General features: G+C 42.2%; 4 protein-coding genes, 2 long non-coding RNA genes and 1 pseudogene across 13 annotated transcripts in view; 2 read left to right on the top strand and 5 right to left on the bottom strand.

The window, feature by feature from the left end:
• Positions 1 to 3,204: 3,204 nt before the first annotated feature.
• Positions 3,205 to 3,887, bottom strand: LOC115196598 (uncharacterized). Its single transcript, XR_003878876.1, has 2 exons — positions 3,780 to 3,887; positions 3,205 to 3,578 (listed from the first exon to the last, which is right to left on the bottom strand). It is a non-coding gene; the product is annotated as an uncharacterized LOC115196598 (long non-coding RNA).
• Positions 3,888 to 6,633: 2,746 nt separating this feature from the next.
• On the bottom strand, positions 6,634 to 22,481 carry LOC115196653 (mucin-2-like; annotated as a pseudogene).
• Positions 22,482 to 24,853: 2,372 nt separating this feature from the next.
• Positions 24,854 to 50,755, bottom strand: LOC115196572 (mucin-5B-like). Its single transcript, XM_029757413.1, has 23 exons — positions 50,659 to 50,755; positions 49,928 to 50,042; positions 46,334 to 46,424; positions 46,014 to 46,117; positions 44,687 to 44,906; positions 44,213 to 44,338; positions 42,274 to 42,391; positions 41,887 to 42,025; positions 40,276 to 40,383; positions 39,850 to 39,919; positions 39,447 to 39,584; positions 38,990 to 39,154; positions 36,517 to 36,611; positions 33,231 to 33,357; positions 29,776 to 29,879; positions 29,370 to 29,521; positions 29,144 to 29,193; positions 28,924 to 29,024; positions 27,972 to 28,123; positions 27,739 to 27,877; positions 27,471 to 27,578; positions 25,321 to 25,500; positions 24,854 to 25,181 (listed from the first exon to the last, which is right to left on the bottom strand). Exons 2-23 carry the CDS (start codon positions 49,952 to 49,954, stop codon positions 24,876 to 24,878), a joined length of 2,820 nt encoding a protein of 939 aa, XP_029613273.1. The 5' UTR covers positions 49,955 to 50,042; positions 50,659 to 50,755; the 3' UTR covers positions 24,854 to 24,875.
• Positions 50,756 to 50,865: 110 nt separating this feature from the next.
• LOC115196654 (mucin-5B) lies at positions 50,866 to 52,077 on the bottom strand. Its single transcript, XM_029757498.1, has 3 exons — positions 51,621 to 52,077; positions 51,232 to 51,294; positions 50,866 to 51,104 (listed from the first exon to the last, which is right to left on the bottom strand). Exons 1-3 carry the CDS (start codon positions 51,688 to 51,690, stop codon positions 50,866 to 50,868), a joined length of 372 nt encoding a protein of 123 aa, XP_029613358.1. The 5' UTR covers positions 51,691 to 52,077.
• Positions 52,078 to 70,488: 18,411 nt separating this feature from the next.
• LOC115197712 (general transcription factor IIH subunit 1) lies at positions 70,489 to 115,309 on the top strand. 2 transcript variants are annotated; one of them, XM_029759488.1, is made up of 15 exons: positions 70,489 to 70,713; positions 79,747 to 79,902; positions 80,949 to 81,141; positions 81,620 to 81,782; positions 85,814 to 85,907; positions 87,260 to 87,409; positions 99,376 to 99,455; positions 101,107 to 101,243; positions 101,330 to 101,417; positions 102,204 to 102,292; positions 102,424 to 102,541; positions 105,062 to 105,152; positions 108,268 to 108,383; positions 108,783 to 108,875; positions 114,127 to 115,309. In XM_029759488.1, exons 2-15 carry the CDS (start codon positions 79,749 to 79,751, stop codon positions 114,211 to 114,213), a joined length of 1,653 nt encoding a protein of 550 aa, XP_029615348.1. In that variant the 5' UTR covers positions 70,489 to 70,713; positions 79,747 to 79,748; the 3' UTR covers positions 114,214 to 115,309. The 2 variants fall into 2 exon arrangements, with proteins under 2 accessions (XP_029615348.1, XP_029615349.1); XM_029759489.1 differs by lacking the exons at positions 101,107 to 101,243; positions 101,330 to 101,417; positions 102,204 to 102,292; ... (3 more) ...; positions 108,783 to 108,875; positions 114,127 to 115,309 and adding an exon at positions 99,855 to 100,589.
• LOC115197714 (uncharacterized) lies at positions 91,391 to 92,580 on the top strand. The gene is made up of 2 exons (XR_003879051.1): positions 91,391 to 92,091; positions 92,248 to 92,580. It is a non-coding gene; the product is annotated as an uncharacterized LOC115197714 (long non-coding RNA).
• Positions 115,310 to 131,417: 16,108 nt separating the features above from the next.
• LOC115197715 (guanine nucleotide exchange factor for Rab-3A) overlaps positions 131,418 to 144,179 on the bottom strand; it is a 32,558-nt gene continuing 19,796 nt past the window's right edge. For 2 of the 7 annotated variants that reach the window (XM_029759491.1, XM_029759495.1), the window contains 5 exons: positions 138,762 to 138,874; positions 135,136 to 135,159; positions 134,315 to 134,414; positions 134,071 to 134,137; positions 131,418 to 133,931 (listed from right to left, as the gene is read on the bottom strand). In XM_029759491.1, coding sequence (XP_029615351.1) covers positions 133,840 to 133,931; positions 134,071 to 134,137; positions 134,315 to 134,414; positions 135,136 to 135,159; positions 138,762 to 138,874 — 396 coding nt within the window. In that variant the 3' untranslated portion in view covers positions 131,418 to 133,839. Of the gene's footprint in view, positions 133,932 to 134,070; positions 134,138 to 134,302; positions 134,439 to 135,135; positions 135,160 to 138,761; positions 138,875 to 144,179 lie in introns of all 7 variants that reach the window. The other 5 variants (XM_029759494.1, XM_029759496.1, XM_029759490.1 and 2 more) reach the window with 4 other exon arrangements.

A 144,179-nucleotide genomic window follows, 5' to 3' on the forward strand; every position in this document is an offset into this window, starting at 1 on the left:
CAGTGAGTCAAGAAAGGGTGCGACTTGGTAGGGTTGTGTTTTGCAGGGCGCATGGCTCTCGACCTTTGGCTATCCCGAGTCCGTACGGGAGTTACAGAGATGGGACAAGACTGTAACTACTAAGTGGATATCAGGAAATGGGGGAGAAAAAGGGGTTAAAAGTACACACATAAAAAATATATATAATAAAGAAATGCTAAATTATGGAATTCAAATACAATTTCTGTTGGCACTGAAACTGCTCAATACTCCTACCTTAATCTCCCTTGATCCTGTATCTCTCTGGTCCTGGACCATTCTCACTGTCCTCTCCACCTTGATCCTGGTCCTGGACCATTCTCACTGTCCTCTCCACCTTGATCCTGGTCCTGGACCATTCTCACTGTCTTCTCTACCTTGATCTTGTATCTCCCTGGTCCTGGACCATTCTCACTGTCTTCTGTGAGAGCAACATTGCAAGATTATGTTATAATGCTGTAATTGCATCAAATGGTTGTTTTATTCAACAGTATAGAGGGTTCTTACAACTCTATTGTGTCTGCGTGAACTGAAAGTGGGCCTCTGGGAGATTTAACACTGACAGGAGATGTACGATGTCTTTGGGTTATACCGCATTCCATAGCATGAGTTAATGTTTCTGTACTGGGGAACCAGGGGGAGATGGCTCCAGTATGGAGATGGGGGGCCAGACCCTGGTCTCTACACAATGAGGAAAGTATATACAGCAGATACTGTTTGCTGTGAATTATTAGTAACCTTGTGACCCATTCCACACATCTGTTGTTTGTCATGAACATCCAGGAGGATGGACTTTGCTATAAAATGATGTGGCTCAAATCCGCTCATTGAGTTCTCAGTGATCACCTCCAGGGGTGATATAAAATGCTGTGGCTCAAACCAGCTGGTTGAGTTCTCAGTGATCACCTCCAGGGTGATTACTGACCAGCTCCATTACTGCAGTAATAAATAATAGTTTGATTGTTTTGAAGAAATCTAAAAGTCTCTTCTTTTGATTACAATAATTCCACCACATTTCTCTACCTTGATCTTGTATCTCCCTGGTCCTGGACCATTCTCACTGTCTTCTCCACCTTGTCCTGTCTCTCCCTGGTCCTGGACCACCCTCACTGCCTCCACTCTCAGTTGTTGCACCTCCACTGTCTGCTTCATTGCCTCACACCCACCATACACCCACCATACACCACACTGTGAACACCCAGACAACTCGACAACACGTTATACTACCCTGCTTGTTCAGGAACGCTTCTCAACACCTTATACCTCCCTATTTTCTTGCCATCACTTAACACTTTAGCATCAACCAATCAATTTATTTTAGCAGACTAATGAGCTGAGTTCAACTGTCATAGCCCATCACAACCCAGAATATAAGATTGTTTTATTCCAATGTTTGTAAACAACATAACTGCTAACAAAAACTGTATAGCCTCAAAACACGATTAAAACTACAATTTTGATATCATGGACGGTCAGTCCTTGCATCCATGGCCCTGTCTATGAATTTGAGAGTGGTTAAGTTTCTCCAGCACCATCCTTCAGCTTTTTGCCAAAACAATGGCAGGTTGGCCAAAATGTTATTGTTTGAATTGCAGATTGCCCCTTTTAACCTGTCTGGGCTAGGGGGCAGTATTGAGAATTTTGGAAAAAATATGTTCCCATTTTTAACTGCCTCCTACACCAACTCAGAAGCTAGAATATGCATATTATTGTTCAGGTTTGGATAGAAAACACTCTGAATTTTCTAAAACTGTTTGAATGGTGTCTGTGAGTATAACAGAACTCCTATGGCAGGCAAAAACCTGACAAGGTTTCAAGCAGGAAGTACCCTGTCTGACAAGGAGTCGTGCGTCTTGCATCTTTTTATTGAAAAGTAAGGATCTTAGCTGTAACGTGACAATTCCCAGGGCTCCGATAGGCTCTCAGAGCCCGGGAAATAACTGAAGGTTTACGAGGGAGCCTCAGGCTGAAACACATTATCACCTTTTGTAAGTGGCTGCTCCGAGGACCTTTGAATGAGGCGCGTGCATGAGTCGCTTCTGAGGAGAAATTTTATTCGACTGTTTAGGCTCAATGCATACTCCCGGTCGGAATATTATCACTTATCTACGAGTTGAATGGCATAAAAATTGGTTTTAAACAGCGGTTGACATGCTTCGAAGTACGGTAATGGAATATTTAGACATTTTTGACACGCCAATGCGCCATGCGCAGGACCGTGAAGAAGCATTCTGATAGTGTCTAGAACTCACGAACAAAACGTCGCTGTTTGGATATAACGATGGATTATTTGGGACCAAACCAACATTTGTTATTGAAGTAGAAGTCCTGGCAGTGTATTCTGATGAAGAACAAGCAAGGTAAGAACATTTTTCTTATAGGAAATGGGATTTTGGTGGAGGCTGACCTGGGTGGGTATCTAAATAGCTAGCCCTGTAATGCCGGGCTATGTACTTAGATTATTGCAAAATGTGCTTCATCCGAAAAGCTATTTTAAAATCGGACATATCGAGTGCATAGAGGAGTAATGTATCTATAATTCTTAAAATAATTGTTATGCTTTTTGTGAACGTTTATCGTGAGTAATTTAGCAAACTGTTAGTAAATTCCCCGGAAGTTTGCGGGGGTTATGCTTTTTCTGAACGTCACATGCTAATGCAAAAAGCTGTTTTTTGATATAAATATGAACTTGATTGAACAGACATGCATGTATTGTATAACACAATGTCCTAGGTGTGTCATCTGATGAAGATCATCAAAGGTTAGTGCTGCATTTAGCTGTGGTTTGGGTTTATGTGACATGATATGCTAGCTTGAAAAATGGCTGTCTGATTTTTTCTGGCTGGGCACTCTGCTGACATAATCTAATGTTTTGCTTTCGTTGTAAAGCCTTTTTGAAATCGGACAGTGGGGTTAGATTAACGAGATTCTTGTCTTTAAATAGCTGTAAAATAGTCATATGTTTGAGAAATTGAAGTAATAGTATTTCTAACGATTCAAAAATCGCGCCACTGGAATTTCAGTAGCTGTTACGTAGGTGGGACGAAATCGTCCCACATACCCGAGAGAGGTTAATAGTAACAGTTATGTAATGAATGTGTTCTTTATTAAAATCTATGTGTACTTTTTACCTAGTCACACATTGATGCACTTGACAATATGAAATAAAACAAGAAAGATAATGACTTCATGCTTCTTCATCAGTTTAATACGTTTGCATAATGTCTATGATAGTGTAGAGAGAAAGGACATACAGTTCATGAAAGTAGCCTATATGATAATTAGACAGCCCCTATTGGTTCCCTTTAGATAAAAGTATTTAATATTCCATGCAGTTAATGTAAATAAGAACAAATCAAAAGACTTCATTCTTCAAGGCCTAATCTACGTGGTTCTTCTTGTCACACTCAGAGTCATGGCAGCCGCACTTATCAATGTAAATGTAGTTCTGCATGATCTTCTTCCCGTCAGGGCAGAGCATCTCCACCTTCCTCTCACTGGTAGACATCTCCTGACAGCAGGAGCAGGAGTGCATCAAGGTGTTTTTCTCTGCAGAGTACCTAGCAAACAGGACACAACAAACATCACTGTTAGAAACAGTATTACATTTATTCTGCTATAGGTAAGCTCCCACTGATTTCTCACCCTTCTATCCAATTCCCCAAGTACAAATTCATGCAAGACCCAAATGCATGTTGCATTTGTTTCTATGTGCTTTTTTGGCGTGTGTGTGTGTGTTCTTATTTAGAGTTTGTACTCACATAGAAGACGTTCCACAGGATCCCCCGCAGGCTGAGATTTCCACTGGCACAGTAGACCTGCAGTTATTCACCTCTAGGTGACCTCATGTGGCTGGTGGTGTTCTTCACATCACAGTGACTATGTAAAGTGCCTGTTTAGGTAGACAGAGTTAAGGAGGACATTTTAAAGTGGTGAGTTTCCCCCTTACTATGTAAAGTGCACAGACTTTGAGCAACTTGAAAAAGTACACTGCTCAAAAAAATAAAGGGAACACTTAAACAACACAATGTAACTCCAAGTCAATCACACTTCTGTGAAATCAAACTGTCCACTTAGGAAGCAACACTGATTGACAATAAATGTCACATGCTGTTGTGCAAATGGAATAGACAACAGGTGGAAACTATAGGCAATTAACAAGACACCCCCAATAAAGGAGTGGTTCTGCAGGTGGTGACCACAGACCACTTCTCAGTTCCTATGCTTCCTGGCTGATGTTTTGGTCACTTTTGAATGCTGGCGGTGCTTTCACTCTAGTGGTAGCATGAGACGGAGTCTACAACCCACACAAGTGGCTCAGGTAGTGCAGCTCATCCAGGATGGCACATCAATGGGAGCTGTGGCAAGAAGGTTTGCTGTGTCTCTCAGCGTAGTGTCCAGAGCATGGAGGAGACAGGCCAGTACATCAGGAGACGTGGAGGAGGCCGTAGGAGGGCAACAACCCAGCAGCAGGACCGCTACCTCTGCCCATGTGCAAGGAAGAGCAGGAGGAGCACTGCCAGAGCCCTGCAAAATGACCTCCAGCAGGCCACAAATGTGCATGTGTCTGCACAAACGGTCAGAAACAGACTCCATGAGGGTGGTATGAGGGCCTGACGTCCACAGGTGGGGGTTGTGCTTATAGCCCAACACCGTGCAGGACGTTTGGCATTTGCCAGAGAACACCAAGATTGGCAAATTCGCCACTGGCGCCCTGTGCTCTTCACAGATGAAAGCAGGTTCACACTGAGCACATGTGACAGACGTGACAGAGTCTGGAGACGCCGTGGAGAACGTTCTGCTGCCTGCAACATCCTCCAGCATGGCCGGTTTGGCGGTGGGTCAGTCATGGTGTGGGGTGGCATTTCTTTGGGGGGCCGCACAACCCTCCATGTGCTCGCCAGAGGTAGCCTGACTGCCATTAGGTACCAAGATGAGATCCTCAGACCCCTTGTGAGGCCATATGCTGGTGCGGTTGGCCCTGGGTTCCTCCTAATGCAAGACAATGCAAGACCTCATGTGGCTGGAGTGTGTCAGCAGTTCCTGCAAGAGGAAGGCATTGATGCTATGGACTGGCCCGCCTGTTCCCCAGACCTGAATCCAATTGAGCACACCTGGGACATCATGTATCGCTCCATCCACCAACGCCACGTTGCGCCACAGACTGTCTAGGAGTTGGCGGATGCTTTAGTCCAGGTCTGGGAGGAGATCCCTCAGGAGACAAACCGCCACCTCATCAGGAGCATGCCCAGGCGTTGTAGGGAGGTCATACAGGCGCGTGGAAGCCACACACACTACTGAGCCTCATTTTGACTTGTTTTAAGAACATTACATCAAAGTTGGGTCAGCCTGTAGTGTGGTTTTCCACTTTAATTTTGACTGTGACTCCAAATCCAGACCTCCATGGGTTGATAAATGTGATTTCCATTGATTATTTTTGTGTGATTTTGTTGTCACCACATTCAACTATGTAAAGAAAAAAGTATTTAATAAGATTATTTAATTCATTCAGATCTAGGATGTGTTATTTTAGTGTTCCCTTTATTTCATTGAGCAGTGTATATCACATCATATCTGTATTCAGTTTCATCTACAAAACTCAACATTGATTTATTAAGTCATGAGAGGTTATGTTCATGAGAGGTTATGTTCATAAGAGGTTATGTTCATTAGAGGTTATGTTCATAAGAGGTTATGTTCATAAGAGGTTCATAAGAGGTTATGTTCATAAGAGGTCAGGTCCAATGACATGGTCCAATGACATGTTCCAATATCATGGTCCAATGACATGGTCCAATGACAGGGTCCAATGACAGGGTCCAATGACATGGTCAGTATAAAGGCTTCATAAACACTACAGAAATGTGTTACAAATCATCTATAACCATATGTCATGCTTTATAAAGGGTTCATAAATGTGGCAGAACTGTATGACATAACCCACTGTGTCAAATTAGACAAACCTGTGCTTTATAAAAGGTGGCATAAGCACTGCTTAATAAAAGCCTTAGGAATAATGAACCTATATTTATTGTAATTTTTAATGAGTTTATAGTAGTTAAGTGTTGAGTTAGATTACTTATTGTAGCTATCTCAGTTGTTATTTCAAATAATTTGCACGTCCTTACAACACTGTATATAGACACAATATGACATTTGAAAGGCCTTTATTCTTTTGGAACGTCTATGAGTGTAATGTTTACTGTTCATTTTTATAGTTAATTTCACTTTTGTTTATTATCTACTTCACTTGCTTTGACAATGTTAACATTTGTTTCCCATGCCAATAAAGCCCTTAAATGTAATTGAATTGGTGTGACAAAGGCATTTCCTAACACACCTGCTAAATTTCTTTCTTGTTACTTTTAAGGTTGGAATCAACATGCAGTACCTCCAGCAGAAAGAGAGGTAAGAAACCATTGGTCCACCAGCTCAGGGACAAGCTACACTATTCACAGTCCGGTGATTATGTCACAGAGTTATGCCACATTTATGAACCCTTTATAAAGCATGTTATAGATGCTTTGTAACACATTTATGCAGTGCTTATGAAAGCTTTATGAAGTAGCTAGAATGAAGACCTGTTTTGTGCAAACATTCCACTCCTTGTACTCCTTGTCATATGCCAAACATTTAGCACACACAGACTTGTACCCAGCTAACCTGCTGGCACGTTAAGGTGCCTCTATCTGGTCTCAACTCAGATCCTGTCTCTACTCATCGCATTTATTTATCTGACAGCAGTCCACCGTCTCGTTGACCAACACCTCACCGTACTTCTTACAGGTAACAATTTCTTGTGGCGGACATTTCACTGGTTCACACTGGACACTCATTATGTCAGCATTACATGTACACTTCTGGCAGTTACTGTACCACGTCTCACCAAACTGTGTTGGGACAAAACAAACACTGTTAGCAGAAACTTCAAACTTATTAAGACGAGGACTGGCAACCCCTCAGAACCTGGTTCCTCTCTTGGTTTATTCCTAGGTTCCTTCCTTCTAGGGAGTTTTTCCTAGCCACTCTTTCTGCCTCTGCATTGTCTGCTCTTTGAGGTTTTAGGCTGGGTATCTGTAAAGCACTTTGTGACCACTGCTGATGAAGAAAGGCTTTATCAAATACATTTGATTGATTAATAATAACAATAGGGCTCCAGCCTCTTCAGGGCTTGGACCACTAACAAGCCCCAATGAAACTAGTAAACTGCTTAAAATAATTGGGGTTCTATACAGAATCTTTTTGTGGGATATAATGTGAAGTGAGCTGTTGAACCATTTCTTCTGACAGATTCATTGTGGTATACATCTACATTATTACCTGTTTGGGTTTTCCATCAGGTCCAGTACATCCTTGAAGGGAAAATAAGATTTTAAGTCATACATGGTGGTACTTTGAGGCACAATTAAACAATGTATTCCTCAAACTGACATATCCTTACCACAGTCACGAACACAGGTGTCAGAGAATGTGTTGAACAAGACGGTACCCTCAGGGCAGAAACAGCCCTCCATGAATGAGTCACATACAAAGTCACGGGTCATTTGTGCTCCCTGACATGAATGCACATATTTGTCATTGTATCTATGACAAGAGAAAACAATTCATTACAGACTATAAACGTTTAATATAATGGAAACCTTTAAGAATGTATGTCCATTAGGTCGTGTGGTAAAATAATGAGATGGGAATGAGATGAGATGGGAATGAGATGAGATGGGAATGAGATGAGATGGGAATGAGATGGGAATGAGATGGGAATGAGATGGGAATGAGATGGGAATGAGATGAGAATGAGAATGAGATGGGAATGAGATGAGATGGGAATGAGATGAGATGGGAATGAGATGAGATGGGAATGAGATGAGATGGGAATGAGATGAGAATGAGAATGAGATGGGAATGAGATGAGATGGGAATGAGATGGGAATGAGATGAGATGGGAATGAGATGAGATGGGAATGAGATGAGATGGGAATGAGATGAGAATGAGAATGAGATGGGAATGAGATGAGATGGGAATGAGATGAGAATGAGATGGGAATGAGATGGGAATGAGATGAGAATGAGATGGGATTGAGATGAGATGGGAATGAGATGGGAATGAGATGAGAATGAGATGGGAATGAGATGAGAATGAGATGGGAATGAGATGAGAATGAGATGGGAATGAGATGAGAATGAGAATGAGATGGGAATGAGATGAGATGGGAATGAGATGGGAATGAGATGAGAATGAGATGAGATGGGAATGAGATGAGAATGAGATGAGATGGGAATGAGATGAGATGGGAATGAGATGGGAATGAGATGAGAATGAGATGGGAATGAGATGAGATGGGAATGAGATGAGATGGGAATGAGATGAAATGGGAATGAGATGAGAATGAGATGGATACCTTGAATTGCATGTTGGCTGGATAGTTGAGCCACATGCCTTATACACTTTGGTCTTAGGGCAGTTCTGGTCTTAGGGTAGTTCTGTAATATGGTCAAGATGGAATGATTGACAAAACAGTAAGAGCACAATTTGTAAATGCAGGTTGCCAAAATACAATTAATATTGATAAATCTTAAAGTTATTAGAATTATTTAAAATTGTATTAACATCTTTTCTGCATCCCAAATGGAATCCTATTCCCTACATAGATCACTACTTTTGGCAGCATTCTGGTCAAAAGCAGTGCACTATGTAGGGAATAGAATCCCATTTGGGATACAACCCTTATTTGATATGAAAGTCCTTCCCTACCACATTTTCCATTAGTTGAGTTCCTCCAGTCGATACAGACTCCAGCTGCTGCACACCTCACGGCGTAGGCTTCCAGGCTGGAGCAGCCGATTGAGATATTTGGCATGTGGCAGACATCAAACTGACAGGCCTCGAAGACGGGTTGTGGTGGGATAACGTCATGGCATTGATTAACTTGTTAACCTGTTGGGGATAGGGGGCAGTATTTTCACGGCTGGATATAAAACGTACCCGATTTAATCTGGTTATTATTCCTGCCCAAAAACTAGAATATGCGAGTTGAGTTGATGTCAAAGAGCTCCATTTTGGTCTCATCTGACCACAACATTTTCACCAGTTGCCCTCTGAGTCATTGAGATGTTCATTGGCAAACTTCAGACGGGTATGTATATGTATTCTTGAGCAGGAGGACCTTACGGGCGCTGCAGGATTTCAGTCCTTCATGGCGTAGTGTGTTACCAATTGTTTTCATGGTGACTATGGTCCCAGCTGCCTTGAGATCATTGACAAGATCCTCCCATGTGGTTCTGGGCTGATTCCTCACCGTTCTCATGATCATTGCAACGCCACGAGGTGAGATCTTGCAATGAGCCCCAGGCCGAGGGATATTGACAGTTCTTTTGTGTTTCTTCCATTTGCGAATAATCGCACCAAATGTCACCTTCTCACCAAGCTTCTTGGCGATGGTCTTGTAGCCCATTCCAGCCTTGTGTAGGTCTACAATCTTGTCCCTGACATCCTTGGAGAGCTCTTTGGTCTTGGCCATGGTAGAGAGTTTGGAATCTGATTGATTGATTGTTTCTGTGGACAGGTGTCTTTTTTACAGGTAACAAGCTGCGGTTAGGAGCACTCCCTTTAACTTGGGGGCAGTATTTTCACGGCCGGATAAAAAACGTACCCAATTTAATCTGGTTATTACTCCTGCCCAGAAACTAGAATATGCATATAATTAGTAGCTTTGGATAGAAACCACTCCAAAGTTTCTAAAACTGTTTGAATGGTGTCTGTGAGTATAACAGAACTCAAATGGCAGGCCAAAACCTGAGAAGATTATGTACAGGAAGTACCCTGTCTGACCATTTCTTGGCCTTCTTTGTCATCTCTATCCAAAACAGAGGACCTCTGCTGTAACGTGACACTTTCTAAGGCTCCCATAGGCTCTCAGAAGGCGCCAGAACGTTGAATGATGACTCTGCAGTCTCTGGCTGAAAAACAGTAGCGCATTTGGATAGTGGTTGATCTGAGAACAATGAGACGGGTGCGCGCGTGCACGTGAAGAGGCCATTTTACATTTTAAGTCTTTGAACGAAAACATTATCGAAAACATTATCGGAATATTATCGCTATTTTACGAGAAAAATCTTATAAAAATTGATTTTAAACAAAGTTTGACATGCTTCGAAGTACGGTAATTTTGAAATTATTTGTGAAGCATCTGTGAAGTTCTTATGAAGACTTCCTTAATGAATAAAAATGTTTATATGGCATAAAAAGTCTGCAAGATAAGTTTGGTTCTAAGTTTTTGGAACAACAACCATTGCCTTTAACAGAAAGTTTACAGACTTTCATGTATACAGTGTCATAGCAACCTCAATGAGACTCCCTTGGTAATATAGCTGTCTCTCTGTGTTATTACAAGGTTGCACGTCTTACGGGCTAAGTATGATGTCACAGATTGCTGTGTTTCCTGACGGGCAGGGTGGAGGCGTAGGGGTAGGTGGGGTAGGTGGGGTAGGGGGTTGCAGTTCACAGTAGGTTGCAGTTAGCATCAGGAATCTTCCATTCATGAGCCATCCCAGGACATGATGGATGAATCTGTCCATTCGGTAATCTGCAATCGCTATTCCTGTTATTGTCACAGGTACCTTTATAAAGGTAAAATACATATGGGAATGAGAATAAACACAAGTTCTTTGATGTTAGAAACTCTCATAACTTTAAGCCTACCTACAGTATTTTTTTATTGGTTATGCTATCATTGTAACTTTACAGTGAACTTTTTAATGCCATGAAAATACAATAACATTCAACAAAATAACATCAAATCATTGCAACAAATGTTCAGTTTACTCACAGAGTACTACAAGCTGTTCTTCTGATTCATACTGAAAGTGTTTATTGTCTACATAATGGGTACATTCCAAATGGAACCCTATCCACCCTGGTTAAAAGGAGTGCACTACAATGGAACCCTATTCCCCCTGGTTAAAAGGAGTGTACTACATTGGGACCCTATTCTCCCTGGTTAAAAGGAGTGCACTACAATGGGACCCTATTCTCCCTGGTTAAAAGGAGTGCACTACAATGGGACCCTATCTCTCTAATTCTCTCTTTCTCTCTTTCTCTCTTTCTTTCTTTCTCTCTCTCTCTCGGAGGACCTGAGCCCTAGGACCATGCCTCAGGACTACCTGACATGATGACTCCTTGCTGTCCCCAGTCCACCTGGCCGTGCTGCTGCTCCAGTTTCAACTGTTCTGCCTGCGGCTATGGAACCCTGACCTGTTCACCGGACGTGCTACCTGTCCCAGACCTGCTGTTTTCAACTCTCTAGAGACAGCAGGAGCGGTAGAGATACTCTCAATGATCGGCTATGAAAAGCCAACTGACATTTACTCTTGAGGTGCTGACTTGTTGCACCCCCGACAACTGTGATTATTATTATTTGACCATGCTGGTCATTTATGAACATTTGAAAATCTTGGCCATGTTCTGTTATAATCTCTACCCGGCACAGCCAGAAGAGGACTGGCCACCCCTCATAGCCTGGTACCTCTCTAGGTTTCTTCCTAGGTTTTGGCATTTCTAGGGAGTTTTTCCTAGCCATCGTGCTTCTACACATGCATTGCTTGCTGTTTGGTGTTTTAGGCTGGGTTTCTGTACAGCACTTTGAGATATCAGCTGATGTAAGAAGGGCTATATAAATACATTTGATTTGATTTGATTTATTCCCCCTGGTTAAAAGGAGTGCACTACAATGGGACCCTATTCCCCCTGATTAAAAGGAGTGCACTACATTGGGACCCTATTCCCCCTGGTTAAAAGGAGTGCACTACATTGGGACCCTATTCCCCCTGGTTAAAAGGAGTGCACTACATTGGGACCCTATTCCCCCTGGTTAAAAGGAGTGCACTACATTGGGACCCTATTCCCCCTGGTTAAAAGGTGGTTAAAAGGAGTGCACTACAATGGGACCCTACTCCCCCTGGTTAAAAGGAGTGCACTACAATGGGACCCTATTCCCCCTGATTAAAAGGAGTGCACTACATTGGGACCCTACTCCCCCTGATTAAAAGGTGGTTAAAAGGAGTGCACTATATTGGGACCCTATTTCCCCTGGTTAAAAGGAGTGCACTACATTGGAACCCTATTCCCCCTGGTTAAAAGGAGTGCACTACATTGGGACACTATTCCCCTTGGTTAAAAGGTGGTTAAAAGGAGTGCACTATATTGGAACCCTATTCCCCCTGGTTAAAAGGAGTGCACTACATTGGGACACTATTCCCCTTGGTTAAAAGGTGGTTAAAAGGAGTGCACTATATTGGGACCCTATTTCCCTGGTTAAAAGGAGTGCACTATATTGGGACCCTATTCCCCCTGGTTAAAAGGAGTGCACTACATTGGGACCCTATTCCCCCTGGTTAAAAGGAGTGCACTACATTGGGACCCTATTCCCCCTGGTTAAAAGGTGGTTAAAAGGAGTGCACTACAATGGGACCCTAGTCCCCCTGGTTAAAAGGAGTGCACTACAATGGGACCCTAGTCCCCCTGGTTAAAAGGAGTGCACTACATTGGGAACAGTGTACCATTTGGGATGTAGACAATGCCTACATACTTACCACGCTGCCCCTCTGTGTTGTTGTGGAATAGGGAGTTTGGCAGGGTTACACTGAACATAATGGACTTAAACATCACTGTTGCTTTAATGGCAGGGATCTTCAACAGTAACTCTACCCCAGTGCTGGTGATCATGAGGTCTTCATTAGAAAAGGTCGGGAAGATCTGATTTCCATTGATGTAAACCTTGTGAATGATGAGGAAAAACATGACATAATGAATGAGAATAGAGAACAGAATAACATTACAATACTGTAGATAAGATATGGTTTCCAGAACTAAATTAATCTTTTGTCAATAAAATGAAATTCTTTGAAATGTCATGGGACTGTTTCAGATACCTTGATGATGGTTTTTGAGTTAACGTGATGACATCATCAAAGTGGTTAACCAATATGTAATGTTGTTAAATAACTATTTGTAACTACTGAAGTGTAGTACTGCAAATTACATTTGTCGTAGTCGGCAAGATCAGATTTTCCTATTAATTAATACCCCCACGTTACAAAAAGTAAATAATACATTTCAAAATATGAAGCTAGATTATTTTATGTCTTAAAGTGGTATGAGAATCTCTCTCAAAGAATGTCTATCTCAAAGAATGTCTAGCTCAAAGAATGCCTGTATCAAAGAATGTCTATATCAAAGAATGCCTGTATCAAAGAATGTCTGTATCAAAGAATGCCTGTATATAATAATTTGTCACAGGGGTTGATGAATGGAGACCAAGACGCAGCGTGGATAGTGCTCATTCTTAATTCTTTAATAACAACAAAAAAACAGAAACACAACCAACAACAGTCCCATTAGGTACACTTAGACTAAACGGGAACAACTACCCACAAACCACAAAAGAAAACAGGCTGCCTAAGTATGGCTTCCAATCAGAGACAACGAAAGACACCTGCCTCTGATTGGAAACCATACCCGGCCAAACATGGAAAAACAACACATAGAAATAGAAAACTAGAAAACTCCCACATAGAAACAGAAAACCCCAAAACCCACACAAAACAACCCCCTGCCACGCCCTGACCATATTACTATGGCAAATGACCTCTTTACCTGGTCAGGACGTGACAGAATTAAAGTGGTATGAGAATCTCTCTCAAATAATGTCTGTATCAAAGAATGTCTATCTCAAAGAATGTCTAGCTCAAAGAATGCCTGTATCAAAGAATGTCTGTATCAAAGAATGTCTGTATCAAAGAATGTCTGTATCAAAGAATGCCTGTATCAAAGAATGCCTGTATCAAAGAATGCCTGTATCAAAGAATGTCTGTATCAAAGAATGCCTGAATCAAAGAATGTCTGTTTCAAAGTGCACTTTTATAAATGTGTATAAATGTGTACAATAGCACAGTTATAATTACCACATTTGTTGTCACGTTTAATCTCTTCGGAATAAGAACGATTTTATAGGACTTGTAATAGACAATCAGAGACTGAGGGCAGGTCGCATGTCCAGACGGATCGCAGTTATAGTTGTCGATGTTGACACTGAAGTTCTGTCGAGGAACTATTTCTTTAATCAAAACGTAGGTGCAGTTTTCCTGGAAACTGTAATATTGGCCATCAAATGTGACGTAGTGAGGGTCTCCCCATCCATAGCATATACCTGAGAGATGGAACAGAAAAAGGTAGCAAATAGATAGATCACTCATCAATGCAAGAGTTTAAAGTCCTACTAAGTCTCCTTTTCACCTCATTTAACACCTGATTTACTGAACACAACAGGTGGTCTAGGTATCCTCATGAAATGGCACAAGCTGATAACACCACAATGTCACCAGCAGATCAGACCAAGGGTACAACTTTCACTGGGGATGGGGGGACGAGGGGGATGGTGGGAATTACCCTCACATTCTGAAATTGCATTTTTGTCCCCCCCCACACAGTTTTATCATTGGAATGTGATACAAAACAAGGCAACACTGTGCTTTAGGACCATGCGGATGCCTCTGAGTGGTTGAGTAGGCTGTTTGGTGTGTTTATCTGACTGGATGAAAATAATAATAATAATACTTATGTCCCCCCCACTTCTAAAACCAAAGTTGCGCCCCTGGATCAGACTAACTCTTTGAAGTTTGCAGTTGTTTCCAAAAAAAACACATTTTACACAACACTATGAACTACACGACACTATAACTATACAACACTATGAACTACACAACACTATAACTATACAACACTATGAACTACACAACACTATGAACTACACAACACTATGAACTACACAACACTATAACTACACAACACTATGAACTACACAACACTATAACTATACAACACTATGAACTACACAACACTATGAACTACACAACACTATGAACTACACAACACTATAACTACACAACACTATGAACTACACAACACTATAACTACACAACACTATGAACTACACAACACTATGAACTACACAACACTATGAGCTACACAATACTACGAACTAAGAAACACACTATGAACTACACAACACTATGAACTACACAACACTATAACTACACAACACTATGAACTACACAACACTATAACTATACAACACTATGAACTACACAACACTATGAACTACACAACACTATAACTACACAACACTATGAACTACACAGCACTATGAACTACACAACACTATGAACTACACAACACTATGAACTACACAACACTATGAACTACACAACACTATGAGCTACACAACACTATAACTACACAACACTATGAACTACACAACACTACGAACTACACAACACTATGAACTACACAACACTATGTACTACACAACACTTTAAACTACACAACACTATGAACTACACAACACTATGAACTACACAACACTATGAACTACACAACACTATGTACTACACAACACTATGAACTAAGAAACACAAATATTCTGTTTAATTTATTTCATTACCTTTCTTGGTGGAATGGCATATTCACAGCCCATGTAAGGTGTAGTCGGGGACAATGTAGATGGTGTAGAATGTGTAGCTTCTGTTGTTGCTGAGACAGTGCTGACTGTAGTTGAGACAGTGCTGACTGTAGCTGGGGTCGTAGAGGGACATGGTCTGGCTTGTTTCTCAACAATACAACTTGAGTTACAGTAGGAGGTGAAACACCAGCCTGCCCCGTCAGTCTCATTATATATCAAGGAACCTAAACAAAAACATATTATTAGTAATGAATAGATATTAAATGAAGTGTATGAATGCATTATGTAGTCAGAATTTATCATTTTAATGAAGGAAACTATCACTTACCAGCAGGGAAATGTAGATTTTTGTATGTGCAAAAACATAATGTGGTAGGGGTAGTGGTAGTGGTAGGGGTTGTTGTTGGGGTAGTGGTAGGGGTAGTGGTAGTGGTAGGGGTAGTGGTAGGGGTAGTGGTAGTGGTAGGGGTAGTGGTAGGGGTAGTGGTAGTGGTAGGGGTAGTGGTAGGGGTAGTGGTAGTGGTAGTGGTAGGGGTAGTGGTAGGGGTAGTGGTAGTGGTAGGGGTAGTGGTAGGGGTAGTGGTAGGGGTAGTGGTAGGGGTAGTGGTAGTGGTAGTGGTAGGGGTAGTGGTAGTGGTAGGGTAGGGTAGTGGTAGGGGTAGTGGTAGGGGTAGGGGTTGTTGTTGGGGTAGTGGTAGGGGTTGTGGTAGTGGTAGTGGTAGGGTTGTCGTTGGGGTAATGATAGGGGTTGTCGTTGGGGTAGTGGTAGGGGTAGGGGTAGTGGTAGTGGTAGGGGTAGTGGTAGTGGTAGGGTTGTCGTTGGGGTAATGATAGGGGTTGTCGTTGGGGTAGTGGTAGGGGTAGGGGTAGTGGTAGTGGTAGGGGTAGTGGTAGTGGTAGGGGTTGTTGTTGTGGTAATGATAGGGGTTGTTGTTGGGGTAATGATAGGGGTTGTGGCTGGGGTAATGATAAGGGTTGTTGTTGGGGTAATGGTAGGGTTGTGGCTGGGGTAATGATAAGGGTTGTTGTTGGGGTAATGGTAGGGTTGTGGCTGGGGTAATGATAGGGGTTGTGGCTGGGGTAATGATAGGGGTTGTGGGTGGGGTAAAGGTAGGGGTTGTGGCTGGGGTAAAGGTAGGGTTTGTGGCTGGGGTAATGGTAGGGGTTGTGGTTGGGGTAATGGTAGGGGTTGTGGCTGGGGTAATAGTAGGGGTTGTGGGTGGGGTAAAGGTAGGGGTTGTGGCTGGGGTAAAGGTAGGGTTTGTGGCTGGGGTAATGGTAGGGGTTGTGGTTGGGGTAATGGTAGGGGTTGTGGCTGGGGTAATGGTAGGGGTTGTGGCTGGGGTAGTGAAATGAGTTGTTGTTGGGGTAATGATAGGGGTTGTTGTTGGGGTAATGATAGGGGTTGTTGTTGGGTTTGCTTTTGAGTTGCTTTTGTATATGGTAGATTTGTGACTACAGTGAAGCCTGTTGTTGTGGTAGATACTTTGGTGGTGGCTGTTGTCGTTTCCTCAGAGGTAGTCCTCGTCTGAGTTGTTGTTGTGGGTGTTGTTGATTCTGGACCAGTTGTAATTTCCTCTGTTGTTTCGCTTGTTGTGGAATATGTTGTTGTCTCAGACGTTACTGTGGTTGATGGACTTCCTGTGGTGGTTGTTGTTGTTGTGGTAGTGGTAGTAGGTGTTGTTGATTCTGGACCAGTTGTAACTTCCTCTGTTACTTGTGTTGTTATCTTTTTATGGTATGGGGGCATACTGGAGCCATCTCCCCCGGTTACCCCAGTACAGAAACATTAACTTTTTAAGGTATCGGGGACAGTATTTTCATTTTCGGATGAAAAGCGAGCCCAGAGTAAACTGCCTAATACTCGGGCCCAGAGTCAAATATTTGCATATTATTGGTAGATTTGGATAGAAAACACTCTGAAGTTTCTAAAACTGTTTGAATGATGTCTGTGAGTATAACAGAACTCATATGGCAGGCAAAAACCTGAGAAAAATCCAACCAGGAAGTGGGAAATCTGAGAATTGTAGTTCTTCTTTTGAATCCCTATCGAAACTACATTGTCTGTGGGGTCACGTTGCACTTCCTAAGGCTTCCATTGGCTGTCAAACACCTTAAGAAACGTGTTTCATCCTTCTCCTGTTACTGGGCAGAAAATAGGAGCTCAGTCAATGAGTGGACTGCCTGGGACCAGTGAGTTGTTTACTGCGCGGGCACATTTGGCGCGCCGCTCCTTCTTTTTCCTCTGTAATGAATACGCTATTGTCCGGTTGGAATATTATCGACGTTTTATGTTAAATAGACCCTAAGGATTGATTGTAAACAACGTTTCACATGTTTCTACGAACGGTAATGGAACTATTTAACTTTTCGTGTCTGGATTTACGATCGCGCATAAATATGGAGTTTTTCGAACAAAAATAACATTTCTTGTGGAAGTAGGAGTCCTGGGAGTGCATTCTGACGAAGATCAGCAAAGGTAAGAGAATATTTATAATACTAATTCTGAGTTTAGTTGACCCCAGAACATGGCGGGTATCTGTATAGCTTGCTTTTATGGTTGAGCTATGTTCTCAGAATATTGAAAAATGTGCTTTCTCCGTAAAGCTGTTTTAAAATCTGACAAAGCGGTTGCATCCAGGAGTAGTCTATCTATAATTCTTTAAATAATTGTTATTTATTTTGTCAACATTTATGATGAGTATTTTTGTAAATTAATGTGCTCATTCACCGGGTGTTTTGGTGGGAATACATTTTCTGAACATCACGCGCCAATGTAAAATGGGGTTTTTGGATATAAATATGAACTTTATCTAGCAAAACATACATGTATTGTGTAACATGAAGTCCTATGAGTGCCATCTGATGAAGATCATCAAAGGTTAGTGAATATTTTAGCTGTATTTTTGATTTTTGTGATGCATGTCCTTGCTTAGAGAATGGCTGTGTGGTTTTTCTTGTGAAGTTTATGTCCTAACATAATCTAATTTTATGCTTTCGCCATAAAGCCTTTTTGAAATCGGACAATGTGGTTAGATTAACGAGAAGTTTATCTTTAAAAGGGTGTAAAATAGTTGATTGTTTGAGAAAATGAAATTATGAGATTTTTGCTGTTTTGTATTTCGTGCCCTGATATTTCAATGGCTGTTGATAGTGTGTACTGCGGGTGGGACGCTAGCGTCCCACGTAGCCCACAGAAGTTATGGATGGAGTTGTTGACTTAGTTGTTGTTGTTGGACGTTCTGTTGTTGTTGTTGTTGTTGCGGTTGTTGTTGTTGTTGTTGTTGTTGTTGTTGTTGTGGTTGTTGGGGTTGTTGTTGTTGTTGTTGTTGTTGTTGTTGTTGTTGTTGTGGTTGTTGGGGTTGTTGTTGTTGTTGTTGTTGTTGGGGTAGTTGTTGTTGTTGGACTTTCTGTTGTTGTTGTTGTTGCTGTTGGGGTAGTTGTTGTTGTTGTTGTTGTTGTTGGTGCTGTTGTTGGGGTAGTTGTTGTTGTTGGACTTTCTGTTGTTGTTGTTGTTGTTGTTGGACTTTCTGTTGTTGTTGTTGTTGTTGTTGGGGTGGTTGTTGTTGTTGTTGTTGTTGTTGTTGGGGTAGTTGTTGTTGTTGAACTTTCTGTTGTTGTTGTTGTTGTTGTTTGGGTAGTGGTAGGAGTTGTTGTTGGGGTAGTGGTAGAAGTTTTTGGGGTAGTAGTAGGAGTTGTTGTTGGGGTAGCTGTAGTAGTTGTTGTGGTAGTGGTAAGTTTTGATGTTGGGGTAGTTGTCGTAGCTGTTGGGGTAGTGGTAGTAGTTGTTGTGGGGGTAGTGGTACGTGTTGTTGTTGGGGTAGTGGTATAAGTTGTAATGGTTGTTGTGGGCCTTTCTGAGGTGGTAGTTGTCTCATTGCTACAAACATCAACACAACATCTGACTCTGATCTCGTAGTTGTAGCATATTGGTGGGATGCCTTGATCCTTGTTGTGGCATATGAGTCCAACTGAGGGATTGCATTCAACATTTTGACCTAGTTCGGCCAAAGGAACATCGATGTTTTCTTTGGATCTGCATTCTACTTCCTTAGGTTGGTTACAAATATTGTTACCAGATTTCCTTATATTTTCTATGGTTTCATAATCTCCTCCTTTTTCTATAGTAGGATAGTGACTGTCAATCCAGCCTGACCAATCACAGACAGTCTTGATCAGGCAGTGTGGAGTAGTAGTGGGTGAAGTGGTTGTTGGTGAAGTAGGAGTTGTTGTGGGGGTAGTGGTAGGGGTTGTTGTGGGGGTAGTGGTAGGGGTTGTTGTGGGGGTAGTGGTAGGGGTTGTTGTGGGGGTAGTGGTAGGGGTTGTTGTGGGGGTAGTGGTAGGGGTTGTTGTGGGGGTAGTGGTAGGAGTTGTTGTGGGGGTAGTGGTAGGAGTTGTTGTGGGGGTAGTGGTAGGGGTTGTTGTGGGGGTAGTGGTAGGGGTTGTTGTGGGGGTAGTGGTAGGGGTTGTTGTGGGGGTAGTGGTAGGGGTTGTTGTGGGGGTAGTGGTAGGGGTTGTTGTGGGGGTAGTGGTAGGGGTTGTTGTGGGGGTAGTGGTAGGGGTTGTTGTGGGGGTAGTGGTAGGGGTTGTTGTGGGGGTAGTGGTAGGGGTTGTTGTGGGGGTAGTGGTAGGGGTTGTTGTGGGGGTAGTGGTTGTTGTGGGGGTAGTGGTAGGGGTTGTTGTGGGGGTAGTGGTTGTTGTGGGGGTAGTGGTAGGGGTTGTTGTGGGGGTAGTGGTAGGGGTTGTTGTGGGGGTAGTGGTAGGGGTTGTTGTGGGGGTAGTGGTTGTTGTGGGGGTAGTGGTAGGGGTTGTTGTGGGGGTAGTGGTTGTTGTGGGGGTAGTGGTAGGGGTTGTTGTGGGGGTAGTGGTTGTTGTGGGGGTAGTGGTAGGGGTTGTTGTGGGGGTAGTGGTAGGGGTTGTTGTGGGGGTAGTGGTAGGGGTTGTGTAGGTGGTAGGGGTTGTTTTGTGGGTAGTGGTAGGGGTTGAGAAAACAAATACTGTTGTGGTCGGTGCTTGAGTGGATATCTGTGTTGTTGTAACACTTGGTGTAGTTGGTGGAGTTGTGGTGCTGGGACAGTGGTTCATAATCCGGACAATGGTTCCGTTCTCTTTGCAGGTGGCAGTAGTGCAGGTCTCATCACCGTCAGATGTGTGATATATGGTCGCTCCATACGGGTATGTTCTGCCGTCGTATAAACAATAGCAAGCTGCAATAGGATTTTCACACGGAACACAAGTTATTATCATGTAATCATCTTGTCATGTTACCTTCTTGGTAATAATGTAGGCTAATGTTTCAGTTTGTAGTGGTTTTCCTTACCTTGGACATCATAGCTGCATCTGACCTCAGTTGATGAGCAACGACTAGAAAAAGAAAGAAGGTTACAGTACCTTTCAAATTCAAATAAAATATTAAGAGCTGTTTGTTATGAAGTACAAAACAATGTTATATGTTATATTCACAATAAGGTATTAACAGGTCAAATCCCAATAAGGTATATACAGGTCAAATCACAATAAGGTTTTAACAAGTCAAATCCCAATAAGGTATATACAGGTCAAATCACAATAAGGTTTTAACAAGTCAAATCCCAATAAGGTTTTAACAGGTCAAATCACAATAAGGTTTTAACAGGTCAAATCCCAATGACGTATAAACAGGTCAAATCACAATATGGTTTTAACAGGTCAAATCACAATCTTTGAAAAGCAAAATGAATTGAATGGTAGGAAAACCTCTTTGTAGGGGGACTATTGACTTTGCCTTATCTCACCAGAAATACAGGCTACCTTGAACTTATACCAACCATATTAAATCCTATGTAATGTAAATACAGTATCTATGTATATGTCAAAATGTTGATCTGAAAACATACCATTTCTGACAGTTCTCCTTGGAAGGTATAACCTCTCCCTCATTGTAATGAGTTCCATCTCCATCGTAGCAACCACAGTCCACGATAGGGACACACTTCATGGAACTTTCTTCCAAATAAGGCTTGGCCGAAGGACATTTTGGATAGCAACCTTTAAGATATAAACAGTCCATTTAATCCAGGACACCTGCACAGATTAGATCATCCTCATGGTATCTAGTTCACCAAAGCTGTAATGGATATGATATTTCAATATTTGTATTTCGTTTTCAGTATAGATGGACAAGGGAGGGCATTACATATTTTATACTGTGCATTTGTTTAACAACTTGGAATGTAAATTGTCAAAATCAAACGGCCAAGCTGTTATGAAGGGCTATTAGTTACCTTCCAGCGCAGGGATCTGACTGGAGCATGTTCCTGAGGGATTCTTGCAGGTCTTCATACAGGGATATCCACATGGATTATAATGCCACTCACACTCACCAATAGGGTTGTAGAAATCACAGAACAGAGCTGGTGAAATTAAAAACATGTCACATTTTAACCGGGGTCCCAAAAGAGGATTGATTGAAAAGTTACACATACAAATCATAAATTAGAATTTCGTCCCTATAGCAAAACAATCCCACCTATCCATCAATCAATTGTCCCACTCAAAGCAAATGACTCACGGCAGATGTCTGGTGTTCTCCACTTGATACAAGCCCCTGCCTCGTTACAGGCCTGGGCGTAGGCTGCTACAGCTGTACAGAAACACTCGCAGTCTTCCCCAGTGTCACAGGCACACGAGTCCCTCACACAGGCATCATAGAATGGCGTGGGGTCCACCTTTTAGTAAGATGCATTAAGCCATCATTTATTTATTCAATGCATTTCTCAGCTTGTTAAACAGACTACAGATGAACTATTGACGATGATTATTATTGGGTTGGATGGTTGACTTTATGTTTTTGTTTTCTGTTTCAGTACTACTTTTGATGTTGGCTGTTGTCTTTTATGGTGACTGTGTGGACATTCACATGATTATTGACAAACCAATTTTATTAGAAAGATTGCCATGTACCATCATGCAACTCTGCTTGTCATTGTGTACCTTATAGGAAACCTGTTAGCCCAAGACTTGTGCTACAGAATTATTGGCTGTTATAATTTCTACCATATGTTTGTTATTATGACCCTGAGGTCATAATAAATTAACTCTTGTTGAAGCATTAACCTTATTGACCCTGAGGCTGTGAGGCCGTGTATATTAAAACTTCTTCAGGCTAGGGTCTATTTTTTTCCACTTCCTGTCTGACTGACATGCCCAAAGTAAACTGCCTGTTACTCAGGCCCCGAAGCCAGGATATGCATATAATTGGTACCATTGGATATGAAACACTTTGAAGTTTGTAGAAATGTTAAGACAATGTATGAGACTATAACACAATTGACATGGTAGGAGAAAATCCAAAGAAAAACCAACCAGAATTGTATTTTTTAAGAGCCAATGCTCTTCCAATGGAACGTTTCGGGTCATATCCAAATCCAGCTCCAGATTGCAATTCCTATGGTTTACCACTAGATGTCAACGGTCTTTGTTCAAGGTTTCAGGCTTGTTTCTTCCCAAACGAGGAAGAATTTTGAGTTTTAGTACTGGGAGTCAGAGTTGGAAATCAGTCTGTGCGCACGCGACAAAGAGGACACGCACCTGCTTGTTTTGCTTTTCTATTGAACATACTTCTTTCTGTATTAAATATTATAGTTTAACCTCTTGACGGTCGCCTAGGATAGGGGGCGCTACAGCGATTTTAGAAAAAAAATTGTGCCCATTTTAAACGGCCTCCTACTCAAACTCAGAAGCTAGGATATGCATATAATTAATACTTGTGGATAGAAAACACCCTAAAGTTTCTAAAACTGTTTGAATGGTGTCTGTGAGTATAACAGAACTCATATGGCAGTCAAAACCCAGAGACAGATCGTAACAGGATGTGGAATTCTGAATTGCGGACTCAACTTCATCACTTTGCCTATAAATCACACTGTGAGCTATGGTTCATTGAGCACTTCCTATTGCTTCCACTAGATGTCCCCAGTCTTTACAAAGTGGTTTGAGCCTTCTACTGTGAAAACTGACAGAATGAGAGTCTGTGGAACGTGGTCACATGAAGAGGGCCATCACCATTTTGACGCCGGCGCCCCTGGCTACCCTCCCCTTTCGAAACGTTTTGAAAGACAATGCAATCGTCCCCCTTGAATGTTATTGGAGCTCTGGTTGAAAAAGGCCCTAAAGATTTATGCCTAGCCCCTTAACTATTGTTGAAGCCAACCATATTATTGTACTTATGCAGTGCCACTTTGGCTGCGTTTACCCAGGCAGTCCAATTCAGATCATTCACCAATTAATTGCACATCTGATACCAATTGATTTCATGTGTAAACAGCAACAACAAAAAACAAATGGAATCTGATGTTTTGAGCTCTGATTTATACCACTTCCATATGTCAATCTCAATCCTGATTCAAACCCAATTCTCTACGTGATCTCTGTCTGGACGCTCAGATCTGATGTTTTTGCTCTAAAGTGGGTTTTTTGCACATTACCTGCCATTACCATGACAACCACCCAAAAATGTAAAGGACAGGAAATGAACATTGCATCTGTGTGTTACTTCAGAGCCTACATCAGTGTTAATGCGCCAATCTGATATGGGCTACATGTAAAACTACAGTCAGGTCCATAAATATTTGGACATTGACCAAGTTATTATTTTAGCTGTCTATCACAGCATATTGGAGTTGACATTAAATAATAAATATGAGCTGAAAGTGCAGACTTCAGCTTTAATTTGAGGGTATTTACATCCAAATCGGGTGAACGGTGTAGGAATTACAGGACCTTTTATATGTGGTCCCCCCCTTTTTTTAAAGGACCAAAAGTAATTGGACAACTGTCTGCTCAGCTGTTCCATAGCCAGATGTGTGTTATTCCCTCATTAGTTCATTTACAGGTAAGCAGATAAAAGGTTTAGAGTTTATTTCAAGTGTGGCATTTGCATTTGGAATCTGTTGCTGTTAACCCTGAATATGAAGTCCAAAGAGCTGTCACTGCCAGTGAAGCAAGCCATCATCATCTTTCTTAAATCTCCTAGATATACGACAGACACTTCGAAACCTTATTCCTTATGATTTATTTTTGTTGTTATGGGCTATAGTAGTAAAGGCCAAAATCAATATTTTATCAAAATTTTTTGGCCGTTATATTTTTGAAACCTAAAGGGGTCCTAAAATTCCAAATTAAATAGCTAAATGATCAATGATAGCAAGCTATGATCAATAATAGCTAGTTTTAACCTGCCTACCCTGACCGCATGTATCTGCTGTACTGTCTATTGAATGTATAGGTTATGCAAATTAATGTATTTACTGTATATGTGTGTCTTTTTATCTTCGTTTTAATGAGCTGCACTACGTCAACTTCCTAACAACTTTGGTTGGTATGGCAATAAAGTATTGAATATTGAATAGTATCTGCTGTGTACTGTACCTGTGAGTGGCAGGCTGAGAAAACCTTACTGGTGATGATGCTGCAGCGTTTCAGAGACCAGGACTGCCTGTATGATCTTAAAGTGCATGGGTTTTTTATGACATCAGCGTTGGGGCAACTGGGTGACACTTTCCAGCTGTTCCCAAACTCCAGAGCTTCAACCACCACTTCCTGGTTTCTGGACGTGAAGTCATTCTTTCCATTACCGTCGTAGTTTCCACACAGACCACACACTTGGCCCTGGAAGAAAATTAAACATTTAAAAAGAATAACTTGAAGTAGCTAATAAAACATTTTTAAAAAATGGTATGCCAATGCAATTGCTAAACAAAGATACAGTGCAATCACTGGTTCAAAATGTCCTATTCTAGTCACTCACCTGAAAGGTAGAGCTGAGTTTGATGAACAGGCTATTCTTCTTATCCCACATGAGGATCAGGCCATTTTCAGCCTCAACAACAACATAGAGACCGATAGAGTGGACCTGGTATGGCACGTCTACCCCGTTCTCTTGTTTGATCACTTTTACAGATTCATCTGCTAGTATGATCTCATTTCTCTGAAAGAAAGATACAGAAAGTGTTCATTGCTAATGTAGTACTAGTAGACAGGTTTTACACTGTGGTGGTGCTGGGTTTTATACTGTGGTGGTGCTGGGTTTATACTGTGGTGGTGCTGGGTTTTACACTATTCAGTTTGTACAGATACAACATGTCGATTTGAAATTCTACTGTCCAAATACATAGCTAACCCTAACCCTAATACATAGCTAACCCTAACCCTAATACATAGCTAACCCTAATACATAGCTAACCCTAATACATAGCTAACCCTAACCCTAATACATAGCTAACCCTAACCCAAATGCAAAGATAACCCTAACCCTAATACATAGCTAACCTTAACCCAGATACATAGCTAACCCTAACCCAAATACATAGCTAAACCTAATACATAGCTAACCCTAATACATAGCTTACCCTAATACATAGCTAACCCTAATACATAGCTAACCCTAATACATAGCTCACCCTAATACATAGCTCACCCAAATACATAGCTCACCCAAATACATAGCTAACCCTAACCCAAATACATAGCTAACCCTAACCCTAATACAAAGCTAACCCTAACCCTAATACATAGCTAACCCTAACCCAAATACATAGCTAACCCTAACCCTAATACATAACTAACCCTAACCCAGATACATAGCTAACCGTAACCCTAATACATAGCTAACCATAACCCTAAAAAATAGCTAACCCTACCCAAATACATAGCTAACCCTAACCCAAATACATAGCAAACCCTAACCCCAATACATAACTAACCCTAACCCTAATACATAGCTAACCCTAATACATAGCTAACCCTAACCCTAATACATAGCTAACACTAACCCTAATACATAGCTAACCCTAACCCTAATACATAGCTAACCCTAACCCTAATACATAGCTAACCCTAACCCTAATACATAGCTAACCCTACCCCAGAAACATAGCTAACCCTAACCCTAATACATAGCTAACCCTAACCCTAATACATAGCTAACCCTAACCCTAATACATAGCTAACCCTAATCCTAATACATAGCTAACCCTAACCCTAACCCAAATACATAGCTAACCCTAACCCTAACCTAAATACATAGCTAACCCTAACCCTAATACATAGCTAACCCTAACCTTAATACATAGCTAACCCTAACCCAAATACATAGCTAACCCTAACCCTAATACATAGCTAACCCTAACCCTAATACATAGCTAACCCTAACCTTAATACATAGCTAACCCTAACCCTAATACATAGCTAACCCTAACCCAAATACATAGCTAACCCTAACCCTAATACATACCTAACCCTAACCCTAATACATAGCTAACCCTAACCCAAATACATAGCTAACCCTAACCCTAATACATAGCTAATCCTAACCCTAATACAAAGCTAACCCTAACCCTAATACATAGCTAACCCTAACCCTAATACATAGCTAGCCCTATCCCTAATACATAGCTAACCCTAACACTAACCCAAATACATAGCTAACCCTAACCCTAATACATAGCTAACCCTAACCCTAATACATAGCTAACCCTAACCCTAATACATAGCTAACCCTAACCCTAATACATAGCTAACCCTAACCCTAATACTTAGCTAACCCTAACCCAAATACATAGCTAACTCTAACCCTAATACATAGCTAACGCTAACCCTAATACATAGCTGACCCTAACCCTAATACATAGCTAACCCTAATACATAGCTAACCCTAACCCTAATACATAGCTAACCCTAATACATAGCTAACCCTAATACAGAATTCTAAGCAGACACTCCGTCAGACAGCCCTGTCAATCTGCTAACAAAACGCATGGGGGGACGAGATAAGTGCATCCAGAGTTCAGCATGCAATTCCCCTCACAGCCACCAGTGTCGACATTGAGTCAGATGTCCAGACTTGTCCATTGTACCTTTAATGTATTTATGAAGCCGTTTATGAACAGTAGTTCCTACCCCCAAGAAGAGCTTGATGGCCTTGGAACAGGTGGTGCCAGTGGTTCCACAGGGAATGTTCTCTGTGATCACTCTAAAGGTACCGTTTGGATTGTTGCTGCAGTAGTCCTGCAGGATGTATTAAAATACACAGTCAGAAAACCTTGGCCTCTTAGTTATTATCTTTACTTCATCTTAATCATAATTAGAAAATATGTGCATCATACATAAAGTAGGGGTTTTATTAAAATACAAATAAAATCAGAAATACAAATGATTAATGCCCTACCTGAGTAAGAGTGTATTTACAATCTCCATTGAAAGTGAACCTTTCCTCATCAAAAGTGATGAAATGCCCATCTCCATATATGGCACACATCCCATCACACTGCTTATTGGTACACTGCCATTTTCTGCCTTCGCAGGTGCTACAATGATGCAAACATAATCACATGGCAAGATTTTAGAGGGAAGCATTTGACATATCCGAAGAAGAAGAAGAGTGATAGAAGTTGATTTTACCAGGTGTTGCAGTCTACTTTGAGCACATGTCCAGGTTGGTAGTAGACTCCATTGTGAGAACAGGGACATAGGTCTTCCTTGATGCATCCTCCGTTTCCATCAGACAGCAGACCATCAGGACATACACAGCCCGACACACACTCTGAACTGATCTATAACACACAATGAAATAGGGAAGGACTGACATTCATTTATTAAGTTGGGCATTATGTGCCTGTATGTCCCTCCACCCTCCAGGGTATAAGGTGTGGACATTAATTGTCAAATGGATCAATTGATCAAGTGTTTGAAAAGGCACAAGGATGACTTTTAACGATGATCTCCTTGAGGTTCATGGAGATCAGGTTCTCTGTAAACGTTACAGATGTCTGCTCAAACAGAAACCCTCTAAAAAGTCAATCTCATCGGAGGACATCATTTGGATCCTGGGCATAGCTATGTCTAAGGTAATAAATCATTTGATCAATCTGACACTGTGTAAACATAACATTGTCCTTGTATGTTTTAATTGACGTGTTGTAATGCATGTTTTTATTAACGTGTTGTAAGGCATGTTTTTATTGACGTGTTGTAAGGCATGTTTTTATTAACGTGTTTTAAGGCATGTTTTTATTAACGTGTTGTAAGGCATGTTTTTTTAACGTGTTGTAAGGCATGTTTTTATTAACATGTTGTAAGGCATGTTTTTATTAACGTGTTGTAAGGCACGTTTTTATTAACGTTTTGTAAGGCATGTTTTTATTAACGTGTTGTAAGGCATGTTTTTATTAACGTGTTGTAAGGCATGTTTTAATTAACGTGATGTAAGGCATGTTTTAATTAACGTGTTGTAAGGCATGTTTTTATTAACGTGTTGTAAGGCATGTTTTTAACGTGTTGTAAGGCATGTTTTTAACGTGTTGTAAGGCATGTTTTTAACGTGTTGTAAGGCATGTCCCATTTGTAGACTTACACAGTGACTGTCTAGTGTTTGACAGCTCTTCTGACACTCTGAGCCCTTGGCTCCGGGCCCTGCACTTGAACAGTTGAAGAAACCCATTGGTTCTTCACAGGCTGTAGGGAACAAAAGTAGGCTTTGTAGGTTTGTAGGGACTAAAGTACAGAGTCTTGGTTGTGAAGTGATTTGCTGTATTTGGCAAATAAAGATGTGTTCTGAATTTCAGAGTACTCACATAATTGTTTTGGTTCTCCAGCACAGCTTAATTTCCCTTGTCTGCAAGAGCTGGGTGGTTAAGAGGGATACAAGAGGAGGGGGTTAAGCATGGTTTAACATGCCTCTTGAAGTAAACCAAGACTTCAGAAGAAGACAGTCGATTTCTAAATATTTTAGTAGAGCCACAACAGTGAAAACCATCAGATTTTCAGAGACTTTCATTCACATGCCAACCAAGTCCTCACCAAGTAGCCCCATAGATACTGGTGACCTCTCCAGGGGGTACTACTGTGCCTCCATGGTAGCAGGAGCAGCGTGAGGCAGGGACACACTCTCCCTGGTCGTTCAGGTAGGTTCCCTCGGCACAGCCACAGCCGTCCACAGACACATGGTCTAACTGTTCAATTAAATTAAAAATGTTTTATCCATGATAGGAAATTACTTTGGGCTTGCCTCCAACTACAACATCCACAACAACAAGAAGATACAAGACAACAACAACAACAACATACACAACAACAACATACACAACAACAACAAAACAGCAACAACAAGAAAACGACAACAAGACATTAATAAAATGAATAATAATAACAATAATAATATTAAATAAATAACACTAATAGAAATGAGATGTCCATGTAAATGTACCTGGCAGGTAAAGTCTGGCTGGCTCAGTGAACGACAGGTGCGGTCACAGCTGGTCATGGTGTAGTCATAGACCATCGTGTCAGGGCAGCTAGAGGAGTACTTCCCTGTGGAAAACAGTATGGTGATTCAACATTTAATTTACATGTTTGGGGTTTTTTGTTTTTAAATAAGAGGGTAAACCCTGAACACCGTGGGTAAATAGGAGGGTAAACCCTGAACACCATGGGTTAATAGGAGGGTGAACCCTGAACACTGTGGGTTAATAGGAGGGTGAACCCTGGACACGGTGGGTTAACCTGTTGGGGATAGGGGGCAGTATTTGCACGGCCCGATAAAAAACTTACCCGATTTAATCTGGTTACTACTCCTGCCCAGTAACTAGAATATGCATATTCTAATTAGTAGATTTGGATAGAAAACACTCTAAAGTTTCTAAAACTGTTTGAATGGTGTTGGTGAGTATAACAGAACTCATAAGACAGTCAAAACCCTGAGACAAATCCTAACAGGACATGGAAATCTGATGTGTGGAATCACTTCAAACCTTTGCCATTGAAACACACTGGGACTTATTAATCATTTAGCACTTCCTAAGGCTTCCACTAGATGTCAACAGTCTTTACAAAGTGGTTTGAGTCTTCTATGGTAGAAACTGACCCAAAGAGAGGCTTGGGAAGTTGATCACAGGGGGAGGGCCATTACTACTATGACGCGGGTGCCCATGGGAACCATTTTGTTCTGAAACGTTTAGTAAGACAATGCAATCGTCCGCCTTGAATATTATTGAAGCTCTGGTTGAAAAAGGCCCTAAAGATTTATGTTATACAACGTTTGACATGTTTGAACAAAAGTAAATCTATTTTTTTTGCACATTCGTGACGACAAGTCCCGCGCGATTCAGTACATTATGAGTAGCCTTCGGAACGCGCTAACAAGAAGGAACTATTGGAACATAAATTATTAACTTTTTTGAAAAAAACTACATTTGTTGTGGACCTGGGATTCCTGGAAGTGCCTTCTGATGTAGATAATCAAAGGTAAGGGAATATTTACAATAGTATATTTGATTTTAGATGGTTCCAAGATGGCGCTAACATGTATCGCCTAGCCTATTTTTCTGAGCATACCACGTCGTTTATTGCAAAGTGTGATTTCCCAGTAATTTCCCAGTGATTTTTAACTCTGGCAATGCGGTTGCATTCACGAGATGTTAATCTATAATTCTTTGAATGACAATATTACATTTTAACAATGTTTTCGAGTAGTAATTTTGTAAATTGTAGCGCTGATTCACCGGAAGCATTTGAGGGAAAATATTTTCTGAACGTCACGCCCCGATGTAAAATGCTGTTTTTATATATAAATGTGAACTTTATCGAACAAAAAATGCATGTATTGTGTAACATGATGTCCTAGGAGTGTCATCTGATGAAGATTGTCAAAGGTTAGTGCTGCATTTAGCTGTGTTTTGGGTATTTGTGATGCATGCTAGTTGCTTTGAAAATGGCAGTGTGATTTTTTTTGGCAGGGTACTCTCCTAACATAATCTAATGTTTTGCTTTTGCTGTAAAGCCTTTTTGAAATCGGACAATGTGGTTCGATTCAGGAGAGGTGTATCTATAAAATGGTGTAAAATAGTCATATGTTGTAAACCCTGGACACTGTGGGTTAATAGGAGGGTAAACCCTGGACACCGTGGGTAAATAGGAGGGTAAACCATGGACACCGTGGGAAATAGGAGGGTAAACCATGGACACCAAGTGGGTAAATAGTAGGGTGAACCCTGGACACTGTGGGTTAATCGGAGGGGAACCCTGGACACCGTGGGTTAACTTCTTTGGGATAGGGGGCAGTATTTTCACGGCCGGATAAAAAACGTACCCGATTTAATCTGGTTACTACTCCTGCCCAGTAACTAGAATATGCATATAATTATTGGCTTTGGATAGAAAACACCCTAAAGTTTCTAAAACTGTTTGAATGGTGTCTGTGAGTATAACAGAACTCCTATGGCAGGCAAAAACCTGAGAAGATTTCATGCAGGAAGTGGCCTGTCTGACAAGGTGTTGTTGTTCTTGCTTCTGTTTATTGAAGAGTCAGGATCTTAGCTGTAACGTGACACTTCCTACGGCTCCAATAGGCTCTCAGAGCCCGGGAAAAACCTGAACGATGACGAGGCAGCCTCTGGCTGAAACACATAATCGCCTTTGCCAAGTGGCCGATCAGAGGACAATGGAATTAGGCGCGTGCCCGATTCGACCCCGTGCTGTATTTTCTTTCGGCTGTTTACCTACTTGCAGATTCCCGGTCGGAATATTATCGCTTTTTTTCGAGAAAAATGGCATAAAAAATGATTTTAAACAGCGGTTGACATGCTTCGAAGTACGGTAATGAAATATTTAGAAATCTTTTGTCACGAAATGCGCCGTGCGCATGACCGTTATTTACCATTGGGATAGTGTCTAGAACGCACGAACAAAACGTCGCTGTTGGAACATAACTATGGATTATTTTGGACCAAACCTACATTTGTTATTGAAGTAGAAGTCCTGGGAGTGCATTCTGACGAAGAACAGGAAAGGTAATCAAACTTTTCTAATAGTAAATCTGACTTTGGTGAAGGCTAAACTTGGTGGGTGTCTAAATAGCTAGCCCTGTGATGCCGGGCTATCTACTTAGAATATTGCAAAATGTGCTTTCACCGAAAAGCTATTTTAAAATCGGACATATCGAGTGCATAGAGGAGTAATGTATCTATAATTCTTAAAATAATTGTTGTGCTTTTTGTGAACATTTATCGTGAGTAATTTAGTAAATTGTTAGTAAATTCGCCGGAAGTTTGCGGGGGGTATGCTAGTTCTGAACGTCACATGGTAATGTAAAAAGCTGGTTTTTGATATAAATTTGAACTTGATTGAACAAAACATGCATGTATTGTATAACATAATGTCCTAGGTGTGTCATCTGATGAAGATCATCAAAGGTTAGTGCTGCATTTAGCTGTCTTCTGGGTTTTTGTGACATTATATGCTAGCTTGAAAAATGGGTGTCTGATTATTTCTGGCTGGGTACTCTGCTGACATAATCTAATGTTTTGCTTTCGTTGTAAAGCCTTTTTGAAATCGGACAGTGTGGTTAGATTAACGAGAGTCTTGTCTTTAAATAGCTGTAAAATAGTCATATGTTTGAGAAATTGAAGTAATAGCATTTCAAAGGTATTTGAAAATCGCGCCACAGGATTCAACTGGCTGTTACGTAGGTGGGACGAATTCGTCCCGCCGGTCCTAGAGAGGTTAATAGGAGGGTAAACCCTGAGCACCGTGGGTTAATGGGAGGGAATCCCTGAACACCGTGGGTTAATAGAAGGGGAAACCCTGGACACCATGTATTAATAGAAGGGGAAACCCTTCATAAATAAATAAATAAATATATTCAGTATCTGATGTTTATCTTACCACAGGTGGTGTTTCTCCATCCACTGAGCAGGACGCCTGCAGCAGCACATGCATGGACGTAGGAGGAGACCGCAGCACACATGCACTCCTCACTCCTCTCACAGTTACAGCTGTCATATAGGCAGATCTATAGGGAGAGAAGAAGAAACAGAAGAAGAAGAAGGTTCAGTTATGAGATGTGTTAACCTGTTGGGGCTAGGGGGCAGTATTTGCACGGCCGGATAGAAAAAAACGTACCCGATTTAAACTGGTTACTACTCTTGCCCAGAAACGAGAATATGCATATAATTAGTAGATTTGGATAGAAAACACTCTAAAGTTTCTAAAACTGTTTGAATGGTGTCTGTGAGTATAACAGAACTCATATGGCAGGCCAAAACCTGAGAAGATTCCATACAGGAAGTGCCCTGTCTGACAATTTGTTGTCCTTCTGTTGCATCTCTATCGGAAATACAGCATCTGTGCTGTAACGTGACACTTTCTAAGGCTCCCATTGGCTCTCTAAAGCCGCCAGAAAGTGGAATGGGGTGTCTGCTGTCTCTGGGCAAAGTACAACAGCTCTGTTTGTGAGTGGTCAGCCTGGGGACAGTGAGACTGAGATGCGCGTTCACGAGAATTCTCAATTTTTTTCTTTCAGCCGTTGAATGAAGACAACGATGCCCGGTTGGAATATTATTGCTATTTTATGAGAAAAATAGCATAAAAATTGATTTTAAACAGCGTTTGACATGCTTCTAAGTACGGTAATGGAATATTTTGAATTTTTTTGTCACGAAATGCGCTCACGCGTCACCCTTCGGATTGTGACCTGAACGCACGAACAAAACGAAGCTATTTCAATATAACTATGGATTATTTGGAACCAAAACAACATTTGTTGTTGAAGTAGAAGTCCTGGGTGTGCATTCTGACGAAGAACAGCAAAGGTAATCCAATTTTTCTAATAATTATTCTGAGTTTAGTGAGTCCCAAACTTGGTGGGTGTCAAAATAGCTAGCCTTGATGGCCGAGCTATGTACTCAGAATATTGCAAAATGTGCCTTCGCCGAAAAGCTATTTTAAAATCTGACACCGCGATTGCATAAAGGAGTTCTGTATCTATAATTCTTCAAATAATTGTTATATATTTTGTCAACGTTTATCATAAGTAATTTAGTAAATTCACCGGAAGTTTTTGGTGGGTATGCTAGTTCTGAACATCACATGCTAATGTAAAAAGCTGGTTTTTGATATAAATATGAACTTGATTGAACAAAACATGCATTTATTATATAACATAACGTCCTAGGAGTGTCATCTGATGAAGATCATGAAAGGTTAGTGCTGCATTGAGCTGTGGTTTTGGTTTTTGTGACATATATGCTTGCTTTGAAAATGGCTGTGTGATTATTTTTGGCAGGGTACTCTCCTGACATAATCTAATGTTTTGCTTTTGCTGTAAAGCCTTTTTGAAACCAGACAATGTGGTTAGATTAACGAGAGTCTTGCATTTAAAATGGTGTAAAATAGTCATAAGTTTGAGAAATTGAAGTTACAGCATTTTTGAGGTATTTGTATTTCGCGCCATGCGATTCCACTGGCTGATTCGCCACGCCATTCCACTGGCCTCCCAGGGAGGTTAACCTGTTACATCTAGGGGGCAGTAATTTCACGGCTGGATAAAAAACGTACCCGATTTAATCTGATTATTAGTCCTGCCCAGAAACTGGAATATGCATATAATTATTAGCTTTGGAGAGAAAACACTCCAAAGTTTCTGAAACTGTTTGAATGGTGTCTGTGAGTATAACAGAACTCCTATGGCAGGCAAAAACCTGAGATGCTTCTGTTCAGGAAGTACCCTGTCTGAACATTTCTTGCCCTTCTTTATTATCTCTGTCGTTTACAAAGGATCTCTGCTCTTACGTGACACTTCTCACGTCAACAATGGAGTCTCACAGCCCGGGAAAAACAGGAATGATGTCATTCAAAGCCCTGGCTGAAGCACACGAGAGCAAATGCTGAGTGGTCAGTCAATGGACTAAGCCTTAGGCGCGTGACACGCCCCGCCCCCGGCTTTTGGTTTTTTCCTCAGTTTACAGACAGGCAGATTCCCGGTCGGAATATTATCGCTTCTCTACGAGATAAATTGCATAAATATTGGTTTTAAACAGCGGTTGACATGCTTCGAAGTACGGTAATGGAATATTTCGAAATTTTTTGTCATATTTTGCGTCATGCTCGTGGCCGAGATTTAGCGTTGGGATAGTGTCTAGAACGCACGAACAAAACGTCGCTGTTTGGATATAACGATGGATTATTTGGGACCAAACCTACATTTGTTATTGAAGTAGAAGTCCTGGCAGTGTATTCTGATGAAGAACAAGCAAGGTAAGAACATTTTTCTTATAGGAAATGTGATTTTGGTGAAGGCTACACTGGGTGGGTGTCTAAATAGCTAGCCCTGTAACGCCGGGCTATGTACTTACATTATTGCAAAATGTGCTTCATCCGAAAAGCTATTTTAAAATCGGACATATCGAGTGCATAGAGGAGTTCTGTATCTATAATTCTTAAAATAATTGTTATGCTTTTTGTGAACGTTTATCGTGAGTAATTTAGTAAAATCACCGGAAGTGTTCGGTGGGAATGCTAGTTCTGAACGTCACATGCTAATGTAAAAAGCTGGTTTTTGATATAAATATGAACTTGATTGAACAGACATGCATGTATTGTATAACACAATGTCCTAGGTGTGTCATCTGATGAAGATCATCAAAGGTTAGTGCTGCATTTAGATATGGTTTGGGTTTATGTGACATGATATGCTAGCTTGAAAAATGGCTGTGTGATTATTCCTGGCTGGGTACTCTGCTGACATAATCTAATGTTTTGCTTTCGCTGTAAAGCCTTTTTGAAATCGGACAGTTTGGTTAGATAAAGGAGAGTCTTGTCTTTAAATAGCTGTAACATAGTCATATGTTTGAAAAGTGTAAGTTTTCGGATTTAGAGGAGTTTGAATTTCGCGCCCCGCCCATCATTGGATATTGGAGCAGACGTTCCGCTAGCGGAACGTGTAGATGTAAGAAGTTAATGAAGAAAACTACTGTTTTCTGAAATCATACACAAGCACAGGACAATAGTATTATAGAAATCTGATTAGATGTTTTGAGATAAATTAAATTAATATTATATAATTTTGATATAGAACTTCTTAAAGGATTGTTTAAAAAAATATATATTCTTAGAGCTTTGGGATAACTCTGTAATTAAAGAGCATTTGACAAATTAAAATCATCATACTTACTTCCTTGTAGTATTTTGGGTTGATCTCAGTGTGGCATTGGGAAAATATTCCTGCACGATCTGACAGCATCGAGCACCAGTGCTTGGCATATCTCTCTGTAAAACATTTTAGCAACATTTCACAAAGTACAAAGAGTTTTTATCTAGGCTTTACTGTGCATCTCAGTAGACATACGCAAGTGTAATCCCCAATAAGTATTCCAAGGCTCTGATAAAGGCTCTCTATGCCGAAACATAATGAAACAATTTAAATGGTTAGTTAGAAAATAAACTCAGATCTATGAACAGAGTGATCCTTTTTCTACGACTATTTGGATAGAAAACACTCTGAAGTTTCTAAAACTGTTTGAATGATGTCTGTGAGTTTAACAGAATTCATATGGCAGGCAAAAACCTGAGAAAAATCCAACCAGGAAGTGTGGAAATCTGAGGCTTGTGGTTTTTCAAGTGATTGCCTATCCAGTACACAGTGACTTAGGGTTCATTTTGCACTTCCTAAGGCTTCCACTAGATGTCAACAGTCTTTAGAACGTTGTTTCATGCTTCTAATGTGAATATGGAGCGAACAAGAGGGCCTGGAGTCAGATGAGTGAGAAAATGACATGAGCTCAAAGGCGCGCACTCACGTGAGTGTGAGCTGTGTTCCTTTTCTTTTCTGAAGACATTGGAATTGTCCGGTTGGAATATTACTAAAGAATTATGTTAAAAACCCTAACCCTAAAGATTGATGCTATACATCGTTTGACATATTTCTACGAATGTAAATATTCCTTTTTTTGACTTTTCGTCGTGACATGAACAAAAAGGAGGTATTTGGACATAAATTATGGACTTAATTGAACAAAACAAACATTTACTGTGGACCTGGGATTCCTGGGAGTGCATTCTGATGAAGATTATCAAAGGTAAGGGAATATTTATAATATTATTTCTGAGTTTTATTGACTCCACAAAATGGCGAGTTTGGTTTTGTGTCTGAACGCTGTACTCAGATTATTGCAAAGTCTGCTTTCGCTGTAAAGTTTTTTAGAAATCTGACACAGCGGTTGCATTAAGGAGAAGTGTATCTATAATTCTTTGAATAACAGTTGTATATTTTATCAACGTTTATGATGAGTATTTCTGTCAATTGATTTGCTCATTCACCGGAAGTTTTGGGAGGCAAAACATTTCTGAACATTACACGCCAATGTAAAATGGGGGTTTTGGATATAGATATGAACTTTATCCAGCAAAACATACATGTATTGTGTAACATGAAGTTATATGAGTGCCATCTGATGAAGATCATCAAAGGTTAGTGATTAATTTTAGCTGTATTTCTGGTTTTTGTGACGCCTCTCCTTGTTTGGAAAATGGCTGTGTGGTTTTTCTTGTCTAGGTGCTGTCCGAACATAATCTAATGTTATGCTTTCGCCATAAAGCCTTTTTGAAATCGGACACTGTGGTTGGATTAACGAGAAGTGTATCTTTAAAATGGGATATAATAGTTGTATGTTTGAGAAATTTGAATTATGAGATATTTGTTGTTTTGACTTTGGTGCCCTGCTATTTCACTGGCTGTTGGTGACGCCAGAGAGGTTAATGCAGATGAGAACACTGAATCCAGCTTCACACAGATATGAGCTGGTGAAGGGTACCAAGGTGCTTTCAAGACAAATGGAAATACGATGTCAAATCATGACATCAGTGATCTTTATGTCGGAAGTTGGAGCTCTAGAAAGAGGCCAGAGGATCTCGTCATAGTATCTCTGTGCATTCAAATTGCCATCGCTAAAATGCAAGAGTGTTCAATTTCTGTAGCTTATGCCTGCTCATACCATAACCCCACAGCCACCATGGGGCACTTTGTTCACAACGCTGACATCAGCAAACCGCTCACCCACACAACGCCATAAATGTTGTCTGCAGTTGTGAGGCCTGATGGATGTACTGCCAAATTCTGTAAAATTACATTGAAGGTGGCTTATGGTAAAGAAATGAACATTCAATTCTCTGACAACAGCTCTGATGGACATTCCTGTAGTCAGCGTGCCAATTGTACACTCCCTCAAAACCTCACATTGTAGAGTGCAATTTGTTTGACCCCAGCACAAGGTGAACCTGTGTAATTATCATGCTGTTCAATCAGCCTCTTGATCTGCCACACCTGTCAGATGGATGGATTATCTTGGCAAAGGAGAAATGCTCACTAACAGGGATGCAAATAAATTTGTGCACTAAATTTGAGAGAAATAAGCATTTAGTGCATGTTGAAAATGTCTGGGATCTTTTATTTCAGCTCATGAAGCATGGGACCAACACTTTCCATGTTGCGTTTATATTTTGTTCAGTGTATATTTTTTGGGGTATTTTCGAAATTCTCCCGAGACCCCATTTTCATATAAGGTGATCCCACATGGGGTCGTGTCCCCGAGTTTGAGAACCGCTGCATAAGACATACGTTAGTGTTTTTAAAGAGGCTGAAGGAGTACCGTTCTCTACACTCAGACTGCATGGGATCTCAAAGCTCTGTGTCACATCAGGACAGCTTGCTTTGGTCTTCCACGTGTTGGCGAATGTCACAGCGGTTCCTTCCACGAGTCCATTGATGGTTCTGAAGTCGTCAACTTTGACGCTGTTAAAGTCTCCGCAAAGACCTGGATAAGAGGTACAAAACATTATAACAGGTGTTTTGAACTAACATTGACTGAAGATGCAATGCATCAAGTATCATTAGTTTATTAATAATTGTTTCAGGTGAGGTTTGACCGAACCCCTCAAACAAGTGGTATAGTGACACATGTTACAATAACAATAGTTTGATAACCAATCTGCTTTTATAATAATAATAATAATAATAATAATGCATGAGATTTATATAGCGCTTTTCAAAGACCCAAAAACGCTATTCTTTTCACAAAGACGTTAAATGAACAGAGAGAAACATACCCTGGGTTTTTTCTTTGTGTGAACTGCTAGCTATGATGTAGACCTGCATTATAGGTGTTATCTGCACCTCTAGTCGGAGCCCATAAGAGGTATGCACAACGATGTAGAACGTAGAGGGCTGAAAGATCTTTACATCCGCTGTGGAAAATATACACAAGTTCCAGTCACAATCTAGTTTAGCATGAACTTTTAGCTCCCACTTCCCTATTGTGGGATGCTTATGGTGTTACATGCTGCTAGACAAGGAAAGAAAGACGATAAAAAGAGACAACTTCTGGTACAGTACGTACTGCAGGGGAAGGGTTTCAAACATACGTTTATACTGATTATTAACTACAAAAAAATGGACAGATATCACATTTCTGTATCCCTTTTCTCAAGCAGCCATCAATCAGTCACTCACCCATGAAAAGCGGCAACTGAGAAAACATCTTGTTGACAAAGACCCTTCCACTGGCCTCGATGACGATAATCTGCAAGTGACAAATTACAACTTGAATAAAAGCGACTCCCCAGGTGATAAGGAGTGTGGAACAGGGTTGGAGTCAATTCCAGTCAATTCAGAGAGTAAACCTAATTCCAATTCCAAATGTTCCTCACTGAAAAACAATGAAGAGCATTGGAATTGGATTTTCAGTGGACTGCCTGAATTGACTGGAATTTAAATGGAATTTACTCCAACCCTGAAGTGGTGATATGAGTCACTGACAGCAGCAGAAGTCTCAACATTGAGCTTTTTTCCCCTGAACATATACAACATGGTTTGATGTTGATATATTTTAATATGACACTATCAGGTGGGTGTGTCACTGCAGAAAGGCTAACTTACCATGGACTCTGGAGTCACCAGGGTTACAGATCTTAGGCAGGTCTCAACGTCCGTATTCCCACATTTCACTATGTCACCCAGGACTGTGAAAGCAGTCTCGTTGGTTTGCTGGGGACAATTGGTACAAGGTATGACAGTAAAGTTATGGAATGATAGTAAAGTTAAGGCATGACAGTAAGGATAAGGGAACACGTTTTTTGTAACACACTACTTACTACTTGCCTACTTTCGGTTCTAGGGAATTACAGTTCCTTCAGGAAGTATTCACACCCCTTGACTTATTCCACATGTTGTTGTGTTACAGCCTGAATTTAAAATGTATTAAATATATGTTTTTTCACACAATACCCAATAATGACAAAGTGAAAACATGTTTTTAGAAACATTTGCTAATTTATTGAAAATGAAATACAGAAATATCTTATTTACATTAGTATTCATCCCCTGAGTCAATACATGTTAGAATCACCTTTGGCGGTGATTACAGCTGTGAGTGTTTCTGGGTAAGTTGCTAAGAGCTTTGCACACCTGGATTGTACAATATTTGCAATTATTTATTTTTGTACATTCTTCAAGCTCTGTCAAGTTGGATGTTGATCACTGATAGACAGCCATTTTCAAGTCTTGCCATAGATTTTAAAACTGATTTAAGTTAAAACTGTAACTAGGCCACTCAGGAACATTCAATGTCATCTTGGTAAGCAACTCCAGTGTGGTTTTGTGTCTGAAGAAATCCATAACACTTTGTATTCAGAACAAAAAGTAAATTTCTTTGCCACATTTTTTGCAGTATTACTTTAGTGTCTTGTTGCAAACAGGATGCATGTTTTGGAATGTTTTTATTCTGCACAGGATTCCTTCTTTTCACTTGTCAATTAGGTTTGTATTGTGGAGTAACTACATTGTTGTTGATCCATCCTCAGTTTTCTCCTATCACAGCCATTAAACTCTGTAACTGTTTCAAAGTAACCTTTGGTTTCATGGAGAAATCCCTGAGTGGTTACCTTCCTCTCCGGCAACTGAGTTAGGAAGGACGCCTGTATCTTTGTAGTGACTGGGTGTTTTAATACACCATCCAAAGTGTAATTAATAACTTCACCATGCTTAAAGGGATATTCAAGTCTGCTTTTTAATTTTTACCCATCTACCAATAGGTGCCCTTCTTTGTGAGGCATTGTAAAACCTCCCTGGTCTTTGTGGTTGAATATGTGTTTGAAATTCACTGCTAGACTGAAGGACCTTACAGATAATTGTATGTGTGGGGTACAGAGATGAGGTAGTCATTCAAAAATCAAGTTAAACACTATTATTGGACACAGAGTGAGACAATGCAATGTATTATGTGGCTTGTTAAGCAAATGTTTACTCCTGAACTTATTTAGGCTGCCATAACAAATTGGTTGAATAATTATTGATTCAACATTTCAGATTGGCCCGTTCGTGGGTTAAATCTACTAAACATACAGTAAAAATCAACATGGAGTCATATTGGTGCCAACTGACATGGAATCTGAATTGAATCACTTTGAATTTGTATGAAAAAAATCACATTTTTATTCAATATTTTCCGTTGGCATTAATATCACGCCATACAGTAGGTTAGATCCCTACCTTGGACAGGACATATGAGCAGTCTCCATGGAAGGTGTAGGCTTTCCCATCGTAGGTGGTGATGTGGGAACCTCCCACTATGGAGCAGGTAGCTGGGCAATCTAGATCCATACAACTCCACTGGCCTTGGATACAGGTACTAACGGAGAGAGACAGTCAGTTTAGCCTCAACACACCCGGCTCAACACATCCGGCTCAACACATCCGGCTCAACACATCCAGTTTAGCCTCAACACATCCAGCTCAACACATCCGGCTCAACACATCCGGCTCAACACATCCAGTTTAGCCTCAACACATCCGGCTCAACACATCCAGTTTAGCCTCAACACATCCGGCTCAACACACACAATAATTCAGTGTATATAAACGCAATGCAGCTCTTACCATTCATGGCATGTTCTTGAGAATGATTGTCCAGGTTGGTAAGACTGTCCGTTGTGGAGACAAGAGCACTGGTTCACAGCTACACAGCCTTTATGAGTGATGTCATCAAACACAGTTCCTATGAGAAAGGCATTCAACACATTTAGTCAACTGATCCCGTAAATTACATTCAATACATTACATTTAGTCAACTGATGCCGTAAATTAGATGAAATACATTACATTTAGTCAACTGATGCCGTAAATTAGATTAAATACATTACATTTAGTCAACTGATCCCATAAATTACATTCAAAACATTTAGTCACCTGATCCCATAACTGACACTAACTATTAAACTATTAAAGACTATTAAAGGCCCATTGTACACTTTTTATATATATTTTTTTTATTATTATGATTTTTTAAGGGGTGCTGCAGGATACTCAGCACCCCTACTTCCCGCAGCTATGCACATAACTGACATGAGGTTTTATTCGGTCTTCCTGGTTTAAAATACAGGGACGTGGACTCCAGTCTTGTGACTTGGACTCTATAGTCCCAAGTTTTTGCAATTTGAGACTTGACAAAAAGTAAAATGCTTCACACTAGACTTCAACTTAATGACTCGTGACTTAACTTTGACTTGAGCATCTATGACTCGTAATTTAACTTGGACTTGAGCTGTATGACTCGATTTGTCATCTTGCGCATGTAAACCTGTCTGGTATTTTAAATCAGAGTGCTGCAGGTTCTGTGCATTTTGTTCTGTGTCTTGACCAATCAGATTCACAGAAATCACAGGTTGCGCAGGCCGGACGCAAATCACATAAACTAGCAAAACGCTCACAGCTCCACTTTCCTCCGGTATGTATTTAGCAAACATGATAACACATCACTCCCAATATACCCAAGCAAGAACTCTTCACAGAAATGTTGCAGCAGCCTACACCTAAACTGTATGGGAAGAAAACAAGGGGATTTCTCAGTCTGACTATGCTATTGATAACAACCGCTGCCTGGAGCTGCATAGTCTACCTCCAATGCGCCCTGTCCCCTCTGGCCCTCTGGCCAGGGTAAACCACACGGTAACGTTGTGTGCCCTGTCCCCTCTGGCCCTCTGGCCAGGGTAAACCACGTGGTAATGTTGTGTGCCCTGTCCCCTCTGGCCTTCTGGCCAGGGTAAACCACGTGGTAATGTTGTGTGCCCTGTCCCCTCTGGCCCTCTGGCCAGGGTAAACCACGTGGTAATGTTGTGTAGCCTATTTATAAACATTTATTTGTTTTAGGAGAAAATGTGAATGTGATCAAATTCGGTGTAGGTTATATTCAAACTTGGTCTGGCTGGCTAGACCTTTTCAATCCAAAATAATGAACTGCAGTTTGTAAAATGTGCGTCCAAAATCACTGATGTATTAGGTTACCAGATTAGGAAAAGCTTGGGGCCCCAGGGAAAACAATTTGCCCAACCACTCTGAGACCTGTGGTGCTACCTCTGCATCAGGGCATCATCAATCCCAAAAAAACATTTGGTTTCAAAGACTATGTGGCAGTGGGGGGGATGCAGTTTGTAAAACATATGGGTCCAAAATCACTGATGTATTGCAGTTGCAATCAAATTGCCATAAAACACTTAACCATTGACTTGAGGACTCAAAACCCAAAATTAGGGACTTGTGACTTGACTCGACTTGAGCTGTGGAACTTTACTTGGGACTTACCCATTATTACTTTGGACTTGACTCGAAACTGTTGTGTTCAGCTACTTTAAAATAACTATATAGCTGACATATGATGTTGTATTCAGATACTTTAAAATAGTTACATAGCTGACATTTAATGTTGTACTCAGCTACTTTAAAATAGCTACACAGCTGACATTTAATGTTGTGTTCAGCCTCTTTAAAATAGTTACATAGCTGACATATGATGTTGTATTCAGTAAATGAGTGCATGTACCAGCAGGGCAGAAGCATCCGTCGGTGCAGTGTTCCTCACAATGCTGGTTCCTCTTTGGGTTGGAGCAGGTATCAGTGCAGGGACTACCACACTCCTGGTACTGCATGCTTAAAGGACACGTCTTCACTGCTCGACACAGACAAATAACCCTGGTCACAAATCTGTTTCTGAGTCTTCATTAATTCAAATTTTCACCTATTCTTCTATTGACATCATTGGAAGACTAAGTGAAAATTGGGATTTGCTCCTCAGTTTTCAGTCACATAAATGTAAATACTAGCATGTCAAAGAAGAAAACACTATAGATTACCTAAAGCAAAGCATTATTGCATGTCAAAAGTGTTTACTTTGAGTTACAACAAAGCTCTGGCTTTATACCCACATCCAATCTACCAACAGAGCAATACAAACAAACAATCCAAAATAAAAACAAAAAGGACATGCAAAACAGTGATGCAAAATAGATTCCCTTACTGCAGAACTGGTCGGTCTTCCACTCTTGGGGTTTCCCCCCTGCGTGAGCACACTGGCGGGAGTACTCTGACATGGTGGAGCAGGCGCAGGTGGCACTGCTGCTGCTGTTGCCACAGTGACACATGTCTTCTGCACAGGCCTTGATGAAGGAGTCTGTGGCAATCAGGTCCTTACAGCTACTGAAGGCAAGACTGGTGAGAAGCTGCTCACAAAGTTCGGTCTGAAAGGATGAAGAAGAAGAAGAATTACTAGAGGCAACACAGGGATTGATTCTCTGACACAATTCTGTATACATCTGGCCCTTCTTTGGATACTGTTAACTAACGTCCAGATGAGTTTCAATGACATACAACTCTCTTTCCGTGGCCTCCAATTGCTCTTAAATGCAAGTAAAACTAAATGCATGCTCTTCAACCTATCGCTTCCCACACCTACCCGCCCGTCCAGCATCACTACTCTGGACGGTTCTGACATAGAATATGTGGACAACTACAAATACCTAGGTGTCTGGCTAGACTCTAAACTCTCCTTCCAGACTCACATTAAGCATCTCCAATCCAAAGTTAAATCTAGAATTGGCTTCCTATTTCGCAACAAAGCATCATTCACTCATGTTGCCAAACATACCCTCGTAAAACTGACTATCCTACCGATCCTTGACTTCGACGATGTCATTTACAAAATAGCCTCCAACACTCTACTCAGCAAATTGGATGCAGTCTATCACAGTGCCATCCGTTTTATCACCAAAGCCCCATATACTACCCACCACTGCACCTGTACATAGCCCATCTGTAAATAGCCCATCCAACTACCTCATCCCCATACTGTTATTTTATTTATCTTGCTCCTTTGCACCCCAGTATATCTACTTGCACATTCATATTCTGTACATCTATCACTCCAGTGTTTAATTGCTAAATTGTAATTATTTCACCACTATGGCCTATATATTGCCTTACCTCCCTTATCTTACCTCATTTGCACACACAGTATACAGACTTTTTTTCTCTACTTTGTTGTTGACTGTATGTTTTTTATTCCCTGTGTAACTCTGTGTTGTTGTTTACTCCATTTGTAACTGTGTTGTTGTTTGTGTCACACTGATTTGCTTTATCTTGGCCAGGTCGCAGTTGTAAATGGGAACTTGTTCTCAACTAACCAACCTGGTTAAATAAAGGTGAAATAAAAATACATAAATAAAATAAAAATATGTATTGATCAAATGTCAGCCATGATGATGTTGATATTTTAAACTAACAGTCATGTTTAAATGTAATGAATAAGAAATCTTAAATGTTCAGCTCAGCTCTAGACTTGTAAATACCTGGTCTTCACACTGCTCAGTGTGACCAGGGATTTCTGTACAGGTCTTGGTTGGACCATTCATCATCCAAATATCACCATAGTCGATTGTCTTCAGATGATCATCTGAAGGAAAATAAACATAGTTTTATCTTACCTGTTATTTCCCCTAACAAACAGTCTCTGTCATCATGTGTTTTGTGTTTTTGATAACCCTTTCTTAAAATGGTACCTTGAAAAATACTTTATAACCCCTTCCTAACCCATAGATTGAACCTATACATTCATAAACAGAACAGGAGCGTAATCCGCCCCTCTAAGACATTTGGTGATTTTGTTTACCATTCCTAATGAACTCGTCATAAATCTGGACTCCGTTGAAGTCTCCACACAGCCCACAAGTCTGATTCTGGAACTTTGAGTCCAGCTCCACCTATAAAACCAATGGAAGATAACTGAGGGTTAATGCATTGCAAATATGTACATGTCACATACAGCTAGCTGGACAAGCACCTACAGCAGTTCATACGTACTGACATTTCACATGCATCAACTGTTCCACCCTGGGTACCAGTCTGTTTATGCTAACATTCCAATCCTTGTTCTAGCCTGGGTACCAGTCTGTTTATGCTAACATTCCAATCCTTGTTCCACCCTGGGTACCAGTCTGTTTATGCTAACATTCCACTCCTTGTTCTAGCCTGGGTACCAGTCTGTTTATGCTAACATTCCAATCCTTGTTCTAGCTTGGGTACCAGTCTGTTTATGCTAACATTCCAATCCTTGTTCCACCCTGGGTACCAGTCTGTTTATGCTAACATTCCAATCCTTGTTCTAGCCTGGGTACCAGTCTGTTTATGCTAACATTCTACTCCTTGTTCTAGCCTGGGTACCAGTCTGTTTATGCTAACATTCCACTCCTTGTTCTAGCCTGGGTACCAGTCTGTTTATGCTAACATTCCACTCCTTGTTCTAGCCTGGGTACCAGTCTGTTTATGCTAACATTCCAATCCTTGTTATAGCCTGGGTACCAGTCTGTTTATGCTAACATTCCAATCCTTGTTCTAGCCTGGGTACCAGTCTGTTTATGCTAACATTCCACTCCTTGTACCAAATCCTTACGACGCCCGTGATTATGCGGATTAGGGATCATGTCTACAATATATCTACAATAGGAAACCTGTTTCACTGTAGTTTTATTCTGGTCTGAAATGAAATGGATAGGATCTAACAACAATACCAAATACATTCACTGTATGAATCTTCCCAACTATTTGTTTCTCCGTTTTAATAATCAGGATTCTACTTTTTGTTGGTTTGTGTTCTATAAACATCTGAAAGGGGAGGTGTCTTACAATCCCTTCTGTTTTTACCTCTCCTCTACATGCACTCTTCCCTTTAAAACCTTTTAAACTCTCATCATGTTGTTATAACCATTTAAACTCTCATCATGTTGTTAAAACCTTTTAAACTCTCATCATGTTGTTAAAACCTTTTGAACTCTCATCATGTTGTTAAAACCTTTTAAACTCTCATCATGTTGTTTTGTATTGTCTTGCGTGCATTTAGAATAATAATAAAATGAAGCATCATATTCATGATGTTTTCGTCATTAAATTGAATGTGAGTTGTCTGAAAACTGGTCTGTCTGCTGTGCAAATATGTTTCAGTCTGAGGTTATGATGTTTGAGTACACTGGGATTATTTACATACACACGAAGGGGAACGATGATACATACAGTATTTACTCACTACAATGTAAATAGATATTGAGACAATATTGTGTCTTCTGATCTAATCACACTCTGGAACTTTGAGTCCAGCTCCACCTATAAAACCAATGGAAGATAACTGAGGGTTAATGCATTGCAAATATGTACATTTCACATACAGATAGCTGTACATGCACCTACAGCAGTTTATATGTATTGACATTTCAAATGCTTCATCTGTTCTAGCCTGGGTACCAGTCTCTTTATGCTAACATTCCATTCCTTGTACCTGTGTTACAAGCATTTCGCTACTTCTGCAATAACATCTGTTTAATATGTGTATGCGACCAGTAGAATTTGATTTGACATATCTATGTTTGGCATATAACGCTGAGTACAAGGAGTGGGATGTGAGCACAAAACAGGCACTGTGTTTCAGGTTAGGTATGTACAGATAGGATCAATACAGAGCAATAAGCTACCTAAAACAAATACAAAAGTGTGCCCAAGACTTTGCTAATATTATTCAATGTTTAATGTATTGTATACCCAAGTGGTTATTCATTAAAGTGAATTATGTGGATTAGGGATCATGTCTACAATATATCTACAATAGGAAACCTGTTTCACTGTAGTTTTATTCTGGTCTGACATGAAACGGATAGGATCTAACAACAATACCAAATACATTCACTGTATGAATCTTCCCAACTATTTGTTTCTCCGTTTTAATAATCAGGATTCTACTTTTTGTTGGCTTGTGTTCTATAAACATCTGAAAGGGGAGGTGTCTTACAATCCCTTCTGTTTTTACCTCTCCTGTACATGCACTCTTCCCTTTAAAACCTTTTGAACTCTCATCATGTTGTTAAAACCTTTTAAACTCTAATCATGTTGTTAAAACCTTTTAAACTCTCATCATGTTGTTAAAACCTTTTAAACTCTCATCATGTTGTTAAAACCTTTTAAACTCTCATCATGTTGTTTTGTATTTTCTTGCGTGCATTTAGAATAATAGTAAAATGAAGCATCATATTCATGATGTTTTCGTCATTAATTTGAATGTGAGTTGTCTGAAAACTGGTCTGTCTGCTTTGGATATTAGTTTAAATCTGAGGTTATGATGTTTGAGTACACTGGGATTATTTACATACACACGAAGGGGAACGATGATACATACAGTATTCACTCACTACAATGTCAATAGATATTGAGACAATATCGTGAATTCTGATCTAATCACACTCTGGAACTGATTAAACTAATACGTTCTTCCATACTGTCCCCACCAAATGGCACCCTATACCCTATATAGTACACGACTTTCAACAAGAGCCTTATGTGCCCTAATCCAAAGTAGTGCACTATAAAGGGAATAGGGTGCCATTTAGGACAACGCTTTTCTGAGTGTTTTCACTGAAGCCTAGATGATGAAAGGGGTTGGTGGAGGAAGTACATTGTTCCACATCTTTGATTGGAGCAAAGACTATTCTAATATCACTTTACCTGCCAATCTGTGGCCCTACTAAAGAGACCACAACTGTTGGAATGATCATTGATGTTCCCAACAGTTCCTCTAACACTGATGTTCCCAACAGTTCCTCTAACACTGATGTTCCCAACAGTTCCTCTAACACTGATGTTCCCAACAGTTCCTCTATCACTGATGTTCCCAACAGTTCCTCTAACACTGATGTTCCCACTCTTATCCCAACAGTTCCTCTAACACTGATGTTCCCAACAGTTCCTCTAACACTGATGTTCCCAACAGTTCCTCTAACACTGATGTTCCCAACAGTTCCTCTATCACTGATGTTCCCAACAGTTCCTCTAACACTGATGTTCCCAACAGTTCCTCTAACACTGATGTTCCCAACAGTTCCTCTATCACTGATGTTCCCAACAGTTCCTCTATCACTGATGTTCCCAACAGTTCCCCGAACACTGATGTTCCCAACAGTTCCTCTAACACTGATGTTCCCACTCTTATACCAACAGTTCCACTAACAATGTTGTTCCCTACAGTCACTAGCTAACTCCAGACCATTTTCATCAGGACCAGAATATTGCAGAAAAGCATCACATTTACATTTGACATTTAGCAGACACTCTCATCCAGAGTGATTTACAGTCAGTGTATTGAACCAAAGCAGGTGAAACAACCACATATCACTGTAGTGTAACAGAAGACGTATGGAAATGAGAAAGCATACTGAACACATACCCAGAGGGAATCATCTTCATTCCACATGACGACTAACCCCAGCTTGGCTGTGATCTTCACATAGGAAACAGTCCTCTCAATGAAGATGCTAAACTGACCAAATGGTATGGTGACCCTAGGGGGACAAAACAATAAAGTGTTCATGAGAGAGGAGGGTCAAAATTGTCCTTTAAAGTTTTTTCTTTGTATTTTTCTTCCTCCCCTATTGAGACTGTACTAGGTAATAATGTCTGTATACAGTAGGATTTCATCAAATGGAATTTCAGCTTGGTAACTTTCATCTGTAAATGCACATCAACTAAACTTCAGAATGGGAGTTTTACCTCTGAATGCTTTTAGATCACTGATGAACTCACTGTTGCCCGTTGAAACTGGCATTATATAGATTATGTTAAAACAGCAAAAAGTTGATCTCAAGATGAGTTAAATGATGATGCAGCACTGCATCCATTTTTTTAACTTATGAATTTTACCTCAAGTCTTCGTACAAAAGTAGCAACTGAAGTGAAAAAAAAATACTTTCCATTCTTTTTTCCCCTTACATTTGATAAATGCAAGTGGACAAAACTAAAAAAAGATTGATCTCTGAATAAAATGAATCCCATTGGATGTAGTTAAGTGATAACAAACCCCCGTATCATTTGCTTTCTGTATTACTATTTATTTTACACATCTAAGAGCCAATGGTTTTACACATCTGAGATCCATTGTTGACTAGACTGGGAACTCACTTTAATCCGTTGACGCTGACGTTACCGTTGGCCAGCTCCACGAAGGTTCCATCCAGCGTCAAAGAAACCTTAATAATAATAACAGTAGGACATTTTATTTGACAGACGCCTTTCAGGACCCTCAAGGTCACCTTACATTAAGATCATAGAGCAATAAACACAATTAATCAATAGTGCAATTTAAAAACAATTAATCTATAATGCAATTTAAAAACAATCAAACGACTGATCACAAAGGAATACCTTGGTGATGGTGGGCAGCCCATCTACCTCCCCGCGCTGCAGCTGAATGTTAAAGGCCTCGTAGCCGCTGCTGCTCTTACACAACGACGACAGCACGTAGTTACAGGTGTAGGGCAGCTGGAAGAAGTCTCCATCGTAGGTTTTGTAGTGGTAGTTACCCCATGTGCTGCAGACCTGCCCATTATGAGCTGGACTCACTCCTGCTGCATGAGGGGAAATGTACAGTATAGTTGCACCATCCATCTCTGAATATAAGATGTATAATATAACAGCACAGTAGAATATAGATATTTGAATATTAGGTGACATATATTCAACAACACAAATTACCTGATAAGATTTGCAGTTTGGAATCATATAGACTCCCAATGGAAGTCATATCTGGAATCATAACTGGAAATAGACAGGGAACAAGTCTTATTTTGCTTCTAATCCAGCTCCTCTATAGTTCCTAAACTATACATTTTTTGACATTTTAGTCATTCAGCAGACGCTTTTATCCAGAGCAACTTACAGTAGTGAATGCATACATTTCATTTCATGCATTTTTTTATTTTTTTGTACTGGCCCCTGTGGGAATCAAACCCACAACCCTGGCGTTGCACACACCATGATGGCGTTGAAACACCTACCAACTGAGCCACAAGACTATGCTACATGGGTTATCCAAAAGTGATGTTAAATTGTATTTCATCATATCTTGTCTTGTCTTTTCTTACCAGTGTTAGAATGTGCAGCAGATAGTCCGAAGACGAGAGCGATCCACGGCTTCACCCATTGGAGTGCCATGATGGCTCTTCTAACGAGTCCTCCTGGTCCACCTGAACAGGTACACTCCCTGTTCCTACTGATACTGTGAGGCACCAGGTGCCTGCTTTTAAACTGCTACACTCAAGGAAAAACCTTGATGATGCTGGGATAGTTGATTCTGTATCTAAGGAGGGAACTGATCAAACTTTAGGTGTTATCATTGTTCTGTTTGTCTGTCTGTCAGAGGTAGGATTACCTTTACTGTAATTGACATTGCGTAATGTATTAATCATAATTATCCCTAGGTAACTATCGATATTCCTGATATGTAGGGTACGTCCCTAAAGTGTTCCACATTCCCTATACAATGAGTGTACATAACATTAAGACTCCTGATGAAAGCTATTATCCCTGATTGATGTCACCTGTTAAATCCTCTTCCACCAGTGTAGATGAAGGGAAGGAGACAGGTTAAAGAAGGATTTTTAAGTCTTGAGACAATTGAGACATGGATTGTGTATGTGTGTCTTTCAGAGGATGAATGGGCAAGACAAAAGATTTAAGTGCCTTTGAACGGGGTATGGTAGTAGGTGCCAGGCGCACCGGTTTGTGTCAAGAACTGCAACGCTGCTGGGTTTTTCAAACTCAACATTTTCCCTTGTTTATCAAGAATGGTCCACCACCCAAAGGACATCCAGCCAACTTGACACAACTGTGGGAAGCATTGGGGTCGACATGGGCCAGCATCCCTGTGGAACGCTTTCGACACCTTGTAGAGTACATGGCCTGACGATTTGAGGCTGTTCTGAGAGCAAAAAGGGTGGCGTGCAACTAAATATTAGGAATGTTTTGTACACTCAGTGTACAACACCACCACTCAATCATTTCTAAGTCCTCAGTTCGCTAATGAAGCATTAACAAGACATGACCAAATATTGACTTAGCAACTTATTTACAATCCATCATCAGCTTTTGGTGAACACACTACACAGTCACGCTGTAGAAGATGAGGTGACAAGCCCAGCTCAATTATAATTCACTGACATATTTCAGAGCTATACTTGTACTAACAGGATGTCTGTTGTGTTAGAACACAGTAGTGATATTTCAGATAGAGTAGTGATACTTCAGATAGAAAAGTGTAATGATACTTCGGATAGAACAGGGTAATGACAATCCGGATAGGGCAGAGTAGTGATACTTCAGATATAACATATTAGGGATAATTCAGATAGAACAGAGTAGTGATACTTCAGATATAACATATTAGTGATACTTCAGATAAAACAGAGTAGTGATACTACAGATAGGGTAGAGATACTTCAGATAGAATAGAGTAGTGATACTTCATACAGAACAGAGTAGTGAAACTTCAGATATAACAGAGTAGTGATACTTCAGATAGAGTAGTGATACTTCAAAAAAGCAGAAATACATCAGATAGAAGATAGTAGCGGCACTTCAAAAAGAACAGAGTAGTGATACTACAGATAGAATAGAGTAGTGATACTACAGATAGAATAGAGTAGTGATACTTAAGATAGAATAGAGTAGTGATACTACAGATAGAACAGAGTCGTGATTCTTCAGGTAGAATAGAGTAGTGATACTTCAGATTGAACAGAGTAGGGATTCTTCAGATAGATCAGTGATACTTAAAAAAGAACAGAGTAGTGATACTTCAGATAGAATAGAGTTGTGATACTACAGATAGAGTAGTGATACTTCAGATATAACAGAGTAGTGATACTTCAGATAAAACAGAGTAGTGATACTTCAGATAGAATAGAGTAGTGATACCTCAGATAGAACAGAGTAGTGATACTTCAGATAGAGTAGTGATACTTCAGATAAAACAGAGTAGTGATACTACAGATAGAGTAGTGATACTTCAGATAGAACAGAGTAGTGATACCTCAGATAGAACAGAGTAGTGATACTTCAGATAGAGTAGTGATACTTCAGATAAAACAGAGTAGTGATACTTCAGAAAGAGTAGTGATACTTCAGATAAAACAGAGTAGTGATACTTCAGATAGAATAGTGATACCTAAAATAAATCAGAGTAGTGAAACTTCAGATAGACCAGAGAAGTGATATTACTGATAGAACAGTGATACTTCAGATAGAGCAGTGGTACTTTAAATAGAACAGAGTAGTGATACTTCAGATAGAGCAGTGATACTTCAGATAGAGCAGTGATACTTCAGATAGAGCAGTGATACTTCAGATAGAGCAGAAATACTTAAAATAGAACAGAGTAGTAATAGTTCAGATAGAACAGAGTAGTGATACTTCAGATAGAACAGAGTAGTGATACTTTAAATAGAAAAGAGTAGTGATACTTCCAATAGAACATAGTAGTGATACTTCCGATGGAGTAGTGATACTTCAGATAGAACAGAGTAGTGATACTTCCGATAGAGTAGAGACACTTCAGATATAACAGAGTAGTGAAACTTCAGATAGAATAGAGTAGTGAAACCAGAAATAACAGAGTAGTGATACTCCAGATAGAGTAGTGAAACTTCAGATAGATTAGTGATAGTACATATAGAACAGTGATACGTAAAATAGAACAGAGTAGTGATACTTCACATAGAGCAGTGATACTTAAAATAGAACAGAGTAGTGATACTTCAGATAGAATAGAGTAGTGATACTTCAGATAGAACAGAGTAGTGATACTTCAGATAGAATAGAGTAGTGATACTTCAGATAGAGTAGTGATACGTCAGATTAAAAAGAATAGTGAATCTTCAGATAGAACAGAGTAGTGATACTTCAGATAGAACAGTGATACTTAAAGTTAATGATTAAAGGTTTGACTAAATGATTTCACTCAGAAACCATATAACCTGTTGAAATGTATTAGAAATTATAAAGCTATAATAATGTGTTAAAACCTGTTGTGCACAGACGTTCCGCAACAGGTTTTAACGCCTAGACAATATCCAATGGAACAGCGTGGTGCGAAATACAAAACCTCAAAAATGCAATAATTTGAATTTTTCAAACATATGACTATTTTACACCATTTTAAAGATTAGACTCTCATTAATCTAACCACATTGTCCAATTTCAAAAAGGCTTTACAGCGAAAGCACAACATTAGATTATGTTAGCAGAATACATAGACCAAAATAATCACACAGCCATTTTCCAAGCAAGCATATATGTCACAAAAACCAAAAACACAGCTAAATGAAGCACTAACCTTTGATGATCTTCATCAGATGACACTCCTAAGACATTATGTTATACAATACATGCATGTTTTGTTCAATCAAGTTCATATTTATATCAAAAACCAGCTTTTTACATTAGCATGTGACGTTCAGAACTAGCATTCCCACCGAACACTTCCCGTGAATTTACTAAATTACTCACGATAAACGTTCACAAAAAACATAACAATTATTTTAAGAATTATAGATACAGAACTCCTCTATGCACTCGCTATGTCCGATTTTAAAATAGTTTTTCGGTGAAAGCACATTTTGCAATATTCTAAGTAGATAGCCCGGCATCACAGGGCTAGCCATTTAGACACCCACCAAGTTTAGCCCTCACCAAAGTCAGATTTACTATAAGAAAAATGTTATTACCTTTGCTGTTCTTCGTCAGAATGCCCTCCCAGGACTTCTACTTCAATAACAAATGTTGGTTTGGTCCCAAATAATCCATAGTTATATCCAAATAGCGGCGTTTTGTTCGTGCGTTCAAGACACTATCCGAAGGGTAAATAAGGGTTATGCGCCCGACGCGTTTCGTGACAAGACAGTTCTAAATATTCCATTACCGTACTTCGAAGCATGTCAACCGCTGTTTAAAATCAATTTTTATGACATTTTTCTCGTAAAAATAGCGATAATATTCCGACCGGGAATCTGTGTTTTAGTTCAAAGAGAGAGAAAGTAAAAACATGAGGTCGCCCCGTGCATGCGCCTCAGTCTTATGGTCCCCTGATAGACCACTTACCAAAGGCGCTAATGTTTTTCAGCCAGCGGCTGGAATTACATCATTCAGCTTTTTCCCGGGTTCTGAGAGCCTATGGGAGCCGTAGGAAGTGTCGCGTTACAGCAAAGATCCTAAGTTTTCAATAAACAGAGCCAAGAAGCCCAAGGAATGGTCAGAGAGGATACTTCCTGTACAGAATCTTCTCAGGTTTTTGCCTGCCATAAGAGTTCTGTTATACTCACAGACACCATTCAAACAGTTTTAGAAACTTTAGGGTGTTTTCTATCCAAAGCCAATAATTATATGCATATTCTAGTTTCTGAGCAGGAGTAATAATCAGATTAAATCGGATACGTTCTTTATCCGGCCGTGAAAATACTGCCCCCTAGCCATAACAGGTTAACCAAACCCATATGTCCAAGATTTTGTGTACAAAAGGTGAATTACAGGAGAAGGTGATTCACTCAATCCAACCAGGAGACTGGGTGTGGATCCATTCCTTGAGGAGAAAAGACTGGAAGCAGCCCCATTGGGAAGGCCCATACCAGGTTCTGTTAAACCACTGCCTTTGCCATTAGAAAAGCTGAGAGAGTCACTTGGGTCCACGTTATCCACTGCAAGAAGGTATGTACACATATGAGCACTGCTGATCACACACAGAGTTAGGAGAAGAACCGCGTACCAACAGGGTCCGGGGGTGACCTCCTTAACGAAGATTCCCTATCCCGACCGTTCATCACTGTGTATGCTCCTAGAGGTGTGAGTATGGGGCAGTACCTAGTAGATCTGGATATCATAAGGTGAATGCACCAATTTGTAAGTCGCTCTGGATAAGAGTGTCTGCTAAATGACTTAAATGTAAATGTAAACGTAGATCGACTAAGGGCAGGAGAGGGTTGGCGGTTTTTGGGAAGAGTAGGGACTCTGAGCTGCATCATAGTCTTGGTAACCTTTCTGATATATCCAGATCCACCACCTTCCGATAGTAATTATATGACACCGTTGTCATTGAGAAGAAGTAAAAGATAAACTATATAATACAATGATGAGTGACTTGTAGAATAAAGAGTCAAAGAAGATAATAAGATGTAGGATTTAAGGTAAACATTAAACAAATCCCTAGGAAAGCAAATAACTTTACAGGGATTGGGATGGCCAGATTGAGGTACTCAGCCAACCGACCTCGGTTCACTTTAATTCCTGATGAGTACCAGTGTTATAGATACAATAATGGCACCGAGAACTTAGATGATTTTAATGGCTATAATGCAATCATTAATGTGACTGACTTAGGTTTGGAAGTACAGGAGAAAATTCTTAACCTCACAGCACCTATAACTGAGGTAGGGTGGGCTAGTACCAGTAAAGGACGCATACGACAGAAATTACCAAAAAGGGTGGTTAGGAAATTGCGCCCCGGGGTTATTGGTCCAACCAGTTTGAGTTAGTCATCAGAGGCCAGTTATAGGAGGCTAAAGTAGGCTCAAGGGGAGTTTTGACCAGGATGGGAATAGCTTTGTCTAGAATGATGCTATTGGCGTCCTCAGGGAAGTTCCAGATGAATACAAAGCTGTGAATCAAATGGGTGAAGACTTTACCACTACATTCATTTGGTAGTTGACAAAAAAATAAAATGTGGATTGGATTAATGACATCATTGGAATAATCATTGGAAACCATATAACCTGTTTAAATGTATTAGAAATTACAAGGCTATAATAATGTGTTAAAACCTGTTGTGGACAGACGTTCTGCTAGCGGAACGCCTAGCCAATATTCAATGGAACAGCGTGGCGCAAAATACAAAAACCTCAAAAATGCAATAATTTCAATTTTTCAAACATACGACTATTTTATACCATTTTAAAGATTACACTCTTGTTAACCTGTTTGGGCTAGGGGGCAGTATTGAGAATTTTTTGAAAAAATATGTGCCCATATTTAACTGCCTATTACACCAACTCAGAAGCTAGAATATGCATATTATTGTTCAAGTTTGGATAGAAAACACCCTAAAGTTTCTAAAACTGTTTGAATGGTGTCTGTGAGTATAACAGAACTCATTTGGCAGGCAAAACCCTGAGACAGATTCTGACAGGAAGTGGATACCTGATGTGTTGAATTGAAGACCCTTGGAACGGCGATTAGACACCTGCCGTTTTTGGACATAAATGATGAGCTTTTTTGAACAAAACTACATTCGTTATGGACCTGGGATTCTTTGGAAGTGACATCTGATGAAGAGAATCAAAGGTAATGGATTATTTACATAGTATTTTCGATTTTAGATCTCTCCAACATGGCGGTTAGTCTGTATCGCAATGCGTATTTTTCTGGCGCAGTGCTCAGATTATTGCAAAGTGTGATTTCCCAGTAAGGTTAATTTTAAATCTGGCAAGTCCATTGCGTTCAAGAGATGTAAATCTATAATTCTTTGAATGACAATATAATATTTTACCAATGTTTTCTAATATTAATTAATTATTTTGTTGTCATGACTTGACTGCCGGTATTGGAGGGAAACGATTTCCTGAACATCAACGCCATAGTAAAACGCTGTTTTTAGATATAAATATGAACTTGATAGAACTAAAAATGCATGCATTGTCTAACATAATGTCCTAGGAGTGTCATCTGATGGAGATTGTAAAAGGTTAGTGCATAATTTTAGCTGATTTTATGGTTTTGGTGACGCCTGTCTTTGAATCGACAATACACTACACAGCTATTGTCAATGTACTCTCCTAACATAACCTAACTTTATGCTTTCCCCGTAAAACCTATTTGAAATCGGTAAACGTGGTTAGATTAAGAAGATGTTTATCTTTCAAAGGCTGTAAGTTAGTTGTATGTTTGAGAAATTTGAATTTTGACATTTATTTGGTTTCAAATTTGCCGCTCTTGAAATGCACCTGCTGTTGATAGGGTGCGCCACGGGTGGCACGCTAACGTCCCACATAGCCCCAAGAAGTTAATCTAACCACATTGTCCGATTTCAAAAAGGCTTTACAGCGAAAACAAAACATTAGATTATGTTAGCAGAGTACATAGACCAAAATAATCACACAGCCATTTTCCAAGCAAGCATATATGTCACAAAAAACAAAACACAGCTAAATGAAGCACTAACCTTTGATGATCTTCATCAGATGACACTCCTAGGACATTATGTTATACAATACATGCATGTTTTGTTCAATCAAGTTCATATTTATATCAAAAAACAGCTTTTTACATTGGCTTGTGATGTTCAGAAAATGAATTCCCACTGAAAACTTCCGGTGAATTTACTAAATTACTCATCATAAACGTTGACCAAATACATAACAATTATTTTAAGAATTATAGATACAGAACTCCTTTATGCAATCGCTATGTGTCACGTCCTGACCAGCAGATGGAGCTAGTGTTTTAGTTTTGGGGTCAGGACGTGGCATGTTTGTGTTGGGAATGTTTGTGTGGATGATTGGGACTTCCAATTGAAGGCAGGTGTGTATAGTTGCCTTTGATTGGAAGTCCTATATAGGTGTGTGTGTTTTTCTTTGGGGTTGTGGGTGGTTGTTTTTACACTGCGTGTATAGCCTGTAAAACTGCTACTGTTGTCACCGTCATTGGGTTTTTCAAGTGGATGCTCTACTCCTTTTTTTGGTAATAAATAACCATGAGTATTCACATACCTGCTGCGCCTTGGTCCATTCATGAAGACAACTGTGACACTATGTTAGATTTTAAAATAGCTTTTTGGTGAAAGCACATTTTGCAATATTCTGAGTACATAGCTCAGCCATCAAGGCTAGCTATTTTGACACCCGCCAAGTTCTGAGCACACTAAACTCAGAATTAGTATTAGAAAAATTGTATTACCTTTGCTGATCTTCGCCAGAATGCACTCCCAGGACTGCTACTTCCACAAGAAATGTTGTTTTTGTTCCAAATAATCCATAGTTATGTCCAAATACCTCCGTTTTGTTCGTGCGTTCAGGTCACTATCCAAAGGGTAATGCACGAGCGCATTTCGAGACAAAAAATTTATACATAGGCAGAGCCATGTATCAACAGGGGGGAAGGATGGTAGAGCAGGTGATAGAACAGGTTAGGAAACACTGCAGGTTATGAAAGAGTGGTTGCCTAGAGGTTAATGGCATAGAGGATAATTACTTTTTTTAAATTGTAGAATATCCACTCCAACATTTGGAAATGGTCCTTATTGAACTACTCCGAAGAGAGGGGAAGAAGGGGTGTTTAACAATAATAGATAAGTATAGCAAATGGGTAGAAGCATTCCCAACTTACTTGGTGGACATGATTATAGTAGCTAAAATTTTAGGTCTAGATATTATCCCTGGAGTTGGTTTACTAGGATCTATCTCTTTAAATGATGGATGACATTTTAGCTAATCAGGTTGAACAAATAGAATGCCAGAGTTAGAGAGACCAGAACAGGTAGACATAGAAGTTGAAGAAATACGAGCAGAGCACATGAGAAGACTTTTTGTTAACCAAACCCGTATGCCCAAGATTGTGTGTACAACAGGTGAATTACAGGAGAAGGTGATTCACTCAATCCAACCAGGAGACTGGGTGTGGATCCATTCCCTGAGGAGAAAAGACTGGAAGCAGCCCCATTGGGAAGGCCCATACCAGGTTCTGTTAACCTGTTAGGGCTAGGGGGCAGTATTTACACGGCCGGAAAAAAACGTACCCGATTTAATCTGGTTACTACTCCTGCCCAGTAACTAGAATATGCATATAATTATTGGCTTTGGATAGAAAATACCCTAAAGTTTCTAAAATTGTTTGAATGGTGTCTGTGAGTATAACAGAACTCATATGGCAGGCAAAAACCTGAGAAGATTTCATGCAGGAAGTGGCCTGTCTGACAAGGTGTTGTTGTTCTTGCCTCTGTTTATTGAAGAGTCAGGATCTTAGCTGTAACGTGACACTTCCTACGGCTCCAATAGGCTCTCAGAGCCCGGGAAAAAGCTGAACGATGTCGAGGCAGCCCCACGCTGAAACACATTATCACCTTTGCCAAGTGGCCGATCAGAGGACAAAGGAATTAGGCGCGTGCCCGAGTCGACCCAGTGATATATTTTCTTTAGGCTGTTTACCTAATTGCAGATTCCCGGTCGGAATATTATCGCTTTTTTACGAGAAAAATGGCATAAAAATTGATTTTAAACAGCGGTTGACATGCTTCGAAGTACGGTAATGAAATATTTAGAAATCTTTTTTCACGAAATGCGCCGTGCGCATGACCCTTATTTACCATTCGGATAGTGTCCTGAACGCACGAACAAAATGCCGCTGTTGGAACATAACTATGGATTATTTTGGACCAAACCAACATTTGTTATTGAAGTAGAAGTCCTGGGAGTGCATTCTGACGAAGAACAGCAAAGGTAATCAAACTTTTCTAATAGTAAATCGGAGTTTGGTGAAGGCTAAACTTGCTGGGTGTCTAAATAGCTAGCCCTGTGATGCCGGGCTATCTACATTAGAATATTGCAAAATGTGCTTTCACCGAAAAGCTATTTTAAAATCGGACATATCGAGTGCATAGAGGAGCTCTGTATCTATAATTCTTAAAATAATTGTTATGCTTTTTGTGAACGTTTATCGTGAGTAATTTAGTAAATTGTTAGTAAATTCGCCGGAAGTTTGCGGGGGGTATGCTAGTTCTGAACGTCACATGCTAATGTAAAAAGCTGGTTTTTGATATAAATATGAACTTGATTGAACAAAACATGCATGTATTGTATAACATAATGTCCTAGGTGTGTCATCTGATGAAGATCATCAAAGGTTAGTGCTGCATTTAGCTGTCTTCTGGGTTTTGTGACATTATATGCTAGCTTGAAAAATGGGTGTCTGATTATTTCTGGCTGGGTACTCTGCTGACATAATCTAATGTTTTGCTTTCGTTGTAAAGCCTTTTTGAAATCGGACAGTGTGGTTAGATAAAGAAGAGTCTTGTCTTTAAATAGCTGTAAAATAGTCATATGTTTGAGAAATTGAAGTAATAGCATTTCTAAGGTATTTGAAAATCACGCCACAGGATTCAACTGGCTGTTACGTAGGTGGGACGATTTGGTGCCACCTGCCCTAGAGAGGTTAACCTGTTGGGGCTAGGGGGCAGTATTTGCACGGCCGGATAAAAAACGTACCCGATTTAATCTGGGTACTACTCCTGCCCAGTAACTAGAATATGCATATAATTGTTTGATTTGCATAGAAAACACCCTAAAGTTTCTAAAACTGTTTGATTGGTGTCTGTGAGTATAACAGTACTCATTTGGCAGGCCAAAACCTGAGAAGATTCCAAACAGGAAGTGCTCTCTCTGACCATTTCATGGCCTTCTTGATCATCTCTAACCAAAACAGGGGATCTCTGGCATGACGTGACATTTTCTAACGCTCCCATGGGCTCTCAGAAGGCGCCAAAAAGCTGAATGCTGGCTTTGCAGGCCCTGGCTGAAAAACATTAGGGCATTTTGTAAGTGGTCTATCTGAGAACAATGATACTGGAGGTGCGTGCCCGAGTCGAATCCATGTTTACTTTCTCTCTCTTTGAACGAAAACAACCACTCCCGGTCAGAATATTATCGCTTTTTTACGAGAAAAATTATTTTAAACAGCGGTTGACATGCTTCGAAGTACGGTAATGGAATATTTAGAAATGTCTTGTCACGAAACGCGTCGGGCGCATAACCCTTATTTACCCTTCGGATAGTGTCTTGAACGCACGAACAAAACGCCGCTATTTGGATATAACTATGGATTATTTGGGACCAAACCAACATTTGTTATTGAAGTAGAAGTCCTGGGAGTGCATTCTGACGAAGAACAGCAAAGGTAATAACATTTTTCTTATAGTATATCTGACTTTGGTGAGGGCTAAACTTGGTGGGTGTCTAAATAGCTAGCCCTGTGATGCCAGGCTATCTACTGAGAATATTGCAAAATGTGCTGTCAATCGGACATAGCGAGTGCATATAGGAGTTCTGTATCTATAATTCTTAAAATAATTGTTATGTTTTTTGTGAACGTTTATCGTGAGTAATTTAGTAAATTCACCGGAAGTGTTCGGTGGGAATGCTAGTCACATGCTAGTCACATGCTGCATAACCACATTGTCCGATTTCAAAAATGCTTTACAGCGAAAGCAAAACAATAGATTATGTTAGCAGAGTACATAGACCAAAATAATCACACAGCCATTTTCCAAGCAAGCATTTATGTCACAAAAAACAAAAACACAGCTAAATGAAGCACTAACCTTTGATGATCTTCATCAGATGACACTCCTAGGACATTATGTTATACAATACATGCATGTTTTGTTCAATCGAGTTCATATTAATATCAGAAAACAGCTTTTTACATTGGCATGATATGTTCAGAAAATGAATTCCCACTGAAAACTTCTGGTGAATTTACTAAATTACTCATCATAAACGTTGACAAAATACATAACAATTATTTTAAGAATTATAGATACAGAACTCCTTTATGCAATCATTATGTCAGATTTTAAAATAGCTTTTCGGTGAAAGCACATTTTGCAATATTCTGAGTACATAGCTCAGCCATCACGGCTAGCTATTTTGACACAACAGGAGAAGAGGCCTCTATAAATTAGGGAGAGAAACAACGGCCAGAGAACGGCTTAGGTGGCAGGAGATTAGAAGACAGGTTGCAAGGTTTGATAATGAATGTATGTGTACTGTGGAAAAATACAGCCGCCTAAAGCGGGGTGGAGTTCTCTACTGATGCGAGTTCATTTGGGTGTGTGTGTGTGGTAATATAAAAGGCTTTGTGCATTGTATGGATTTTAGAGCTCTCGCAAATAAACAATCTGACCATTGTTAGCTGGGTCTCAGTCTGTTTCTTTCAACTGGAACCTTACACCTTCTGGTATACAAACTGAGTAGTTAAATTGAAGTTCGGTTTAACATGTTATAGACTTTGGCATTAAGAATAATTGGTAAATGTCATAATTTATCATATAGTCAATGCTTGTCTGGATTTCCTGAAACAAAAATGAACTGAACTAAACTATTGTTTTGATCTGTCCTCTCTTGAGGTTATCATGAAAGGTGACGTCAGTCCGTGTCTTAATAAATTTCTGCCCTGCTAGAGCTGCCCCGTCAACTGTAAATGCTGTTATTGTGAAGTGGAAACGTCTAGGAGCAACAATGGCTCAGCCACTAAATGGTAGACCACACAAGCTCACAGAACAGGACCAGCGAGTGCTGAAGTGCAAAGAAATCGTTTGTCCTCGGTTGCAACACTCACTACAGAGTTCCAAACTTCCCCTGGAAGCAACGTCAGCACAAAAACTGTTTATAGGGAGCTTCATGAACTGGGTTTCCATGGCTGCGCAGCCGCACACAAGCCAAAGATCACCATGCGCAATGCCAAGCGTCAGCTGGAGGGGTGTAAAGCTCGCCGCCATTGGACTGTGGGGCAGTGGAAAGGAATCACGCTTTACCACCTGACAGTCCGATGCCAGGAGAACACTACCTGCCCCAATGCATAATGCCAAATGTAAAGTTTGGTGGAGGAGGAATAATGTCTGGGTTTGTTTTTTCATGGTTCGGGCCCCTTAGTTCCAGTGAAGAGAAATCTTAACGCCACACAATACAATTACATTTCTAGACAATTTTGTGCTTCCAACTTTGTGGCCACAGTTTTGGAAAGGCCCTTTCCTGTTTCAGCATAACAATTCCCCCGTGCACAAAGCAAGGTCCATACAGAAATGATTTGTTGAGATCAGTGTGGAAGAACTTGACTGGTCTGCACAGAGCCCTAACCTCAACCCCATCGAACACCTTTGGGATGAATTGAAATGCCGACTGCGAGCCAGGACTAATCGTCCAACATCAGTGCCCAATCTCAATAATGCTCTTGTGGCTGAATGGAAACAAGTCTCCGCAGCAATGTTCCAACATCTAGTGGAAAGCCTTCCCAGAAGAGTGGAGGCTGTTATAGCAGCAAAGGGCAGACCAACTCAATATTATTGCCCAGGACTTTTGGAATGAGATGTTCGATGAGCAGGTGTCCACATACTTTTGACAATTTAGTTTATTTGATTATGTGTTTTGACTCAATCTTGGTAAAATAGTGTTATTCTATCATTTATGTACTTTTGTATATATAGTGGAAGTCAAATATATGCCACAAGTCGTACTTACCCTTTCCCTCCTGAGCAACCAGTAAACAGGCCCTTTTGGTTACGGGAATGCGATGCATACATGTCACGTAAAGAGAGCAATGGTTGAGGGAATAGGGAATGTTTTTCCAAAAACAAATGAGGGATTTTTGGTAACAGAATTTGTCAGTCAGAGAAAAAATAAGTAAGAAACTAGAAATGGCTGTAATTATATTGCGGCTTCAGCACCACAAGCAGCATTATAAGCACTGTTGCTATCCTATGCTATAGTCCCTGGTCGCTGGTCGCTGGTCGCTGGTCCCTAGTCGCTGGTCCCTGTGTAACGCTTACTGTAGTGGGTGTGGAGTCAGTGTTTGCTATCGGGCTTTAATGAAATGCACCGTCAAAATAATATACACCCAAGAAACAACAACAGGGTGTAATCCAAAAACACAAGATCCAAAAACACGTACCACTACACGAAACACAGTGAAAAACAGAAATAAGCCCGCACACAGAACAGGTGGGTAAACGGGCTTAAATACCTAACTAAACACTAATGAGACACAGGTGCAACCAATAAAGACAAAACCAACAGAAAAGGGAAAAAGGGATCGGTGGCAGCTAGTAGGCCGGTGACGACGACCTCCGAGCGCCACCCAAACAGGGAGAGGAGTCACCCTCGGCAGGAGTCGTGACACCCTGGTCGCTGCAGTAGGGAAGAGAGAAAGAAAGTGCTCCAGTCACAATTACTAGTCTATTGATCTAGGGTAATTACTAGTCTATTCATCTAGGGTAATTACTAGTCTATTCATCTAGGGTAATTACTAGTCTATTCATCTAGGGTAATTAATGTAAAACAAATTTCACACAACGTGGCAAGCCCAAGCCCGGCCCAAATCAATTGCGGTTGGGTTCCTCCTTGAGTCATTTGTGTTTCTATATTATTTCATCAAACAGTGTGCTTAAAGTATCAGACAAGCTCAGTGCATAGAGTGGATTTTATTAAAACACATAAGGTGGTTTTTATAGGCCTATGGAAAAATACACCTTTTAACATTTGATTGGTTGAAAGAACAGACTACTCTGGGTCGACCAAGACTGGGACAGCCCTACTCCTTACCTTGTCCCAGACCTGCTATTTTCAACTCTCTAGAGACAGTAGGAGCGGTAGAGATCCTCTGAATGATCAGCTATGAAAAGTCAACTGACATTTACTCTTGAGGTGCTGACCTGTTGCACCCTCGACAACCACTGTGATTATTATTATCTGACCTTGCTGGTCATCTATGAACATTTGAACATCTTGGCCATGTTCTGTTATAATCTCCACCCGGCACAGCCAGAAGAGGACTGGCCACCCCTCATAGCCTGGTTCCTCTCTAGGTTTCTTCCTAGGTTCTGGCCTTTCTAGGGAGTTTTTCCTAGCCACCGTGCTTCTACACTTGCATTGCTTGCTGTTTGGGGTTTTAGGCTGGGTTTCTGTACAGCACTTTGTGACATCAGCTGCTGTAAGAAGGGCTACATAAATAAAAGTTGATTGAAAATTTGATTGTAGGAATACCCAGTATGGAAGGCTTGGCTTGACAATCTCAAAATGTAACTTAACTTTTTGGTGTTTTGTAACAGATGTCTCTTTCCATTCATCAAATGGCCGCTACAGTTTTGATTGATTGATTTTATCAGTAAAAAAATCACATACAGTATATACACGGGGCGGCAGGGTACAGGGCGGCAGGGTAGCCTAGTGGTTAGAGCGTTGGACTAGTAACCGAAAGGTTGCAAGATCGAATCCCCGAGCTGACAAGGTGAAAATCTGTCGTTCTGCCCCTGAACAAGGCAGTTAACCCACTAGGCCGTCATTGAAAATAAGAATTTGTTCTTAACTGACTTGCCTAGTTAAATAAAGGTAAAATAAATACACAAAGATTGTTTAAGTGACTGGGACTGCACAATAAAGTCAGGGACTTATTTCCATTGTGGTCCCTATGTTATACATAGATACATTACATAAACACATTACAGAGATATAGATACATTACAGAAACACATGATAGAGATACATTACAGAGATAGAGATACATCACAGAGATGGAGATGCATTACAGAGATATAGATACATTACAGAGATAGAGACACATTACAAAGATACATTACAGAGAGAGATACATTACAAAGATATAGATACATTACAGAGATAGAGATATATTACAGAGATATAGATACAGACACATTACAGAGATACATTACAGAGATACAGACACATTAGAGATACATTACAGAGATAGAGATACATTACAGATACATTACAGAGATAGAGATACAGATACATTACAGAGATGCAGACACATTACATAGAAACATTACATAGATACAGACACATTACATACAGTTGAAGTCTGAAGTTTACATACACCTTAGCCAAACACATTTAAACTCAGTTTTTCACAATTCCTGACATTTAATCCTAGTAAAAAGTCCCTGTCTTAGGTCAGTTAGGATCACCACTTTATTTAAAGAATGTGAAATGTCAGAATAATAGTACAGAGAATGATTTATTTCAGCTTTTATTTCTTTCATCACATTCCCAGTGGGTCAGAAGTTTACATACACTCAATTAGTATTTGGTAGCATTTCCTTTAAATTGTTTAACTTGGGTCAAACGTTTCGGGTAGCCTTCCACAAGCTTCCCACAATAAGTTGGGTGAACTTTAGCCCATTCCTCCTGAAAGAGCTGGTGTAACTGAGTCAGGTTTGTAGGCCTCCTTGCTCACACACGCTTTTTCAGTTCTGCTAACAAATCTTCTATAGGATTGAAGTCAGGGCTTTGTGATGGCCACTCCAATACCTTGACTTTGTTGTCCTTAAGCCATTTTGCCACAACTTTGGAAGTATGCTTGGGGTCACTGTCCATTTGGAAGACCCATTTGCGACCAAGCTTTAACTTCCTGACTGATGTCTTGAGATGTTGCTTCAATATATCCCAAAAAAATTCCTTCTCATGATGCTATCTATTTTGTAAAGTGCACCAGTCCCTCCTGCAGCAAAGCACCCCCACAACATGATGCTGCCATCCCCATGCTTCACGGTTGGGATGGTGTTCTTCGGCTTGCAAGCCTACCCCTTTTTCCTCCAAACATAACGATGGTGTAATGCGTGTGTATATGGGAGGCGAAGTCAAGTGCAGGAGAGCGGAGTATAATAAACAGGCACACTTTAATACCGGTTACCAAATGACAGCACATAACACATACAAGTGCCTAAAACACGGTCTAAAACAAAAGTGCAACGCCTGACAATAATCCACGTAACAAATAACAATCACTCACAGATACAACATGGGGAACAGAGGGTTAAATAATAAACAAGTGATTGGTGAGTGAAGCCAGGTGTGATAAGACAAAGACAGAACAAATAGAAAATGAAAAGTGGATCGGCGTTGGCTAGAAAGCCGGTGACGTAACCTGAAATTCCGCTCAGCAAGGAGCGGAAGTCATGACAGATGGTCATTATGGCCAAACAGTTCTATTTTTGTTTCATCAGACCAGAGGACATTTCTCCAAGAAGTACAATCTTTGTCCCCATGTGCAGTTGCAAACCGTAGTCTGGCTTTTTTTATGGCTGTTTTGGAGCAGTGGCTTCTTCCTTGCTGAGTGGCCTTTCAGGTTATGTCGATATAGGACTCGTTTTTACTGTGGACATAGATACTTTTGTATCTGTTTCCTCCAGCATCTTCACAAGGTCCTTTGCTGTTGTTCTGGGATTGATTTGCACTTTTCGCACCAAAGTACGTTCAACTCTAGGAGACAGAACGCGTCTCCTTCCTGAGCGGTATGACGGCTGCGTGGTCCCATGGTGTTTATACTTGCGTACTATTGTTTGTACAGATGAACGTGGTACCTTCAGGCGTTTGGAAATTGCTCCCAAGGATGAACCAGACTTGTGGAGGTCTACAATTTTTCTTCTGGGGTCTTGGCTAATTTCTTTTGATTTTCCCATGATGTCAAGCAAAGAGGCACTGAGTTTGAAGGTAGGCCTTGAAATACATCCACAGGTACACCTCCAATTGACTCAAATAATGTCAATTAGCCTATCAGAAGCTTCTAAAGCCATGTCATTTTCTGGAATTTTCCAAGCTGTTTAAAGGCACAGTCAACTTAGTGTATGTAAACTTCTGACCCAATGGAATTGTGATACAGTGAATTATAAGTGAAATAATCTGTCTGTAAACAATTGTTGGAAAAATTACTTGTGTCATGCACAAAGTAGATGTACTAACCGACTTGCCAAAACTATAGTTTGTTAACAAGTTGAAAAACGAGTTTTAATGACTCCAACCTAAATGTATGTAAACTTCCAACTTCAACTGTAGATACAGATACATTACGTAGATACAGACACATTACATAGATAGACTAAAAAATGCTCAACTTCCAGATGAGTACAGCATGAGGGGGGAGTTTTCGTACAAATCTTACAAGCTTGCTTGGCTGGTCTGTAGCGTATTGTTTAGATGTTTGGGGATGCTGGTGAACCATAATGTGTACACCTAAAAGGTGCCTATAGATATGTTTCCTTCAGGGTGTCTATATCTAGGTTTCCCATCCAATTCATGCAAATATTCTACAATCTGCATAAAAACAATATGAGCATTTCAGAGTTTCCTTTTGTAAAATTTGGTGGCGGAATCGTTGACCATGAAGATTTGAATTTACCATAAATGTACATGCATCCATATGCATTCAGATCCGACCTGGCGCAGCCAACGCCATCAATAAAGGATATTGGTCAAATGAGCCACATTTACATGTCTTTAAAAACAGCCTATAACAAATTACAAAAACAAAAAATAAATAAATTAAATGGGAAACGGGCTGGCAGGTAGGATTTAGTTCGTCCTGTCTCTGGCCCACACTCCAGTACAATAGGTGTCTGTAATGTACCATAACGTTGGATTCCAAACATCGATAAACCTCACAGAAGAAGATTTTAAGCCTGACCAGAGAGGAAGAGGCGAAGCGAGAGGGACAACTGTGCCTAAAATAGGTATTTTCCTGCAGCTAGCGTTTTTTTTTTTTTTTTTGCTCACCATGTGAGGAGTTTTTGTATGGTCAGTTCTATCCAGAATACTTGTGACGTTGCTACTCTAAACTAACCCATACCATGTTACATTTAAACTTCACTGGGGTAGGATGGACGTCCCTAGGATCCCTGGCAGCACGGACTGTTTTTATTTTATTTTTTATAGTTGTCAATGATAGTGTCGAATTTGGTTAACAAAATATTTAATGGCTTATTTGCTACGTGTGGCTTATGATTAGGTTGTTACGAGTGTTCTTGTATAAATAGATACGTAACATCCGGGCAACTTATCGGAGTTTTGCCATGGTCGTCACTAGTTACCACAGCCACAAAGTCATAAACCCCGCCCATGTCTACAATTGGTCATCTTTAAAAATATACATATATATTTTAATTCTAACCTTAACCACACTGCTAACCTTATGACTGACTCTAACCTTAAATTAAAAACTAAAAGCTTATTTTTGTTTTCAATAAAAACAATTTACGATAGTCAATTTGTTCCCGCTGTTCCCTCTCTCTCGCGTGAACATTGCACATATTATGGAGGAACCGTTGAGCTCACGCAGGAAAATGTATGTTCTCGCGAGAGAGGAAACGCCCACTTACACAGACGGGAACCGCGGCCATTTTTTAAAACGGTAAATAAACGGCCTGGAGGAAACTATCTTATTTATCCACCGTCTTTCCTTGGTATTCCACCGGAACAATTTCAATGTTGCACAACTTGGCAGCCGTGTCGATGGAGGAGCACAATTGTATAATAAATATAACGTTTAAATAACAATTGCACTTAAAACTGTATTCTTCACATCGACACAACACGAAAAACCAATAAATCAACTGCAACAGCGTTGAAGTTTGAGGTAACGTTAACGTCATGATTTTGTTTTAGCTACCGTTACATGATGTATGTTCTCTGCCAATGCGATAGCGGACTAAACTCCACGGCGAAGGAAGTTTCTGATGAACTCCCTCCTTACCGTGGAGTGGAGTTTAGTCCGCTACCTTTGCGACTGAGTTAGCCGGCTAACAGTAGTTAGCTAGCCAGCCAGCTAGCTCGTTAACATTAGTACGCTCACCAGTCGATATACTGTGGCCGGTACTCTAACCTCTCCCGCTCGCTTCAGAATTTGAGTGGGAAAAGTCGTCAAATGCTATTAAATGCTATAGAATGAAACCCTTGGTGTCAACGTCTTTGTCACAGTCTTTTACCACGTTAAAGGGGTCTAAAACTCGCTAAATACAGCTAGTGGTAAAGTGGCTAAATTGGCAACACTGGAGTCTTTATTTAGAAAATATCCTGTTAAAACAAAACTCGCACGTTTGTGCATGCTGCCACCTACTCTGCGGAAGTGTGGTCGATCACGTAAAATGTTGTGTTCAATCATTTAGCTGACTTGCCTATGTGTTAGTAAGGGTAACTATCAGTAACTATAAAGTTGGTAAAAGCACCACGTTTTGCTTCCTCTACAAATTCGCAATCCCATTGACCTAGCTAGTGTTATTGACTCCAACTTCTAATCAGTGTCACCCGATATAGCTAACGTTAGTTGTAGTTGCCCCGCCTGAGACATGGCTGTAGACTCCTACACAACATTCATGAATCTGGACTAGTCAACTAACTAATACCTTAACGTATAATAGTGCTGAGTGATTAACCAAACAGTCTTTTCTGTGTGGGGGGGTCCATTTACTTTTTTTGCCCAATGTGCAGTTTCTCTGGAGAGAAATCAAATCATTCAGGAGAGCGATCAAGTCAATATGGGACGCTAGGCTGAAGGGAGTTGTAGTTTTCATTGACCAAATGTTTAACCTAGTTCTGCACAAAAAAATGTGGTAATTAACTACAATGACCATAATCCATTGCGCATGTTCTTTTCGGCTTGGAGGCTGCTACTTTACATTTTAGTAATTTAGCAGATGCTCTTATCCGGAGCGATTTACAGTTAGTGCATTCATCTTAGCTAGGTACAACAACCACATCAGTCAGAGTAAGTAAATGTTTCCTAAATTAAGTAATGTAGCTATCAGCAAAGTCACAACTAGTAAGGGGGAAAAGAGTGAAGTGCGAGTGTTCACAAAAGGCTTTTTTTTGGTGTGGGGGGGGTTCTGTGGGATTATTTAAGATACTCTTTGAAGAGGTAGGGATTCAGATGTTTTCAGAAGATGAGCAGGGACTCTGCTGTCCGAGCTTCAGTGGGAAGCTGGTTCCACCATTGGAGTGCCAGGACAGAGAAGACCAGAGGTGGCAGAATGGAGTGTTCCGGTTGGGATGTAGGGTTTGAGCAGAGCCTGAAGGTAGGGAGGGGCAGTTCCTCTTGCTGTTCCGTAGGGAAGCACCATGGTCTAGTAGTGGATGTGAGCTTCAACTGGAAGCCAGTGGAGTGTGCAGAGGAGCAAGATGACATGGGAGAATTTGTAAAGCTTGAACACCAGGCGGGTTGCAGCGTTCTGAATAAGTTGTAGGGGTTTGATGGCAGAAGCGGGGAGCCCAGCCAACAGCGAGTTGCGGTAGTCCAGATGGAAGAGGACAAGTGCCTGGATTAGGACCTGCGCCACTTCCTGTGTGAGGTAGGGTTGTACTCTACGGATGTTGTAGAGCGTGAACCTGCAGGACTGAGTCGCTGCTTTGATGTCTGCAGAGAACGACAGGGTGTTGTCCAGGGTCACGCCAAGGTTTTTTGCACAGTGGAGTTGTCAAACGTGATGGAGAGATTTTGGAGCGGGTAGACCTTCCCCAAGAGGAAGAGCAGCTCCGTCTTGTCGCTAGGTGAGATACACACAGACCGCATGAGAGCGGAATGTAGACAACACAATGGCGAGAGGGACAGACAGTTTGTGAAAGTATGCCTTATCTACTTTGAAGAACTAGTGAAATTATTTAATCACAGCTCTGCAGCATACTTAGGAAGGCTAGTTAAATAGGATGACTAAAGACAGTACAGTATTGGGAACACAGATAACGGCTGGCTGACTGGCTGGCTGAGCGGAGATGAGATGAGATGCGTTTGAAGAATGGAAAAATAAAGTCAACAAATTAAAAACTAATGTAAACATAATCTTGTATTATTTCTTAGTATTTTCCTATTGATGTCTACTCAATGACAATGCTCACTATTTTTGGCTCTTGGAATTTTCATTAAAAAGCTCTAAAATCATTAGATGTCTCGAACTGAAACCGAACCCTACCTCAAAAATCATGAATTGCTCAGCACTATAATAATAATAAGCATGTCCTCTTCTCTACCTTTCTTTGCCTTTGTCTCCCTAATTTCTCCTTCTCAGCCATGTCTCAGGGCAAGCTAGCTATTATTACAGCTGATAGCAGGTTCTCACCACAGTTTCCAGTGGTATTCAGATCTATACTGAACTCAAATAGAAACACAACATGTAAAGTAATGGTCCCATGTTTCATGAGCTGAAATAAAATATCCCAGAAATGTTTCATATGCACAAAAAGCATATTTCTCTCAAATTTTGTACATGTGTTTGCATCCCTGTTAGTGAGCTTTTATCCTTTGCCAAGATAATCCAACCATTTGACAGGTGTGGCATATCAAGAAGCTGATTAAACAGCATGATCGTTACACAGGTGCACCTTGTGCTGGGGACAATAAAAGGCCACTAAAATGTACAGTTCTGTCACACAACACAATGCCACAATTTTTGAGGGAGTGTGCAATTGGCATGCTGACTACAGGAATGTCCACTAGAGCTGTTGCCAGAGAATTTAATGTTTATTTCTCTACTACAAGTCGCCTCCAATGACATTTACATTTTAGTAATTTAGCAGACGCTCTTATCCAGAGCGACTTACAGTAGTGAATGCATACATTTCATACATTTTTTTCCCCCCTGTACTGGTCCCCCGTGGGAATCGAACCCACAACCCTGGCGTTGCAAACACCATGCTCTACCAACTGAGCCACACAGGACCAATGACGTTTTAGAGAATTTAGCAGTACGTCTAACTGGCCTCAAGCACAGTTCACAAGTATGGCGTTGTGTGGGTGAGCGGTTTGCTGATGTCAATGTTGCGAACAGAGTGCCCCATGGTGGCAGTGGGGTTATGGTATGGGCCCCATGGTGGCAGTGGGGTTATGGTATGGGCCCCATGGTGGCGGTGGGGTTATGGTATGGGCCCCATGGTGGAGGTGGGGTTATGGTATGGGCCCCATGGTGGAGGTGGGGTTATGGTATGGGCCCCATGGTGGAGGTGGGGTTATGGTATGGACCCCATGGTGGAGGTGGGGTTATGGTATGGGCCCCATGGTGGAGGTGAGGTTATGGTATGGGGCCCATGGTGGAGGTGAGGTTATGGTATGGGGCCCATGGTGGAGGTGGGGTTATGGTATGGGCCCCATGGTGGAGGTGGGGTTGTGGTATGGGCCGCATGGTGGAGGTGGGGTTATGATATGGGCCCCATGGAGGCGGTGGGGTTATGGTATGGGCCCCATGGTGGCGGTGGGGTTATGGTATGGGCCCCATGGTGGCAGTGGGGTTATGGTATGGGCCCCATGGAGGCGGTGGGGTTATGGTATGGGCCCTATGGTGGAGGTGGGGTTATGGTATGGGCCCCATGGTGGAGGTGGGGTTATGGTATGGGCCCCATGGTGGCAGTGGGGTTATGGTATGGGCCCCATGGAGGCGGTGGGGTTATGGTATGGGCCCCATGGTGGAGGTGGGGTTATGGTATGGGCAGGCATAAGCTACGAACAACGAACCCAGTTGCATTTTATCGATGGCAATTTGAATGCACAGAAATACCGTGACTTGACGAGATCCTGAAGACCAGGTAGGTAGCCTGGGCGGGTAGGAGCGTTGGGCCAGTAACCGAAAGGTTGCTGGATCAAATCCCTGAGCTGACAAGGTAAAAATGTCTCGTTCTACCCCAGAGCAAGGTAGTTAACCCACCGTTCCCCGGGTGCTGATGGTGTGGATGTTTGATCTTCCATGGCCTGCATACTCACCAGACATGTCACCCAATGAGCATGTTTGGGATGCTCTGGATTGACGTGTTCCAGTTGGCGCCAATATCCAGCAACTCCATTGAAGAGGAATGGGACAACATTCCCCAGGCCACAATCAACAGCCTGATCAACTCTATGTAAAGGACATGTCACACTGCATGAGGCATTTGTTGGGTACACCAGATACTGACAGGTTTTCTGATCCACACCCCTACCATTTTTTTTAAGGTATTTGTGACCAACAGATGCATATCTGTATTCCCAGTCATGTGAAATCCATAAATTAGGGCCTAATGAATTTATTTAAATTGACTGATTTCCTTATCAAATCAAACTTTATTTGTCACATGCGCCGAAATACAAGTGTAGACCTTACCTTGAAATTCTTACTGACAAGCCCTTAACCAACAGTGCAGTTCAAGAAGAGTTCAGAAAATATTTATAAAATAAAGTAAAAAAAATGTAAAAAGTAACACAATAACATAACAATAACAAGGCTGTATACAGGGGGTACAGGGTCAGTGTGCGGGGGTACAGGTTAGAGGTAATTTGTACATGTAGGTAGGGGTGAAGTGACTATGCATAGATAATAAACAGCAAGTAGCAGCAGTGTACAAAACAAATGGTGGGGGGGTGTTAATGTAATAGTCCGGTGGCCATTTTATTCATTGTTCAGCAGTCTTATGGCAAATCTTTTCAGTCTCCTGAGGGGGAAAAGGTTTTGTTGTGCCCTCTTCACGACTGTCTTGGTGTGTTTGGACCATGATAGATTGTAGATGTGGACATCAAGGAACTTATCTCTCGACCCGCTCCATTACAGCCCTGTTGATGTTAATGGGGGCCAGTTCGGCCCGCCTTTTTCCTGTAGTCCATGATCAGCTCCTTTGTCTTGCTCACATTGAGGGAGAGGTTGTTGTCCTGGCACCACACTGCCAGTTCCTTGACCTCCTCCCTGTAGGCTGTCTCATCGTTGTCGGTGATCAGGCCTACCACTGTTGTGTCTTCAGAAAACTTAATGATGGTGTTGGAGTCGTGTTTGGCCACGCAGTCGTGGGTGAACAGGGAGTACAGGAGGGGACCCAGTGTTATTGATCAGCATGGCAGACGTGTTGTTGCCTACCCTTACCGCCTGGGGGCGGCCCGTCAGGAAGTCCAGGATCCAGTTGCAGAGGGAGGTGTTTAGTCCCAGGGCCCTTATCTTAGTGATGAGCTTTGTGGGCACTATGGTGTTGAACGCTGAACTGTAGTCAATGAGTAGCATTCTCACATAGGTGTTCCTTTTGTCCAGGTGGGAAAAGCCAGTGTGGAGTGCGATTGAGTCATTTGTGGATCTGTTGGGGCGGTATGCGAATTGGAGTGGGTCTAGAGTATCCAGGAGGATGCTGTTGATGTGAGCCATGACCAGCCTTTCAAAGCACTTCATGGCTACTGACGTGAGTGCTACGGGGCGGTAATCATTTAGGCAGGTTACCTTCGCTTTCTTGGGCACAGGGACTATGGTGGTCTGCTTGAAACATGTAGGTATTACAGACTCAGTCAGGGAGAGGTTGAAAATGTCAGGGAAGACACTTGCCAGTTGGTCCGCGCATGCTTTGAGTACAAATCAAATCAAATCAAATTTATTTATATAGCCCTTCGTACATCAGCTGAAATCTCAAAGTGCTGTACAGAAACCCAGCCTAAAACCCCAAACAGCAAGCAATGCATGTGAAAGAAGCACGGTGGCTGGGAAAAACTCCCTAGGAAAAACTCCTGAGAAAGGCCAAAAACCTAGGAAGAAACCTAGAGAGGAACCAGGCTATGAGGGGTGGCCAGTCCTCTTCTGGCTGTGCCGGGTGGATATTATAACAGAACATGGTCAAGATGTTAAAATGTTCGTAAATGACCAGCATGGTCAAATAATAATAATCATAGTAATTGTCGAGGGTGCAACAAGCACGTCCGGTGAACAGGTCAGGGTTCCGTAGCCGCAGGCAGAACAGTTGAAACTGGAGCAGCAGCATGGCCAGGTGGACTGGGGACAGCAAGGAGTCATCATGCCAGGTAGTCCTAGGGCTCAGGTCCTCCGAGAGAAAGAAAGAAAGAAAGAGAGAATTAGAGAGAGCATATTTACATTCACACAGGACACTGGATAAGACAAGAGAATACTCCAGATGTAACAGACTGACCCTAGCCCCCCGACACATAAACTACTGCAGCATAAATACTGGAGGCTGAGACAGGAGGGATCAGAAGACACTGTGGCCCCATCCGATGATACCCCCGGACAGGGCCAAACAGGCAGGATATAACCCCACCCACTCTGCCAAAGCACAGCCCCCACACCACTAGAGGGATATCTACAACCACCAACTTACCGTCCGAAGACAAGGCCGAGTATAGCCCACAAAGATGTCCGCCACGGCACAACCCAAGGGGGGGGCGCCAACCCAGACAGGAAGACCACGTCAGTGGCTCAACCTACTCAAGTGACGCACCCCTCCCATGGACGGCATGGAAGAACACCAGTAAGTCAGTGACTCAGCCCCTGTAAAAGGGTTAGAGGCAGAGAATCCCAGTGGGAAGAGGGGAACCGACAAGGCAGAGACAGCAAGGGCGGTTCGTTGCTCCAGCCTTTCCGTTCACCTTCACACTCCTGGGCCAGACTATACTTAATCATAGGACCTACTGAAGAGATAAGTCTTCAGTAAAGACTTAAAGGTTGAGACTGAGTCTGCGTCTCTCACATGGGTAGGCAGACCATTCCATAAAAATGGAGCTCTATAGGAGAAAGCCCTACCTCCAGCCGTTTGCTTAGAAATTCTAGGGACAATTAGGAGGCCTGCGTCTTGTGACCGTAGCGTACGTGTAGGTATGTACGGCAGGACCAAATCGGAAAGATAGGTAGGAGCAAGCCCATGTAATGCTTTGTAGGTTAGCAGTAAAACCTTGAAATCAGCCCTTGCCTTAACAGGAAGCCAGTGTAGGGAAGCTAGCACTGGAGTAATATGATCAAATTTTTTGGTTCTAGTCAGGATTCTAGCAGCCGTATTTAGCACTAACTGAAGTTTGTTTAGTGCTTTATCCGGGTAGCCGGAAAGTAGAGCATTGCAGTAGTCGAGCCTAGAAGTGGTTGCACGTGACATGCTGGTAGAAATGAGGTAAAGCTGATTTACGTTTGCCTGCATTAAAGTCCCCGGCCACTAGGAGCGCCGCTTCTGGATGAGCGTTTTCTTGTTTCCTTATGGCCTTATAGAGTTGGTTGAGTGCGGTCTTAGTGCCAGCATCAGTCTGTGGTGGTAAATAGATAGCTATGAATCATATAGATGAGAACTCATGCCCCTACCTTTTTTTAAAGGTATCTGATCTAGAGATGCATATCTGTATTCCCAGTCATGTGAAATCCATAAATTAGGGCCTAATGAATTTATTTAAATTTACTGGTTTCCTTATGAACATGAAGCTCAGTAAAATCTTTTAAATTGTTGCATTTTTATATTTTTGTTCAGTAACTACAATGTTGTTGTTCCCACCTCAGTTGTCTCCTATCACAGCCATTAAACTAACTGTTTTAAAGTCACCAAAAGGTCATGGTGAAATCCCTGAGCGGTTTCCTTCCTCTCCGGCAACTGAGCTAGGAAGGACACCTGTGTCTTTGTAGTGACTGGGTGTATTGATAACTTCACCATGCTCAAAGGGATACTCTTATCTTATTTATTAAAAAATAAAAAAATAAAAATCTTCCAAAAGATGCCCTCCTTTGCTAGGCTTTGTGGTTGATTCTGTGTTTGAAATTCACTGCACGACTGAGGGACCTTTTAAAAGATTTCCATTTGAGTAATTTAGCAGACGCTCTTATCCAGAGTTACCTACAGTGCATTCGTCTTAAGATGGCAATTATCTTACTATTTACTTACTATGACTGATGTGGGACAACCACATCAGTCATAGTAAGTAAATAGTAAGATAATTGTATGTGTGTTGCACAGAGATGAGGTAGTCCATTCAAAAAAATCATGTTCTTCATGAAATTGGATGATATTTTGAAGGAAACCAGACCAAAGTATGATAAATGACTGTTGCTTCTACGTTGATAAAGTTTGATCATAAAGTTACTTGTCCCCCTCCCTCATGTCAAACACTTGGATTCATTACTAAGGTGACATCACCTTAACTCTCATTTTAATGCACCAATGGTAACATGATATTTTCTTACCTAATTTAAATAATTGCCGCCTTGTAACCAACATTGGTGAAGGCATGTTTGCAGATGGGTGTGGTTTATATAGCCAGATACTAGCTACTCTACTGGTGCTAATATTTGACTGCAGGTTGGCAGCAAATATAATTAAGTTTACCCTATTAATCTATAGCCAAGATACATATGTTTCCCCTTTCATCTGGGTCTGGTGTTAGCTAGTAACTGGCTAGCTAGGTCTTCATCTGGGTCTGGTGTTAGCTAGTAACTGGCTAGCTAGGTCTTCATCTGGGTCTGGTGTTAGCTAGTAACTGGCTAGCTAGGTCTTCATCTGGGTCTGGTGTTAGCTAGTAACTGGCTAGCAGTAACGTGCTATTGGAACACAGGAGTGATGGTTGCTGATAATGGGCCTCTGTACGCCTATGTACATATTCCATAAAAAAAGCTGCTGTTTCCAGCAACAATAGTCATTTACAACATTAACAATGTCTACACTGTATTTCTGATCAATTTTATGTTATTTTAATTGACAAAATATGTGCTTTTCTTTTTAAAAAAAACTAGGACATTTCTAAGTGACCCCAAACTTTTGAATGATAATGTATATTTAATCAATTTTTAATACAGGCAAAACATGGCAAAAGTCAAGAGGTGTGAATACTTTCTGAGAGCACAAATTCTAATCAGGTTATTTTTTAGCTAACCAATAATAGGTATATTCCCTTCCTCTCCTCTTCCTTTCCTCTCAGCCATGGCAGCGTTGTCGGAGGAGGTGCTGCTGGTGGTGAAAAGGGTCCGACAGAGGAAGCAGGACGGGACCCTCTACCTGATGGCAGAGAGGATAGCCTGGGGACCAGAGGGAAAAGACCGCTTTACCGTTAGCCACCAGTATGCTGACATACGCTGTGAGTAGGTGTCACGAGAATTTTTAATCCCACTGATGATAACTAAACAATTATTTGAGCTTTGACCAATCCCCGAGGTTTGTAAGACCCTGGGTTTAATAATAATTAGGCAAAGACTCAGATTCTGCAAAAGGTTCATTGTTCTTTATTCAGAGAACGTTCTAAAGTCAACCAAAATGTGAGCAGTCTTTATAACCCCCCCATATACACACACAAAAACAGTAGGTGGGCTGTATCTTTTTCCACAGTTCACATTCCTCGTTTATCACTATTCTACCAAGCTGGCAGTTCCATGCCGTTCCCTTCCTCCCTAGATTAGAGGGGCCTTGACAGGGCCTCTTTCCTGTCGTAGGTTTTTCAGAGTTCCAACCAGGTCAGGTCATGTATAGTTCAATTGTCCTCTGTGTTTTCTCAGTCACACATTTCTCACCCTTACATTATTGGATTATAGTTTAATTATTCTAATACATTTCACATAGTCTAATAATTACGTTACAGGGTGGAATTCTTTAGTCATTACTTTAAACATATAAATTCCCTTATCAGTAGGTTACCGGGCTACCATCCTGTCTAGGAGCTTACACAGCCTACTTGCTTGTATATAGTCTTTGCTATTTTAATAGTTTAAAAAAAAATATTCCTTAATTTTATGACTGCTGTAAGATAAATTGCTTATTTTGAGGACATGGACATTTTTCTTAATCTGAAAGTTTTCTCACGCTATAAAATATCAACGAGAGAGAGGCTTCTGCCCTTTAGGCCACTGGCTAGTCGGAACACGGCGTACACAGATTAACTAGTGCCTTTGTAGAGGTCGTAGGTAACAGAGATCCTGCAGAGCCAAGTGCAGTACTCTCTACGTTACAAAAGCTTGAGCAGAGGCAGTAGTGTTTGTAGTACTCACCTACACCATGCTACGGTAGCATTGACGGTTGACATTATACGTGAGGGTTGTTACTTTGGATGGTAGTAGTAATCAGAATGTATATAATGAGTAGTATTTATAGTAGTAACTTAGTAGCCTATTTTCTCCCCACCCTTTGCAGGTCAGAAGATCAGCCCAGACGGCAAGGCCAAGATTCAGCTGCAGTTGATCCTACACACGGGGGAGAGCACCAACTTCCACTTCTCCAACGAGAGCACTGCCCTGAAAGACCGCGATGCAGCCAAGGACCTTCTGCAGCAGCTGCTGCCCAAGTTCAAGAAGAGGGCTAACAAGGAACTGGAGGAGAAGAACAGGTGAGGAACAAATTACAGGACCCCCTAACAACAACACAGACAGATGGGGGGGGAGACAGGGGACTATTCACTAGGAAGCAAACGGAACGAAACGGGGAGTAACCTACCTGAATGTGTACAATAGAAAATATTGTTTTCTTTGCAAAAAGAATTCTGTTGCAAAAATGTTTTGCAGCAGTGTGTGACTAATGAATACACCCCAGATCTCCATCGGTTTAACCTCAGAAGGATTCCAAAGCTATACCACTTAGCCCGAAACTAGATAGCAAAACTAGATTGTCTGACTTAAATATAATATTTACTGTATGTGTTGGAAAGATAGGCTTGAAATGGGTATGGTCTAACCGACAACCAAAAACACAAACTAAGTTCAGATTTCCTAATGAACCAGAAAAATCAATAGTTAATTGTGTTTGTTCATCAAAGTAAGCTAACTTCCTGCTAGTATACCGTTTTTGTATTTCACCTCCCTCTCTAGAATGTTACAGGAAGATCCGGTGCTGTTCCAGTTGTACAAGGATCTGGTCGTAAGTCAGGTGATCAGTGCTGAAGAGTTCTGGGCCAATCGGCTGAGCATGAACAGCGTGGACCACTCCTTCTCCAACAACAAGCAGGAAGTGGGCATCTCGGCAGCCTTCCTGGTGAGCTCAGCAAGCAATGTCTGCGTCCCTATTCCCCATGGGCTCTGGGTCAAAAATGGTGCGTTATAAAGGGAATATCGTGTAACAATTCACCGATACTCATTGGCCCCCAATTTCAAATGTTTAAGATACAAGTGCAACGGTCCGCGGAGCCCAAAACCGATCGAAATGTAGCACGCAATCGGTCAGAGAATCATTTCAAACTTACGAATCGCCGGTTCAATAAAATGTTTTTCTCGTATTAACATTCTTTCTACCTTCCGAAAATAACCTCTCATCTATTGTGACGACTGATGCGTCCTCTCCTTCAGCGTGGAACTGCATGGAACTGTGTTGACAGGCATTGATCTACACGTGATTATGCATGCTAAACAACCAGGGAATATCAGTAGCTTTAGTCAAACTGGGCTCAGCTTCGCACGCTGACCGACGCCTGTTACTGATCTTGCACGTCTGCAACGGGCACCTTCAGCATTCAAATGCTAAAATGGCTTGCGTGATATCAGGATTTATTAGTTGTGTAACAACCAATGTAATTTGGTTATTGTTGTTTTATGCGCTGTTGAAAATTGTGTTTTACCGTAATAAAAGTAAGCTTCATCTGGTTATACTTCCTGAATGGGGATTATTACAATAGATTTTATTTTCAGTGTTCAGTTTTACCAATAGTTTTGGTAGTTTTTATGGTGGATTTTAAATATACAGGGTAAAGTTGATCATTTCATAACGAGGACAGAAGTGACTTTCGCCAGGTGGTACTGCATGGCTAGATGTCATTTGGGTGGGTGGACCTTTCTTGATAAACACAGGAAACTGTTGAGCGTGGAAAAACTCAGCAGAGTTGCAGTTCTTGACCCAAACCGGTGCGCCTGGCACCTACTACCATACCCCGCTCAAAAAAGCAACAAAATATTTTGTCTTACCCATTCATTCTCTGAATGGCACACATACACAATCCATCTCTCAATTGTCTCGAGGCTTAAAAAATATTATTTAACCTGTCTCCTCCCCTTCATCTAGGCTGATTTGAAGTGACATTAATAATTGTTCATAGCTCTCACCTGGGTTCACCTGGGTACACCTGGTCAGGCTATGTCATGGAAAGAGCAGGTGTTCCGAATGTTTAGTATACTGAATCTTCATTGGTTATGTCATAGCTCATTTGTAAACTGTAAATATTGGTACATTACTAGCTCAAACACAATCTTCAAAAATGACAAGTTCATTATTTGGTGATGGGGATTTCAGAACCAAGGTGGGGGGACAATATGTGTATGTGATCAGTAAGATTATATTTTATTTTGACAGTCTGGCTACATTTCCCAGCTCAGACAGACAGGCCCAGCTCAGACAGGCCCGGCTCAGACAGACAGGCCCGGCTCAGACAGACAGGCCCGGCTCAGACAGGCCCAGCTCAGACAGACAGGCCCAGCTCAGACAGGCCCGGCTCAGACAGACAGGCCCGGCTCAGACAGACAGGCCCGGCTCAGACAGGCCCAGCTCAGACAGACAGGCCCAGCTCAGACAGGCCCGGCTCAGACAGACAGGTCCAGCTCAGACAGACAGGCCCGGCTCAGACAGACAGGCCCGGCTCAGACAGACAGGCCCGGCTCAGACAGGTCCAGCTCAGACAGACAGGCCCGGCTCAGACAGACAGGTCCAGCTCAGACAGACAGGCCCGGCTCAGACAGGCCCGGCTCATGAGCTCCATTAGCAGCATAATGGAAAATATGTGTTTATGCAACAAATGTTTGTGCATCATATCGCATTGATTCGCGTCATTCTCTAATCAAACCGATTTGCACCGAATCGTTTCAAACTAAACGTATAATTCCTCTTTTGTATCGAAAGGGAAAGATGCACATCCCTAAAACCAATGTTTTCCATCGTTAACCTCTCTGGCGCAGGTGGGACGAATTCGTCCCACCTACGTAACAGCCACTTGAATCCAGTGGCGCGATTTTTGAAACGTTTGAAATACTATTACTTCAATTTCTCAAACATATGACTATTTTACAGCTATTTAAAGACAAGACTCTCGTTAATCTAACCACACTGTCCGATTTCAAAAAGGCTTTACAACGAAAGCAAAACATTAGATTATGTCAGGAGAGTGCCCAGCCAGAAATAATCAGACACCCATGTTTCAAGCTAGCATATAATGTCACAAAAACCCAAACCACAGCTAAATGCAGCACTAACCTTTTATGATCTTCATCAGATGACACACCTAGGACATTATGTTATACAATACATGCATGTCTGTTCAATCAAGTTCATATTTATATCAAAAACCAGCTTTTTACATTAGCATGTGACGTTCAGAAAAAGCATACCCCCCGCAAACTTCCGGGGAATTTACTAACAGTTTGCTAAATTACTCACGATAAACGTTCACAAAAAGCATAACAATTATTTTAAGAATTATAGATACATTACTCCTCTATGCACTCGATATGTGCGATTTTAAAATAGCTTTTCGGATGAAGCACATTTTGCAATATTCTAAGTACATAGCCCAGCCATCACGGGCTAGCTATTTAGACACCCGGCAAGATTAGCCTTCACCAAAATCATATTTCCTATAAGAAAAATGGTCTTACCTTTCCTGTTCTTCGTCAGAATGCACTCCCAGGACTTCTACTTCAATAACAAATGTAGGTTTGGTCCCAAATAATCCATCGTTATGTTCCATCAGCGACGTTTTGTTCTTGCGTTCATGACCATCTCAGATTTGTAAATCACAGTTGCGCACATGGCGCAGAACGTGACAAAAAAATTCTAAATATTCCATTACTGTACTTCGAAGCATGTCAACCGCTGTTTAAAATCAATTTTTATGCAATTTATCTCGTAGAAAAGCGATAATATTCCGACCGGGAATCTGCAATAAGCTAAACAGCCGAATGAAAATACTCCACGGGGGCGAATCGCGCATGCGCCTAGTTCTATTGTCACCTAATGGGACACTTGGAAGAGGCGATAATGTGTTTCAGCCTGAGGCTGCCTCGTCATCGTTCAGGTTTTTCCCGGGTTCTGAGAGCCTATTGGAGCCCTAGGAATTGTCACGTTAGAGCTAAGATCCTTACTCTTCAATAAACAGAGGCAAGAAGAACGACTCCTTGTCAGACAGGCCACTTCCTGCATGAAACCTTGTCAGGTTTTTGCCTGCCATAGGAGTTCTGTTATACTCACAGACACCATTCAAACAGTTTTAGAAACTTTAGGGTGTTTTCTATCCAAACCTGAACAATAATATGCATATTCTAGCTTCTGAGTTGGTGTAGGAGGCAGTTAAAAATGGGCACATATTTTTTCCAAAATTCTCAATACTGCCCCCTAGCCCCAACAGGTTAAACTGTCACTGTCTCTTTAATCTGTCCTTCTCTGTCTAGCCCTGTCACTGTCTCTTTAATCTGTCTTTCTCTGTCTAGCCCTGTCACTGTCTCTTTAATCTGTCCTTCTCTGTCTAGCCCTGTCACTGTCTCTTTAATCTGTCCTTCTCTGTCTAGCCCTGTCACTGTCTCTTTAATCTGTCCTTCTCTGTCTAGCCCTGTCACTGTCTCTTTAATCTGTCCTTCTCTGTCTAGCCCTGTCACTGTCTCTTTAATCTGTCCTTCTCTGTCTAGCCCTGTCACTGTCTCTTTAATCTGTCCTTCTCTGTCTAGCCTTGTTACTGTCTCTTTAATCTGTCCTTCTCTGTCTAGCCCTGTCACTGTCTCTTTAATCTGTCCTTCTCTGTCTAGCCTTGTCACTGTCTCTTTAATCTGTCCTTCTCTTTCTAACCCTGTCACTGTCTCTTTAATCTGTCCTTCTCTGTCTAGCCCTGTCACTTTGTCTCTTTAATCTGTCCTTCTCTGTCTAGCCCTTGGTTACACCAATCCAATGCTTTTAAATGTGTGGGGAGTCCAGAGTACTGCAGGAGTACTGCAGAGTACTGCACATTCCTGGAGAAAACACAGAATGTTAGGATGCAGGGAGTGTAAATGGTGGAGAATGGATAAAGTGGTCATATCTTTTTGTTATTTCAGGCGGACATACGGCCTCAGACAGATGGCTGTAACGGCCTGAGATACAACCTTACCTCTGACATAATAGAGTCTATCTTCAGGACGTACCCTGCAGGTAAGATACCTCGGCTTTTATGTCATGTAAACCAATGGCAAGAGTTGAAATAATGTCAGTCCACCTACCTAGTGATTGATACATTATGATTGTCCTCTATAAGCAGGTACATGATGAAACTATGGGCCCTGTTGGAATACCTTCAAATAAATACATGCATGACTAAGTCTCTTTTGGATTAAAAAAAAGTCTGCTAAATGCCATGTGTTCTTTATATTATTTATATATTATATATGTTATATTATTATTTATATATGTTATTATATTATATATGTTATGATTTATATATTATTATTATTTATATATTATATATGTTATTATATTATATATGTTATGATTTATATATTATTATTATTTATATATTATATATGTTATTATATTATATATGTTATGATTTATATATTATTATTATTTATATATTATATATGTTAATATATTATATATATGATTTATATATTATTATTATGTATGTTATTATATTATTATATATGATTATTATGTATATATTATATATGTTATATTATTAATATATATATGTTATTATTTTATATATGTTATGATTTATATATTATTATGATTTATATATTATATATGTTATTATATTATATATATTATTATTATTATTTATGTTATATTATTTATATATATGTTAATATATTTATATATGATATATTATTATTATTTATATATTATCAATGTTATATATATATAATATTTATATATTATATATGTTATTATATTATTTATTATATTTATATATATATTATATTTATATATATTATATATATTATATTATTATATGATTTATATGTTATTATTATTGTCTAGTTAAATAAAGGTAAAAAAGTATATATATATGTTATTTATATATTATTACATTATTTATACATTATATTATTTATATATATTATTTATATGATATTATTGATATGTTATATCATTTACATATTATATCATTTATATATTATATAATTTATATATATATTATTGATAAGTTATATCATTTATATATATATTATTTATATGATATGATATATTTATATATATTATTATATTAATTATATATTATATGCAGCAGATTATTATATATTATATTATTATATATATATATTATATATATATTCATATTTTATATATTATTATATTATTGTATTAATTATATATTATGTGATCTATATTATTATATTTTTTATATTTTATATTATATATGTTACCTTCAAATGCTGCTTTTCTTCCTTCCTTCCTCACTGATCTGATTGGATAAGTAAAGGTATCCAACCTTCCAAAAGGGCCATGTTTTTTTTGTCTCACACCAGTGTCCTGTCATTGACAAACTTAACGTTTCCTCCCAGTGAAACAGAAGTATGGTGAGAACGTTCCTCATAACCTGACAGAGAAGGAGTTCTGGACACGGTTCTTCCAGTCCCACTACTTCCACCGAGACCGCATCAACACGAGCCTTCAGGACATCTTCTCAGAGTGTGCCAAGCAGGACGAGAAGGGTGAGACCACTTCTCACATGGAGAGTAGTCAGTCCATGTTATGCATTTTATTGTTTATCTTATGTACTAGTGATTGAGGGGGATCGATACAGTTACGTATCGCAATATTATCCCATGTGTGGGTCTAATCCTGCATTAAGGCTGACCCCAATTAGTCGACTGAACGATTGTTTGGTCGTCAGGCTATTGGTCGACCAAGATTGTTTTAGTTGAGCAGTAACACACATATACAGTACCAGTCAAAAGTTTGGACGCACCTACTCATTCTAGGGTTTTTCTTTATTTTTACTATTTTCTACATTGTAGAATAATAGTGAAGACATCAAAACTATGAAATAACACATATGGAATCATGTAATAACCAAAAAAATGTTTTATATTTTAGATTCTTCAAAGTAGCCACCCTTTGCCTTGATGACAGCTTTACACACTCTTGGCATTCTCTCAAACAGCTTCATGAGGTAGTCACCTGGAATGCTTTTCAAACATTCTTGAAGGAGTTCCCACATATGCTGAGCACTTGTCGGCTGCTTTTCCTTCACTCTGCAGTCCAACTCATCCCAAACCATCTCAATTGGGTTGAGGTCGGGTGATTGTGGGGCCAGGTCATCTGATGCAGCACTCCATCACTCTCCTTGATCAAATAGCCCTTACACTTACAGGTGTGTTTTGGGTCATTGTCCTGTTGAAAAACGATAATGATAATCCCACTAAGTGCAAGCCAGATGGGATAGCGTATCGCTGCAGAATGCTGTGGTAGCCATGCTGGTTAAGTGTGCCTTGAATTCTAAATAAATCACAGACCGTGTCACCAGCAAAACACCATCACACCTCCTCCTCCATGCTTCACGGTGGGAACCACACATGCAGAGATCATCCGTTCACCTACTCTGTGTCTCAGAAAGACACGGTGGTTGGAACCAAAAATCAAAAATTTGGACTCATCAGACCAAAGGACAGATTTTTACTGGTCTGATGTCCAATGCTTGTGTTTCTTGGCCCAAGCAAGTCTCTTCTTATTATTGGTGTCCTTTAGTAGTGTTTTGTTTGCAGCAATTCGACCATGAAGACCTGATTCACACAGTCTCCTCTGAACAGTTGATGTTGAGATGTGTCGGTTACTTGAACTCTGAAGCATTTATCTGAGGTGCAGTTAATTGCCTATTTCTGAGGCTGGTTTGTAATTAACTCATCCTCTGCAGCAGAGGTAACTCTGGGTCTTCCTTTCCTGTGGCTGGCCTCATGAGAGCCAGTTAAATCATAGCGCTTGATGGTTTTTGCGACTGCACTTGAAGAAACTTTAAAAGTTCTTGAAATGTTCAGTATTGACTGACCTTCATGTCTTAAAGTAATGATGGACTGACGTTTCTCTTTGCTTATTTTAACTTTTCATGCCATAATATGGACTTAGCCCTATTTGGTAAAAGACCATCTTCAGTATACCAACCCTACCTTGTCACAACACAACTGATTGGTTCAAACGCATTAAGGAAAGAAATTCCACAAATTAACTTTAAACAAGGCACACCTGTTAATTTTTTTTAAAATTTAACCCTGGAGTGATAGATATGCAGATGATGATGATGTGCAAGATACTGGGGTGAGAAAATAAATAACAATTTGGGGAATGTATTCCAGGTGACTGCAAAGCTGTAGGGTGGCTACTTTGAAGAATCTAAAATATAAAACATCAAATTGTATATGTCACATGTGCCGAATACAACAGGTGTAGACCTTACAGTGAAATGCTTACTTACGAGCCCTTAACCAACAATGCCGTTTTTAAAAAATAGCCCCAAAAAAAGGTAAGAGATAAGAATAACAAATAATTAAAGAGCAGCAGTAATTAACAATAGCGGGGCTATATACAGGGGGTAGTGGTACAGAGTCAATGTGCGGGGGCACCGGTGTCGAGGCAGCAGAATGGGGGGGGGGCAAAAATAATGCAAATAGTCTGGGTAGCCATTTGATGAGATATTCAGGAGGCTTATGGCTTGGTGGTAGAAGCTGTTTAGAAGCCTCTTGGACCTAAACTTGGAGCTCCGGTACCGCTTGCCGTGCGGAAGTAGAGAGAACAGTCTATGACTAGGGTGGCTGGAGTCCTGACAATTTCTAGGGCCTTCCTCTTGACACCGCCTGGTATAGAGGTCCTGGATGGCAGGAAGCTTGGCCCCAGTGATGTACTGGGTCATATGCACTACCCTCTGTAGTGCCTTGCGGTCGGAGGCCGAGCAGTTGCCATACCAGGCGGTGCCCAGACAGTGATGCAACCCGTCAGGATTCTCTCGTGCAGCTGTTGAGGACCCATGCCAAAGCTTTTCAGTCTCCTAAGGGGGAACAGGTTTTGTCGTGCCCTCTTCACGACTGTCTTGGTGTGTTTGGACCATGTTAGTTTGTTGGTGATGTCGACACCAAGGAACTTGAAGCTCTCAACCTGTTCCACTACAGCCCCGTCGATGAGAATGGGGTGTGCTCGGTCCTCTTTTTCCTGTAGTCCACAATCATCTTCTTTGTCTTGATCACGTTGAGGGAGAAGTTGTTGTCTTGGCACCACATGGTCAGGTCTCTGACCCCCTCCCTATAGGCTGTCTCATCGTTGTCAGTGATCAGCCCCACCACTCTTGTGTCATCAGCAAACTTAATGATGGTGTTGGAGTCATGCCTGGCCATGCAGTCATGAGTGAACAGGGAGTACAGGAGGGGACTGAGCACGCACCCCTGAGGGGTCCCCGTGTTGAGGATCAGCGTGGCGGATGTGTTGCAACGGGTCGGTAGTCATTTAGGCAGGTTACCTTAGTGTTCTTGGGCACAGGCACTACGGTGGTCTGCTTGAAACATGTTGGTATTACAGACTTGGACAGAAACTTTTTGAAGTTTTGATGTCATCACTATTATTCTACAATGTAGAAAATAAAGAGAAACCCTTGAATGAGTAGGTGTCCATACTTTTGACTGGTACTGTATGTATGTATGTATGTATGTATGTATGTATGTATGTATGTATGTATGTATGTATGTATGTACGTATGTATGTACGTATGTACGTATGTACGTATGTATGTATGTATGTATGTATGTGCGCCTATCTCAGTGAACTAATCCATTGTGGAGATTAAAAGCCAATTTATGCTTGATCCGAAAATGCAGTCGGAGGCTCCATATGGATGGCGTGACGCAATCGTGGAGCCTCCAGACATGCAGAGGCCAAATGCAGCTCTGTACCGTATCGCCATGCGCCCCCCCAAATGTTGTAACAATGCAGAGGGCTCTGTATAGCTCCACATTGACATGATTGGTTGACGGGAGGTGGGGGGCGGTACATCCTGTAGAAAACAGAAACTCACTTCCTTGACAGCAGCTCTGCGCTGCCCTGTGAAGCGCAAGACGTATGAATGTCCTGACTTCTGCTGAGGTCGTATCACCCAACGGCCTCATGGCCAGTGCAGACGTGGGATTGACCATGCGGCCAGATGCACAATGCTCTTCTCTCTCCAGAATGCTCTCTCTCTCTCTCTTGCCAATTTGTACACATTCATTGTTTCTTAACTTCATTGTGTGATTTGTTTGTGTTTGATTGTTAGTGTATATCAATTCCCCAATATATATATATATATATATATATATATATATATATATATATATATATATCACCAGGAGTACATTTACCTTTAATTCCTATCATTTCTAATCTACAATGTTTGTTACTTTTGGTTACGGTCATTTATGTTAATGCATTCAATATTATTATTCCAGTCTTCCTGTTGTCATTGTCAGAGTGGACACGGGGTTTGCAGAGTGCACGACCTACAGTGCATTCAGAAAGTATTCCGACCCCTTGACTTTTTCCAAATTTTGTTACAGCCTTATTCTAAAATTGATTAAATGTTTTGACAAAGCAAAAAAAACTGTTTTTTGAAAATAAATAAAAATCTGACATATCACATTTACATAAGTATTCAGACCCTTTACTCAGTACTTTGTTGAAGCACCTTTTGGCAGTGATTACAGCTACAAGCTTGGCACACTTGTATTTGGGGAGTTTCTCCCATTTCCTCCATTCTTCTCATGATATCCAATAAGATGTTTCAGCAGGGAAGTTGAGCAAGTCTAACCAAACCACAGTGTTTCTCTTATTTAACACTAGCACTTCCTCCAACCACGAGTGAGTACACAATATATTAATGTTTTTGATTGCGTGTATCTACTGACGTCCTTTACATGTCCAGGAAAGATACATCTGTTGTTTTGTTATTTTTGTTTTACTCTGCCTGCAAACACACTGGATGATTCAGAATCCATTGAAGAGCTTGAATGATTCATTGACAAGAGACACTTAACGAGCTCAAAGAAACATGTCGCTGGTTTCGGAGGATTCGAGCGCCGTTAAGGACAACAAACACCAATCAACAAAACAAACCAAAGTCAAGTTGGCCAAGCGGTATCAACGATGGCACCAAACCATCCCCAGGCAGCAAGAGGGTGCGCGTGGGGAGAGGTTTACTGATAAGGATGTTGACTTGTTAAAATCCATCAATGAAAGGCTTGCCAAACTTGATATCTTGGATATATTACGAGAGGACATCAATGCATTATGTGCCGGTCTAGAATACAGCCAGCGTCAGATTGATCTAAGGAAAGAGAACACGGCGCTGAAAGGTACTGTAGACTCTATTCATAGCAAGGTGGAGGTGGTACAAAGGGATGAAAGGTACTGTAGACTCTATTCATAGCAAGGTGGAGGTGGTACAAAGGGATGAAAGGTACTGTAGACTCTATTCATAGCAAGGTGGAGGTGGTACAAAGGGATGAAAGGTACTGTAGACTCTATTCATGGCAAGGTGGAGGTGGTGCAAAGGGAGAACAAACAACTTAAAGAAACCTTGCTGATGTACAGTGTCGATCAATGCGGGATAATCTAATGTTTTCAGGGATACCGGAGAATGAGCAGAGGCTGTGAGGACAAAACTTTATGTCAACTCAACTGAAACTGCCCAGAGATGTCGTGCACTAATGTCACTATCTCCAGAGTGCCCAGAGATGTCGTGCACTAATGTCACTATCTCCAGAGTGCCCAGAGATGTCGTGCACTAATGTCACTATCTCCAGAGTCCACAGAATGGGACTCTGAGACATGGGCTATTATTGTTTTGAACATTTTAAACAAAAGGAAACGGAGGAAAGCAGGGGGCAGAGAACTCAGAAACACTGATTTTGGAAGGAAAGATCACTTCCCCACCGAGATCAATGAAAGGAGAAGAAAAACTATCCCATCATGAAGGAAAAGCGTTGTCTGAATCAACGAGACTCCATGGTGATGGATAAACTTTACATCAACGGGCAACTAAATCGGGACTCCCTGGCTATTTTAATCCAGCTGTATCGGGACTGTAGAGTAACTCCCTGGCTATTTTAATCCAGCTGTATCGGGACTGTAGAGTAACTCCCTGGCTATTTTAATCCAACTGTATCGGGACTGTAATCGGGACTCCCTGGCTATTTTAATCCAGCTGTATCGGGACTGTAGAGTAACTCCCTGGCTATTTTAATCCAACTGTATCGGGAATGTAGAGTAACTCCCTGGCTATTTTAATCCAACTGTATCGGGACTCCCTGGCTATTTTAATCCAGCTTTATCGGGACTGTAGAGTAATATATGTAGAATACATATGTATTCACCCCTTTTGCTATGAAGCCCCTAAATAAGATCTGGTGCAACCAATTACCTTCAGAAGTCACATAATTAGTTAAATAAAGTCCACCTGTGTGCAATCTAAGTGTCACATGATCTGTCACATGATATCAGTGTATATATATACCTGTCCCCAAAGGCCCCAGAGTCTGCAACATCACCAAAAAAAGCGGCACCATGAAGACCTAGGAGCTCTCCAAACAGGTCAGGGACAAAGTTGTGGAGAAGTATAGATCAGGGTTGGGTTAAAAAAAATGATCAGAAACTTCGAACATCCCACGGAGCACCATTAAATCATTATAAAAAAATGGAAAGAATATGGCACCACAACAAACCTGCCAAGAGAGGGCCGCCCACCAAAACTCATGGACCAGGCAAGGAGGGCATTAATCAGAGAGGCAACAAAGAGACCAAAGATAACCCTGAAGGAGCTGCAAAGCTCCACAGCGGAGATGGGAGTATCTGTCCATAGGATCACATTAAACCGTACACTCCACAGAGCTGGACTTTACGGAAGAGTGGCCAGAAAACAGCCATTGCTTAAAGAAAGATTGGTGTTCACCAAAAGGCATGTGGGAGACTCCCCAAACATATGGAAGAAGGTATTCTAGTCAGATGAGACTAAAATTGAGCTTTTTGGCCATCAAGGAAAATGCACAAACCCAACACCTCTCATCACCTCGAGAACACTGTCGTGTCTTTGCTATGCCGCATTAAGTGATATGACATGCTGTTCTATAAAATCATTTCTCTGTAATTAATATTACCTGATTAAACTAATCATGTAAATGTAATTAACTAGAAAGTCGGGGCACCACGAAAGAATGTTTATAGAGCTGTTATCTTCTGAATAAATTCTTAAATACCTGGTAGTCTTTTACCTCAATAGCAGTCAATTATTAATCGTCACATTATTCAGTCTCATCTAAACGTCGTAAATTCTTGGTTATCTTCACGAACCCTGGCTAACAAGTTGAATCAGCAATACAAAATTTGGTTTATTTATTTGCTAAATACCTAAATAATCACACAGAATTACATATACACAGGATGGATTTTACATTACTAATTATGTCATAGAAGAAAACGTCCCTTACGGACGGAACAGATATGACGGCTGGTTACAAAAAGAAAGGGGGTTGGGTTTGAATGAAAGCGCGGGAAGACTGAAGAACAAAAGGATAAGGGTCTCTGATCGGACCTTGTGAAGCTATGCTATCGTAAATACAGAATCTTATGCATTCTAAATACCCGCCCATTTGGAAAAGGAAAATGCAAGAAATATTTACTCTGAGCTGCGCTTCAATAGGTTGGTCGTAGATGGAAGGCCGGGTTGCCCAGCAGGGATCTCTTGTCCTCTGAAGAATGTCTGGTGGTAGAGTGGATACGTTGTAGTACCGTCGTCGTGTGGTAGAAGAGATACTTTGTCCGTCCTTTCCTAGCCCACATTTACAGCTGCTGCTGCTAACTCAACGGCTAAGAGGTATCACTTCTTTAGTGAATAAGAGTTCAAAGTTCATACCAAGTTGACATACTTTGAGCACACACTGAGGTTGGCTTAGTTCTGTAGTTGACATTAGCCCTTTTAACGTCTGGACAGCAGTCCTCACGTCATCGGGAACACAAATAAAGGGCTTATGTTGTAGGGGAGAGAAGGGCATGTTTCATAGTTCACAACCAATGTCTGTTCACTTGGGCGGGGCCACTGAGTGAACAGAGTTTACCTTATGGAAACAATTCTCTCATTTAGAAGCTAAAATTACATTTAATCTTTTCACAAATAGTTTCATATTTAAACATTTAAATTGCACAACAATTCCATGTGAATCTGATAACTAGAATGTGTAGACTTTCCAAGATTCTGTCATCCTATCATCAGTAATAATGTCTCAGATGACAACTGATCTGATATCATATTCTTTAAGTACCAACGCATATTTTCACCTGGTTGGATTACCGAAATATGGTTCTGGTCCCCACCCTTTTGATGTTTTCAGACTCTCTCTATGTTAACAAAGGCTTTCCAAGAGTCACATCTGTAGAGTAGAGAGAGAGGAAAGAGGGAAAGGTATTTATGGGGGTCATAAACCTCCCCCAACAGGGCAACGTCATGACAACACCATCCCCACAGTGAAGCATGGTGGAGGCAGCATCATGCTGTGGGGATGTTTTTCATCGGCAGGGACTGGGAAACTGGTAAGAATTGAAGGAATGATGGATGATGCTAAATACAGGGACATTCTTGAGGGAAACCTGTTTCAGTCTTCTAGAGATTTGAGACTGGGACGGAGGTTCACCTTCCAGCAGGACAATGACCCTAAGCATACTGCTAAAGCAATACTCGACTGGTTTATGGGGAAACATTTAAATGTATTGGAATGGCCTAGTCAAAGCCCAGACCTCAATCCAATTGAGAATATGTGGTATGACTTAAAGATTGCTGTACACCAGTAGAACCCATCCAACTTGAAGGAGCTGGAGCAGTTTTGCCTTGAAGAATGGGCAGAAATCCCAGTGGCTAGATGTGCCAAGCTTATAGAGACATACCCCAAGAGACATGCAGCTGTAATTGCTGCAAAAGGTGGCTCTACAAAGTATTGGCTTTGGGGGGGTGAATAGTTATGCACGCTCAAGTAAAGTTTTTGTCTTCTTTCTTGTTTGTTTCACAATAATAAATATTTTGCATCTTCAAAGTGATAGGCATGTTGTGTAAACCAAATGATACAAGCCCCCCAAAAATGAATTTGAATTCCAGGTTGTAAGGCAACAAAATAGGAAAAAATGCCAAGGAGGGTGAATACTTTCACACACCACTGTACAGCAAGCTCTACAAGTAGATTTGGAAAATATCAGGGAGTGGGTTTGTCGGAACAAACTTGTTTTAAACACCAAGAAAACCAGGATAAGGCCAATATAGCATGGGATACAATTAAGTATGGGGGGAGTACAAATTGAAGAAGTGGCAGAAACCAAACTATTGGGAGTGCAGCTAGATAACTGCTTATCAGGGTTGTCTCAAATAACTAATCTATGTAAAAAATTAAAAAATAACTGCATGCATGATCAGAAGGATAGCTAAATATTTACCAGGAAAAGATTCTTAAGCAAGTAACCCAAGCATTAATTGGGAGTCAGGTGAACTATTGTTCTGTGGTCTTGGGAAATGCATCAGCAAGTGACATTAAGAGGCTGCAGATTGCACAGAACAAAGCAGCAAGGATTGTTCTAAGGTGGAGATATGGTTCTTCTGTTGTAGTCATGCTCATTGCTCTTGATTGGTCATCAATCGACAAGATAGTTGAAAAAAAAACATGCTTATTTTATTTCATAATATACACCATTTAAAACAGCCAAACTCTATTCACAACAGTATTCAGTTGGTAAGAGACAGTCATTCAGTAAATACTAGGAATAGATTGTCCGCAATCTATGTGTTACCAGACAGAAAAGAGAAATAGGCAAATGAAAGATTTCGATTTAGAGCAATAAAGAAATTGAATAATTTATCTGAGCAAACCAGAAACCTTTCAATATATAAATGTAAACAATACTTTAAAACCATTTAAATATAATACATAGGAAAGTTGTGCTAGACTATGGCCGATGAAGAATCAATCTATATTTTAGGCTAGTATTTATCCGGTCAATATGTTAGTGTATTATGTATGTTCCTAGGCCGTCATTGAAAATAATAATTTGTTCTTAACTGACTTGCCTAATTAAATAAAGGTAAAATAAACAAATACAAATGTTTGTAACAGTGAACACACTGTTATATGTGAAAATGTGATCGTATTATAAATTGTGTTTTAATGTTTAAGGACTCTTGGAAGATTAGTCCAAATGAGGACTTAAAGACTATTATTTGTGCAGGCAGGGGCTTTGGGTGCTTTGAGTCATTGCATTGGCTAATAAAATAAAATCTGCAGATCCTCTCAAGCTCTGTTAGGTTGGTTTGGGAGCGTCACTGCACAGCTATTTTCAGGTCTCTCCTGAGATGTTCGACCCAGCTCTGGCTGGGCCACTCAAGGACATTCAGAGACTCAAGGACATTCCACTCCTGTGTTGTCTTGGCTGTGTGCTTAGTGTCGTTGTCCTGTTGGAAGGTGAAACTTCGCCCCAGTCTTAGGTCCTGAGCACTCTGGAGGAGGTTTTCGGGATGGTGCCAGGTTTGCTCCAGACGTGAAGCTTGGCATTCAGGCCAGAGAGTTCAATCTTGGTTTCATCAGACCAGAGAATCTTGTTTCTCATGGTCAGTCCTTTGGGTGCCTTTTGGCAAACTCCAAGTGGGCTGTCATGTGTCTTTTTCTAAGGAGTGGCTCCCGTCTGGCCACTGTACTATAAAGGCCTGATTGGTGGAGTGCTGCAGAGATGGTTGTCCTTCTGGAAGGTTCTCCCATCTCCACAGAGGATCTCTGGCAGAGTGATCATCAGGCTCTTCTCCCCCGATTGCTGTCTGGACGGGCGTCCAGCTCTAGGAAGAGTCTTGGTGGTTCCAAACTTCTTCCATTTAAGAATGATGAAGGCCACTGTATTCTTGGGGACCTTCAATGCTGCAGACATTTTTTGGTACCCTTCCCCAGATCTTTGCCTCGACACAACCCTGGGCAATTCCTTCGACCTCATGGCTTGGTTTTTGTACTGACATGCACTGTCAACTGTGGGACCTTCTAAATCTGTTTGCCTTTCCAAATCATGTCCAATCAATTGAATTTACCCCAGGTGGACTCCAATGAAGTTGTAGAAACATCTCAAGGATGATCAATGGAAAAAGGATGCACCTGAGCTCAATTTCAAGTCTCATAGCAAAGGGTCTGAATACTTATGTAATTAAGGTATTTATGTATTTTTATTTTTTGCAACAAAAAAAAAAAACTACATCTATTCTCGCTTTGGTATTGTGTGAAGATTGAGGATTTTTTTTTATTTAATCAATTTTAAAATAAGGCTGTAACGTAACAAAATGTGGAAAAAGAGAAGCGGCTGAATACTTAATTTATTTTAGACTAACATTTGTGTTCAACCGTGGAGATTTGTATAAACCTTGTTGTCTGTCTCTCCGACATTTGCAACATTGTTTCAATATTGAAATCCGATCTCCAGCTGTCCCATAGTACTGAACGAGTCGGGACAAGACAGACAGGCAGGCAGCTTTTCTCAGCCAGTCGAAATCATGAATCAGCTGGCATAATTTTTATGGATATATATACAAAGATGTGAATAGAAAACAGGTCAAACTAAATGAAATGAAGCTAGTTTGCTGTCTTGCTACCAGTTTGAAGTGATTGTGTTATAGCTGTGTTGTTGGCTAGCTCCTCTGAACAACAGTGTCCTGACGAGAGAGCAAATTTTCTATGGCAGGTGAAATCACACTTCATTAGTTCGTTGTTATGGATGTATGTTTTTTTTATTGAACCTTTATGTAACTAGGCAAGTCAGTTAAGAACAAATTCTTATTTACAATGACGGTCTACACCAAACAAACCCGGACAAAGCTGGGCCAATTGTTCGCCGCCCTATGGGACTCCCAATCACGGCCGGTTGTGTCACAACCTGGATTAGAAAACAGCTGCAAATGCAGCTACTTTGATGTTATTCTGACCGCACTTTTTTTTACATGACTAAATTAGCCGTAGTTGGCTAGCTAGCAATCAAGGGATAAGAACGTTGCCAGCCAGTATGGCAATGGAACATTTAGAACATTTAGAACGATGCGCGTCCATAGATACAGAACCCAAAAACTTAACGACTTGCAACCGAACCGATAGAACGAACGACCAGCCGGTTTGGATAGGAACTTTAGATTTGTGTCGCGACTATATCTCGTGGAAGGATGAAATAGTATGAATAAATTCATCAAAATAAAAATAAAAGCCGGGGGGGCTTTTTTGGCATCCGTGCCAATACAGTATGTCCTCCAAATACCGGCTTCTCTGGCATTATCACGTTATTATTTTTGCGCTAGTTAGCTGAACCTGCCACAAATCTCCAGTATTTTTTCATTCAAAGCATCTTCTTTTTAAAGCGTTTATTCACACGACTGATCAAAAGTTGTTCTCTTTCTCCCCTCTGTAGCAGACATGGTGAGCAATATGTTTGGAACATCGAATCGCAATAAAAATCACACTATTGCAATACATATAGAATCACAATACATATCGAATTGCACCTTTTTAGTATCGAGATATCATATCGTGAGATCTTTGGCAATTCCCAGCTAAGCACTTTTGAGTTGTGAAATATGCTATACAAAATAATTGTTGTTATTACTCTGCAGGCTTGAAGTCCATGGTAGTCCAAGGAGTGAAGAATCCTATGCTGGACCTGCTGTCACTTGAGGACAAGACGTCAGAGGAGGTGAGAAGAACACTCCTTGACTGTAATGTTATCGGGCACCTTACACCAGGGTTATGTTCATTAGGGCACACCAGAGCGAAACTTTTTGCAACAAAATTTTGTTCCGTTTTGGCCCTACTGAACACAACCCTGCTGTGTATTCCTTGGGGACAAGAAAGTGTGTGGTAATTTGTTGAATATTGGAGAGGTTGTGAGCATTCTCATCCTAATGCTGCCTGTCAGTCAGCCCCAGGTTAAAGTTGCCCCTAGGTACAGATCTAACCTTAACCAATAGGGGGGGAAACACAAAACTGTCCTTAGATCAGTGTCTGAGGTAAAGTCATTAACTCAACTATATCACAGGGTTATGGGTCTACCTCAACCTTCTGCAGCCAACACTAATCACTGTCCTCTGTCCAGGGTTATGGGTCTACCTCAACCTTCTGCGTCCAACACTATCACTGTCCTCTCTCCAGGGTTATGGGTCTAACTCAACCTTCTACAGCCAACACTAATCACTGTCCTCTCTCCAGGGTTATGGGTCTAACTCAACCTTCTACAGCCAACACTAATCACTGTCCTCTCTCCAGGGTTATGGGTCTAACTCAACCTTCTGCGTCCAACACTAATCACTGTCCTCTCTCCAGGGTTATGGGTCTACCTCAACCTTCTACAGCCAACACTAATCACTGTCCTCTCTCCAGGGTTATGGGTCTACCTTCTACAGCCAACACTAATCACTGTCCTCTCTCCAGGGTTATGGGTCTACCTCAACCTTCTACAGCCAACACTAATCACTGTCCTCTATCCAGGGTTATGGGTCTACCTCAACCTTCTACAGCCAACACTAATCACTGTCCTCTGTCCAGGGTTATGGGTCTACCTTCTACAGCCAACACTAATCACTGTCCTCTCTCCAGGGTTATGGGTCTACCTTCTACAGCCAACACTAATCACTGTCCTCTCTCCAGGGTTATGGGTCTAACTCAACCTTCTACAGCCAACACTATCACTGTCCTCTCTCCAGGGTTATGGGTCTAACTCAACCTTCTACAGCCAACACTAATCACTGTCCTCTCTCCAGGGTTTTGGGTCTACCTCAACCTTCTGCGTCCAATACTAATCACTGTCCTCTCTCCAGGGTTATGGGTCTACCTCAACCTTCTGCGTCCAACAATATCACTGTCCTCTGTCCAGGGTTATGGGTCTACCTTCTACAGCCAACACTAATCACTGTCCTCTCTCCAGGGTTATGGGTCTACCTTCTACAGCCAACACTAATCACTGTCCTCTCTCCAGGGTTATGGGTCTACCTTCTACAGCCAACACTAATCACTGTCCTCTCTCCAGGGTTATGGGTCTACCTCAACCTTCTGCGTCCAACACTAATCACTGTCCTCTCTCCAGGGTTATGGGTCTACCTCAACCTTCTACAGCCAACACTAATCACTGTCCTCTGTCCAGGGTTATGGGTCTACCTTCTACAGCCGACACTATCACTGTCCTCTCTCCAGGGTTATGGGTCTACCTCAACCTTCTACAGCCAACACTAACACTGTCCTCTCTCCAGGGTTATGGGTCTACCTTCTACAGCCAACACTAATCACTGTCCTCTGTCCAGGGTTATGGGTCTACCTTCTACAGCCAACACTAATCACTGTCCTCTGTCCAGGGTTATGGGTCTAACTCCACAGCACCTTCTACGTCCAACACTAACAAGACAGTGAAGGAGAACAGTAACTCTGCCATCATCAAGAGGTTCAACCACCACAGTACCATGGTGCTGGCCGCAGGCTCCGGAAAGAAAGCGTGAGTAGATGATTCTTTCTCAAAAAAAGCGATTTTTCTCAGCCTTTCACTGCAAACCTATGTGTTAACCTGTCTGTCTGTGTTAGGGATGTTCCCAACGATCAGGCCAGTGAGACTAGCAGTACTGATGGAAACTCAAGGGACTCGGACTTCTTCCAACCTCCAATTAAGAAGGTATCATAATATCTCTGTGGTGAAGATAAAGCGCTGAGGTTTATAAATATATTAACAGCATTGATGCAGAGTAAAAGCATTCGTCTCTCTCCCATGACTCTGCTGTAAGCACTTAACCTTTAGGACTCTGCTGTAAGCACTTAACCTTTAGGACTCTGCTGTAAGCACTTAACCTTTAGGACTGCTGTAAGCACTTAACCTTTAGGACTCTGCCGTAAGCACTTACCAAGATGAGTTGGCACTTCTGCTATTTAAGCTGTGGTATATTTTTTATTGTTGTTGTTACAACTGTGGTATATTTCAGGTGACGTTGTTTACAGCTGTGGTATATTTTGTTGTTGTTGTTACAGCTGTGGTATATTTCAGGTGACGTTGTTGTTTACAACTGTGGTATATTTCAGGTGACGTTGTTGTTTACAACTGTGGTATATTTCAGGTGACGTTGTTGTTTACAACTGTGGTATATTTCAGGTGACGTTGTTGTTTACAACTGTGGTATATTTCAGGCGACGTTGTTGTTTACAACTGTGGTATATTTCAGGTGACGTTGTTGTTTACAACTGTGGTATATTTCAGGTGACGTTGTTGTTTACAACTGTGGTATATTTCAGGTGACGTTGTTGTTTACAACTGTGGTATATTTCAGGCGACGTTGTTGTTTACAACTGTGGTATATTTCAGGCGACGTTGTTGTTTACAGCTGTGGTATATTTCAGGTGACGTTGTTGTTTACAGCTGTGGTATATTTCAGGTGACGTTGTTGTTTACAGCTGTGGTATATTTCAGGTGAGAATACAAGAGGCCGTGGAGTATGAGGACCTTCACAGAGAAAACAGGAAGAAGACAGTCACTCTTAACCTGAAGAAGTCTGACAGGTGGGTTCTATAACACAGTGGTTGCTCTGCTCTTTACCTGGTGTTTGTTTATGGACACCATACTTTGTAACTGGTGTGCTCTCCGGTTCTTTTGTTTATGTATCTAAAACCCTCAACTTTCCCCCCCCCAGGTACTGTCATGGTCCTGTGCCTCTCCTGCCCCAACAGTACACCACCAGTCAAGACATCATCAACTCTGTCAACTGTATACAGCATGAAATAGCCAGCTACAAGCCCTGCCTTACTCAGGTTAGATAGCACTCTGCTAGCCAGCTACGAGCCCTGTCTTACTCAGGTTAGATAGCACTCTGCTAGCCAGCTACAAGCCCTGTCTTACTCAGGTTAGATACCACTCTGCTAGCCAGCTACAAGCACTGTCTTACTCAGGTTAGATACCACTCTGCTAGCCAGCTACAAGCCCTGTCTTACTCAGGTTAGATAGCACTCTGCTAGCCAGCTACAAGCCCTGTTTTACTCAGGTTAGATACCACTCTGCTAGCCAGCTACAAGCCCTGTCTTACTCAGGTTAGATACGACTCTGCTAGCCAGCTACAAGCCCTGCCTTACTCAGGTTAGATACCACTCTGCTTGCCAGCTACAAGCCCTGTCTTACTCTGGTTAGATACCCAAAGGATTGCTATAGGGGAAGCAGATGGACATCTGTGGATTAGGCGAAGGAGGGGCTGAGGTCAGGAGGTGAGGTCAGATCCCCTGAAGGGAGTAATAAGGGTTTACTATCCTCTTCCTGTGGAACCATAAGATGTTTGGAGAGAAGGAGGAGTGTCTTAAAAACCTCTCTGGGGTATGTGGTTCGGTAGCGTCCCACCTCGCCAACAGCCAGTGAAATAGCAGAGCGCCAAATTCAAAACAGCAAAAATCACATAATTCAAATATCTCACACATACAAGTATTATACACCATTTTAAAGATAATCTTCTCGTTAATCCAACCACAGTGTCTGATTTCAAAAAGGCTTTACAGCGAAAGCATAGCATTAGATTATGTTAGGACAGCACCTAGACTAGAAAAACCACACAGTCATTTTCCAAGAATCACAAAAACCAGCGTCACAAAAACCAGAAATACAGCTAGAAACCTTTGATGATCTTCATCAGATGGCACTCATAGAACTTCATGTTACACCAGACATGTATGTTTTGCTTGATAAAGTTCATATTTATATAAAAAAAAACATTTTACATTGGCGTGTAATGTTCAGAAATGTTTTGCCTTCAAAACTCCGGTGAATGAGCACATCAATTTACAGAAATACTCATCATAAACTTTGATAAAAGATACAAGTGTTATGCACAGAATTATAGATAAACTTCTCCTTAATGCAACCGCTGTGTCAGATTTCAAAAAAGCTTTTCGGCGAAAGCACACTTTGCAATAATCTGAGTACAGCGCTCAGACAACAACAACAAGCCATACAGAGATACCCGCCATGTTGGAGTCAACAAAAATCAGAAATAGCATTATAAATATTCACTTACCTTTGATGATCTTCATCGGAATGCACTCCCAGGAATCCCAGTTCCACAATAAATGTTTGTTTTGTTCGATAAAGTTCATCTTTATGTCCAAATACCTCCATTTCGTTTGCGCGTTAGGTTCACTATTCCAAATGCAGAAGGTGCACGCACTAAAGACGAAAAGTCAAAAAAGTTATATTACAGTTTGTAGAAACATGTCAAACGATGTGTAGAATCAATCTTTAGGATGTTTTTATCATAAATCTTCCATAATATTCCAACCGGACAATTCCTTTGTCTTCATAAAGGAAAGAGAACTGAGCTCGTGCTCATGGCCGCACGCGTAACTAAAATAATGGCCGACTGGCAGGCACCTGACTCAAACAGCTCTTATTCTCTCCCCATTCACAGTAGAAGCCTGAAACAACGTTCTAAAGACTGTTGACATCTAGTGGATGCCTTAGGAAGTGCAATATGACCGCATAGACACTGTATATTGGATAGATAATCAATTGAAAAACTACAAACCTCAGATTTCCACACTTCCTGGTTGATGTTTCTCAGGTTTTTGCCTGCCATTTGAGTTATGTTATACCCACAGACATCATTCAAACAGTTTTAGAAACTTCAGAGTGTTTTCTATCCAAATCTACTAATTATATGCATATCCTAGCTTCTGGGCCTGAGTAGCAGGCAGTTTACTCTGGGTACGCTTTTCATCTGGACGTCAAAATACTGCCCCCTACCCAAGAGAGGTTAAGTGTCTCTGTTTTGCTCGACGACCCTCACAAGCTTCCTGGGACTCATCTGAAGTCGGGTCTGCCGATCTGCGAACTTCTGTCTGTAGCGTCCGAACGGTTTGGGCAACACACTAATGTGACACCTCTGTGGAAACGTGAGAATCTCAGTTATTTTGCTCTAGGACGCCCACTGGCCTCACAAGACTCATCTGAAGGTCCCCCGGTACTAGTTGAAAAAAATGAATAGAATCATATATGGAGATAGTTTAGTGCCAAAAATAAGCAGTTAAATACATGTAAAAAAAATATTTAACAACTGTTTCCTGATCTCTCAGATATAGGACAGACACTTCAGAACAAACTTCCTTTAGATTGTTTGGAGGGGGACTATCTGTTGTTCCATAAAGTGAATCTGTTATTCAATGCGTTTGTATCGGCTAATAGCAGTAAGGCCCACAAAATGTTGTTAATACTTCAAGGGGGTCTTAAAATTCTATCAAACAGCTAAATTATCCTTGGTATGACCTTCTTAAACAGTGAACCTCCCTTTACAGGTGATGTCCAGCAGTACAGCCAGTTCTGCCATCACTGCCCTCTCCCCAGGGGGCGTTCTCATGCAGGCAGGAGCACAGCAAGCCATTAACCGTGAGTTTACTGATGTCATTAAGTTCACGTTTATTCATCTAATGAATACATTTGAAATCTCGCTTCATTTGTGTTTTATAGCTTGGTGGGAAAATGTTAGGTTTTCTCAGTGTACTTAGTCAGTCATCAACCCAAATGGTTTCTATTATTATTATTATGAAACAAGTTGTTTGGATCCTGAATGCTGATTGGACGAGCTTCGCGTCGGGCCGAACAACGCCATTTACCTGTGACTACTACGGTGCATTCAGAAAGTATTCAGACCATTTCACTTTTTCCACATTTTGTTACGTTACAGCCTTATTATAAAATGGATTAAAAAACATATAATAATCTCTTCAATCTACACACAATACCCCATAATGACAAAGAAAAAGCAGGTTTGTATAATTTTTTGCAAATGTATAAAAAAAAAGTGATATCACATTTACATAAGTATTCAGACACTTTACTCAGTACTTTGTTGAAGCACCTTTGGCAGTGATTACAGCATTGAGTCTTCTTGGGTATGACTCTACAAGCTTGGCACAGCTGTATTTGGGGAGTTCCTCCCATTCTTCTCTGCAGATCCTCTCAAACTCTGTCAGGTTGGATGGGGAGCGTCGCTGAACAGCTATTTTCAGGTCTCTCCAGAGATGTTCGATTGGGTTCAAGTCCGGGCTCTGGCTGGGCCACTCAAGGACATTGAGACCTGTCCTGAAGCCACTCCTGCTCTGTCTTGGCTGTGTGCTTAGTGTCGTTGTCCTGTTGGAAGGTGAACCTTCACCCCAGTTTGAGGTCCTGAGCGCTCTGGAAAAGGTTTTCATCAAGGATCTCTCTGTACTTTGCTCCGTTCATCTTCCCTCGATCCTGACAATCCTGCCTCTGAAAAACATCCCCACAGCATGATGCTGCCACCACCATGTTTCACCGTAGGGATGGTGCCAGGTTTCCTCCAGACGTGACACTTGGCATTCAGGCCAAAGTGTTCGATCTTGGTTTCATCAGACCAGAGAATATTGTTTCTCATGGTCTGAGAGTCCTTCAGGTGCCTTTTGGCAAACTCCAAGTGGGCTGTCATGTACCTTTTACTGAGGAGTAGCTTCCGTCTGGCCACTGTACTATAAAGGCCTGATTGGTGGAGTGCTGCAGAGATGGTTGTCCTTCTGGAAGCTTCTATCTCCACAGAGGAACTCTGGAGCTCTGTCAGAGTGACCATCAGGTTCTTGGTCACCTCCCTGACCAAGGCCCTGCTCCCCCGCTTGCTCAGTTTGGCCGGGCGTCCACATCTAGGAAGAATCTTGGTGGTTCCAAACTTCTTCCATTTAAGAATGATGGAGGCCACTGTGTTCTTGGGGACCTTCAATGCTGCAGACATGTTTTGGTACCCTTCCCCAGATCTGCGCCTCGACACAATCCTGTCTTGGAGCTCTACAGACAATTCCTTCGACCTCATGGCTTGGTTTTTTCTCTGACATGCACTATCAACTGTGGGACCTTATCAGGTCCAATCAATTGAATTTACCACAGGTGGACTCCAATCAAGTTGTAGAAACATCTCAAGGATGATCAATGGAAACAGGATGCACCGGAGTTCAATAGCAAAGGGTCTGAATACTTATGTAAATAAGGTATTTCAGTTTTTTTATTAAAAAAAAATAGTTTTCACTTTGTCATTATGGGGTATTGTGTGTAGCTTGATGAGGACATTTTTTTTACTTAATCAATTTTAGAATAAAGCTGTAACAATGTGGACAAAATAAAGGGGTCTGAATTCTTTCTTAAAAACCTGTATATTCATGATACATTATAGCCCTGCCTCTTACCTGTGACTATAGTTGTGCTACAGTATAGCCCCTGCCTCTTACCTGTGACTGTAGTCGTGCTACAGTATAGCCCCTGCCTCTTACCTGTGACTGTAGTTGTGCTACAGTATAGCCCCTGCCTCTTACCTGTGACTGTAGTCGTGCTACAGCATAGCCCCTGCCTCTTACCTGTGACTGTAGTCATGCTACAGTATAGCCCCTGCCTCTTACCTGTGACTGTAGGTGTGCTATAGCCCTGCCTCTTACCTGTGACTATAGTTGTGCTACAGTATAGCCCCTGCCTCTTACCTGTGACTATAGTCGTGCTACAGTATAGCCCCTGCCTCTTACCTGTGACTGCAGTCGTGCTACAGTATAGCCCCTGCCTCTTACCTGTGACTGTAGTCGTGCTACAGTATAGCCCCTGCCTCTTACCTGTGACTATAGTCGTGCTACAGTATAGCCCCTACTTCTTACCTGTGACTGTAGTCATGCTACAGTATAGCCCCTGCCTCTTACCTGTGACTGTAGGTGTGCTATAGCCCTGCCTCTTACCTGTGACTGTAGGTGTGCTATAGCCCTGCCTCTTACCTGTGACTATAGTCGTGCTACAGTATAGCCCCTGCCTCTTACCTGTGACTGTAGTCGTGCTACAGTATAGCCCCTGCCTCTTACCTGTGACTGTAGTCGTGCTACAGTATAGCCCCTGCCTCTTACCTGTGACTGTAGTCGTGCTACAGCATAGCCCCTGCCTCTTACCTGTGACTGTAGTCATGCTACAGTATAGCCCCTGCCTCTTACCTGTGACTGTAGGTGTGCTATAGCCCTGCCTCTTACCTGTGACTATAGTTGTGCTACAGTATAGCCCCTGCCTCTTACCTGTGACTATAGTCGTGCTACAGTATAGCCCCTGCCTCTTACCTGTGACTATAGTCGTGCTACAGTACAGCCCCTGCCTCTTACCTGTGAATGTAGTCATGCTACAGTATAGCCCTGCCTCTTACCTGTGACTGTAGTCGTGCTACAGTATAGCGATGCCTCTTACCTGTGACTATAGTCATGCTACAGTATAGCCCCTGCCTCTTACCTGTGACTATAGCCGTGCTACAGTATAGCCCCTGCCTCTTACCTGTGACTATAGTCGTGCTACAGTATAGCCCCTGCCTCTTACCTGTGACTGTAGTTGTGCTACAGTATAGCCCCTGCCTCTTACCTGTGACAACACAGAAACTGGGGAACGTAACACCTGTGACTGTAGTCGTGCTACAGTATAGCCCCTGTCCCTTGTTACTTATTGCTTAGTTCTATTGGTTCTGTTTCCTTGGTTACAGAGATGGTCCCCACCGACATTCAGGGTGAGCTGAAGCATCTGTACACGGCTGCTGGGGAGCTGCTGAGACACTTCTGGTCTTGTTTTCCTGTCAACACACCTTTCCTGGAAGAGAAGGTGACTACTCCTTAAAGGGGCAATCTGCAGCTCAAACAATAACGAAGCGTGTCACCCGCCACTGTTTTTGGTAAACAGGTGGTTATATTCTACAACATCGCTGTGTCGTCAGAGGGATTGATTAGTTAGCAAGCCGATCGAGGCAAGATAAGTATCGCGAGTAGAGCTAGTAGAACGTTACACTCGTTGAACATAACACGCGAGACTGATGGCTTTCACGGTCATCACTCACTGTTCAGTATGTCAAGGTCTCGACATCAGTGTTAGCTATCCTGCTTACAGAGGTTTCTGCTGCGGGGCATCGGTCAAACGTGACGTTTGAAAATGTCTCTGTAGGAAAAGTACCACCTGGGTTTGATAAAAGTTGGGTAACTTTTAACATGTCTTCTCTCCTGTCAGCTGGTGAAGATGAGGTCTAACCTGGAGAGATTCCAGATGACAAAGCTCCGCCCCTTCCAGGAGAAGATTCAGCGCCAGTACCTCAGTCCTAACGTAAGGCCCGACGTAGACCCATTCCTTAGTGTTAATAGGATGATACCTTCTAGAATAAATTGTCTCCAATTGCTATAGGGAGGTCCTGTCTGTCTGTGGCTCAGTTGGTAGAGGTCCTGTCTGTCTGTCTGCCTGGATCAGTTGGTAGGGGTCCTGTCTGTCTGTGGATCAGTTGGTAGAGGTCCTGTCTGTCTGTGGATCAGTTGGTAGAGGTCCTGTCTGTCTGGATCAGTTGGTAGAGGTCCTGTCTGTCTGTCTGGATCAGTTGGTAGAGGTCCTGTCTGTGGATCAGTTGGTAGAGGTCCTGTCTGTCTGTGGATCAGTTGGTAGAGGTCCTGTCTGTCTGTCTGCCTGGATCAGTTGGTAGAGGTCCTGTCTGTCTGTGGATCAGTTGGTAGAGGTCCTGTCTGTCTGTGGATCAGTTGGTAGAGGTCCTGTCTGTCTGTGGATCAGTTGGTAGAGGTCCTGTCTGTCTGCCTGGATCAGTTGGTAGAGGTCCTGTCTGTCTGCGGATCAGTTGGTAGAGGTCCTGTCTGTCTGTGGATCAGTTGGTAGAGGTCCTGTCTGTCTGTGGATCAGTTGGTAGAGGTCCTGTCTGTCTGTGGATCAGTTGGTAGAGGTCCTGTCTGTCTGTGGATCAGTTGGTAGAGGTCCTGTCTGTCTGGATCAGTTGGTAGAGGTCCTGTCTGTCTGTGGATCAGTTAGTAGAGGTCCTGTCTGTCTGCCTGGATCAGTTGGTAGAGGTCCTGTCTGTCTGTCTGCCTGGATCAGTTGGTAGAGGTCCTGTCTGTCTGTCTGTCTGTCTGCCTGGATCAGTTGGTAGAGGTCCTGTCTGTCTGTCTGTGGATCAGTTGGTAGAGGTCCTGTCTGTCTGGATCAGTTGGTAGAGGTCCTGTCTGTCTGGATCAGTTGGTAGAGGTCCTGTCTGCCTGCCTGGATCAGTTGGTAGAGGTCCTGTCTGTCTGTCAAGATCAGTTGGTAGAGGTCCTGTCTGTCTGTCAAGATCAGTTGGTAGAGGTCCTGTCTGTCTGTCAAGATCAGTTGGTAGAGGTCCTGTCTGTCTGGATCAGTTGGTAGAGGTCCTGTCTTTCTGTCTGTCTGGATCAGTTGGTAGAGGTCCTGTCTGTCTGTCTGTCTGGATCAGTTGGTAGAGGTCCTGTCTGTCTGTCTGGATCAGTTGGTAGGCGTCCTGTCTGTCTGTCTGGATCAGTTGGTAGAGGTCCTGTCTGTCTGTGGATCAGTTGGTAGAGGTCCTGTCTGTCTGTCTGTGGCTCAGTTGGTAGAGGTCCTGTCTGTCTGTGGATCAGTTGGTAGAGGTCCTGTCTGTCTGTGGATCAGTTGGTAGAGGTCCTGTCTGTCTGTGGATCAGTTGGTAGAAGTCCTGTCTGTCTGTGGATCAGTTGGTAGAGGTCCTGTCTGTCTGGATCAGTTGGTAGAGGTCCTGTCTGTCTGTCTGGATCAGTTGGTAGAGGTCCTGTCTGTCTGTCTGGATCAGTTGGTAGAGGTCCTGTCTGTCTGCCTGTGGATCAGTTGGTAGAGGTCCTGTCTGTCTGCCTGTGGATCAGTTGGTAGAGATCCTGTCTGTCTCCCTGTGGATCAGTTGGTAGAGGTCCTGTCTGTGGATCAGTTGGTAGAGGTCCTGTCTGTCTGTGGATCAGTTGGTAGAGGTCCTGTCTGTCTGTGGATCAGTTGGTAGAGGTCCTGTCTGTCTGTGGATCAGTTGGTAGAGGTCCTGTCTGTCTGTCTGGATCAGTTGGTAGAGGTCCTGTCTGTGGATCAGTTGGTAGAGGTCCTGTCTGTGGATCAGTTGGTAGAGGTCCTGTCTGTCTGTGGATCAGTTAGTAGAGGTCCTGTCTGTCTGCCTGGATCAGTTGGTAGAGGTCCTGTCTGTCTGTCTGGATCAGTTGGTAGAGGTCCTGTCTGTCTGCCTGGATCAGTTAGTAGAGGTCCTGTCTGTCTGCCTGGATCAGTTGGTAGAGGTCCTGTCTGTCTGCCTGTGGATCATTTGGTAGAGGTCCTGTCTGTCTGCCTGGATCAGTTGGTAGAGGTCCTGTCTGTCTGCCTGGATCAGTTGGTAGAGGTCCTGTCTGTCTGTGGATCAGTTGGTAGAGGTCCTGTCTGTCTGTGGATCAGTTGGTAGAGGTCCTGTCTGTCTGTGGATCAGTTGGTAGAGGTCCTGTCTGTCTGTCTGGATCAGTTGGTAGAGGTCCTGTCTGTCTGGATCAGTTGGTAGAGGTCCTGTCTGTCTGGATCAGTTGGTAGAGATCCTGTCTGTCTGTCTGGATCAGTTGGTAGAGGTCCTGTCTGTCTGTCTGGATCAGTTGGTAGAGGTCCTGTCTGTCTGTGGATCAGTTGGTAGAGGTCCTGTCTGTCTGTCTGTGGCTCAGTTGGTAGAGGTCCTGTCTGTCTGTGGATCAGTTGGTAGAGGTCCTGTCTGTCTGTCTGTGGCTCAGTTGGTAGAGGTCCTGTCTGTCTGTGGCTCAGTTGGTAGAGGTCCTGTCTGTCTGTGGATCAGTTGGTAGAGGTCCTGTCTGTCTGGATCATTTGGTAGAGGTCCTGTCTGTCTGTGGATCAGTTGGTAGAGGTCCTGTCTGTCTGTCTGGATCAGTTGGTAGAGGTCCTGTCTGTCTGTCTGGATCAGTTGGTAGAGGTCCTGTCTGTCTGCCTGTGGATCAGTTGGTAGAGGTCCTGTCTGTCTGTCTGGATCAGTTGGTAGAGGTCCTGTCTGTCTGTCTGGATCAGTTGGTAGAGGTCCTGTCTGTCTGTCTGGATCAGTTGGTAGAGGTCCTGTCTGTTTGCCTGTGGATCAGTTGGGAGAGGTCCTGTCTGTCTGCCTGTGGATCAGTTGGTAGAGGTCCTGTCTGTCTGCCTGTGGATCAGTTGGTAGAGGTCCTGTCTGTCTGCCTGTGGATCAGTTGGTGGAGGTCCTGTCTGTCTGTGGATCAGTTGGTAGAGGTCCTGTCTGTCTGGATCAGTTGGTAGAGGTCTTGTCTGTCTGTCTGGATCAATTGGTAGAGGTCCTGTCTGTCTGTCTGGATCAGTTGGTAGAGGTCCTGTCTGTCTGGATCAGTTGGTAGAGGTCCTGTCTTTCTGTGGATCAGTTGGTAGAGGTCCTGTCTGTCTGTGGATCAGTTGGTAGAGGTCCTGTCTGTCTGTGGATCAGTTGGTAGAGGTCCTGTCTGTCTGGATCAGTTGGTAGAGGTCCTGTCTGTCTGCGGATCAGTTAGTAGAGGTCCTGTCTGTCTGCCTGGATCAGTTGGTAGAGGTCCTGTCTGTCTGCGGATCAGTTAGTAGAGGTCCTGTCTGTCTGCCTGGATCAGTTGGTAGAGGTCCTGTCTGTCTGCCTGTGGATCAGTTGGTAGAGGTCCTGTCTGTCTGCCTGGATCAGTTGGTAGAGGTCCTGTCTGTCTGGATCAGTTGGTAGAGGTCCTGTCTGTCTGTCTGGATCAGTTGGTAGAGGTCTTGTCTGTCTGTCTGGATCAGTTGGTAGAGGTCCTGTCTGTCTTTGGATCAGTTGTTAGAGGTCCTGTCTGTCTGTGGATCAGTTGGTAGAGGTCCTGTCTGTCTGTGGATCAGTTGGTAGAGGTCCTGTCTGTCTGTCTGGATCAGTTGGTAGAGGTCCTGTCTCTCTGTCTGGATCAGTTGGTAGAGGTCCTGTCTGTCTGTCTGGATCAGTTGGTAGAGGTCCTGTCTGTCTGTGGATCAGTTGGTAGAGGGCCTGTCTGTCTGTCTGGATCAGTTGGTAGAGGTCTTGTCTGTCTGTGGATCAGTTAGTAGAGGTCATGTCTGTCTGTCTGGATCAGTTGGTAGAGGTCCTGTCTGTCTGTCAAGATCAGTTGGTAGAGGTCCTGTCTGTCTGGATCAGTTGGTAGAGGTCCTGTGTGTCTGGATCAGTTGGTAGAGGTCCTGTCTGTCTGTCTGGATACGTTGGTAGAGGTCCTGTCTGTCTGTCTGGATCAGTTGGTAGAGGTCCTGTCTGTCTGTGGATCAGTTGGTAGAGGTCCTGTCTGTCTGTGGATCAGTTGGTAGAGGTCCTGTCTGTCTGTCTGTGGCTCAGTTGGTAGAGGTCCTGTCTGCCTGTGGATCAGTTGGTAGAGGTCCTGTCTGTCTGCCTGTGGATCAGTTGGTAGAGGTCCTGTCTGTCTGCCTGTGGATCAGTTGGTAGAGGTCCTGTCTGTCTGCCTGTGGATCAGTTGGTAGAGGTCCTGTCTGTCTGTCTGTGGATCAGTTGGTAGAGGTCCTGTCTGTCTGTGGCTCAGTTGGTAGAGGTCCTGTCTGTCTGTGGATCAGTTAGTAGAGGTCCTGTCTGTCTGGATCTGTTGGTAGAGGTCCTGTCTGTCTGTGGATCAGTTAGTAGAGGTCCTGTCTGTCTGTCTGGATCAGTTGGTAGAGGTCCTGTCTGTCTGTCTGTATGGATCAGTTGGTAGAGGTCCTGTCTGTCTCCCTGTGGATCTGTTGGTAGAGATCCTGTCTGTCTCCCTGTGGATCTGTTGGTAGAGATCCTGTCTGTCTCCCTGTGGATCAGTTGGTAGAGGTCCTGTCTGTCTGTGGATCAGTTAGTAGAGTTCCTGTCTGTCTGGATCAGTTGGTAGAGGTCCTGTCTGTCTGTCTGGATCAGTTGGTAGAGAGTCAGAGTCAGATGAGGCCCTTTATCTACTGACCCAGAGTCAGATGAGGCCCTTTATCTACTGACCCAGAGTCAGATGAACTTATGGAAACCTTTTATGTCTCTGTGTCCAGTATGAAGGAAGTTGGAGGTTGTTTCGTGAGCCAATGCTAACTAGTGTTCTGAAATGACTGGAAGTCAATGGGTATTTACTAGCATGCTTGTAGATAACCATAGACTTCCAGTCATTGCGCTATGCTAGGTCCATTTTCATGAACAGGGTCGTGTACCGAATTAACTTGCCGCTGAGTGCATATTACTATGGACTATCTACCTTTATAAAGAGCCCCTTGCATCCTGAGTGTTTTTTGTTTTAACCTTTAACCCTTGAGAGAGCTCCAGCACATCATTCTCAGTCTACAGAGAGTGTTTAACCTTTAACCCCTTGAGAGAGCTCCAACGAATTTCTTCTTCGTCTCAGAATAAGATGTCTTTGTTTTGAATCTCTCACAGCTCACTGGTTATCAATGGAAGCTTTTTCAAAATGCCTTATGAGACAATGCATCATAATTCCACATAGGCGCTAATAAACATCTATACCTACATGAAATAATTTAAACTCTTTGTTTTGAATCTTTCCCACAGCTTACAGGACACCTGATGGACATGTTTCAGATGGCCTACAATAAATTCCACGCCTGGCAAACACGTCGGATGTTGAGGAAAACCTGAGGGGAGAGAAACAAACAAAATGGACGGCTTGTCAGAGAGGGGAATGAGAAAGAACGAACGAACGACAACAAGATGGATATACAGACCTTGGTCTAGTTACCAGGCTGCTTGTGACAGTGGAGAGAGAGACAGACAGCATAGTCACAGTGGTCTGCGTGTGGTGGGATGAAGATGAAAGCAGGTGCTGCTGCTACATCAGCCGTCAGACACAAACAAACTCACTCACTGGATCTCATCACAAATATAAATTCATTTCTTTCTGTTTTTTTTGTTGTTTTGGGCGGGTTTTCCCTCAATGATGATGACGTCGTCCCTGACACTCCCTTTATAAGGGTTGAACGGACATGAGACAAACTTCAAATGGCCAAAGTTCAGAGGGGAAAGTCGAAAGGAACTCAGGAAGTGAACAAGACCATGTTTAATAAAGCTGTGTGGATGTGAAGCTTAACAACTCAACAGTACAAAAGACTGGTGGAGACGGAGCGCTGAATACAGAGGTGACTCAGCCCTCGCAGGCCTCTTCAGGGAGCGGACTACGAGGTCCAGGAAACCTGCGCTGTCAGGACAGGCGAGGGGTGTAGCAATACTGTAAAGACATTTTTCCCACTGTAGTGCATTAGTATGTCTGCGCTCCATATTCCCTAAATCAGGGGTGCCAAACTCAGTCCTCGGAGGGGCCTAGTGCAGCGTTCCCCAAACTCAGTCCCCGGAGGGGCCTAGTGCAGCGTTCCCCAAACTCAGTCCTCGGAGGGGCCTAGTGCAGCGTCCCCCAAACTCAGTCCTCGGAGGGGCATAGTGCAGCGTTCCCCAAACTCAGTCCTCGGAGGGGCCTAGTGCAGCGTTCCCCAAAACTCAGTCCTCAGGACCCCAAGGGGTTACCTTTTGGTTTTTGCCCCCCCAACACTACACAGCTGATTTCAAGTGATCAAAAGCTTGATGATTAGTTGATTATTTGAATCAGCTGTGTAGTGTGAGGGGGCAAAAGCAAAACGTGCCCCCCCTGGCCTAATGTCTGTGGGTTTTAGTTTTTTCAATGAAGACCTAGACAACCAGGTGAGGGGAGTTAACTCATTAGGGACCTTAATTCATCAATCAAGTACAAGGGAGGAGCATAAACATGCAGGCAATCAGCCCTCTGTGGAATGTGTTTCACATGTGCCTTACAGTGAGGGAAAAAAGTATTTGATCCCCTGCTGATTTTGTACGTTTGCCCACTGACAAAGAAATGATCAGTCTATAATTTTAATGGTAGGTTTATTTGAACAGTGAGAGACAGAATAATAACAAAAAAAACCAGAAAAACGCATGTCAAAAATGTTATAAATTGATTTGCATTTTAATGAGGGAAATAACTATTTGACCCCCTCTCAATCAGAAAGATTTCTGGCTCCCAGGTGTCTTTTATACAGGTAACGAGCTGAGATTAGGAGCACACTCTTAAAGGGAGTGCTCCTAATCTCAGCTTGTTACCTGTATAAAAGACACCTGTCCACAGAAGCAATCAATCAGATTCCAAACTCTCCACCATGGCCAAGACCAAAGAGCTCTCCAAGGATGTCAGGGACAAGATTGTAGACCTACACAAGGCTGGAATGGGCTACAAGACCATCGCCAAGCAGCTTGGTGAGAAGGTGACAACATTTGGTGCGATTATTCGCAAATGGAAGAAACACAAAAGAACTGTCAATCTCCCTCGGCCTGGGGCTCCATGCAAGATCTCACCTCGTGGAGTTGCAATGATCATGAGAACGGTGAGGAATCAGCCCAGAACTACACGGGAGGATCTTGTCAATGATCTCAAGGCAGCTGGGACCATAGTCACCAAGAAAACAATTGGTTACACACTACGCGGTGAAGGACTGAAATCGTTCAGCGCCCGCAAGGTCCCCCTGCTCAAGAAAGCACATATACATGCCCGTCTGAAGTTTGCCAATGAACATCTGAATGATTCAGAGGACAACTGGGTGAAAGTGTTGTGGTCAGATGAGACCAAAATGGAGCTCTTTGGCATCAACTCAACTCGCCGTGTTTGGAGGAAGAGGAATGCTGCCTATGACCCCAAGAACACCATCTCCACCGTCAAACATGAAGGTGGAAACATTATGCTTTGGGGGTGTTTTTCTGCTAAGGGGACAGGACAACTTCACTGCATCAAAGGGACGATGGACGGGGCCATGTACCGTCAAATCTTGGGTGAGAATCTCCTTCCCTCAGCCAGGGCATTGAAAATGGGTCGTGGATGGGTATTCCAGCATGACAAGCCAATAAAGGAGTGGCTCAAGAAGAAGCACATTAAGGTCCTGGAGTGGCCTAGCCAGTCTCCAGACCTTAATTCTCTCTTTCTCTCAGAGGACCTGAGCCCTAGGACCATGCCTCAGGACTACTTGACATGATGATTACTTGCCTGCCCCAGTCCACCTGGCCGTGCTGCTGCTCCAGTTTCAACTGTTCTGCCTGCGGCTATGGAACCCTGACCTGTTCACCGGACGTGTTACCTGTCCCAGACCTGCTGTTTTCAACTCTCTAGATATAGCAGGAGCGGTAGAGATACTCTCAATGATCGGCTATGAAAAGCCAACTGACATTTACTCTTGAGGTGCTGACTTGTTGCACCCTCGACAACTGTGATTATTATTATTTGACCATGCTGGTCATTTATGAACATTTGAACATCTTGGCCATGTTCTGTTATAATCTCCACCTGGCACAGCCAGAAGAGGACTGGCCACCCCTCATAGCCTGGTTCCTCTCTAGGTTTCTTCCTAGGTTTTGGCCTTTCTAGGGAGTTTTTCCTAGCCACCGTGCTTCTACACCTGCATTGCTTGCTGTTTGGAGTTTTAGGCTGGGTTTCTGTACAGCACTTTGAGATGTCAGCTGATGTAAGAAGTGCTTCATAAATACATTTGATTTGATTTGAATCCCATAAAAAATCTGTGGACGGAGCTGAAGGTTCGAGTTGCCAAACGTCAGCCTCGAAACCTTAATGACTTGGAGCAGATCTGCAAAGAGGAGTGGGACAAAATCCCTCCTGAGATGTGTGCAAACCTGGTGGCCAACTACAAGAAACGTCTGACCTCTGTGATTGCCAACAAGGGTTTTGCCACCAAGTACTAAGTCATGTTTTGCAGAGGGGTCAAACACTTATTTCCCTCATTAAAATGCAAATCAATTTATAACATTTTTGACATGCGTTTTTCTGGATTTCTTTGTTGTTATTCTGTCTCTCACTGTTCAAATAAACCTACCATAAAAATTATAGACTGATCATTTCTTTGTCAGTGGCCAAATGTACAAAATCAGCAGGGGATCAAATACTTTTTTCCCTCACTGTATATAGTACATTGCTTTTGGCCAGAGTTCTGTGGGCCCCTTGGTCTAAAGTAGTGCACTATGTAGGGATTAGGGGTCCATAGGGCTCTGGTCAAAAGTAGTGCACCATTTCAAACTGTGTGTGACTCTGCCCCAATCACACTTTAAAACTGCACTGGTTTATAATGTCTGTTCTGCACCTTCTAGCTGCACTGAAGACACTTGTCTGGATGTTACGCAAACATTAAAGTGAAAAACACACTTTTTTTTATTAGTTGTTCATGACACTGTTTGGTCTGGACTGTGTTTAGTAGTGATTCTTACATGTGATCTTAAGGGTGTAATGTGAAGGATGACGTTTTGGGTTTTTTCCCCACGGGATGCTGATCCTGGATCTGTATCTGGGTGAAACCAAAGGATTCAATGTATTTGTCCAAATAATTCAGTAATTCCCAACTCTCAGAATGAAGACGATGCTCTCTAGCGCAGCCTAACACCAGAGTAAATGCTCTCTAGCACAGCCTAACACCAGAGTAAATGGGGTGCTTGATTGTGTTCAGACTGTGGTTCAACCAGGCTATCCACTCATCAGACTGGTTCAACTAGGCTATCCACTCATCAGACTGGTTCAACTAGGCTATCCACTCATCAGACTGGTTCAACCAGGCTATCCACTCATCAGACTGGTTCAACCAGGCTATCCACTCATCAGACTCTGGTTCAACCAGGCTATCCACTCATCAGACTGGTTCAACCAGGCTGTCCACTCATCAGACTCTGGTTCAACCAGGCTATCCACTCATCAGACTGTGGTTCAACCAGGCTATCCACTCATCAGACTCTGGTTCAACCAGGCTATCCACTCATCAGACTGGTTCAACCAGGCTATCCACTCATCAGACTGGTTCAACCAGGCTATCCACTCATCAGACTGGTTCAACCAGGCTATCCACTCATCAGACTGGTTCAACCAGGCTATCCACTCATCAGACTGGTTCAACCAGGCTATCCACTCATCAGACTGGTTCAACCAGACTATCCACTCATCAGACTGGTTCAACCAGGCTATCCACTCATCAGACTCTGGTTCAACCAGGCTATCCACTCATCAGACTGGTTCAACCAGGCTATCCACTCATCAGACTCTGGTTCAACCAGGCTATCCACTCATCAGACTGGTTCAACCAGGCTATCCACTCATCAGACTGGTTCAACCAGGCTATCCACTCATCAGACTCTGGTTCAACCAGGCTATCCACTCATCAGACTGGTTCAACCAGGCTGTCCACTCATCAGACTCTGGTTCAACCAGGCTATCCACTCATCAGACTGTGGTTCAACCAGGCTATCCACTCATCAGACTCTGGTTCAACCAGGCTATCCACTCATCAGACTGGTTCAACCAGGCTATCCACTCATCAGACTGGTTCAACCAGGCTATCCACTCATCAGACTGGTTCAACCAGGCTATCCACTCATCAGACTGGTTCAACCAGGCTATCCACTCATCAGACTGGTTCAACCAGGCTATCCACTCATCAGACTGGTTCAACCAGACTATCCACTCATCAGACTGGTTCAACCAGGCTATCCACTCATCAGACTCTGGTTCAACCAGGCTATCCACTCATCAGACTGGTTCAACCAGGCTATCCACTCATCAGACTCTGGTTCAACCAGGCTATCCACTCATCAGACTGGTTCAACCAGGCTATCCACTCATCAGACTGGTTCAACCAGACTATCCACTCATCAGACTGGTTCAACCAGGCTATCCACTCATCAGACTGGTTCAACCAGGCTATACACTCATCAGACTGGTTCAACCAGGCTATCCACTCATCAGACTGGTTCAACCAGGCTATTCACTCATCAGACTGGTTCAACCAGGCTATCCACTCATCAGACTGGTTCAACCAGGCTATCCACTCATCACAAACCATCACAGACTAGAAGTGCTGATCATTGATCAGACCCCCCCAGTCCTTGTTTTTATTATGATATAAAAGGCTAAATTGAATCCACTCTGGAAAGCTTTATGAAAATTATCCCTGGGCGGCAGGTAAACTTAGTGGTTAGAGCGTTGGGCCAGTAACTGAAAGGTTGCTGGATCGAATCTCCGAGCTGACAAGGTAAAAATCTGCCATCCTGCCCCTGAAAACAAGGCAGTTAACCCCACTGTTCCCCGGTAGGCCGTCATTGTAAAATAAGAATTTGTTCTTAACTGACTTGCCTGGTTAAATAAATGTTAAATTCAAAATAAAAGAAAAATGTAAAGAAAAAATCCGGCACTGCTTTAAACAGAAAGCTATCTTTCATGGGGGGTTTGAGTTTACACAGACCGTGCCGAGTTTGGGCTGACACCCTCTTCATTATGGAGATGGAACAATATTTTATCTTGATGGTCCTTTGTGATGTCACCCCGACCTTTGGACCTGTTATCTGTGCTACATGTAGCGCTACGGTATCCCTTCACACTAGTCTGGAAACCATTTCCCAGCATCTAGGAGCAGCTAACGACTCTCCTCATCTCAGTGGGCTGCCTATTTTGGTGTGTGCTGCAGAGGATGGCTTGAGCATCTTCTCATGTTTCAAAATGAATAGAGTGGTTTGCTAATGGACCGAACCAGTCCACGACACTGGCCTGTGAAAAGTATGCCTGAAAATGGTGTCCAGAAACTACCTTTCTTCTAATTCCATTAACCTAGAACCTTGATTTATTATAAAGGTCTTCATGTATGCTTTTACACAGTGAACTAATCACCCATGTCTTATTCTGCACACAGTGAACTAACCACCCATGTCTTATTCTGCACACAGTGAACTAACCACCCATGTCTTATTCTGCACACAGTGAACTAACCACCCATGTCTTATTCTGCACACAGTGAACTAACCACCCATGTCTTATTCTACACACAGTGGACTAACCACCCATGTCTTATTCTGCACACAGTGAACTAACCACCCATGTCTTATTCTGCACACAGTGAACTAACCACCCATGTCTTATTCTGCACACAGTGAACTAACCACCCATGTCTTATTCTGCACACAGTGAACTAACCACCCATGTCTTATTCTGCACACAGTGAACTAACCACCCATGTCTTATTCTGCACACAGTGAACTAACCACCCATGTCTTATTCTGCACACAGTGAACTAACCACCCATGTCTTATTCTACACACAGTGGACTAACCACCCATGTCTTATTCTGCACACAGTGAACTAACCACCCATGTCTTATTCTGCACACAGTGAACTAACCACCCATGTCTTATTCTGCACACAGTGAACTAACCACCCATGTCTTATTCTACACACAGTGGACTAACCACCCATGTCTTATTCTGCACACAGTGAACTAACCACCCATGTCTTATTCTACACACAGTGGACTAACCACCCATGTCTTATTCTACACACAGTGGACTAACCACCCATGTCTTATTCTACACACTGGCCGACCAACTTTATTTTAGTTGATAAACATCTGCTACGGCCATGGTTCGATTTATTCACTCTTTCAATGATTCATGTCAAAGAGAACATTTTTGGTAGGCGGAGTTGTTGCTGGACAGTTTGACAGTCCGATTCATTCTAGCTAGCTAGAAAGTAAACAACTTCACAGCTAAGGCCATGAACTGATAGCAACGGTGTATCACAAACAAACAGGACTGTAATGCCTGGTAAGCTCACTAACTTTCTCTAGCTAGCTACCTATTCAAGCAAGGCTGCTAGCGTTAGCTTGCTAATCGGCTATCTATCTAGCAACAATAACATTTAATACATCGTTGACACAGGAGGTTGGTGGCACCTTAATTGGGGAGGATTGTTACGGAGTCTAGTTGTTAGGTAATCGACTAGCCGGACTGTTCCCCGGACTCCGCGTGTAGGGATTTGTACAACGCTTGAACAAAGCTATTGAACTTGACATTGGCGTCTGTCTATTCCTTTATCCAACATATCATACTTAAACAAGGATGGGCTTGTGGTAATGGCCGGAGCGGAATCAGTGGAATGGTATCAAACACATGATTTCCGTTCCATTTACTCCGTTCCAGACGTTATTGTGAGCAGTTGTCCCCTCAGCAGCCTCCACTGATCGATGCTGGTCAGACACAATGCAGACTTCTTCTTTGGGATTGTGTTGACGGATCGCATCCAATTTAAGGTGCATACATCGCCACCTACTGTACTGGAGTGTGAGGCCATTCACGGCCTACCTACATTCAGTTCTTTGTTTCGGTACTATAAAATTGACGGGGAAAGGAAAAACTACTAAAAAAATATTAAATCCCAAATCCATTCCACCATCTACCTTATCTAATCATACTCCTGACCAATGGTCTGGGAGAACAGAACACTCACTACCTTCTATCTCAAGGCCATCAGACTGCTAAACAGCAATCACTAACTCAGAGAGGCTGCTGCCTACATTGAGACCCAATCACTGGCCACTGGTTAATAAATGGATCACTAGTCACTTTAAACAATGCCACTTTAATAGCGTTTACATATCTTACATTACTCATATCATATATATATATATATATATGTATATATATATGTACTGTATTTTATACCATCTATTGCACCTTGCCTATGCCGCTCGGCCATCGCTCATCCATATACTTATATGTACATATTCTCATTCACCCCTTTAGATGTGTGTATTAGGTAGTTGTTGGGGAACTGATAGATGACTTGTTAGATATTACTGCACTGTCGGAACCAGAAGCACAAGCATTTCGCTACACTCGCATTAACATCTGCTAACCATGTGTATGTGACCAATAAAATTTGATTTGACCTCTCTTAACTGCTTCTAGTAACCTCAACCTGCCATTCTCTCACCAGACATCTCGAGCCCCAATGGGCACCCCCACAAAACACACAACTTTCTCCACTGAAACTACATATTCCTTTGTCTCCTGCACATCTATGACTCTCCCTCCTACATACTGCTGCAACATGCCTATAAACTTGACACCTAAAACACTGTAGTATCTTAGGAACAAATGGTCTCACGGGATAACTTGGACTTCCTACCTTAACTGGCAAAGACTGTACATCAAAACTCAACAGAACAGACGTCTTCTCCGTTTCCCCGACGCTCTCCGCCGGATCTACGTTGCACCAAACAACGAGCATCACAGACACAGGGAATCTTCACTTTCAACTGATCTTCCTCAACGTTTAATGCCACCCCAGTTATCACTCGTTTCAACAGAGCCCTGCTACGGAGAGTAAAGCAAGTCACATTTCTTGTCCCTAATGGCGTGATCCGGAACGCCTGCTCACTCTGGGCTGGAGAAACAATAATCATCACTAGTCTACTCCTAGTTACTTTCACCAACTCAACAGTACCCAACCTGACATCACATATGAATTAGCCAAGATGCAAGGATTCATTCTCTACACAAATCTTTCTCCCACTGGTCCAGAATCATCCGTTAGATCCTCGGACCGAGAGGCCCAACCTTTGCGGTCCTTGCTGCAGGAACTTCATCCACACTCTCGTCAGGTTCCATCTCTGATCTTCTGGAACACGTATCTCTCTTTTTGCACTTGACGCCAACCTTCCTCTCCACACTGTTGCATCCCTTTATACTCAACTTCTTCTCAACAGTCATCACTGCACCTGCCACCACATCTAACTCATCCTCACACCTGCCACCACATCTAACTCATCCTCACACCTGCCACCACATCTAACTCATCCTCACACCTGCCACCACATCGAGCTCATCCTCACACCTGCCACCACATCGAGCTCATCCTCACACCTGCCACCACATCGAGCTCATCCTCACACCTGCCACCACATCTAACTCATCCTCACACCTGCCACCACATCTAACTCATCCTCACACCTGCCACCACATCTAACTCATCCTCACACCTGCCACCACATCTAACTCATCCTCACACCTGCCACCACATTTATTAACTCATCCTCACACCTGCCACCACATCTAACTCATCCTCACACCTGCCACCACATCGAGCTCATCCTCACACCTGCCACCACATCGAGCTCATCCTCACACCTGCCACCACATCGAGCTCATCCTCACACCTGCCACCACATCTAACTCATCCTCACACCTGCCACCACATCTAACTCATCCTCACACCTGCCACCACATCTAACTCATCCTCACACCTGCCACCACATTTATTAACTCATCCTCACACCTGCCACCACATCTAACTCATCCTCACACCTGCCACCACATCGAGCTCATCCTCACACCTGCCACCACATCGAGCTCATCCTCACACCTGCCACCACATCGAGCTCATCCTCACACCTGCCACCACATCTAACTCATCCTCACACCTGCCACCACATTTAACTCATCCTCACACCTGCCACCACATCGAACTCATCCTCACACCTGCCACCACATCTAACTCATCCTCACACCTGCCACCACATCTAACTCATCCTCACACCTGCCACCACATCGAACTCATCCTCACACCTGCCACCACATTTAACTCATCCTCACACCTGCCACCACATCGAACTCATCCTCACACCTGCAACCACATCTAACTCATCCTCACACCTGCCACCACATTTAACTCATCCTCACACCTGCCACCACATCGAACTCATCCTCACACCTGCCACCACATCTAACTCATCCTCACACCTGCCACCACATCTAACTCATCCTCACACCTGCCACCACATCTAACTCATCCTCACACCTGCCACCACATCTAACTCATCCTCACACCTGCCACCACATCGACCTCATCCTCACACCTGCCACCACATCTAACTCATCCTCACACCTGCCACCACATCGAGCTCATCCTCACACCTGCCACCACATCGAACTCATCCTCACACCTGCCACCACATCTAACTCATCCTCACACCTGCCACCACATCTAACTCATCCTCACACCTGCCACCACATCTAACTCATCCTCACACCTGCCACCACATCGAACTCATCCTCACACCTGCCACCACATCTAACTCATCCTCACACCTGCCACCACATCTAACTCATCCTCACACCTGCCACCACATCTAACTCATCCTCACACCTGCCACCACATCTAACTCATCCTCACACCTGCCGCCACATCGAACTCATCCTCACACCTGCCACCACATTTATTAACTCATCCTCACACCTGCCACCACATCTAACTCATCCTCACACCTGCCACCACATCGAGCTCATCCTCACACCTGCCACCACATCAAGCTCATCCTCACACCTGCCACCACATCTAACTCATCCTCACACCTGCCACCACATCTAACTCATCCTCACACCTGCCACCACATCTAACTCATCCTCACACCTGCCACCACATCGAACTCATCCTCACACCTGCCACCACATCGAGCTCATCCTCACACCTGCCACCACATCGAACTCATCCTCACACCTGCCACCACATCGAACTCATCCTCACACCTGCCACCACATCGAACTCATCCACACACCTGCCACCACATCTAACTCATCCTCACACCTGCCACCACATCTAACTCATCCTCACACCTGCCACCACATCGAACTCATCCTCACACCTGCCACCACATCGAACTCATCCTCACACCTGCCACCACATCGAACTCATCCTCACACCTGCCACCACATCGAACTCATCCTCACACCTGCCACCACATCGAACTCATCCTCACACCTGCCACCACATCTAACTCATCCTCACACCTGCCACCACATCTAACTCATCCTCACACCTGCCACCACATCGAGCTCATCCTCACACCTGCCACCACATCTAACTCATCCTCACACCTGCCACCACATCGAGCTCATCCTCACACCTGCCACCACATCGAGCTCATCCTCACACCTGCCACCACATCGAGCTCATCCTCACACCTGCCACCACATCGAGCTCATCCTCACACCTGCCACCACATCTAACTCATCCTCACACCTGCCACCACATCGAGCTCATCCTCACACCTGCCACCACATCGAGCTCATCCTCACACCTGCCACCACATCTAACTCATCCTCACACCTGCCACCACATCTAACTCATCCTCACACCTGCCACCACATCTAACTCATCCTCACACCTGCCACCACATCGAGCTCATCCTCACACCTGCCACCACATCTAACTCATCCTCACACCTGCCACCACATCTAACTCATCCTCACACCTGCCACCACATCTAACTCATCCTCACACCTGCCACCACATCTAACTCATCCTCACACCTGCCACCACATCTAACTCATCCTCGCACTCCGTTTCCTCAAGTTCTTCCAAAAGTTCTGTGAAATCCTTCATTCCATATTTCCTCATAACCATTTCCACTGTTGTCCTTTTTTTTCTTGTCCATAATCTTGTCCTTCACCAGATCTCCCAGAAGGCCTGTTCCCTTACTCCATATTTATTCATTTGCTCCACTTTCTTCCTTATTTCCTTTTCCGCCATCTTCTTCACTCACTCCCATTATCCAAACATTTCTCCCTGTGCCCCAAACTGACTAGTCAAATAAACTAAACTCAGCCTTTTTCACATTAGGCATCGAAGTTATGCCTATTTGCCGTTGTATCGAGGGTTTTTGTCGAGGCGCGTCTACCCCCCCCCCCCCCCTCCACCAAACGAGGTTAGCCAAAGCCACGGCCCTTTTCAGCTAGGGCCGAATTCCAGCCTTTATACGTTCACGTCATTGGTCAACAGCATAAGAGCGGGGATTGGATGGATTCAGAGAGCCTCAGCCAGACACCTGCACTCAAAAGACAGGAGAAAATCAGGCGCATATGTTACTGCCGTCAAAATTTGCTAAAATAAAATAAAAAGCTGTTTTCGCTTTGTCATTATGGGGTATTGTGATGTCGTTATGGGGTATTGGGATGTCATTATGGGGTATTGTGATGTCATTATGGGGTATTGTGATGTCGTCATGGGGTATTGTGTGTAGATTGCTGAGGCTTTTTTTTATCCTTTTTGTAACGTAACAAAATTTGGAAAAAGGCAAGGGGTCTGAATACTTTCCGAAGGCTCTGTATCTAGATTTAGATTGTCTAAGACATCAAATGCAGGTGTTTCAGCTCAGTGCTTTCTGTGGTGTCAGGCTAGCCAGAGGAAAATACAGAGCGTAGGGGTTGGTAATGTTCTCTAGTTATGCGCCGTGATTGGCTCAGTGTTCTGTCACTCATGGGGACACTACGTCACCGCAAAATCTACGGGGAGAGTTCAAAAATTCAAGCCCCTTGGGTGCTGCCATAGAGTTACATTAGAAGTGTCCATCCAAGAAGGCTCAAGGTCATTGGCCACAGATAAAATTACATTATATCTACAGTAGCTTTGATTGGACTGATCATGTCAACATCATACTTTCAACATCTTTTCAATCCTTGTCATATGAAGAGAAATTATAGATAAAACATATCGGTGAGGTAGCTGGGCGTTAGCCAACACTAGGTAGCTGGGGGTTAGCCAACACCAGGCAGCAGAGGGTAGCTGAGGGTTAGCCAACACCAGGCAGCAGAGGGTAGCTGAGGGTTAGCCAACACTAGGCAGCAGAGGGTAGCTGAGGGTTAGCCGACACTAGGTAGCTGAGAGTTAGCCGACACTAGGCAGCTGAGAGTTAGCCGACACGAGGCAGCTTTGGGTTAGCCGACACTAGGTAGCTGAGGGTTAGCCGACACTAGGTAGCTGAGGGTACACCCTCACATGTAGGTAGAGCCCCTCATAGGTAGGTAGAGCCCCTCACAGGTAGGTAGAGCCCCTCACAGGTAGGTAGAGCCCCTCACAGGTAGGTAGAGCCCCTCAGGTTGTAGCCACCCCATCGTCCCCCACCTCAACCTCACAGCATGGAAGAAGCCTGATACAGGTACATCAGCTTGCCTTTTCATAGGCTGTGAGGAACCTTATTGTTGACACCTTCAGCTCTACGGGGCCTAGTGAGGAGTACTGTATCAACACCTTCAGCTCTACGGGGCCTAGTGAGGAGTACTGTATCAACACCTTCAGCTCTACAGGGTCTACACCTTCAGCTCTACGGGGCCTAGTGAGGAGTACTGTATCGACACCTTCAGCTCTACAGGGCCTAGTGAGGAGTACTGTATCAACACCTTCAGCTCTACGGGGCCTAGTGAGGAGTACTGTATCGAAACCTTCAGCTCTACAGGGTCTAGTGAGGAGTACTGTATCAACACCTTCAGCTCTACGGGGCCTAGTGAGGAGTACTGTATCGAAACCTTCAGCTCTACAGGGCCTAGTGAGGAGTACTGTATCAACACCTTCAGCTCTACGGGGCCTAGTGAGGAGTACTGTATCGAAACCTTCAGCTCTACAGGGTCTAGTGAGGAGTACTGTATCGAAACCTTCAGCTCTACAGGGTCTAGTGAGGAGTACTGTATCAACACCTTCAGCTCTACGGGGCCTAGTGAGGAGTACTGTATCAACACCTTCAGCTCTACGGGGCCTAGTGAGGAGTACTGTATCAACACCTTCAGCTCTACGGGGCCTAGTGAGGAGTACTGTATCAACACCTTCAGCTCTACAGGGTCTAGTGAGGAGTACTGTATCAACACCTTCAGCTCTACAGGGTCTAGTGAGGAGTACTGTATCGACACCTTCAGCTCTACAGGGTCTACACCTTCAGCTCTACGGGGCCTAGTGAGGAGTACTGTATCAACACCTTCAGCTCTACAGGGTCTAGTGAGGAGTACTGTATCAACACCTTCAGCTCTACAGGGCCTAGTGAGGAGTACTGTATCAACACCTTCAGCTCTACAGGGCCTAGTGAGGAGTACTGTATCGACACCTTCAGCTCTACAGGGTCTAGACCTTCAGCTCTACGGGGCCTAGTGAGGAGTACTGTATCAACACCTTCAGCTCTACAGGGCCTAGTGAGGAGGGTAATAGCGAAGGAGGTGAATGTGAGTATTGTTTAGGTTAATGCTGTATTATTTTAGTGTTTTTGATTGATTCGCTGTAGATGTCGATGAGTGTCGATCAGCCAAATCTTGTGCCCCTAAAACGTGCCTCAACACTCCAGGGTCATACACCTGTACAGGTACTGTAAATGCTCTTAGTGTATGTCATTGAAAAACGTGAAGACATTAACCAAACGAGATAGTTACGGAGAACTTATTTACAATGGTGGTCTGGCAAGTGGCAATACATCTATACTTATTCCTGTGTTTGTGGTGTGTTTCCCAAGAGCTGGACCAGTCCTCCCTTTTCTGCAGTCTGTGATCGCTGCAGTGATAGCAGTGGTTGGCTGTCATGTTCATGATACTGGCCTGTTGTAGAAGGTACGTACGTCCACAGAGCTCCAATTAAATTTAGATTATATAATTATTATAAAGTATAAGATATAATTCTCTGGGTACATCATTAATGTACTCGTCTGTCAGGGTTGCGATTAATTCCATCATTTGCATGTAAATCCAGGAAGTACACTGAATTTCCAATTTCCCTCATTTGAAAATAATACTTTTTTTTTTATTATGAAATTGACCCCAATCCTGGTAAATGTTATGTCACAACATTTCAAATACATCATTTCTGTTCTTGAATATTCTTGTATGTTTTTAACCAAAGAAGCCAGAACCGATGGTGGTGTGGTTGTCATGATGATGATCCTGGACTGTTGTAGAAGGTACGAACGTCAGAACTGATGACCACTGGTTGCTGCAAGAGGGACAGATATTATTTCACGACACTAAAATGTGACATACATTATATCCTGTTAAATAACATAATGAACTTGACTCTATGGATATTGAACTTAACTCCAGATTGTTAGAAAATATCAATATAACTTTAAAAATACTGAATTGTACACGTTTTAAGATGAATAAAGTAACCCTATTTTAGACCACATTATACCGATCATTATTACCATGGATGAGAAGAGCTTACCACTTCAAAAAAAAAAAAGACATGCTATGTTAACCTCTGAATGAAGTTAATTTACTACATTGAATTCATTAGCTGTATTAGGTAGAGTATGTCACTCCTTTGTTTGGGGGAATTTAGTGTTATAGCCTAGCGTTTGAAGTGCATAAAACTAATGGAACAATAATCCATTAGCATCCGGAACGCATGTTCCTGTAACAGCTTTTCTGACTCAGACTGCAACACTCGGACTATGGCCCCGTTCCAGGCCGACTATATTGCAGTCGTGCTGCACGCAGAATTTTCTGTTTGCGTGTCAGATTTCTATATCTACAGTATTCACACCCCTTGACTTTTTCCCACATTTTGTTGTTACATCCTGAATTTAAAATGGATTAAATTGAGATTTTGGGTCACTGGCCTACACACAATACCCCATAATGTCAAAGTGGAATTATGTTCTTAGAAATTTGACAAATTAATTAAAAAAATTATATTACAGGGGTATGAATACTTTCTGAAGGCACTATGTATGTATATGGCTCATATATATATATATATATATATATATTACACACACATTAGTCAAAAGTTTGGACACACCTACTCATTCCAGGGTTTTACTAATGGCTATATATGATGTAGTTAGCTGATAAGTTCAACACCTATCCAGGCGCTGTAAAATCAGTCAGGCATTTATAATGTAGTGAGTCTGGAACATTCCCAGGATGTTGGATCTCCATATTCCCTCCCTTTAAACCGGTTCAGCAACAACTGTGGGTGTGGAAGGGTCTCGAGTGGAGGCAAAGATCATCTATTTAAATTGACAAGATAGCAGAGTGACCGCTTTAACAATGAAAATACATGTCCTCAAGTGAGTAAAGGCACATGAGATCAGGTGGTAACATTCTAACCAATGAGAGGGCAGATACGCATGTGAACAACACGCACAAGGAAGTTGTTTTTCCTCGAAGTTGCCCGGAAAGGCCACGTGCATCTTCTTACATCAGTACATTTGTAACAGCCTAAAACATTACGAAATTTCTATTCGATCAAATAAAGCCTCATGTAATTCGACACTCTCATAGACCTAAAAAAAAAAAAAAAAAAAGACTTCTCACGCTTTGCCATTTCATCTCTGTTAGAGGGTAACTAACCAAACACTTTCTGGCAACGACCTAAATCTAGTGACATCAATGACCTACCTGAGCCTTGAAGTCAAATTAGGTCTGTCTTCCGGATTTTACTGGAAGGCTTTAACATGTGACATGATTTACAGGCTACTTCAGGCAGGGCTTCTGTGGGTTAAAGCCACACTCCTTAATTTGTGCATCTCCACAAAAATAAGAGACAATGGAGAAAGTGCATCACATGGCATTTTCACATCCAAATAGAAGTTAATTTCTGTGACATCTAGCAGCAACAATTACTTTAAAGGGTTATATCATTTGCCCGTGAATAATCATTGCAGACTGAAGAGACTATAACAGCACCGGAGCAGACAGCACACAGATGGGTGGTTCAGCCTTTTGTCCCGAACGGCTCAATTGGTCAGGGCGTTCCACAGGGATGCTGGGCCCATGTTGACTACAATGCTTCACAGTTGTTTCAAGTTGCCTGGATGTCCTTTGGGTGGTGGACCATTCTTGATACACACGGGGAAATTGTTTAGTGTGAGAGGAAAAAAAAAAAACAGCAGCATTGCAGTTCTTGACACAAACCCGGTGCCCCTACTACCATAGCCCGTTCAAAGGCACTTCAATCTTTTGTCTTGCCCATTCACCCTCTGAATGGCACACATACACAATCCATGTCTCAAGGCTTAAAAATCAGTCTTTAACCCGTCTCCTCCCCTTCCTCTAAACTGATTGAAGTGGATTTAACAGGTGACATCAATCAGGGATCATAGCCTTCACCTGGTCAATCTCACGGAAATAGCAGGTGTTCTTAATGTTTTGTCCACTCAGTGTATTTTCTTCCAATCTATAGATGGTGTGTGACTATGACCCTTGAAGAGTACAATCATACTGGTTGTTTTATTGACATAATAAGTCAAGGATTCCAAACTCATAAAATGGCTGTAAGAACAAAGCTGTTATTGCACTTTCAGACTTCCGATATTCTTCATTTAGTTTGATAAAGATTTTCATGCAAGATATGGCTAATATCAACACTATAGTGTTTGGAGTTATAGAACATCACTGCTGAACACACACCTGTACACACAATGGCTATGTATCCATGCAAAGCTACACAATTCATGGTCATGTATGGCTTATACATCATTATCATACACAACAGGAGAGCAATTTCAATAACATTTTACAGGAGTGCAATTTTCACCTAAGGTTGTGCATAACAGACCGCAGTCACTTACAGCTGTTTTCTCTCCCAACTACGTAGTTATTTTTTAAAGCTGTGATTAAAAATCGGTAGTGTCAGGAAGGAGGAGAAACTACTTATTGCTTAGTCATCTATGATTGGTTTATAACTCCATTATGTTTAAAAAAAAAAAAAAAAAAAAAATGTATCCTTAATTTCTAGGATAGTCGTTGCTAAGTGGTCACAGGACCCAGAGTGAAGACAACGATATTTCAGATAACTCACTATGTTTTTACTTTGTGTACCTGCCACACACAACTTCTGAACTGGTTAGTACTAAAACAGACTCGGCTATTTTTCTTTTTATATCCACACTGAGTGAATACTTCCCTTCCATAACCCATTCTCAGTCGAGGTGCTTTTCCTATATAAGCCGTGCAAGGCATTTACAACGTAGTGTAATAATCTATCAAGGTTAAAAGCAAAGTAATGGGTGGTTTGGTTGTTAAGGTCAGAGGAGACGACAACACGTACGTAGTCTGGTTGTTAAGGTCAGAGGAGACGACAACACGTACGTAGTCTGGTTGTTAAGGTCAGAGGAGACGACAACACGTACGTAGTCTGGTTGTTAAGGTGAGAGACAACACGTACGTAGTCTGGTTGTTAAGGTCAGAGGAGACGACAACACGTACGTAGTCTGGTTGTAAGGTGAGAGACAACACGTACGTAGTCTGGTTGTTAAGGTCAGAGGAGACGACAACACGTACGTAGTCTGGTTGTAAGGTGAGAGACAACACGTACGTAGTCTGGTTGTTAAGGTCAGAGGAGACGACAACACGTACGTAGTCTGGTTGTAAGGTGAGAGACAACACGTACGTAGTCTGGTTGTTAAGGTCAGAGGAGACGACAACACGTACGTAGTCTGGTTGTAAGGTGAGAGACAACACGTACGTAGTCTGGTTGTTAAGGTCAGAGGAGACGGCAACACGTACGTAGTCTGGTTGTTAAGGTCAGAGGAGACGACAACACGTACGTAGTCTGGTTGTAAGGTGAGAGACAACACGTACGTAGTCTGGTTGTTAAGGTCAGTGGAGACGACAACACGTACGTAGTCTGGTTGTTAAGGTGAGAGACAACACGTACGTAGTCTGGTTGTTAAGGTCAGAGGAGACGACAACACGCAGGACCAGTACACCGGTACCATAGGACAGCTGTTAGAATGAAAAGTGAGCAGCATAGTTCTCTATTGGTCAGAACTCCAACCTAAAACATCTGTGTGATTAAACTGACCAGTTAGGATTCAACCCATATTAGTGTTTCCGTGGCAGCATGACACATGCGTATATAGTTTCAATCTGTGCCGACTGAGATCAGCTGTGTGACCACTTGTCAATTATACATAATAACTATAATAATTACAGAATTTCTATGGTATATTGATTCATTTTCACATATACGCTACTGTCCTTTTAAAAGATGCTATCCATTGCATGTCTTTGTAGTAGTGTTATAATATTGTGCTAGTTTATAAAGTACATAGCTCTAACTGCTAGCGTCGTACGAACTATACTGATCTCACAAGCTTACATTCTGTTTTGCTACAATGGTTTTTCTCTACCGTGTAGCTCACCAGATCGGGCTGATTTGTACGAGGCTAATCTAATTGCAAAGCTAGTGGTGTCATTTTTTACTGTAGCATTTTCTGCTTCCCTTGTCAGACACACTTGAAAACCGCTCTCCTACTCAAAATCAGTGATCTGGTTTCTGTGTTTTCCGCGTGTCCACCTGAGGACTTTTCACACTACTGAGCCAAACCAGCCCAGTGTGTTTTGGGGTTGGGTTATCATGACAGTGTAAAAAGGGTACTGGTTATCTTGTGTCTCTGTACAGCTGATTGGTGTCTCCTGTCTTCTAGCCCAGGGTCGTGTTCAGTAGGCATGAAACGGAAGAAAGCGTCCCTAAACGAGTGGTAATATCTGAACTTGTCCAATACGAAGCGCTTGCAAAAAAATAAAAAATAAAATAAAAAAATGGTCCGTTGCACAACATTTTGCTACGGTGTGCCCTAATGAACATGACCCAGGTCTACGGTAACGTAGACTCCTCTTGTCTGTCTTCTATCCCTGGTCTGTGTCTGTGAGGTAGAAGCCCAGCTTGGCCACAGTCATCTCCCTCCGTAGACGTGTCACTTCCCAGAACATCTGCTCCGCTGGGGGGGTCAGGGTTCAAAGACATTAGGGTTTCAGAACACCAGACAGATTTGCTGTCTACATTGACAAACTGAGAATGTAATGCCATTACTGTTGACCTCAGTGTTTATCTGTTAAGAGGAAGGACGTCACGCTTACCATCATGTCTGACCAGGCCCTGCTGAATGTAGCGGATATAGGTGAAGAAATTACACACAGCTGTGATCTGGAGGGGTGGAAATGAGAAAGGGGTTCACAACTTCAAAATAAAAAGTTCTCTCACATGATACAAGTATTTATGAACACAAAAAGGTAGCCATATATTCATCTGTCTATAGATGTTGAGGATAAATGAATAATGTTGTTTAAACTATTAGAAAAACAAACAAACATGTTTGGGTACCCGTGCCCTGCTGGAGGGAGAGATGTAGTAGTAACTCTCTCGGTCTCCAAGTTTGATGCGATGCTTACAGGACCGAGACAAGCCACTCAACGCACACTTCCTGTCAGAGGCAGAGAAACAAACACTACTCACGTATTTATCTATGGAACTCTATGGGGCCAGTTTCAGGACCTCATTCATCTATGGAACTCTATGGGCCAGTTTCAGGACCTCATTCATCTATGGGCCAGTTTCAGGACCTCATTCATCTATGGGCCAGTTTCAGGACCTCATTCATCTATGGGCCAGTTTCAGGACCTCATTCAACTATGGGGCCAGTTTCAGGACCTCATTCAACTATGGGGCCAGTTTCAGGACCTCATTCATCTATGGGGCCAGTTTCAGGACCTCATTCATCTATGGGGCCAGTTTCAGGACCTCATTCATCTATGGGGCCAGTTTCAGGACCTCATTCATCTACGGAACTCTATGGGCCAGTTTTCGGATCAAATTAAGACTAATCCTTACTATTTGTTGCCCAAGAGCAGGCTTATTCTGGGTCTGTGAAATTGGCCCTACATGTAAACGATATGAAAAATGTCATTGTTAGTTGTTTAACATAAGAAACGATAATGAACAAAAGCGTGGTCTGAACACTGGAACAAGACATGCCTGCCTGGTTAGACAAAGTATTAGAGAACATTCTGACGAAGAAGAGCGACTAAGGATTAGTATACAGTAGGTAGCATGTATACAGTACTATACACAGTCATAGAACAAGTCTTTTTTTTTTGTGGAAAAGGAAAGTAAATCAAAACGATTGGCTCCTAAAAGTCACTTACGTCTCTACTGCTGCTCTTAGGCCACTGGGGGAAAAGAATATAATCAAATTGTGAATAGGAAGCATGAGGTGAAGCAATGTAGCCCATTGAGTCAATCCATTAGCACTCAGAAAACCCGAAACAGATTTGAAGAGAAAAACCAAAGCCAATCTATTAGAAAGTCAGACTAATCCCCCCCCCAAAAAAATCATCAAGCTATAGACAGAAACTACTGATAGGTTGTGACTTCAAAAACTTGAAATTGATGGTTAAATCATCCAGTATCCTATGGAAATGAGGAGGGCCACAGTCTGGTTTCTAAACCAGAAATTAAATGGATATCTGTAGGAGGAATGTATATGTTGGGAGTCAATTAAGCTCGGAATGTACTGAGTGAAGGAAATATAATCACATGGTTGCAGTCACTGATAAGGACGGAGAGATGTGGGTTAGTGAGGAATGGAGGGCCGAGGTCAGGTCACTGATAAGGACGGAGAGATGTGGGTTAGTGAGGAATGGAGGGCCGAGGTCAGGTCCCTGATAAGGACGGAGAGATGTGGGTTAGTGAGGAATGGAGGGCCGAGGTCAGGTCCCTGATAAGGACGGAGAGATGTGGGTTAGTGAGGAATGGAGGGCCGAGGTCAGGTCACTGATAAGGACGGAGAGATGTGGGTTAGTGAGGAATGGAGGGCCGAGGTCAGGTCACTGATAAGGACGGAGAGATGTGGGTTAGTGAGGAATGGGGGCCGAGGTCAGGTCACTGATAAGGGCGGAGAGATGTGGGTTAGTGAGGAATGGAGGGCCAAGGTCAGGTCCCTGATAAGGACGGAGAGATGTGGGTTAGTGAGGAATGGAGGGCCGAGGTCAGGTCACTGATAAGGACGGAGAGATGTGGATTAGTGAGGAATGGAGGGCCGAGGTCAGGTCACTGATAAGGATGGAGAGATGTGGGTTAGTGAGGAATGGAGGGCCGAGGTCAGGTCCCTGATAAGGACGGAGAGATGTGGGTTAGTGAGGAATGGAGGGCCGAGGTCAGGTCCCTGATAAGGACGGAGAGATGTGGATTAGTGAGGAATGGAGGGCCGAGGTCAGGGCACTGATAAGGACGGAGAGATGTGGGTTAGTGAGGAATGGAGGGCCGAGGTCAGGTCACTGATAAGGACGGAGAGATGTGGATTAGTGAGGAATGGAGGGCCGAGGTCAGGTCACTGATAAGGACGGAGAGATGTGGGTTAGTGAGGAATGGAGGGCCGAGGTCAGGTCCCTGATAAGGACGGAGAGATGTGGGTTAGTGAGGAATGGAGGGCCGAGGTCAGGTCACTGATAAGGACGGAGAGATGTGGGTTAGTGTGGAATGGGGGCCGAGGTCAGGTCACGTTAAGGGAGAAGGAACAGTTTATTACCCGCATCACTTAACTTCCTGCCTAGCAATAAAGATGTAATGTTTAAAGGAGACTTCACCTAAATTGGGAAATATATATATATATATATATATATATATACACATATACTGCTCAAAAAAATAAAGGGAACACTAAAATAACACATCCTAGATCTGAATGAATGAAATAATCTTATTAAATACTTTTTTCTTTACATAGTTGAATGTGCTGACAACAAAATCACACAAAAATAATCAATGGAAATCCAATTTATCAACCCATGGAGGTCTGGATTTGGAGTGACACTAAAAATTAAAGTGGAAAACCACACTACAGGCTGATCCAACTTTGATGTAATGTCCTTAAAACAAGTCAAAATGAGGCTCAGTAGTGTGCGTGGCCTCCACGTGCCTGTATGACCTCCCTACAACGCCTGGGCATGCTCCTGATGAGGTGGCGGATGGTCTCCTGAGGGATCTCCTCCCAGACCTGGACTAAAGCATCCGCCAACTCCTGGACAGTCTGTGGTGCAACGTGGCGTTGGTGGATGGAGCGAGACATGATGTCCCAGATGTGCTCAATTGGATTCAGGTCTGGGGAACGGGCGGGCCAGTCCATAGCATCAATGCCTTCCTCTTGCAGGAACTGCTGACACACTCCAGCCACGAGGTCTAGCATTGTCTTGCATTAGGAGGAACCCAGGGCCAACCGCACCAGCATATGGTCTCACAAGGGGTCTGAGGATCTCATCTCGGTACCTAATGGCAGTCAGGCTACCTCTGGCGAGCACATGGAGGGCTGTGCGGCCCCCCAAAGAAATGCCACACCATGACTGACCCACCGCCAAACCAGTCATGCTGGAGGATGTTGCAGACAGCAGAACGTTCTCCACGGCGTCTCCAGACTCTGTCACGTCTGTCATGTGCTCAGTGTGAACCTGCTTTCATCTGTGAAGAGCACAGGGCGCCAGTGGCGAATTTGCCAATCTTGGTGTTCTCTGGCAAATGCGAAACGTCCTGCACGGTGTTGGGCTGTAAGCACAACCCCCACCTGTGGACGTCGGGCCCTCATACCACCCTCATGGAGTCTGTTTCTGACCATTTGAGCAAACACATGCACATTTGAGGCCTGTTGGAGGTCATTTTGCAGGGCTCTGGCAGTGCTCTTCCTGCTCCTCCTTGCACAAAGGCGGAGGTAGCGGTCCTGCTGCTGGGTTGTTGCCCTCCTACGGCCTCCTCCACGTCTCCTGATGTACTGGCCTGTCTCCTGGTAGCGCCTCCATGCTCTGGACACTACGCTGACAGACACAGCAAACCTTCTTGCCACAGCTCGCATTGATGTGCCATCCTGGATGAGCTGCACTACCTGAGCCACTTGTGTGGGTTGTAGACTCCGTCTCATGCTACCACTAGAGTGAAAGCACCGCCAGCATTCAAAAGTGACCAAAACATCAGCCAGGAAGCATAGGAACTGAGAAGTGGTCTGTGGTCCCCACCTGCAGAACCACTCCGTTATTGGGGGTGTCTTGCTAATTGCCTATAATTTCCACCTGTTGTCTATTCCATTTGCACAACAGCATGTGAAATTTATTGTTAATCAGTGTTGCTTCCGAAGTGGACAGTTTGATTTCACAGAAGTATGATTGACTTGGAGTTACATTGTGTTGTTTAAGTGTTCCCTTTATTTTTTTGAGCAGTATATATATATATTTTTTTTTTTTATATAGAGTTAGAGAGTAAATCAAAACGATTGGTGGGAACATGCCTTTGTCTGTTCAGTTGTCTTGACTCATTGGGTGAATAAACTTGGTTTGAGTTTTACTAATCGTCCGTGAGTTTTTACTCCGTTCATTTAGAACCTAACACTATATATAAAACACAATTTGAAGTCAACAGCATTGGGCGTGGACACGGTGGGAACATGTGGGTCTGAGCAAGTGTGATGTCATTAATATTTGTGGAAAATGTAAACGTTAAGTTATTTATTTTTTATAAAATAAAATATTACATAAAAAGACCAATCAAGTTCCCATAATTTGTCATGGATATTCATCATAGAAGACAGCTGTCGTCACCAAGAGGAGAGAAACCGTCCGTTTTAATTTGAGCATGAATAAGCAGTGAATGAGAAGTGACAGAGGAAGAACGAGTGATGCAGATGTGATTTACTGTTGTCAAGATAGTATCAACAACAACAAAAAACACATGAACCAGACTACATTTCCTGAGGAAAACAACCTTGTAAAAACGGTGACTGATAACTCACTTGGGTCCGCCACACTCTACGGCGTTGGCTTTGACCACGGGTAAAGTGGACACGGCCACTGGTTCGATGGTCAGCGAGTTGTTCTCCACTGCGTTCTGCACCGACTGAGACAACTGTTGACAGAAGAGTATTAATAAAAACCTGAATAAAAACAAAAAGACATAAACAAAGCCCTCTCCCAGACACATATAGAATATAGACATTGATTCTTGTGACTGACTTGTTTCATATGCATTTATACTTGTCAGTTGTGAATTGTGTCATTATGCATTTATTGTCTAATCTGAATGTTACAGATGAAGTTCCCTCTGAAAAATAACATTCCATTCTGGAACGAGTAGTTTTGCCATTCCATTCTGGTACGAGTAGTTTTGCCATTCCATTCTGGTACGAGTAGTTTTGCCATTCCATTCTGGTACGAGTAGTTTTGCCATTCCATTCTGGAACGAGTAGTTTTGCCATTCCATTCTGGAACGAGTAGTTTTGCCATTCCATTCTGGAACGAGTAGTTTTGCCATTCCATTCTGGAACGAGTAGTTTTGCCATTCCATTCTGGAACGAGTAGTTTTGCCATTCCATTCTGGTACGAGTAGTTTTGCCATTCCATTCTGGTACGAGTAGTTATGCCATTCCATTCTGGTACGAGTAGTTTTGCCATTCCATTCTGGTACGAGTAGTTTTGCCATTCCATTCTGGAACGAGTAGTTTTGCCATTCCATTCTGGAACGAGTAGTTTTGCCATTCCATTCTGGAACGAGTAGTTTTGCCATTCCATTCTGGAACGAGTAGTTTTGCCATTCCATTCTGGAACGAGTAGTTTTGCCATTCCATTCTGGAACGAGTAGTTATGCCATTCCATTCTGGAACGAGTAGTTTTGCCATTCCATTCTGGAACGAGTAGTTTTGCCATTCCATTCTGGTACGAGTAGTTTTGCCATTCCATTCTGGAACGAGTAGTTATGCCATTCCATTCCATTCTGGAACGAGTAGTTTTGCCATTCCATTCTGGAACGAGTAGTTATGCCATTCCATTCCATTCTGGAACGAGTAGTTTTGCCATTCTATTCTGGTACGAGTAGTAATGCCATTCCATTCCATTCTGGAACGAGTAGTTATGCCATTCCATTCCATTCTGGAACGAGTAGTTATGCCATTCCATTCTATTCTGGAACGAGTAGTTTTGCCATTCCATTCCATTCTGGAACGAGTAGTTATGCCATTCCATTCTATTCTGGAACGAGTAGTTTTGCCATTCCATTCCATTCTGGAACGAGTAGTTATGCCATTCCATTCTATTCTGGTACGAGTAGTTATGCCATTCCATTCTATTCTGGTACGAGTAGTAATGCCATTCCATTCTATTCTGGTACGAGTAGTTATGCCATTCCATTCCATTCTGGAACGAGTAGTTATGCCATTCCATTCTATTCTGGTACAAGTAGTTTTGCCATTCCATTCTGGAACGAGTAGTAATGCCATTCCATTCCATTCTGGAACGAGTAGTAATGCCATTCCATTCTATTCTGGAACGAGTAGTTTTGCCATTCCATTCCATTCTGGAACGAGTAGTTATGCCATTCCATTCTATTCTGGTACGAGTAGTTATGCCATTCCATTCTATTCTGGTACGAGTAGTAATGCCATTCCATTCTATTCTGGTACGAGTAGTAATGCCATTCCATTCCATTCTGGAACGAGTAGTAATGCCATTCCATTCCATTCTGGAACGAGTAGTAATGCCATTCCATTCTATTCTGGAACGAGTAGTAATGCCATTCCATTCCATTCTGGAACGAGTAGTAATGCCATTCCATTCTATTCTGGAACGAGTAGTAATGCCATTCCATTCCATTCTGGTACGAGTAGTAATGCCATTCCATTCCATTCTGGAACGAGTAGTTATGCCATTCCATTCTATTCTGGTACAAGTAGTTTTGCCATTCCATTCTGGAACGAGTAGTAATGCCATTCCATTCTATTCTGGTACGAGTAGTTATGCCATTCCATTCTATTCTGGTACAAGTAGTTTTGCCATTCCATTCTGGAACGAGTAGTAATGCCATTCCATTCCATTCTGGAACGAGTAGTAATGCCATTCCATTCTATTCTGGTACGAGTAGTAATGCCATTCCATTCTATTCTGGTACAAGTAGTTTTGCCATTCCATTCTGGAACGAGTAGTAATGCCATTCTATTCTATTCTGGTACGAGTAGTTATGCCATTCCATTCTATTCTGGTACGAGTAGTTATGCCATTCCATTCTGGAACGAGTAGTAATGCCATTCCATTCTATTCTGGAACGAGTAGTTATGCCATTCCATTCTGGTACGAGTAGTAATGCCATTCCATTCTGGTACGAGTAGTTATGCCATTCCATTCTGGTACGAGTAGTAATGCCATTCCATTCCATTCCATTCTGGAACGAGTAGTAATGCCATTCCATTCTATTCTGGTACGAGTAGTAATGCCATTCCATTCTATTCTGGAACGAGTAGTAATGCCATTCCATTCTATTCTGGTACAAGTAGTTTTGCCATTCCATTCTGGAACGAGTAGTAATGCCATTCTATTCTATTCTGGTACGAGTAGTTATGCCATTCCATTCTATTCTGGTACGAGTAGTTATGCCATTCCATTCTGGAACGAGTAGTAATGCCATTCCATTCTATTCTGGAACGAGTAGTTATGCCATTCCATTCTGGTACGAGTAGTAATGCCATTCCATTCTGGTACGAGTAGTTATGCCATTCCATTCTGGTACGAGTAGTAATGCCATTCCATTCCATTCCATTCTGGAACGAGTAGTAATGCCATTCCATTCTATTCTGGTACGAGTAGTAATGCCATTCCATTCTATTCTGGTACGAGTAGTAATGCCATTCCATTCTATTCTGGTACGAGTAGTTATGCCATTCCATTCCATTCCATTCTGGAACGAGTAGTAATGCCATTCCATTCTATTCTGGTACGAGTAGTAATGCCATTCCATTCTATTCTGGAACGAGTAGTTATGCCATTCCATTCTGGAACGAGTAGTTTTGCCATTCCATTCTGGAACGAGTAGTTTTGCCATTCCATTCTGGAACGAGTAGTTTTGCCATTCCATTCTGGAACGAGTAGTTTTGCCATTCCATTCTGGAACGAGTAGTTTTGCCATTCCATTCTGGTACGAGTAGTTTTGCCATTCCATTCTGGAACGAGTAGTTATGCCATTCCATTCTGGTACGAGTAGTTATGCCATTCCATTCCATTCTGGAACGAGTAGTTTTGCCATTCTATTCTGGTACGAGTAGTTTTGCCATTCCATTCCATTCTGGAACGAGTAGTTATGCCATTCCATTCCATTCTGGAACGAGTAGTTATGCCATTCCATTCTATTCTGGAACGAGTAGTTATGCCATTCCATTCTATTCTGGAACGAGTAGTTTTGCCATTCCATTCCATTCTGGAACGAGTAGTTTTGCCATTCCATTCTGGAACGAGTAGTTATGCCATTCCATTCTATTCTGGAACGAGTAGTTATGCCATTCCATTCCATTCTGGAACGAGTAGTTTTGCCATTCCATTCTGGAACGAGTAGTTATGCCATTCCATTCCATTCTGGAACGAGTAGTTATGCCATTCCATTCTGGAACGAGTAGTTATGCCATTCCATTCTATTCTGGAACGAGTAGTTATGCCATTCCATTCTATTCTGGAACGAGTAGTTATGCCATTCCATTCTGGAACGAGTAGTTTTGCCATTCCATTCTATTCTGGTACGAGTAGTAATGCCATTCCATTCCATTCTGGAACGAGTAGTAATGCCATTCCATTCTATTCTGGTACGAGTAGTAATGCCATTCCATTCCATTCTGGAACGAGTAGTTATGCCATTCCATTCTATTCTGGTACAAGTAGTTTTGCCATTCCATTCTGGAACGAGTAGTTTTGCCATTCCATTCTATTCTGGTACGAGTAGTAATGCCATTCCATTCCATTCTGGAACGAGTAGTAATGCCATTCCATTCTATTCTGGTACGAGTAGTAATGCCATTCCATTCTATTCTGGTACGAGTAGTTATGCCATTCCATTCTGGAACGAGTAGTTTTGCCATTCCATTCCATTCTGGAACGAGTAGTAATGCCATTCCATTCTATTCTGGTACGAGTAGTAATGCCATTCCATTCTATTCTGGTACGAGTAGTAATGCCATTCTATTCTGGTACGAGTAGTTATGCCATTCCATTCTATTCTGGTACGAGTAGTAATGCCATTCCATTCTATTCTGGTACGAGTAGTAATGCCATTCCATTCCATTCTGGAACGAGTAGTTATGCCATTCCATTCTATTCTGGTACAAGTAGTTTTGCCATTCCATTCTGGAACGAGTAGTTTTGCCATTCCATTCTATTCTGGTACGAGTAGTAATGCCATTCCATTCCATTCTGGAACGAGTAGTAATGCCATTCCATTCTATTCTGGTACGAGTAGTAATGCCATTCCATTCTATTCTGGTACGAGTAGTTATGCCATTCCATTCTATTCTGGTACGAGTAGTAATGCCATTCCATTCCATTCTGGAACGAGTAGTAATGCCATTCCATTCTGGAACGAGTAGTAATGCCATTCCATTCTATTCTGGTACGAGTAGTTATGCCATTCCATTCTATTCTGGTACGAGTAGTTATGCCATTCCATTCTGGAACGAGTAGTAATGCCATTCCATTCCATTCTGGAACGAGTAGTAATGCCATTCCATTCCATTCTGGAACGAGTAGTTATGCCATTCCATTCTGGAACGAGTAGTTATGCCATTCCATTCTGGAACGAGTAGTAATGCCATTCCATTCTATTCTGGTACGAGTAGTTATGCCATTCCATTCTATTCTGGTACGAGTAGTAATGCCATTCCATTCCATTCTGGAACGAGTAGTAATGCCATTCCATTCTATTCTGGTACGAGTAGTAATGCCATTCCATTCCATTCTGGAACGAGTAGTTATGCCATTCCATTCTGGAACGAGTAGTTTTGCCATTCCATTCTGGAACGAGTAGTTTTGCCATTCCATTCTGGAACGAGTAGTTTTGCCATTCCATTCTGGAACGAGTAGTTTTGCCATTCCATTCTGGAACGAGTAGTTTTGCCATTCCATTCTATGTCTGTATATACAGTTGAAGTCAGAAGTTTACATACACCTTCGCCAAATACATTTCAACTCAGTTTCACACAATCTCTGACATTTAATCCTCGTAAAAATTCCGTCTTAGGTCAGTTAGGATCACCACTTTATTTTAAGATGGTGAAATGTCAGAATAATAGTAGAGAGAATTATTTATTTCAGATTTTATTTCCTTCATCACAGTCCCAGTGGGTCAGAAGTTTACATACACTCAATTAGTATTTGGTAGCATTGCCTTTAAATTGTTTAACTTG

Source organism: Salmo trutta, chromosome 7, assembly GCF_901001165.1.
Source record: "Salmo trutta chromosome 7, fSalTru1.1, whole genome shotgun sequence".
NCBI lineage: Eukaryota > Metazoa > Chordata > Actinopteri > Salmoniformes > Salmonidae > Salmo > Salmo trutta.

What these genes read in the sequence shown, in the direction of transcription:
- LOC115197712 (XM_029759488.1), top strand. Translation starts at nt 79,749, where the DNA reads ATGGCAGCGTTGTCGGAGGAGGTGCTGCTGGTGGTGAAAAGGGTCCGA. An exon ending in GAACTGGAGGAGAAGAACAG is followed by an intron (nt 81,142 to 81,619) that starts GTGAGGAACAAA and finishes CTCCCTCTCTAG; the next exon opens with AATGTTACAGGAAGATCCGG. An exon ending in AGGACAAGACGTCAGAGGAG is followed by an intron (nt 99,456 to 101,106) that starts GTGAGAAGAACA and finishes TCCTCTGTCCAG; the next exon opens with GGTTATGGGTCTAACTCCAC.
- LOC115196654 (XM_029757498.1), bottom strand. Translation starts at nt 51,690, where the DNA reads ATGGCACTCCAATGGGTGAAGCCGTGGATCGCTCTCGTCTTCGGACTA. An exon ending in TGCTGCACATTCTAACACTG is followed by an intron (nt 51,295 to 51,620) that starts GTAAGAAAAGAC and finishes GTCTATTTCCAG; the next exon opens with TTATGATTCCAGATATGACT. An exon ending in CAAACTGCAAATCTTATCAG is followed by an intron (nt 51,105 to 51,231) that starts GTAATTTGTGTT and finishes CCCCTCATGCAG; the next exon opens with CAGGAGTGAGTCCAGCTCAT.
- LOC115196572 (XM_029757413.1), bottom strand. Translation starts at nt 49,954, where the DNA reads ATGTGGAATGAAGATGATTCCCTCTGG. An exon ending in TGACGAGTTCATTAGGAATG is followed by an intron (nt 46,118 to 46,333) that starts GTAAACAAAATC and finishes ATTTTCCTTCAG; the next exon opens with ATGATCATCTGAAGACAATC. An exon ending in AACTCAGCTCTACCTTTCAG is followed by an intron (nt 25,182 to 25,320) that starts GTGAGTGACTAG and finishes ATTTTCTTCCAG; the next exon opens with GGCCAAGTGTGTGGTCTGTG.